At 37.8% G+C, this 144179-nt stretch overlaps 4 protein-coding genes across 8 annotated transcripts; 1 reads left to right on the forward strand and 3 right to left on the reverse strand.

Annotated features, from left to right (window-relative positions):
• Positions 1-4656: 4656 nt before the first annotated feature.
• cracdlb (cracd like b) lies at positions 4657-20535 on the reverse strand. The gene is made up of 12 exons (XM_084402311.1): positions 20468-20535; positions 15994-16098; positions 11870-11927; positions 11371-11527; positions 10103-10232; positions 9759-9920; positions 9576-9644; positions 9212-9436; positions 7589-8774; positions 5865-6190; positions 5266-5368; positions 4657-5171 (listed from the first exon to the last, which is right to left on the reverse strand). The coding sequence occupies exons 3-12, from the start codon at positions 11916-11918 to the stop codon at positions 5005-5007; spliced, it is 2574 nt and encodes an 857-aa protein (XP_084258437.1). The 5' UTR covers positions 11919-11927; positions 15994-16098; positions 20468-20535; the 3' UTR covers positions 4657-5004.
• A 416-nt stretch (positions 20536-20951) lies between these two features.
• On the reverse strand, positions 20952-31576 carry tsga10 (testis specific, 10). Of its 2 annotated transcripts, none has more exons than XM_084402955.1 (17): positions 31544-31576; positions 30617-30723; positions 30377-30532; positions 29114-29293; positions 28835-28912; positions 26915-27066; positions 26653-26768; positions 25625-25779; positions 25457-25512; positions 23828-23996; positions 23636-23746; positions 23329-23514; positions 22752-22919; positions 22338-22540; positions 22145-22249; positions 21232-21414; positions 20952-21136 (listed from the first exon to the last, which is right to left on the reverse strand). In XM_084402955.1, the coding sequence occupies exons 2-17, from the start codon at positions 30695-30697 to the stop codon at positions 21106-21108; spliced, it is 2130 nt and encodes a 709-aa protein (XP_084259081.1). In that variant the 5' UTR covers positions 30698-30723; positions 31544-31576; the 3' UTR covers positions 20952-21105. The 2 variants fall into 2 exon arrangements, with proteins under 2 accessions (XP_084259081.1, XP_084259082.1); XM_084402956.1 differs by having other exon boundaries at positions 20954-21121.
• Positions 31577-32149: 573 nt separating this feature from the next.
• On the forward strand, positions 32150-65383 carry slkb (STE20-like kinase b). Its single transcript, XM_084401760.1, has 18 exons — positions 32150-32955; positions 35443-35607; positions 42829-42877; positions 45347-45496; positions 47706-47778; positions 47855-48049; positions 49197-49278; positions 50950-51081; positions 51359-52066; positions 53633-53763; positions 56422-56545; positions 57309-57488; positions 58221-58350; positions 60005-60129; positions 60216-60407; positions 62104-62229; positions 62321-62434; positions 63751-65383. The coding sequence occupies exons 1-18, from the start codon at positions 32806-32808 to the stop codon at positions 63895-63897; spliced, it is 2973 nt and encodes a 990-aa protein (XP_084257886.1). The 5' UTR covers positions 32150-32805; the 3' UTR covers positions 63898-65383.
• Positions 65384-67141: 1758 nt separating this feature from the next.
• On the reverse strand, positions 67142-95563 carry col17a1a (collagen, type XVII, alpha 1a). Of its 4 annotated transcripts, none has more exons than XM_084394464.1 (55): positions 95478-95563; positions 92952-93028; positions 91852-91908; positions 91601-91759; positions 90856-91323; positions 90679-90726; positions 89916-89957; positions 89584-89631; positions 89219-89353; positions 89028-89123; positions 88847-88888; positions 88649-88720; positions 88504-88563; positions 88251-88415; positions 87468-87536; positions 87340-87378; positions 87095-87226; positions 86749-87015; positions 86587-86637; positions 86478-86504; positions 85754-85780; positions 85533-85595; positions 85306-85410; positions 85158-85220; positions 84926-85015; positions 84809-84844; positions 84676-84711; positions 84505-84567; positions 83753-83788; positions 82891-82962; positions 82745-82771; positions 82566-82601; positions 82108-82143; positions 81910-81993; positions 81760-81795; positions 81603-81668; positions 81452-81526; positions 81313-81375; positions 80977-81036; positions 80865-80891; positions 80734-80766; positions 80526-80642; positions 80204-80251; positions 79968-80093; positions 78967-79080; positions 78378-78497; positions 77089-77229; positions 76939-77007; positions 76475-76633; positions 76305-76382; positions 74454-74534; positions 71689-71787; positions 68242-68331; positions 67669-67731; positions 67142-67578 (listed from the first exon to the last, which is right to left on the reverse strand). In XM_084394464.1, the coding sequence occupies exons 2-55, from the start codon at positions 93013-93015 to the stop codon at positions 67526-67528; spliced, it is 4533 nt and encodes a 1510-aa protein (XP_084250590.1). In that variant the 5' UTR covers positions 93016-93028; positions 95478-95563; the 3' UTR covers positions 67142-67525. The 4 variants fall into 4 exon arrangements, with proteins under 4 accessions (XP_084250590.1, XP_084250588.1, XP_084250589.1 ...); XM_084394462.1 differs by having other exon boundaries at positions 88838-88888; XM_084394463.1 differs by lacking the exon at positions 95478-95563 and adding an exon at positions 93624-93714 and having other exon boundaries at positions 88838-88888.
• Positions 95564-144179: the final 48616 nt, after the last annotated feature.

Raw genomic sequence — 144179 nt, forward strand, 5'->3', positions numbered from 1 at the left:
AAAGAAGAAGTTTGAACAGATTCACAGAAACTAATTGAACTTACTAAGGCCATTTTGAGTTTGAAATTAGAGATGCTACGAAAGCATCTACGTCTTAGTATAAGTCACCCAAATAATGACACATCTTTTGGACACATAAAAAGCACACTATCGACAGCGAACTGTTCACGAACATACACTGAACATCTCACTCAACCCTAGACGGCTTTTGTTTCTATACAAGAAATCTCGGATGAAGTTTTACCCGTCATCCCCGAGGTGTCTGTGTGGGCATCTGTTATCGAAACCGAACATAATACAATAATATGTCTTTTTCGCATTTGTTTTCCACCCATCAGCTCATTCTATTATGAAAAGGCAGATCTCTTTCCACCCTCTTCCCCCCTGCGTGCAACAGAGGGGTCCTGAAGAGCAGTGGAACCTCAGAAGGCTCATTCTCTCTTTGTTCTATTATTCACCAGCCCGGGCTTCAAAACTCACCCGGTTCTCAGCGGGTTTGGAGATCTGCTTTTACAGCATGCGAGAGATGGATCGGAATATACTCGGATAGATCAAGCAAGCAAAATGCAGCGTCTCTGGAGAGGTGTTTCCACCTTGGACCGGGACCCACTCGACAAGCAGTGCAGTTCTGTGCTCATAAAAGCAGAGCGCCATTAATAAGTTGGAAACTGGTTCCAGTCATTTATTAATAAAAAGTTCATCGTTACACCTGACTAAAATCTTTTGATCTGAGATAAACCATTGCTATTGATCATTTACACAGTCGCAAGGCACCACAAATTTTTATTTTAGCATTCGAGAGTATTTGTTTACCCTGAATGCTCATTTGTACCAGCATAAACAGTTATTTGTTAGCTAAAGGCGCATGTTTGTTTTTCCTTTTAGACTCTTCAGTGTCCCACGGGCATTAGATACTTTGGTAATAAGGACCAGACAAATGTTTAGCAGAAGCTGCGTTAGACGCTTTGATGTACTTTTAGATTTAGCGAAGTCTACAGTGATGTCTTCAAAAATACAAATATAAAGTTAAACTATCTTCCCATCTGCACTCTCCCCCAGAGCAGCGATCATTAAAGGCTCTGTGTGTAGTATTGTGGCAACTGGAGATTTCTGTGGACCTTGTTGAAAACTTCTGATGAACCATTCCCCGATGAGAAGCAAGCTAAAGAAGACCTTCAGAGGGATGTTTCTCTGACTTATTATATCCCAGCAGAAACTGTACTTCAGTGAAAAGCAAACTTTAAACATTAGCTGCTTTGAATCAAGATTGGTTTATTAATGATCTAAAGCCCTAAAGAACCATGTTGATCAAACTTAGCAAGCTGTAAAAGCATGAGACATTTAAAATAAAAATAAGATCATTTCAAAATCCTGTGGCAGAATTTTCAAGCTTTTCTTGTTTTGTCAATATAAGAGGAGGGCTAATCCCGCCGGATCCCTGTTTACTGTAAATTACATTATGCCATAAATAATTTTAAACAAACAATTAACAGTGTTGACTGTTGAATAAAAATAAAATTTAAAAAAGTAAAGTGCAAAATGTTTTAAAAGTTGATCAAATGTTATTCTGGAAGAATTTAGTGGTGCCACAATGCTAGAGTGTTGTCGAGTAGATGCTAACACCGTGTCTACTACACCGGACGCGAGCGGCGCGATGCGACAAAAGACAGTAGAACCAGAGCCCGTCTACGGAGAGCCTTGGCACTTCCTATTAGCCCCATTGTATTGATCTTGGTTGCAGTTCCATTAGAATTCCACTGGAGGTGATCGCAGACTGAATGGGAGTCTATGGGGCTAGACGGCTAAATTTGTCTCTTTCACCCGATTGCCGTTGAGAAATCTCAGATTTGAGTGTAGGTTTTGCAAGTTCAACATGAGTTGTAGGTCGAAAGTTGAATGAACGAGTACTTATGTCCTTTCGATTTCTTACAGGTTGAGTTGTTGTTGCCCATAACACGCTAGCATTCTGCTAATGAACGCTGATTGGTCAGTGAAGGACTGATTACGACCAGAGATACCGCTTGATGGCATCGTGGCATCCGAAGCGGGACCAGAAACAAACAAAACAAAAACTCTTCTAGCACGTGTATTTACCTGTGTCAGCTGTGTTGTCGATGCCTCGAGAGAAAAGAAAGTGCAGAGCGCGAAAGCACCAAAGTGACTGAAGGATTGCCGTAAAACAGTATATCTGGTCGTACGATGTGTATGACGTCATTGACACTTTAAAAGACTTTTTAAAGCAAATAAGTGACTCTAAAAAATCTAACACCCAGCAATGTGTAATGTCTTTGCGTCTCCTTTCGAATACAACATTCAAATTACTTGACAAAAAATGACATCCTGAGAAAAGTGGATTCTGGGGGTGAAACCCCATAGACTCCCATTCATTCTGCACTCGCCTGCGAGCGCCCCCGCATGGACAGAGACGTGTTACTGCAGCCAGTCCAGAAACCGGAAGTAACCAGAGAGTGCCAATTCTCTTCCTATTAGACATTCTCTGGTAGAACCATTATAATCAGTGATGATGTCTACACTGGATGTGGCGCGACGTGACAAATCCCCGGCAGTTCCCCAATCACTCACGACACTTCTCATAGGAAGGACAAATGGATTTGCAATGGTCACTTTGTCGCGTCTAGTGTAGACAGCTTCTAGCTGTGCAACTGTGTAGACGCAGTATAAGATTGATACTGGTTCAAAGTGTTTTTTAGCATTGCTATGCGTTCATGCGTGGTCAATTATTTGCAATTATGACTGTTTAAAATATTGGTAACACTTTACAATAAGGTTTGTTAGTTAACTTTAGTTTACATTAGTTAGCATGAACTAATAATGAACTGCACGTATACAGCATTTGTCAATCTTTATTAATGTTAATTTCATCATTTACTAATACTTTATTAAAATCTTGTTAACATTAGTTAATGCACTCTGAACTAACATGGACAAACAATTAACAGCTGTATTTTTATAAACTAACGTTAACAAAGATTAACAAATACAGTAACAAATGGATTGCTCATGGTTAGTTCCTGTTAGTTAATACATTCATCAATTTTAACTAAAGAACCTTATTGTAAAGTGTTACCAGAATATTTTATTGTCTTATAACCGCAGAACACAGATACATGATCTCAAAGCTTTGAAAGAAAAGAAGTGTCTTTTCTTACCTATTGTGACATCCGATCTCGAACAAGAAAAACATGTAGGACGGGACTTGATTTTGTCCATTGGGAATTGATTGAATGGTTGTGGTTTGCTGGATCTCATGTGAGTGACAGGTTGCCCATGCCCTCACGCCTGTAAACACGTCATCAGAGAAGTCGTTACAAGAGGGAGGGAAAGATTACTTTGAAGGAACATGAATAAAAAAAAAATACATATATAAGTGCACATAAGTAATTTATAAAAAAAAAAAACGCAATATTCCAAAAAAATAGAATTGTCACTTGTAATGTGTCGATGGGTTCGCGCGCCAGGTGTTTCTTGACAAAGTGACATCGCCAACTACTGGCCTGATATGCATAATACAGCCTTTATAGTCATATTCGCAGAACGGGGATCATTTTGACAATGTTGTCGTCGGTTTTTAGTACATCATTGTCGTGTAAACACACCCTTTAAGGTGCGGTAGTCTCGGCGAAATTTCCCTGTCAAAAAAGCCATTGTCTAGTTAACAATGTAGTGATTTATAAAGTAGGCCTATAGCTCACACGGAAGTCACTATCAAACCAAGCAACTTTCTGTAGGTCGCTGAACAGCATTAAATGTGACTGCACCGCAAGTAAGATAAATATGCATTAGTTTGATATAAAGTTAAGACAAAAAGAAAGAAAGAAAGAAAGGAAGGTGTAAAAATCAGGACAAGGGCCTCGCCATTCCTTTCCAAAGCTCAATTAAGAGCTTCTGTCCGCAAGCTTCTTTTCAAAGTCGTGAATTATTTATCTTTGAATTGTTAATAAATAATAACAGAGGACTCCGGGGATCCTGCCCGGTCAATTAGACGATGAAGAGGGTGAGTCGGAGCAACGGGGGGTCGACGCATTATTAACTTCAGCCCTCACTCACTTTCTTCATCTTCATTATATCGCTCGCCGTCAGACACAATAACGCCTCAATACAATGCCCGACTTCAAACAGCCTGACGGATCCACTCCTTATTTTCAACTCACCTTCTTCTCTTGCTTCTCTTTTGTATATTCTTAATTTTAGCTGTCTTGACACCAAGGTTTTTTCTTTTTCTCTTCCAGGCCCGCTCCCAGTTCGAGAGCTTTCTTAAAGTTCATCATTAGCTTGATGATTACACATTTATATTATTTATGTGTAAAAAAAATCTATTGTATTTATGTGTATTTATATAAAAAAGGCCTGAATAAGAGTTGGTGAGATGTGGAAAAATTATTAAATGAATGTTGAGAATAACTAATTATCTATATTCACTATAACTAATTCCCACGTGTCATCCTACTTTGAATGGAATATGAACATGCCATGGATTAATATTTTACACTTTTATAGTCAGGGTGTGATGTGTCCACCAGAGGGCAGTGTATCCATCATGTTCTCATGGAGTAAGGCAAGTTTGTATTGATGTAATATTGCATTTTATGAATGCCACTTTGATATATTGTTATATAATGCAATACCATTGACTCACTGTATCTACTAAGCATAGTAGTTACTGTTTGTTTATTATCTCTGTATCGGGAATCAGCTGTTTTAATGTAACATAGCCTACCATAAAAACGCGGACAAACTATAGCTATACATGTTCTTCATTCATAATTACTATGCAAATATCAATGCTTGATTAATTACAAACATTTGTGTAAATCTGTTGAGTAACATCTTACTAATGCAAATTAATTATAATTGTACAATATATTAGCATACAATCACTCACTCAATCTCACGCACACAGCATTACATTCATTCACTGTAACATTGGGTATTGCACCACTTCATAAGTCCATCACTGAATGTCTCTGGTCGATTGTCTCGTCTTCATTCTAAAGTTTTGTCACTCCATGCTAAAGACTTCCTCTTGGCGAGCTCCATCCAGGACGGCTGAGCTCCATCTGACCGTGGCTGTTGCTGCTGAGAGACGTCTGGTGGCGATGATGATGATGATGATGCTGATGTTGCTGGAAGCTCAGATGTGACGGTAAATGCTATTGCAGAGGAACACGGACATGCACATCAACGTCTACATCAAATGATGAAGCTTTGAAGAACAGCAAAATGACAGTCAAAGCAGTGGCTTACTTTCTGTGTTAGGTGGGACGGGTTTTGCGTTCCCATCCATCTTGTTGGAGGCTGCTCCTCTCTTTGTCGTGTAATCGTCTGGTGTACAGTTCCTATCACTGTCCTGCAAAGAGTAAAGAAATAATAAAATTATATTGGATGCATCTTAATGACCTTAAATTAATTTAGAGACTATACAGAATAATATAATCATACTTAATAATTTTTAATTTATATGCATTTCATTTAATTCATATATGTGTGTATATATATATATATATATACACACATTTTATTTCAGTTAACATATATCTAGCATCTATATAGATGTGTAGATATACATTTACATTTAATATTATATATCTACATTATTTATATATATATCTTATCAGAATATTACCAATAGCTTTTACTTTTCTCCTTAATTTTCCTATGTTTTTTTTTGTATATATATAGTTAGCCTCATAGCATAATTGCCTAAGTAATATTTTTTTTTTAAATGACTTAGGCAATTATGCTATGAGGCTAACGATGTGTGTGTGTGTACAAAAAATAAATAATTATATATATATATATATATATATGACAGAAGTGTGTTCAGTGCTCTCCAGCCATGTTACCTGCTTGTCTTTTGTTCCACTAGGTGCTGGTTTAGTAGTAAGTCTCTGTGAGGCCGGCTGAATTGGTGTGTTCAGTGTGTGCTGTGCTTTCAGAGGATGAAGCGCGGCGGTGGTTAGTGGTTGTGTTTTAGGCTGTACGGATGGTTTGGGAGGCTGTGCTGGAGGTGCTGGTGGAGGTGAGGGGTGGACTGGTGAGTGATTTGTGGCCAGTCTGCTCAAGAATGGCTGGTAAGCTCTGGTCTTCTCTCTGGCTAGACTCTTCCAGCCTGGCTCAGACACAGATTCTTTAGTTGCTCCTGATGTATTCTGGATAGATGGTCTTCTAGCTGTAAAAAAACCAACTCAATTTTAGAAAGAATTGAATTGTACATTTTAACTTTGTTTTCTGTGTTATGAAATGACACAATAATAATTTTTACTTTTTTTGATAAATTTTGATTGACACTGCTGTGCAGTTATTTTGTTTTTCCACGGCAGTCTATTATTTTGGTATTAACAATCTCAGATTGTTTTATTTTTTGTTTGTTTGTTTTTATATAAAGTTTAATATATAGTTTTATATTACTGTCAGATTACAAATAGCAAAGAAAAAGTCAGAATGGTATTTATCTGGGAACACTTCAGTTCATAAAACATTTTAATTTAAATGTTTAATTTTAGTTTTAATATTAATAATAATTCCAATTCGTTTTTATTCTTATATTTTATGTTTTCATTTTGATTTTAGTAAAAAAAAAAATGTTTTGTCATTTCTACATAGCTTTTTTTATAAATGTTTATGTCTGTTTTAGTTATTTTAGTACATCAAGTAAAACTAAATGAAAATGAGAAATGTTGCCTTGGCAACTAGCTGAGAATTTTTATATATATATATATTTTTTTTTTCAGTTAACATTTATTTTTTTCAGTAACATTTTTTTCTAATTGTTTTATTTAATGTGCTCCTATTATGCTATATTAAAGGTTAGTCATTTTGTTTTGGAGGTTTCCTACAATCAGTTTACCTGCATCCAAGGTAAAAAAAAATTCTCAAAGAGTTTGAAAACTTTGAAAAGTTTGTTCTAAGATTCGGTCTCTATAATCCCTCCTTTCTAAGAGCTACTCCGCTCTGATTGGTCAGGTGGCCCAGTCTGTTATGATTGGTCTACTCTGCTCTGATTGGTCAGATGGTTCAGTCTGTTATGATTGGTCTACTTTGCTCTGATTGGTCAGATGGCCCAGTCTGTTATGATTGGTCTACTTTGCTCTGATTGGTCAGATGGCCCAGTCTGTTATGATTGGTCTACTCTGCTATGATTGGTCAGATGGCCCAGTCTGTTGAGCCTCAAACATTTTTCGCGGGCAGCCAGTGAAGACTATAAGCGGGCATTATGCAAATTTGATACATTACTATGTAGGTATGTAACAGGAGTGAGACTGCAATTGCTGATGACTCGTTTTAGCAGTTCAGAATCGATTCTTTTTTTTAGGAGACAATAACTTTATTTGGGTGCACTTTTGTACAGACAACTGTACTACACACTACATGAAAGGTAATATTCGAAAAAGCATAATAGGGGCACTTTAACTATAATAACCCTATTTCAAATATCCAGTTCCTTTTATATTTAGTTTAATTTTATGACCATTTTCTTGAACAAAAAAAATATCGATTGAACCAATTCAACAAACAGATACCATATATTATATCGTTGAACAGAAAGAAGAAAGACATTTACACTCACTGTCTTGGGCAGCAAGCTGAAACTCCAGGCTCTGCGAATCTTGTTTTTTGGGAACACACTGTTTACTCTTTGAATTGCCATCACACGTATTTCTGAAGGTTTCTGCTTTCCCAGCATGCTCTTCTGAGTCAGCTAGCGCTGTATTAGACTCTAAACTGTACCGTTTGGTTTCATCTTTAATTTTGGAAACCTCAGAGCGATATTTCAGCGACAGAGAGGTTGTGCGGAGCTGCACCCCAAAAGTATTCTTCTGTTTTCTGTCTTCAGGTTCCTCTAGTTTCTCCGTTTCCACGTGTTCTGTAGCAATATCAGTCTTAAGATTGGTTCCTGTTGTAGGTTTGGACATAATAGGAGGCGTTACTTCTCTACGAAAACTCTTTGTGTCTTGTGTTTGATGGGGGAGATTCTGAGACTCTGTTGGTTTTGTTTCTCTTGCTTCATCTTTCTGCGGCTCTAGGTTGGGTTTGTTGGATTGAATCTTGATTCCTGGAGTACCTTTCAAATGGCCCTCATTCTGCTTTGTCACAGTCTCACTTGTTGTTTTGGAGTGATGCTTTGCAGATGCAATGAAAGGTTTTGTTGAGGCCTCCATGGCTCCTTTTGGAGACGTAGGGCTCATTTCCATTTTCGGATTTTTGATGCGAGGCAGAGGTACAGGAACTTGTCTAAATGATGCTTCCTCCTGGGGGCTTTCCTTTGTATTTGTTCCACACACAATCTGAATCTGGATATCATTCGGATCATGTCTCTGGATAGGTGAATGGGCTCTTAATGACTCTATTGCTCTTGATGGTTGTGTCGATTCTGGAAGTCCTGATGGTGACGGTGGACCTGAGGAGCTTGAGGTCAAGCCAAAGGACATGGGCTGCAAATAAAGAGGATTTGTGGTGACTTTGCCCTCAGATTCAGGAGACGCTTCCGACTTTAGGATTTCAACACCCAGAGATGGGAAATTAATTTCAGTTTTGTTGGGGTTCTCCTCCTGGTTCTGCACTGACTTTGCAGGAGATGTCTCTGCAGGTTCTGGAGAGATGGGCTTCTCTATTAGGTCAGAAGACGGAGAGGAAGACAAACGACGTTGCTCTGTCTCTGTGAACGCCATGGTGCCATCATCATCATCCCCCTCAGACAGAACGTTGTCCAGATCACTGATGCTTTCTGAACGATACCTGGGAGAAAGAGATACCTGGAAAAGAGAGATCAAAATGCCTTCAATTTTTTATGTGTAAACCAACCGTTTAGTAATGATTAAGTATTCATTACTTTTTGCAGATTTCAGTTATCTGTTTTATCTATCTATTTTATTTCAATTAATGAAAACCTTTAGTAGTTTTAGTTAACACCCTTTGAAAACATATATTTTTTTAAATGGCAAAATAATTTTAGAACTTTAGTTTAGTTACATAAAGAATAAAATGAACACATATTTGTAAATAAAATAATTCTAAATCAATAAAATAAGCACTTCCAGTGTCCACACTGCCATTGATTACAATAAGAGAAATCTAGTTTTTTAACACATCCAGTGTAACGTTGTCACATTAATTCTATTTTAAATCTATTTATACGTACAGCTTGATGTGAAGCTGAGGCATATACATTGTATCACCTTCACTGTCTTACCGTTGGCACTCTGTTTCCCCTCGTGCTGGCTCTTTGTTTCCTCGGTTTGACTGACATGCGATGACGGGCAGCCGAGTTATCCAAACTGGCCATGTAACATGCAGGGCTACTGAAGTCAACTCCTGAAGTGGGTGTGGTCGAGGCGGAGGTGGGGGAGATGATTGGCTGAGGGGACGGTTTGGAGATTGGGGATAGAGGCCTTGATGATGGCTGGAAAGGATCACCCTGAGTGAGACAATATTTACCATCAAATAATGTATATATAAATTTTTCTTTGTAAATGTTTATTCGCAAAGATTGTTTTGAATAATGCGGTGTGTCAATATTACGTATTATTATTATTATTATTATTCATGAATATTACCTGTTCTTCTTCTTCACTTCCCGTTCCTGCTAAACTCAGAGAGCTCAGATGTTTCTGAGATTCGGGATACTGTAAGAAAAATGGCATTTGGATTCCATTAATAAGGTCAAAGTTAAAGTAGTAGCAAATGTCTCTGTTATGTTTTAAGTGTACCTATACTTTACATCTCTATTGTTCTGGTACCTTGTAAACGGCTCTATGCTTCACTCGCTCGTGGAAGGACGTCTCCGGTGGACTGCACGGTAAACCATCATCCTCTGAAGTGGTTCCTGAGTCCTCTGTGCGTTTGCAAGGAATCAACATTGGAGGAGGACCTAGATGTAAGTTCTGTTGCTGTAGTTTCAACTGCCGGAACAAAATATAAACCACTTGCTATTTAATGAACCCCGGCCTTACTCAAATTAAAGTTGAACAAAGCACAAAGCACACTGCTGTAGCATAATAAGAGTAGGTCAAATGATCTGCTGTCTTTTTCTAACAAAAACATTTGCAAGCTGTTGGTTTCTCCACAAAGAACATTCCCTTACTTGTAAGGCCTTAATTTTGCCATGAACGTTCTCTTGTGAAAGAACGCGTGTCGGTTCTGTGGACTGGGTCTGATCGGTAAAGAAGATGCTATCGTGAGACAGCGCCCTGGAGCTCAGACACTGCGGGTACCTGCGGATCAGATTCAATAGGTTCATTTTTTTATTTTAGTTTCAGTAGAACATCAGTACAGTATCTGTTTAATAACATAGATATTGTACTAAATGTTTTTATTGGTTATATGAAATAGTATATATTCTATATATTGTACCATTGCTGTACTATATATATATATTAGGTTTTATACATGCATACACCCCCACACACTACAGTGCAATATAGTGTACAAATAACCAATTTAATCAGATTAGTAAACCAGCAGGACAGCTCTTTGATGTTAAAGTGCCCTTATTATGCTGTTTTGAAGGTTCCTAATTTTGTTTTGAATGTCTTCTACAATAGATTTACATGCATCCAAGGTTGAAAAAAAAAAAACTGTCTGAGGCTTACTCTGCTCTGATTGGTCAGATGGCCCAGTCTGTTGTGATTGTTCTACTCTGCTCTGATTGGTCAGATGGCCCAGTCTGTTGTGATTGTTCTACTCTGCTCTGATTGGTCAGGTGGCCCAGTCTGTTATGATTGGTCTACTCTGCTCTGATTGGTCAGGTGGCCCAGTCTGTTATGATTGGTCTACTCTGCTCTGATTGGTCAGATGGCCCAGTCTGTTGTGATTGTTCTACTCTGCTCTGATTGGTCAGGTGGCCCAGTCTGTTATGATTGGTCTACTCTGCTCTGATTGGTCAGATGACCCAGTCTGTTGTGAAACGCTATTACCATATCTAAATTTTAGCTCCTGATCTATAAATCCCAGTCTGAGTCCTCATTCTTTGGAAGTGCATGCAAAGTGGATTTGCTTTGGCAGCACAGAAAACAGTGTCTTCTCGACATGTGAATAACATGATCCAAACTTATCCAAACTCAGCTACAACTAGTGTTTGAGGGTCAAAGCAGACGATGTTCAAGGGCAGCCAATACAGACCATAGGCTGGCATTATGCACTGGCATTTTTTTTTTTTTTTTTTACCTACGTAAGTTCGTGTAGGAAGTAAGACTGGAATTACTGATGACTCGATATAGGTAATAACTTACACATTAACATTTATTGTGAACTTTGCAGACCTTTTACATTCACAAACAGCTATATTATACACAACATGAAAGAATAAGCATAATAGGGCCACTTTAATTTATTGACATATAAGCGACTTACGAAAACTCGTCTTCAGAGTCGTAGCCTTCCCTTATGCCCTCTGGAGCAGTGATGTCACTAGCGGACTGGCTTTGCTTAATCAGCCCTTCGTTTTCCTTTTTCTTCAGTTTCCCAAAGAGACGCGTCTTCAGCTGCTTAAAACGGGACTTCTTCCTTCCTGTTGAAGAGACCAGGAGTAAGAAAGATTGATTTGCATGGATCTCCAGAAATAGAGATTAATGACGTCATGAGAAGATCTGTTTGTAAAGTAAGGTCAGATTTGGTTCTGTCTGATTTTATTTTTATTACTATTAATTATGTGTTCAATATTGGTGTCTTCTATTATAAGGCTACTGGGTTACAGTGATTTAACTATGGTTAAGGGAGTTTTAGACACTTAATGTTGAGTCTAAAAATAGCCCTTAAACGTAGTAAAATCACTAATGCATGTATTTCTCATTAATAAATCCTTAAAAAGAAAATGTGCGAATGTATTCAAATCAGGAATTCGAACACAAACCTGTGAGTTCCTCTCCATTTTTGTCCATTTCTCCGGGGCCGGATTCCATGTTTTTAATCTGTTGATCCACAAAAGAAGAGAAAATCATATAATGACTGAAAAAAAGAAAAGCGTATAAATCTCAGTGTGTGCAGACTGGAGTAATGGAATTACGAACAAGACTTTAAATAGAAACTGTGTGGAAAAGTGTCTGCTGCATGTCTTATTTACAGCAGTAAAGATCAGCTGATCACAGTTAACTGATGCACTCTGTTTGCACTTTAGTACATCATTTCCTGTGTTCAAAGGTGATGAGCCCTGGTGTAAGCATTTGTTAGAATCCTCAATGTCCTAATAAGGAAAGAGCTGCTCCTTTTTTTCCCAGTTTAAAAGTTCTTCATACAGATCAATAGCTGAATCTACTACTTTTAAAAGATAAGGTAAATGGAATGTAATTGTGCACTGCTACATCATATAACCCAGATTATTGCTCACAAGTTTGATGACGTACATGTTGTGAAGACAGAGAGTCATGTGCTGGTCTCTTTGCTTTTATATTGGCAAACTGGATGACGCCCAGCATCTGCTTTCATCCTCTTTGGCGTGTCTGACTGTCAAACCACAGTTTGTGCAAACATCTCCTGCGTCTTTCTATTGGCTTTGTGTTGTGAGACAATCACTGGCCACTTGTAATACAGTGACTTCTAAGGGGAGAGAACAGTAGTTCACTTTGGCCAGGACACCAGTTGCTTAGCGATGCACAAGGGTGGCGCACATTTTAGTAAACACTAGATTGTGTCTATACCTGCAACCTGGGAAACCAAGCCCTTGTTCAAGCTCTCACAATTCATTAACCACACACTTTCTCACACACATGCCCTCAGATTTATTCTTTGGCGTGTCAGAGCATTTACATTTACTGTTTATTACACTTACAGTATTTCATTCACAGATTAGATCAATAAACTTATCAGGTGTTGATACAGTACACGCCAGAAAAGTACTTCTTTAGCTCATTGTGTTGTGCAGTTGCAACTCGCCCCTAATACCCTATTAGGGCTAGGATGATACACCTATCTCCCGATTCGATACTATCACGATACTTGGGTGCCGATACGATATGTATTGCGATATATTTTTTTTTTAAGAATTGCGATTCTACACGTATTGTGATTCCATATTGCAATTGTTTTAACACTAGATCATGGGGAAAAGTTAAATCATACACTTTTGTACATGATGTATAGGATGAGTGATATTTACAAAAACACAGTCACTTTTCGCCACTTAGTGGTGAAACAATGTAATCGATAAATAAGTTATTTTAAGCACTAAGTTTCTATCAAAAGCTAATTTTGATCGCTATCGTAGACATCAGTGTTCATATTTGAACTTTTATCCAAGTACTTCTATGATAATTTTAACTATTGCATCACAGAAATATGATACTATGAGGTTGAAAAGACTGTTTGTGAAGCTGTTTCATGACACTCTCTCCGGGTCAGCGGCAGCGCCAACACAGCTATGAATGTCGCGATATGATTTTGTCAAATTTAATAGATAGACGAATTGAACGATCGCGTGGGTTTTTGAATCGAGATCACAGTCTTTTAAAGATGAATCGTGCAGCACTATTGTCTTGTCTCTCTCACAGCATATGAGTAGCGCGAGGACTTTTCAGTGCGTTCAGTTTTGCGTCTCTTTCACGCGTCCTCTTGGGATATTACGTCACTCAACACTCATAGATAACGACACATTTCATCCTCTGTTGGAACGAAGTGGCTAACTTCTGTCAACCTCATCTACAAGCAGGGACAAAAATAAAGCAGTTGAATTTGAATTATTATCGATTCTGGAATAAAAAAATCTATTTTAGAATCAAAAAAAAAGAAAAAAAAAAGAATGCGATAGCTATAGGCGAATCGTTTTTTTTCTTCCAGGTCTAATACCCTATTTGAGCACTATTTGAGGGGACAGCCATTTGTAGTGGTGTCCGAAACCAAAGTGGATGTTATCGAGTGCCCTCATGCTATCCCATAAATCACCGCAATAACAAGTGTACAACCAATGTACGCTAAACGGCTAGAGAATACCCATAACGGCGTCGCACCGAATGAATTCCCGCCTCTAGCCAGAAGATGGCGCCTCCCTCCATTTTCCAAACCGCTGGTCCAATGTGGGTCCAGCGTAATATCATGCAGGTATAAGCTCCTTTTTAATTGATTATTAAATTGTTTCTTTAAGGTTTCCACATAGTTTCCATAACAGAGTTCCAGAATAAATCTTTTCATCGTACCACTGGAGCTGCCTAAGTTGGCTAAGTTTCATTATTAAACGGCAAGCACAAACTATGCAAAAGCGGCAGCCCTTTCGGCAGCGCACTCTGTGTCTTTTTTTTATTATCCATCAGGTGGAGATTTTAAATTGTATCTCTTATAAGTAATAGCACATCTCTCCTCAACAAGAATGTGAATAATTATGCCAAATTTTAATACTTGGCATTAGTGCTTTGTTGAAATAGGTCCCTAATCCTAAGTATGATGAATAATAATAGTGATGATAACCATGCTAATGAAAACAATCATCAGTTTGTTATCATGGCTGTAACTTTATCCTGTTGTGCTCTCTGGGGCGTGTGTCTGAATCGTAGCATGAGATGGTTCTATAAAAAAAAAAACTTAATCAATTTATGTAAATGTCTGTGTTAGCATATGCACACACACCTGCTACTACTGTCCTCAGGCCTTAACCAAACAATCTAATGACAGAAATACCAATAACCCCTTTTGTCCTTGCTGTCTAATATGGAATCTTTATGCCATGTGCTTCTGAGCGTGCAGAGGAGGACAAAAGTGCTGTGCATTCACTTCATGCAATATAGTAGTCAGGGTTAGGATCAACACAATGGCAGATAATAGACTCTTGTTTAACCAAAAGATCAAAAATCAATGTTGTGTAATAATAGTGGAAGGCTAGAACATCAAGGGTCGGCTTTCTTCCCGCAGGTCGTGTTCATAAATATCAATGTGTTATGCATATTAAGAGCCTAAATCTGGCTGTATTGGCTGCTGATTAATAATGCTGAAAATTCAGCTTTGCCATCACAGGAATACTTATTTTATATTGTAATAATATTTCACAATGTTACTATTTTTACTTAGCCTGGCTAACGTCAGACCAAGTCTCATTTGAGACTTGGTCCGGGAACCACGTGTTCGTTTTCTCGTATTTGAGGCGTGGTTTACGAATGCCCAGAGCCGTTTATTGGGCGCTACGAATGTCTATCAAATGCGCCTGTACGTAGCTCATAACCAATCGCTTCAATTATACCAGATGAGTGACAGAAATTCAACGAGGAAAAAGACGATGGGTCAAAGATTTATTTGTGCACGATGGCGTTTAGCGAATATTACCGTTTGTGCAAGATAAACATGAGGGTAGAAGGTAACGTCGAGTCTGATGCCATGTTGGATTCATAGATATAAACAAACTGCTTCGGTGTCGTCATCGTCTTGCTGCTCCCTCCCCGTTCTGTGATTGGTTCCCTTTTTCAGGGGAAAATCTGGTCCATGGTGTCCAGACTGCCTAGCAGCGTGAATAAAATCACGCTGCGAGCAAGGCAGTATGGGGAAACCCAGGCTAATTTTTACTGTGTTTTTGATCAAATAAATGACGTATTGAGGAACACTAAAAAAGATTCCCCTAATTTCAGTCTTAAAGGTGCAGTAAACAATTTCTGAGAAGAATTTGATATTTGAAATCGACACCCAAAAGAAACACACCCGTCCCTTCATTGCCCCACCCCCAAATGAATGAACATGCTATGCAAACGCAGGCGACTAGAAAATATTCACAAAATATGTTTAGGTGTTGATTAGGTGTTAATGTCAACAGCGTTTCTCAGAAATCGCTTACTGCAAGTCATTTCAACTCTTCTTTTTTATTTATTTAATCTTTCCTAGTTGGACAGTAGTTTTTTGTACAACTTAACTGGAATTGGTTAAATTATTAAAGGTTAAAGTAATGGAAAAAACATGTTGTCATAACTTATTGATCATATTATTTTACTTATAGTAAAGCACCTGAACTGGTTGTAAAAATGAAAACGAACAAAAACATGATATAGTAAATTATTCTAAACTTACCAGCAGCTTTACGTTGAGGCAGAATGTTCTCCCTCGTCTGAGAGCTTCTTTAGTTTTCTTCTGTGGCTTTTTCCGCTGTGGTCTTTAGTCCTTAGTTTTAGATCACTGACATCTGCAAATAGAGAGAGAGAGAGAGAGAGAGAGAGAGAGTGAGGGAACAAAGAGGTACTAACAGGATGTGAGGGCAATAAATTAGATGTGTTTTAAAACTGCCTGGGATCTTCTCATTGGTTCTTGTAGATTATTTGTAGATATATCCATCGTCATTCAGTTCTTTCAATGTACTGTACTGCTAAATTATTTTCTTCTCCTTCCCTATATTTCCTTACACCTTCTTGACCTGCTCAACTCTTGCATTGCAGTGATTTCAAGGAAAGTCCCTGAACGATCTTTAGTAAAAGCCCTTACTAAAGCATATTTTTTTTAATAAGTTAATAATAACTGTTAATAATTACTGGTGGCTTTTCCCCAGAAATATTAAACTGATCATCTGCTTAATAATTGCGAAAAAAAAAAAGAAAATTCCAGTTTATTTTCTGATCTGAATACCATAAAGCATTCATAGTGGTTTATAATACGAATAGGTTGAATTAAAACCATTGCTTTTTACCCAGCAACAAATGTCTCCTGGAGACAAAACCCTGAATCTTTAACCACTGGTAAACACCACATGATAAACTGTTCATTTGTTTTACAGAATGAAAAATTAAAGGACATTTGCATCACCCATTTCATTTACATATTTGCTAAAGTACTTTATAATGTGTATATTGTATGGTTATTATGCTATAATGTTGGTATCCCGTATTATGAATATATTCTAGATTCTGTACATCTTGTACATCTTCTACATCTCGTGACTGATGTTGCCAGACCACACACCCAATATTTTAACTCACTTTTTACACTGATTTGAAAACTCCAGCTACAGATCCATCAATGTTCAGATGCATGCAAATAAACATCCCGATCCTTTTACTCGTTCTTACCACTGACTTGGCCACGGTAAATTTGATTAAAAATGTAATTTCGTTCTTTGACCCGTCACATTTAGCTCTGTGTTGACATTGAAAACTGCTGGTTTATGTACGCCAGGTGTGTTTCTGTATTTGCATATCTCTGTGGCCAACTATGTTTTGTGCACTACAACTGATTTAAAACTAAGCATAAGGCTGAGATGCTTGAGTAAAGTCCCACAAAGTGCACTCGACACAATTATCGTAAATACGAGTTGGAAATTGGCCCTTCCAAGTCTTATTTATGACTGGGAAAGATCATTTTGCTACCCGAGTTTCAGAGTTGGCTAGGCTATACACTTTAAATATATTGGAGGAAAGGAAAGTTTAGTTTTATTCGTTTTTCCCACAACATATCAACTCCTTAGTGAGTCAGGTATAGCCTATTTATGTACATAACCATTGGATGTAAATTATATGTATTATACATTTATTTTACTTAAACACTGGAATCGTCAGCGTAAGCCATGTTTAAATGGTTGCCAACAAATGGAGCGCTACATTTTATTCAAAACATGTCGTGTGTTGACTAAATATGTTCAGTACATTTTGGTTTTAATAAGATTTCCCTAAGAAATAGACAAAAATGAACCCTGCGTCCTCCATGATTCATATTTTTTCCGACAACAAAGCACTTGAACGCGAGAATCTCGTAATTACGACTTCAGAAGTGGGAAGTTAATGTTATCGCATTGGACTTTTTACACACAAAATATAAATACTTCCCAAAATGTCTGGGATATTTTTTTTCCCACCTTGTGGTGTTCCCAGTCAAAAATGACCATCCAACAAAAAATAGCTTTTAAATCTCTTGTTAAGCTATATTATCACTTAATGATTTGGGATTTTTGTCAGCTTATTTTCTTTCAATTAGGACAGGTTTTGTTTATTTTTCAAACTGACTGATTGTAGGCTTCACGATCTGAGCTTATATTGGTCAAAAATGACCATCGTTTAGTGTTCAGGACCGTGTTCATAATGTTCATGTTCACATATTTACATGTGTGCTTGCAAAGATAAAGGCCTCTGACTATTTGGAGTATTACAGGCTTTCTTTTACACAGAGATGAACTTTATCCTCGGATCCGTGAGGCTTTGCGTCGCGTTGTGTCTAACAACGCCCTTCAGCCGTGACTTATTCAGCCTCTCGCACGTTATTGCTTACATAGAGACTGTTTAGCTTTGTGTGATATCATTTCCTTTCCATCTTGTTTGTCTCCCAGAGGTTAGCTTACGTTCAAACAGTGCAGGTGACACCGGAGGAGTTTCCCAGAAGACCTTTCCAAAAATAAGCTCTGAAATCAACAGCTTACACAATTAATGAATGTCAACAAGTTTTAATCCACCTTTCAGCCTGCTCATAAAGATGCGAAATGAATCCTTTAAGAGGAACCGAAGGAGGAGACAATGTAGTTGGCAACCGGTTGTTTTGACCTAATGTAACCCAACACCCTGAGACTCCAGCAGAAATGTCATCTCTCTCACTCTGGCGCACTTTCTCTAGGTTTTTTCTTCTTCTTTCTTTCAGATTTGACCTTTCCTTTTCTTTTGGTATGAATGCGTCAATTCAAGGACTGCGTTACCCAGGTGAAATGCAGTCACGCAGTCAAGCCCATCTTTGTACACTGTACGGCATGTGATGCATTCAGTTAATTCATTAAAGTCCCTTGACAAACTTTTCTTATGCTTTTTTTAGGTTGGCTATGAGAAATATAATAGGATATACCCTGCTAACAACATGTTTTGAGAATTTTCTGCTAACATACATACAGGTTTTTTAATTATTTAAACATTTGTTATTTAAAATGTTCCATTTTATCACTTTACAAACATTATGGAAACGTTACTTTTGAATGTTCTCTGAACTGAAGCAAGCAGTAAGTAATAATGCTTAAATTCACCATGAAATCAAGTTGGACAATTCTTATTTTTTTATGGAATATTGCAGTGTTTATTATGAATGATTTCTCTGAGCACGTCATTCATTTTAAATGAATTTGCCCCTCATAATCTTTAATCAAAATAACTTCCCCTCCCTCTTACAGCTCTTCTCTGATGACGTGTTTACTGGCGCGAGGGCGGAGCAACCTGTCACTCACATGAGATCCACCAATAGCAAACCACAAACAACCAATCAATTCCCCATGGACAAAATCAAGTCCCGCCCTACGTTTATTCTTTTTTGAGAAGCTGTTTCACTCGGATAAACGTCACACTATAGGGAAGGAAAGACTATCACAACTTCCGTTTCATGATGACTTTACAAAACGTTAGATAGATCAAAATGTCCCAACTTAAACGTTTCCATGTTTTTGTGCTAAGAACATAAGCCAAAGTTCTGGGAATGTTCCCTGTGTAACCTATAGAAGTACAAGTAGGGCACTACTGTTTTTGTGGTCACTCTATATCAGCACTTTTTTTATTATTTATAGCCTAATATATAATACTAGACATGCAAAACCTGTACGCTTTATTCACTCACTTTTATCCTTGAAGCTCTGCATTCATCTTTTTCCCTTTCAGGACAGTTTAGTTCTCGTTCTGCAAACATTAACTTCTCGACAGATAGAGTGACTAATCTGCTTGAACATTAACTGTGTTTTGAAGATATACCTGACCCCTCCTAAAGGCTGCATTCATCCTAAACGTACTGACCTTTGGATTATAATTACTTTAACGTGAGCTAGACATACTTCCTATCAAACATCACACACCTGTTTTAATACAAGTGTAGGAGGACAATCACAACATGATCCCTTGATAAACAGCAGTACGGGAGCAATCTGAGATGATATGTAATGATAATATATACAATACTGTATCCTAAACACACTATCCTAATAACAAGTGCATCACTTGAACATGAGTCTGACGCACAGAAAGTTATTCATTCAAAACCTCTTTTTCAGAATCAAATAATCAGCTGAGGAGCCGTGTGCACTCAGAAATCAGAATTGGGCATCTTTATTATATCTATAGGCTTTTGATATCTCTGATCGCCTATTTCAAAGATTATTTTTAACATCTGATGGTGGCCTTCTTAGACTTTACATCCTCTAAAAGGTCCTCTTGCTTAGAGAAAGACATCTACTTTGAGAACAACATTTGCACAAAATTAAAGTAATGTTTTTACAATAGGCTACATACAACAGTGCACAAGTACTTCATGCCTACGAGATAGATAGATAGATAGATAGATAGATAGATAGATAGATAGATAGATAGATAGATAGATAGATAGATAGACTATTTCTTTTCAAGTTCAGCATCTCATCATGGTTGGAAATCGCCGTCGCAAAGATGTTTCTTGAAATGGTTTCTTTCCAGACTGCGTCTATATTATTATTATTTTTTTTATTTTTTTAAACAACGCACCAAACTATCATTCCTATTAGCCGCGAAGAGGAAGGATATGAAGAGAAAACTAACCACAGCAGCCTCATAAAAGGATGTCTTACCTCTGTGGAGTGGAGATGCAGAAGCGCGCACCTGCGCTAAGATCATCAAAAACACTCGCGCAGCTCACGAGACTGAACGAAACTAGTGAGCTCACTTGATTGGCCACACCCACATGATGACGACACATGACGCGCTGAAGCGTACAGGTGCGCTTCTTCTAATGAGCTTTTCTTTCTTGCTTGTTATTTATGTTTCAACTGCAGGGATTATAAAGACGACGACTAGCATTGCCACTACCCTAACAAATAACTAGAGATAATAGACTTTTTTTTAGATCACTTCTTTTTATTATTATTCTAGAGGTCGTCTGGCGACACTGAACAAATAAAAAAAATCTATTAAAAATCAATCAAGCGCAATCACATTTTTGTAGAAATATGCGTAAACATGGAAAATCCATTATCATCAAACCACTCCAAAACTATTTACAACATTAACTCTGTGTGCTTCAATGTCTCAGTTTCAGCAAAACAGTAAACATTACAGTAAGAAAAGTCTGATTTATTAAAAACATGACATCACAGTAAATCTTATAAGATCAGAGTCTGTTGATTGTCTTCAGAGAGAATCCAAGACATAAGTAGATGACGTTAGTGATGCCAGCCAAAACATGGATGATTGGAGGATTCAGATCTTCTCAGTCATAAAGATCCCTGAAAGTCAGATTCCTGTTAAAGCGTAAACATATCATAATTACCTGAATATAACAACCAGTTGTTCATTTGCTTAAACCTAGAATGACAAATCTGCCACTGGAGCGCACCTGTCAGGGTAGTGGGACATAAGCAGTGGGTCAGGTGTGCTGTGATGAGAGCGTTCTGGAGACCATGATCTTTGAGGACTCAGAGACCGATGGCGGGAAGTGGATGAGGAGCGCATAGTGGAGGAGAGGACGGGAGAAACAGCTGAGAGACCCTGCCTGCGCAGCTCCTGTATTGCCCGCTCCCTGATTGAAAGAGAGAGAGAGAGACAAACATAGAGTGGACATTCAAATCCTTAGTCTTCATTGTTCAAACCACAAAGAAATAAATATATTCAAAACTGGAACTGGAAAAACATGAGGATGAGTAAATAATGAAAGCATTTTTACAATCCCTTTAAAGAGGTCCTATTATGCTTTAGTGTGTAATGTTTGCTGTGTGCAGGTCTGCAAAGTTACAAAGCACAAAGTCGCTTCAAAGGGCGTTTCTGAACTCCCTGAAACGCCTTGATTGTAGTCTTCCGAGAACATACATGTCACAGTATTCCTCATTTAAATAATTCCCGCCAAAGGCATACGCAAAAAAGGTGGCGAGGCCTGGTTGAGTAGCATAGTGTGTTGAAACTCGTAGCTATGGTAAGGGGCGTGACATTTCACAAACATGCTCAAAATGGTTGACCAATCACAACACACTGATCCAGCCGCCCAATCAGAGCACATTATGCTTTTCAGAAGGAGGAGCTTCATAGAGACAGGAACTAAACTGAGCGTTACTGACAGACTGAGAAGAGAGGTGCTGCAACAATGTCAAATAGCTGTCTCAACTGAACCGAAAGATGATTCACATGGAGGAAGATCTGCGTCAGGCCCAGACTGAGCGCACACGGTGAAAGATAATCTGTTTTTTTTAACATTCAAGCATGATCAAGACTTTGTAAAAGGGATACGATAGGTCCCCGTTAGGTGTGCGTCTCACCTTTCAAAGCGCTCAGTAGACAGGTGTCTCTTCGTCATCTCGAGATCTGCCTCCAGCTGAGCGGATCGTGTCCTCAGCTGAGCCATTTCCCTACTCTGAGAACTCCTAGAGACAGCAAAAAAGTGGACATGAAGACAGTGAGAAAGACAAGAAACAGCTGCTGTGCTCCATGAAATGTCGTACGTGCACTCACACTTTGCTGTCAGCCATGCTGAGTTTGTCCTTGAGAATTTGTATATCTGTCTGTCTTTCCTGAAAGGTGAGCTGCCTCTGTAACCCCATTTCACGCGAGGACACCAGCAGGCTCTCCAAAGTCTGAACAGACAGACGTTCGCCGGTCAGCTGCTTCTGTAACAGCTCCGCCTCAGAACGGCTTGACTCCAGCTCACGCTGCACCTGCGTGGATGAGAACATTTACATGATTTACATCTCACTTCAATTTCAGTTTGTCCCAGTTCTGTTTCCCAAAGGCGATTTTGTAAATTTGTAATCGTGCAACGCCGAACCAAGCTCAAGGGGAAACGTAACTTTAACAGTTGTTGGCCTGACATCAAGCAGGTAGTATTGTTTTACAGGCAGACTAACATAAACCAATCTGAGCACTCACATTCTCTTTGCCTGCATCCAATTTGACGCAGAGCTCTCGTGTTTTTTCCAGGTCAGTCTGCATCTGAGTGCGCTCAGTCTGGGTCTGACGCAGATCTTCCTCCATGTGAATCATCTTTCGGTTCAGCTGAGACAGCTGACTATTACAGCTCCGCTCTGCACTCAGTGCCTGGACACGGCAACAAATCACAATTTATGAGAGATTGAGGTGACTAAAGCCACGTGCACACTAGCGGACTGAAGAGCATTAGCGACAGACACATGCTGTGGGCAGAGGTGTAAAGTCCAGGTTCAGAAAGTAAAAGTCCTCCTCAGTATTTAGTTTCAATCACCTGGATTTGCTAATTAGCACAGTTTTTCAGCCAGGAGATATTAGTGAAAAGGCTGGAATAAATATATGGCAGGACTGGACTTTACACCTCTGGCTGTGGGTTTGCGATGATCTGAGACTTCAAAAAGCTTCAGTCTTGTAGTGTGCATGTAGGTTGTGTTGAGAATCTCCTGCATATTAAAGGGATGTTAATTCATTTTTGGGTGGATTATCCTTTTAACCACCAACATCATGATGACCAAGTGACCTGTTGCAAGCTGCTCTCCAGGCTATCTGCTCTTTCTTTGAGTCGAAGTATCTCTAAGTTAGAGTTGTGAAGCTCAAGACGGAGTTCGATGACAGTGGTTTCAGCATGCCGGGCCTGTGCCTCCCAGCTTTCCAGCTGAAGAGACGCTTTCCTTCGAGACTCTTGCAGTTCCCTGCACTCGCGCTCCTTAAGGGCAGAAAACAAGAACGAACAAAACAGATTATAACTATGCCAATGACAACACAATACTCAAATTCACCTTTAGCCATAGAACATGCATTTAGCTTTTTAGTTTGAGGGACTTTACCTTAGCAGACAAAAGATCTTCAGTGCGTGAAATGTCAGAAACGTGATCTTGTACTTTTCTCTGCAAGTCGTCTAATTCCTCATTAGCTTCATCCAGCTTGAGCTGTAGAGTCTGAAAGAAAGAAAGAAAGAAAGAAAGTTGGACGTCTTGTTACCTCATTTATTGGAATGCCCTTGAGTAAAAGTTTGGTACCTGATTTTCCAGATGTGCTTTGTCAAGGTCATCCTTCAGCTGATCGTTCTCTTGCAGCGTGGCATGTTTGACTTTCATCACTGCACCCATTTCTTTTTCAGAGTCTGACAACTTCCTCCTCAGAACATCCAGCTCTCTTTCTCTGCCAGTTACGGTCTCCTTCAGAGATCTGCGGGACAGGAAGTCACATCATTATCCTCATTTTTCCATAGTCATTCATATATGTGACCCTGGACCACAAAACCAGTCACATGGGTCAATTTTTTTAAATTGAAATTTATACATAAGCTTTCCATTGATGTATGGTTTGTTAGGATATGACAATATTTGGTCGAGATACAACTATTTGAAGATCTGGAATCTGAGGGTGCAAAAAAATCGAAACATTAAGAAAATCTCCTTTAAATTTGTCCATTTATGTTCGCGATTGTGCTGCATTCACTCACAGAAATAAATGTTTTATATATTTACGGTAGGAAATGTGCAAAATATCTTCATGGAACATGATCTTTACTTTAATATCCTTATGATTTTTGGCATAAAAGAAAAATATATCATTTTGACCCATACAATGTATTGTTGGCTATTGCCACAAATATACCCATGCGACTTGAGACTGGTTTTGTGATCCAGGGTCACACATATCATCATAATCATACATCTTTTCCTATACTAATATTCACATATTATATCACATACGCATACACTCATATACCCAAATATCCACAGAGGAAACAACACTACGGTTCAAAAGTTTGGGGTCAGTAAGATTTTTTTTTTTCCTTTTGAAAGGAATTAATGAGCAAAGATGCATTAAATTGCATTTAAGACATTTATAATTTTATAAAATATTTCTATTTTAAATATTAAGCAGCACAATGGTTTTCAACATTGATAATAAAAAGAAAGGAGATATGATCATGTGACACTGCTGGAGTAATGATGCTGAAAATTCAGCTTTGAATCACATTACATTTTAAAATATATTAAAATGGAAAACGTTTTTTTTATTGTAATAACATTTCACAATATTACTGTTTTACTGTGTTTTTCATCAAATAAACAAAGCCTTGGTGAGTATAAGAGACTTATTTTAAAAAAAAGTTAATTTTACCCACCCGAAACATTTGAATGTACTGTATATAAAGGAGAAACTACACAAAAACATTCTAGGAAATGATACATTTTGTACCCAGGTGACTATGTAAGGGATAATGTACAGCCACTGGTCATTATCGCAAAATAAACCCTGACAGGGTGAAGCTTTGCATGATATTAAAGTAGCATTGGTATGTTGCCATGGACAATGGCATGTCAAATATTTATTTAGCATCAGTAACCACTCAATGTTGAAACTGACCAATCAGAATCAAGTATTCCAGAGAGCTGCGTAATAATAAGCATGCGCCACAGTCAAGAACAGCTATGGCTATAGACTGTAGTCTAATTATGATACATTAGCATTAAGCTTATACCTGGATGGTGAACATAACACACTGTGAAATTAAAAGAAAATAATACAGTAAGCAAGCTTATGTTATACAGACCTTTGGCATCATTTTAATCATTATGGTCTCAAAATCAATACACATGACTGTCTGCTAATCTGTGAAAATGAACAGAACTTACATTAGAGCTGTCTCAAGATCCTCGGTTCTCAGCTTCAAACTCCTAATGGTTTTCTCCTGCAAATAAATAACGATATCAACAAACGTACTAACTAACTGGAAAGCAAGCAACCTAAAACCAACCAAAAATATGTGAGTTTAATTACTGTATGTGTAAGTAGGATGGTACCTTGTCATCTAGCTGGTCATTTGCTGTGCTGAGCAGATCCGATTTGTTCTCCAGCTGTTCCTGCAGTGTGTCTCTGTGCTGGTCCAGCTCTGAGATTGTACCTCTCAGTGTGTTCACTTCCTCTCGCAGAGCGGTCACCTGCCTCAGGAGAGAGTCTGAAACACACAGGAAAAGGAAGAATGACGCAGTGACACACATACACTCTTTAAACATGGACATTACTGCAAGTATCAAACTGATTAATTCAAAAAATCCATCCAAAAACATGATACACCACCATTAAAAAGTGTGGAGTCAGTAAGATTTCCTAATGTTTTTGAAAGAGTCTCACCAAGACTGCATTTATTTCATTACAAATACAGTAAAAACTGTAATATTGTGAAATAGTATTACAACTTAAAATAACTGTTTTCTATGTGAATATATTATAAAATGTAATTTATTCCTGTGATGCAAAGCTGAATTTTCAGCATCATTACTCCAGTCTTCAGTGTCACATGATCCTTCAGAAATCATTCTAATATGATGATTATCAAAGCAAGATCAGCTCATGATTATCAGCTCAAGAAACATTTCTTATAACTGTATCAATGTAAAAATAAATAAATAAAAAGTTTTGATGATTAACATTTTTGTAAAACCGGTAATAATATTTCCTCCCGGATTCTTTGACGAATAGAAAGTTCAAACTAACAGCTTTTTTTTTTTTTTTTTTACAGAAAGATTTTGCAACATTACAAATGTTTTTTGCTGTCACTTTTCCAACCTTGCTGAATAAAAGTATTAATTTATTTAATTATTTAATTATTGACCCCCAAACTTTTGAACAGTAGTATATAAATATTCTTCCCACAACTTTGGCATTTGATCTATCTATCTATCTATCTATCTATCTATCTATCTATCTATCTATCTATCTATCTATCTATCTATCTATCTATCTATCTATCTATCTATCTACTATACTGATAAATAAACGCAACTGTTTAATAAAAGCACAGATTAAATGTATTGTCTGGTTTTCTCACTGTTCTTCTCATCCAGTATTTGATTTCTCTCCTGAGCGTTTTGTAGATCTCCAATCCTGCTGGTCAGTCTCCGCTGATTCTCACTCAGAGAACTTTCCACCTGAGTATTTTCCAGTCTGGTACACACACACACACACACACACACACACACACACACACACACACACACAAATGAATTAATGTTCAAAGTACTAAACTAACAAAACCGGCTTTAAGTCTACTTTCTAAGGACACATCTACGCTAGTTGTTTTTTTATTGTACCTGAGGCTGCTGCACTCATTTCTGAAGTGGCTGAGTTCGTCCTCACTGGCACTGAGTTTTCGCCCAAGCGTGTGAACTTCCTCCTCCAGACCCATCATGGTCTCCCTCATCTGAGCTTGCCTGCTTCTCTGTTCCCCCCGCTCCTGCTCCAGCTGGGACACACAGAACAATGACACCAGTCCTTAACAATAACTGTCTATGACAATAACTACACTTTATACTATAGTATAGTATAGTATAGTGAAACAGTATAGCATTGTGCTGTATAGTACAATATGTTATACTATAGTATAGCCCAGAGGAAAATTATATCGCTTAGAGCTTTCATAATGCACGTAAGTTTCAATTCAAGTATCCATTTTGACTCAATATTACACATGAAATGTCTTAGAAATAAAGAAATAAACACAGAAACAAATAAGACAATTGTTGACATACAAGTTTACAATTAGGTCCAATTAGTTAACATTAACTAAAAAGTGAATACATTTGTTACAGAATTTATCTTAGTTAACGTTAATAAAAGTTAATAAAAAAATAGTGTTTTCATTGTTAGTTCATGTAACTGTTAACAGCTAACTGCATTAGTTAACATGAACTAACAATGAAACCACTTCTAAAGAATGTATGAACCTTAGTTAATGTTAATACTAATTTACTAATACTTTAGTAAAATCAAAAGTTGTATCTGTTAATATTATTTAATAGACTTGAGCTAACAAGACCTAACAATTAATAGTTGTATTATTAATAACTAACGTTAACATTGTAACAAATGTATTGTTCATTGTTAGTTAATGCATTATTAACGTCACCCAATGAAACCTTATTGTAAAGTGTTTCCAATAACAACAGATACAACTTTTGATTTTAATGGGATACTCCGCTTTTTTTGGAAATAGGCTCATTTTACAACTCCCCCAGAGTTAAAGAGTTGAGTTTTACCGTTTTCGAATCCATTCAACCGATCTCCGGGTCTGGCAGTACCACTTTTAGCATAGCTTAGCATAGATCATTGAATCGGACAGGACCATTAGCATCTCTCTCAAAAAAATGACCAAAGAGTTTCGATATTTTTCCTATTCAAAACTTGACTCTTCTGTAGTTACATCGTGTACTAAGACCGACGGAAAATGAAAAGTTGCGATTTTCTAGGTTGATATGGCTAGGAACTATACTCTCATTCCTGCGTAATAATCAAGAAACTTTGCTGCCGTACCATGAGTCCAGCAGGCGTAATGATATGACGCAGTGCCTGAAAATAGTCCCCAGCTCAGTAACTTCCAACGTGAACCGGGACTAAGTTTGTCTAACCTATTAGACCTATTATCAGAGTCAAGTTTTAAATAGGAAAAATATCAAAACTCTTTGGTCATTTTTTTGAGAGAGATGCTAATGGTCTTGTCCGATTCAATGATCTATGCTAAGCTATACTAAAAGTGGTACCGCCAGACCCGGAGTTCGGCTGAATGGATTCGAAAACGGTAAAACTCAACTGTTTAACTCTGGGGGAGTTGTAAAATGAGCCTATTTCCAAAAAAGGTGGAGTATCCCTTTAAGTACGTATTAATAAATGTAAAACTTAACATTAACTAAGATTAGAAGCATCTGTCATTGTTAGTTCGTGCCAAGTAATGTAGTTATCTAATATTAACAAATGGAATCTTATTTTAAGTGTCATAACAGAAAGAATAAACAATGTGGATAGCAGTTCAGACATATAGTTTGGTTTTGATCAAATGTGATGCAAATGTTGAGTTCAAATCTGAGTTCAGTTCAAAAACAGATCTCACTAGGCTTAAATAGGACTCCATTTAATCTTATTGCTGTCTGAAAGAAACAATTGAGATCTGATAGGTGATTTTGCTTTCCTCTGAACTATAGTAAGTACATTATGTTGAATTAACACAGAGCTCTTACTGTGAGTACAGCAGCCTGCAGGTCCTCCACCCTCTGCTCCAGGTGAGCTCTCTCGCTGATGGCTGTCTCCTGAGAGATCTGAGGACACGTGCAGTTCAAAGGGAACACACATACACTCAGCAGGCTAAAAAAAGCACACCTCTCTCCTGGTATTATCCCCAGTGAGATGACTCAATTTATTACTGTACTCTAGTGCGTAAGTGATTTTCCTTTAGTGCTCCTAAATAACATCTTCATTAGGAGGATGCACATGAATGTGATGCAGGCTGGAGATCATACCTTGAGTCTCTCTCTCAGGCTGTCTCTCTCCGTGGTCATGCGGTTGAGGACCGTTGTGGCCTCGTCCCGTTCGGCCTCCACTCGCTTCAGGATGCTCTGAGGGGTCACGCTGCTCTTGGGCCCTCGCGCTGCCTTTGACTTCATCACCTCCCGCCGTAGAGCTGCTATCTCCTCTTGAGCCTGCAGGGGGAGTTAGGGCACATTGTTTAGTGGGGTCATGAGATACTGGATATATAATTGGGGAGTGCTTTCTTTCTGTGTTAGAAAGAACATTATGAGTGAAAATATTTGTTGTTTCCAAAAATATATTTATTTTTTTATTGTAGATTGTCACTGTAGTGAAGTCAAAGCAAATTGTTAAAATATAGGCTACTGTATACCTGGCAAATAATATCCCCAATATTACAACTATACATATAAAGTGTATTTATATTATATATTATATATTTTTTATTATAATTTAATCAAACTAAATTTGATGCATGTGCTAAAAATATTGCTCTAAAATATTAAATTAATATTGTTTTAATCATTTAATATTATAAATAATATAAAATTAAAGAATTGTTTGTACAGTATATTGTTATTGTAGTAAAGCCAAACCAAATTATCATAATATTATCTGGCATATATATATATATATACACTGTAAAAAATTTGATGCATGTGCTAAAAATGTTTTGCTAAATCAATATAAAATATAATTTATTTAAAAAAAATATATATATATATATACATTTACTGTATATTGTCACTGTAGTCAAGCCAAAACAAATTATCAAAATATTATCTGTCAAGTAATACTACTATTATACTGTATGATATATATATATATATATATATATATATATATATATATGTGTGTGTGTGTGTGTGTGTGTGTGTGTGTGTGTGTGTGTATAAATATTTTAATCAGTATAAAATTAAATAATTGTTTTTGCTGTATATTTTCATTGTAGTGAAGTCAAAACAAATGATTAAAATATTATAATACTAAGAAGGACTACATGCTAATAAATATATAATAAATATACTGAAAAAATAATAACATTATTTAAAATCGTTTACTGTCTATACCTCAGTGACATAAGTTAAAGTTAGAAACATAGTTACATAGTTTAAATAAGTTAAACATCAGCCACTAAGAATCATCTATGTGGTTTTCGTTGTTTTATACTATGTGTGTGTGTGTGTGTGTGTGTCATGCCCAATTTGAGCACATCAACCTGATTCAAGAATTCTGGGAAGTTTGGAGTTGTGTACCTGCTGATAGTGCATTCTGGTCTTGTCCCGTTCGGCTGTGAGCACTTTAATATTGGCCTGGATCTCTGAGAGATGCCGCTCGTTTTTCTCCAACATGTTTTGCAGTTCATCTCTTTCCCGCAACACCCTCATTAGCTCTGAATCATACGTGCCACCCTTTAAAGGAGAGAGAGAGAGAGTTTCTTTTAGCATTAAAAGAAACTAATCACTAATATTACTGCAGTGATGGATTATTAGTACTTTAACAGGTGAGTGTCTGGTGGGACTACGATGGGTAGATGCCCCTTTGACGGGGCTGGTGGAGCGACGGGCCCTCAGCATCCTTCCCAGTGCCTCGGCCTCCTTAGCTGGATCAGAAGATTGAGAAACAAAGAATTCATATTTCAGATGTGCATTTGGAGACCATTCATTTAAAACATTAGTCTTTCATTGCTGGCCTAAAGCAACATCTCAACATCTTGTTTTTAGTTCACTTCAGGCTCTCTGATTCAGTTTTGACTTTCTGACGCCACCTGCTGGGACTACAATGTTACTACAACCTATAAACGTTAAAATTCCAATACAACCAAAGTAAAAATAGCATACATGAAGAATCCTATGCATCACAAATGATTTTCAGTAAATGTAATGTTTTACCAGTCATTCGTTTATGCTCAAGTTTGGTTCCTGGCTGTGTATGAAGACATTTTATTTAATTAATACTTCACAAAGAAACACACACATTTCGATGGAGATTGAAAGCTATTACATCTCAATAGAGCATCTCCAAATTGACTTGTTTATACAAAATCATCTTATTCAGACTTACTAAAAGCAAGTTTTCTCAAGCAAAATGTATCAAATTAAACCACAACGACGTTGGCATGGCAACTGAGATACTACGGCTGCACGTCACTGAAAATGCGTCTCGTGCAACAATAAAACATAAGTATGGTGTATTTTAGTATTTTAATATTGACTGATAATAGTTGCAAACAACAACATGCACTAAAAGTGGTATGTTTTGCACTGACACCAATGTTATACTGGCACACAAATCATTCACACGTAACGATAAAAGTTACAGTAAATATAAACCTCGCTCTATAAAACCTGCAAATAGATTCTGCATTCAGTACAGACAATGCAGAAGACAACGTATTAGTTGTGTAAGTGAGCTCGTGTTACCTCTTGTAGTGGTTCTGGCAAATTAAAACGGGTGAGTTAAATTAAATCTCAACACGCTAAAGCTCTTTACCCCGAGGGATAAACAGTCACACTGACCAATCACGACACAGCATTAAACTGTCAGTCAAGACAAACAGAGAGGCGACAACCAATCAGAACACTAGATCTGCCTCCGTTTGCGTCCGTTGCCTTGACTACAAGTTGTGAACGCTCACGTTCAAATCGGTTCAAATACAGTAGTTTTGAAGTTGAGATGAAGCAATGAAGCGGAGCCAGGCGAAATAGATATAAAATCAAATAAATAAATAAAATCTTGTAAATATAAAATATAAATATGAGGTTGCAAATGCTTCACGAACAAAAACATACATTGTAAATATTTATATGTATTTTGCATTCTGTTAATTGTGTTTAAAATTATAAACTCGGCATATAACGTGAACATTAAAGTAACATCATGTATTTGCAGACTTATAGCATGTAATTTAACCCTGAGAAATCAGTGTTTACATCATCCACGACGGCAGGCGACAGTAAAGCGCAGGCGAAGAGCGCGTGAACCAAGCGAAGAACGCGCCGCTCCTCGTGAACGCGCACAGCGACAACAAATCCGCTAGATTAGAGGAGGCGCGCGGAGCACGCACACGCAGGAGGTGCATAGTTTCTTCAAACAAAAACTATTGTGCCTTTTATCATGCGTTTGGAGCAGTTTCGCTTTTAAACAAGGAACGGAGGATGTACGATCTATAGAAGTGGATATATAAACATTTTGTCAGCCTCTTGACAGACTTTATTTAAAGAGAAAGAGAAAAAACTAGATGTTTTTACGGATCAGATCCATGAAACTCCGAAGAACAACAACCTCATGACTAAAGAGCTAGACGGAGGATTTCTTCAACTCAAGATCACCTTCACACTATTGCACACCGTAGATTTAAATGTTTTATTTTTATTTTGAAAATATGATTCAATTGACCTCCAAGAATAGCTAGAATCAAGACTCATTTTTTCTTTGTCTGAGCATTATTGCAGTGACATGATGATGATCCCTTTATGACTTCTAGTTGAACATATTTAACAAGCTCTTCAATTATCCCGTGCAAAGACAAACATGTCAACACTCAGACTATTTCCTGATTAAACAAGAGATTGAACAATGGGAATGCAATAACAATTGCATTGCTTTACGCCTGTTAAGACATTAATTGAAAGAAATCCTTCTTTGTCAACCAACCAGAGAGAAGCGCGCGTGAGATCTAGCTATGTCCTTCTTTAATTTCCGAAAAATCTTTAAATTGGGCGCAGAGAAGAAGAAAAAACAATATGAGCACGTGCACAGGGACACAAATCCGGAGGAAATATGGGAGATTGTGGGAGAACTGGGGGATGGAGCCTTTGGAAAGGTGTTCAAGGTAAAATAAACACATTGAAATTGTCTGCTCTTATCTTGCTGCAAAAGTTTATATATATTATATGATATTGTTTGCCTTAGATAGATTCCATTATTTATTAGAAAAGTACTATCTATCTATCTATCTATCTATCTATCTATCTATCTATCTATCTATCTATCTATCTGTCTAATATCTCTCTATCTGTATGTCTAATTTCTGTCTGTCTGTCTAATATCTATCTGTCTGTCCTATCTATCTGTCTGTCTATCTATCTATCTATCTATCTATCTATCTATCTATCTATCTGTCTAATATCTCTCTATCTGTTTGTCTATCTATCTGTATGTCTAATTTCTGTCTGTCTGTCTAATATCTATCTGTCTGTCCTATCTATCTATCTGTCTGTCTGTCTGTCTGTCTGTCTGTCTGTCTGTCTGTCTAATATCTCTCTATCTATCTGTATGTCTAATTTCTGTCTATCTGTTTGTTTGTCTATCTGTCTGTATGTCTAATTCCTGTCTGTGTCTAATATCTGTCTGTCTGCATACATGTGTATGTATATATGTATATGTGTGTGTATATATATATATATATATATATATATATATATATATATATATATATATATATATATATATATATATATCTGTCTAATATCTGTTTGTTTATCTATCTGTCTGTTCAATCTTGTACAAAAATTAATATGCAAATGCAAAACGTTTCTGAACTCTTTAAGGTCATCACGCACATGACATCATCAAGCACAAGCCCCTGTCATTGGCTGAATCCAAAATCGCCCCCTAAACCATCAATCACTATTCCCTGTGTTAGTCCATTAATACGGTTGACTTGAAGGAGTGAATGAAAACGAGCGAGCCAATTCGGACAACTATTGAGTGTACATCGGCTGCAATGCAATGTGGGATTGAATGGGTGCGCTCAATAATGTCCACTATGGTTTCGGACACCACTACAAATGGCTGTCCCATCAAATAAAGCCCTATTTTGAGGGTATAGCGGGTGATTTTGGATTCAGCCATTGTCTTTCACATGACCTCAGCCTGTAGTGTCCAGTCTGCTTGATTATTCCTCTTCTTTGCTCTGTCTAAAGGCTTAATGTTGCTTAATTTGTTAGTGGGATAGGGTGATTTGGAGATTAAGTTTAAGGCCATTTCCTCTAGTCTATACAGTCAAAACAATGGTATTAGAACTTTCTCATGGTTCCATCAAGTTTGATGGTTTGTAAATGGTCTAATGATCTGTTGGATTGAGGGTTTGGGGTTTTCAGGACATTGGCATTTGTCGATTTGTGTTCTGTTGGGAGCTTCTATGAGCACTGAACAGAATTACAAAATAATGACTGTTTTCAAGCATGTTTCCTGTGGCTGTAATCATTTTAGTACTCTTAAAAACTTTTTAGTACTCTTTTTGTGTAGTTGTTTTAATTAACATTGTATTTTATTTTTTTAGGCTAATCGGTAATGGTAATCGGTGACGTAGTTACATTACTACATGTACTTACTATAGTTATAACAGTAAATTATGCATAATTACATGTAACTAACCCTAAACGTAACTCTAAAGTAAGTACATGTGGTTAATTAATATTACAATGTAAAGTATAATGTAACTACGTCACCTTAAAATAAAGGGTAACAATTTAAGGTGTCCGTGTCACAGTGTAATTGTACATTTAATAATAATGAATGACATGTGCTTACAATAGGGTTAGGGTTAGGAATAGGGGTTAGTTACTTATGCATAATTTATAGTTATTACTACAGTAACTACATGTAACACTGTAAAATAAAGTGTTACTGTACCAAATAAAGTGTAACCTAATGGTTTTATTTCCTCATTTAAATCTAAGCTAAAGGTTTAAAAATGAAAAGTTTGAATTATAACATGTCAAATACAACTGGAACGCTTAAATACAATAAAAACCACTGCAGATTTTATTATTCCAGATAAGTCCTGCAATAAACCAGCAGTCTTTGACCTGGTTAATTTTTCACTTCTGAATCACGCTGGATTCTGAATACCGTAAATGTTCTGTGAACTTCATTGCTCTGCACTGCAGAAAGACTCATTAGTATGAATGACACTGAATGTGATTTCTGTTGAATGCTGGACTGGATCACGCTGACTGCATGGGTCTAATTAATACTTTTTACCTCCGTTTACTGGTTGTTAAAAGAGATTGTGTTGAATCATTCGTAGTCTGCTCATGTATTCATGTATGTCACGCCTCAAACATTCATGTCTGATTTGTAGTAGTTTACCATAGTAGTAGTAGTTTAGGTAGTTTAACATCACAAGGTGTATAATAAAGAATAACCAATTTTTTTAAATCACTTTTAATTCTTATCACTAACAACATGTTAGCCTAAGTGTCTGCCAACCAGTCTTGCTTTGTTGAAAGTTATAGCATGAGATGGTTCATTAGACTCATTTTATTTAGAGGGCTGCGTGTCTATTTTTTACTTTAATTTTCTTTTTATTCAGGCTCAGAACAAGCAGACAGGCATTTTTGCTGCTGCAAAAGTGATTGACACCAAAACTGAAGATGAGCTGGAGGACTACATGGTGGAGATCGACATCCTGGCATCATGTGATCATCACAATATCGTCAAGCTGCTTGACGCGTTTTACTTTGAGAGCAAACTGTGGGTGAGTGGATTTAGTTTATTTTTCATGGTCACTGATTTTATTTCTATTCTCTTTTCCACAGTACAATTTTGGAATCTGACTTAAAAAAAAAAAATTTTGACCCATCTTGTTTAATTATGTTAATATGCCTCATAATTCACCCTTCGCTGGGAGTTTAATTGACAGGCGATCTGACTAATCATAACGCCGAATCCACAATTTTGTCTGACAAACAAACCCGACAGGAGAGTTGGTCGATTAATGTTGGTGGAATTGAAAAACGCTGTGTGTTGATGTCTTTCCGCTGTTGAAACATACTTTCTGATGTTCATTCATGTTTATTTCGTGCTAATGAGTAGGAAGAGATGATCGGTTAACATGCCGCTTGAACTGAGGCACTACAACGATCTGTCACAACACATTAAAGAGTCACAAAACGGTATTTATTGTTTGATTTTTATTTATTTAGATGACATAATTTGAAACTTTGTTTCATACCAAAAGTAACCTGCTTTGTCTTGTCTGTTGGCATGTTGTCAGTGTCCTCTTTGCTCCATAATGTATTTTTCACTGCGTTGACTCAAACCATTTCCTTCCTGCACAAGGTTGAGGTGGACTCAACTTCCAGGTCACTTCAGTCCAGATTCACTTCAGTACGGACATTAGAAACGTACGAGAGGTTCAAATCCTAGAGGCTTTATGAAATTCAGACAGTACATGTGCTCTTTTATATTTCACATTCAATTAGAAAGACAAAAAATTGAAGGAATTTTAAAATCCCAGTAATGCGGCCAAAAAAATGTTTCGGGGTTTACCGTATTCCCCATTTATTCTCAAAGGTGATTCTCATTGCTTGATGAGTACATTATTTTACTGTATTACTATAAATGTTGTAATACAGTGATTTTATTTAAAGGGGTGGTTGATTATGATTTCACTTTTCTAACTTTAATTAGTGTGTAATGTTGCTGTTTGAGCATAAACAACATCTGCAAAGTTACAACGCTCAAAGTTCAAAGCAAAGGGAGATATTTGCTTTTAAAGAAATAACTTTTTAAGGACTACAGCAAACGGCTGGTAGAGACTACACGACATTCCTCCTGGGTTAGTGACATCACAAACCCTAAAATGTACATTAACCCCGCCCCCGGAAAACGATTTATAAATTATCAAGGCAGAATATGCTAATCAATGACTAGAAGATAACTACACATAAGCTACATAAATTCACCAACTAACCATTCAGAAACGTCCTGTTGCTTCTACATGTTACTTCTTCTTGAGTCTCTCCATCATTGTCTGAATCCGGTTTGAACATAAAAGGCTTACATTTTTTTGAAATTTTCAGTGCATGTCTGTGTGAGTGCAAGCTGTTGTAGCTCCGCCCCCTATGCTGGGAGCAGCAGCTCATTTGCATTTAAAGGGACACACACAAAAACGGTGCGTTTTTGCTCACCCTCAAAAATTGACAATTTTAACATGATATATAAAAATATCTGTGGGGTATTTTGAGCTAACACTTCACATACACACTCTGGGGACATCAAAGACATATTTTACATCTTGTGAAAAGGGCATTATACCACCCCTTTAAAATGTAAATCATCATAAATTTATGGCTGTACAAAAATACTACCAGGATGTACAGAATGGATACACCACCATTCAAAAGTTTGGGGTTGACAAGATTTGTTTTTATTTTAAAAAATTGTGTCTCATCCTCCACTTTTTTTCCATCATAAATACAGTAATAGAAACATAACATAAATGTCTTTACTGTCACATTTGATCCATTTAATGCATCCTTGCTTAATAAAATTATAAATTTGTTTACAAACTTGTTTATTTACTGACCTCAAACTTTTGAATAGTAATGTACTTAAACTATAATTAAAATAATTTTTTTAGTGCTTATTTGTCAATGTCATAATGCATGGTTGTCATATCAAGCCCGTTTTAGGCGAAATATGATTTAGAACAAAAATTCTCCCTTGATTTTGGAGTGAACATGACCTAAACTTGTTCTTGAAAGGTTTTTTGAGATTTACCAGAAAACCTCTCATCAGAATAATGTTGCATTTTCTCACAGAGAGAACAGTGTTGTTTTACCTCTTCTGTTATCATCCTCTGCCTCTTTGTGTACTGTACTGGAAGAGGTGTCCATATTTTACTCTTATCCTGCCGTACACCAGGAAATGGACTGATATCGGCCTCACCCGTTTCCTTATGTAGATGTAGGAGCGCTTTGATTTGGCTGTGATTCAGGGAATGTTTGAACTGGATTATTCATCAGCCATTTACAGCTTAAACAGGATAAATAACACATTGCTATCAATAATGCCATTCAGTTGTCCGTGTGAAGTAGTTTCCTCCATGTATTTGTAGAAAAGCTTGGATAACTTAAATTTCAGATGCCACTTACATTCAGACAGTTTTAAGTTTGTCCAAAATACTAATTCAGGCTTGTATATATGGTATATATGAGGATTGATAGTGCATTCTGCTATCCAGACAGTGGGATCAATGGAAATAGACAGAATCCTTCACTTTAGAGTTGGAAAGGAAGCCTGGTCTTGTGCGTTGAGTATGACCATTGTAGTTCTGGGACTGAATGACAGCACTGTGTGGGCCATTGTGTTATCATAGCCACCGGTCAAAACCAACATCTCACCCACAGTTCAACAGCGTTCAAGAGCATGAATAACAGTGACTGTTCTCAGTGCTGTATCTGTGTGTACACAATAGCGTAGGGTTCAGACTTTAAAGGCCTGTTCACACCAAGGATGATGACAATAGAGATATAGTTCTAAAAATCAGTCTAAATATAAAAGAACAGCAGAGTTCACACCACAACTATAACAATAACAGCACAGAGAAACAATATAATTGGAATCACTTTCAGGATGATTTTTATTAATTTTTTTCAGCTGATGAACAATAAATATTGACAACCAATCAGAATCCGTCCTGCTTTAAAGGAGTCATAATGTTGTGTTACCTTGGATACCCAAATGCTCTATTATAGTATTTTAGGCACTTCTAAAAAAGAAAAGTGGAAAAAAAATCAACACAGAGCCCCTCAGACCCTTATTTCTAAAGGCAAATTGTCTCGCGAGATCTTATGCGATGTTTTGGCTGTCGTGGACGGTCATTATAATAATGCAAATGAGGGGCGCGTTGATTGGTTGCAGGAATGTATTTTACTACTTCCAAGCGGTACAAAAACATAGACAAAATACTGCAATAGCTCAATAAATGTGACGGTACTTATTGTTAGTGAAATTGTAATCACAACCAAAGAAAAAAGAAAAAATACACCATTGCCATATACATTCTTACAGAAGCCCCACTAACTGAAAGCTATTTTCGATATTTTAGGTCAATACTGCCATAGCCCAAAATAATATCTGCAGTTATATGCTCATGGACGTGAGTTGCAAAAACCATAAACAGCTCAGGTAAACCTCTGAGAAATGACGGCTGCTCTGCACACACACGCAAAGGTCTCTCGCTCCCTCTCTCTGCCTTCGCGCGCTCATGCTCGCTCGCGATTCCGGGAGATTTGAACTAATTTGCGGGAATTAGGGAGCCGGTATCAATACGCGGGAGACTCCCGGAACTTCCGGAAGACTTGGGATGTCTGTGTTTTGAAAATCGCTGTCTGTGGGTCACTCTTAGATATATTGAAATACGTCCACACCGCAGATATGTAATGTTGCTTCAGACAAGCACGTGCAGGTCGCGGTGTCTGCTGTTTGCGTCATCACAACATTTCGGCCGTATTGTTTCGGTGATAAAAGTCTTTCGGCCGAAAACCGAAAATACACTTTTGGGCCATTTTCGGCCGAAAATTTTCGGTGGCCGAATATTCGGTGCATCCCTAGTGGTATATTGTTTTCATACTTGCATTTAAACAGTTTTAGCCACTGAGCATGGACTCCTGTACCGTCACTACTGTAGCTGCTAGTGTAAAACAAAGTCGAAAGATGTGGCTAGCATTCGTAGAGTCCATTCCCTGTGTTTACCTCGAAGGTAACGTTACATACAATAGCCGCATTAGCTGTTAGCTGCTATTTGTTAACCACAGTAGAGCAATAAAAACACAGTCTTACCTTTTCAATTTCTGGCAAGTCCCTGATGGTTGGCACCTTTTCCCAAACGGAGCTTCGAGGCCAAGTTCGCCTGATATTGCCCCAAATTTGTAAATGATTCCGGTGTAAAATGTTTAGCACACACACCTAACGATACGCCACTTGAAAGAGTTGTTGGGACAGCGTCATTAAAAATGAATTTCATCCACTGTTCCCTGATAGTTTCGTCCGTTTTTGGTAGATAAAACACATTTGCATGTTGTTTGTGGCAGTCACCCACAGAGCATCTCAGGTGTGCACTCGGTTTCTCCATCTTTCTCGAGTCAACTAAACTGAATCTGAGGGGGAGAGGGGGAGAGGGGCGGGCTTCCCGCGGCATAGGTTTGCGGTGTCCATATTTGGTATATCCTCCCCCGTCTTGACGTCAAGAAGGGGAAGAAATCAAAATCTCGTTTTTTCGTGCGCGTGCACGTGGCCTATTTTACAAACCCCGAGGTAAACAAACGCTTCACTTTTAAATATCGGCTTCCCGGCCAGTGTACAATCATTATGCAATCATAACATACATTGATTCTCGTGGAAAAGTGAAATTTCTACATTATGACTCCTTTAAGAACTCGAGCATTTAAAGCGGCAGACGACAACATTGCAGCGTGTGCTTGTAATACACAGAATGATACTGTGTGCTGGTGTGGATGCTGATCATTATAGTTATCTTTATAGTGAGCATTCTTGCTGTGAATGGGCCTCAACACCATTTCAAAGCTTCATGTGTTTCTTATTTGAAGCCATTGGCACTTTTATCCAAATAATTTTGCTCATTTTGAGTCTAACATCATAACCTGAGGTCAGAAAGGAAGCAAACCATGCAGTTTCAGACTGATTTAGACCATGATTCAAGCTGATGATTCATGTGATTCATTAAAAAGAACTGCGCTGATTGAGTGAACTTTGTGCTGTCAGTGAGGCAAGCATAAATTGGGAAAGTTTGATTGTCGATATACATTACTGTTCAAAAGTTTGGGGTCTTAAAGGGTTAGTTCACCCAAAATTTTTTATTTTCCCATAATTTACTCGCCCTCAAGGCATCCCAGGAGTTATGACTTTCTTCTTTCATCCAAACACAATTGGAGTTATATTAAAGGGGTCATATAATGCCATTTTTGTAAAAGCTAATATGATTCTTTAGGGTCTAAATTAAAAGTCTGTAATATACTTAAATTAAAAATTCTCATTAGTATTGTAAGAAAACACGAATTTTACCTGGTCAAAAACAGCTCTGTTTTCAGCACGCCGTTTAAGTGCATGTGTCTTTAAATGATAATGAGCTTTGCTCACCCCGCCCCTCTGTTCTGTGCGTACACCGTTTGTAACACAATAACACAATAACCATAACGCGCTGTTCATTATAAACGTGGGATTATGAATTATATTGAGAACGTCGTACATAGAAAACATGCCGTAATGTACCCTGAGTGTAAACAGCCGCATTTATCGTGAAGCGTGCAGCAAGCGATTTGCAAAGATTGATATAAATATTAATATTAATATAAAGGTTAATAAAACGTTACACTCACTTCTTCTGGAGGTGCAGCAGGAACACGAATAGTTGGTACCGATCCTTTTTTCAGGAGCAGCTTCTTAGCAAAACCAGCTTTATAACGTTACTGACCCTCGTTTTTTAAAGCAGTCTGGTGTGAAATGATTCGCACAAACATGAAAGCATTGACGTTGATCGTGGGGAATATTCCCTTCGAAAACAAACTCAGCCACTGCGTCTTATGCGGTTTGGATTTAGGAACATCAAAATGACTGCTGTGTCCCTTATTGCACACAAGAACAGAACACCACAATCGCTTAGACGCCATTCTGCTCATAGACAGTGCTCCAGCGTATCAACAATGACCGCGCCGGCCGCGCAGACTATGATTGACAGCTCGCTCATGAGCGAGGGCGGGTCTGTGTTGAAACGCTGCTGTCAATCAACAATTGATTGATTTTGATTGGTTGAGCCGCGTTTGAAGCCGTTGTAAATTACTCAACGAACACACACCTTTATTACACCGCATTACATTAGTATTACTGCGCAACTGCCGTTTGTGATTCTTTGTTGCTGCATGTGTTGCTTAGCAACCTCATTGGAACTACATTGCTTGGCGGAGGAATAAATGTGTTATAACGTTATATTTTTGGTTGCTGGTGTTTATTTTATGAATAAAATAAATACTAATGAATCCGCTCCGCGTCGTGCCTAACAACGCCCAACACGGCTTCGCGGGGCTTATTGCTTAAATTTCTTTCAAACAAAAAAATCGTACTGACCCCAAACTTTTAAACAGTGGTGTATTAAATTTCAGCACCTATTTTTCTCTCGTTCTCTCGCCTAAAATATACTGTAGTATTTGTGGCGGCACTCCTGAATACAGGAAACACTATTGTCGTTCAGTATTGACTATGTAAACAGTCTCTTCCAATACATGTACACCCTCTCTCCAGATGACTAGCCCCAGCCGTGACCCCTCCATCCGCCTGGTGTTCACGGAAACTCTAATCCTATTAGCACAGAAAGTCCTCAATTCCGACACTGTGCTAATGTGTAGAAAGCCTTCATCCTTCCTCGTGCTCACACAGGCCTCCCTTGCTCGATCCTCTTATGTCAGTCACCATTTTGAGGAGCAAGAAAAGCCTTCAAGACTCAGCAACGAATTTGACCAATCACGGCCCTGCCAAGTTAATTGTTTTGTAAAGTTAATAATGTGGGCAATATTTCCTGGTTTGGATGTTGTACTGTAACTCTGGTTTTATCCATCGATGTGCAACAGATTCTACTGTGTTTGTGGAGTTCTGCACTAAAACTCAATGGGTGTTCTAGATTTTTTTTGAGTGAGTTGAATGAACAATGGTTTTATGAATGAGTGCAGTCTGTTTTTTTGTTTGTTTTTTTTAAACCAGTGCCTGCAGGTTCATGTAGGTGTGTTCATGACAATAGAATAAACCGATTCGTCTACTGAAACATAATACTGCCATTGTGCCTGACTGAACATTGAGAAATAAAGACAGTATGCCGATCAATGGCTGCTTTTGTAAAACAGTGTGATTGTGTTTTTGTAAAGTTCACCCAGTTTCATGTTCACCGTGTTTCTGTGTGCAGATCCTGATAGAGTTCTGTGCCGGCGGGGCCGTCGATGCGGTCATGCTCGGTGAGTTCACACAAAGCATTTGACACGCAAGGCCGCATTAGGAAAAGGTCACTTACGACGGACAGTTGCTTTCCATTACTCAAAAACACATTTCATTCTTAAAGGCGAAGGTGAACTTTAACTGTGCTTTGATTTATTAATCAATATTGTTCATGCTATGAGCGACAATATATAGATTTATTCAATGTCTCTTCAACAAGGTGTTTTGTAGCATTATGCCTGTTGAGTCTTCATTTACACACTAGTGTTCAAATGTTTAGGGTCAGTAAGATTTTTTTTTTTTAAAGAAATTTATTTTTTCAGCGAGGATGCATTAAATTGTTTAAAATTGACAGTAAAGACACTTACGTTACTAAAGATTTTTCATTTTAATTTTCTATTTATTGAAGAATCCTGAAAAAATGTATCAAGGTTTCCGCAAAAATAATAAGCAGCACATTTGTTTTCAACATTGATAATAATCAGAAATGTTTCTTGAGCATCAAATCAGCATATTACAATGATTTCTGAAGGATCATGTGACACTGAAGACTGGAGTAATGATGCTGAAAATTCAGCTTTGCATCACAGGAATAAATTACATTTTGAAATATATTCAAATAGAAACCAGTTATTTAAAACTTTAAAAATTATATTTCACAATAGTACTGTTTTTACTGTATTTTTTTATCAAAGAAATGCAGCCTTGGTGAGGACTTGTTTCAAACACTTTAAATCTTACACCAAACTATTGAAAAGTAGCGTAAGCCAAAATTTACATTAATAATCTGTTACAGGTCCCGGGCAGTCGGGAGGACTGTAAGCAGTTTAAAAACTTAACAGTAAATGAGAGAGAGAGAGAGACAATAGTTAGTGGTTGCTTAAAGGTCCTCTTTGTTGTCTTTTAATCAACATTGTACTTCAGAGTCATTAAGACACTTTGAATCACAGGATTCATAAATACGTTGAAATACATATAACATATAGATATTTAAATCAAATCACAATAAATAAGTAAATAAATAAATCAAGATAGGAAGGAACCTTAAAGGGATAGTTCACCCAAAAATGAAAATTCTATCATTGTTTAACGTTACTCACCCTCAAGTTGTTCCAAACCTGTATGAGTTTCTTTGTTCTGCTGAACACAAAGGAAGATATTTGGAAGAATGACAGAATCAAAGATCTCGGTCCCCATTGACTACCATAGTATATATTTTTCCTACTATGGAAGTCAATGGGGACCGAGATCTGTTGATTACAAACATTCTTCCAAATATCTTCCTTTGTGTTCAGCAGAACAAAGAAACTCATACAGGTTTGGAACAACTTGAGGGTGAGTAAACAATGACAGAATTTTCATTTTTGGGTGAACTATCCCTTTAACCATATGTACAGACATGCTTGTCTAGCCTAATTCACACAACTGGCTGGGCTCGTAAGTATACACGAATGGACTTCTTTATGACAAAAGCATGTATGTATATGATATACACATGACATTAAAACATGTAAATAAACATTTGATATGAAAATTAATGAATTTAATAACTAACCTTAACAGTAAATGAGAGAGAGAGAGAGACAATAGTTAGTGGTTGCTTAAAGGTCCTCTTTGTTGTCTAAGGATGCACCACAATCGTCACGGCAACTCCACTCTCTCAACTGCCAACCAGAATTCGGAAAATGCAGCAGAGCTGCCCAGTGTAAACTCACTACAATAATAAAACTTGTATATATATACAAGTAAACTGAAATAGACGTGTAGGTAAAATAAAAGAAAGAAAGAAAGAAAGAAAGAAAGAAAGAAAGAAAGAAAGAAAGAAATACAAACAATCCAATATCCCTGTGACCCAACTAAATTCAGGGTGGTCACAATTTTTTAAAATGTTTGTTGATAATGCTTGTGCAGTATATCACAATATACACATTTTATTGAAACGCCATTTATATATACTGTATATATATAATGGCCCTTAATATGTCAATTTTTTTAAGGAATGGTAGACCTATCACATTGAAAGATATCTTTTTTTTACAGCCATAAACATTGCAGATTTTTATAATATATTATTATATTTTCTTACCTGGAGATATTTTCAGCCTAAACTATGAAGCTTTTCTCATTTTAGGACACTTTGGCCACTATATAAAATTGCTCAATATGTTCATCATGTTTAATCCAGATATTGCATAGTAATTCCTGAGGCAGTTCACTCAATGTGATTGCTTCTCGCTCCATGTTTAGCGCAGGCAGGAAAAAACATGACAACAGAACTTAGCGGAGGATCACAAATTCAATCAATAAGGACACTGATTTGAGTTTCACGAACCTCCAGCACACAAAATGTGCTTCATTTCGACTGAAACCTCCTCAACTCAAAACTCAGATGTTAGAAAGATGTTAGATATTATTGTAATAGGTGAAATTAGCTGGTTCTCTATAAATGAAATGAGTGTGTTTGTGAATGTCTCTTCATGTGTGTGTAGAGCTGGAAAGGCCTCTGACGGAGCCGCAGATCAGGGTGGTTTGTAAACAGACTCTGGATGCTCTGGTGTATCTGCATGAAAACAAGGTCATCCACAGAGACCTGAAGGCTGGAAACATCCTGCTCACACTGGACGGAGACGTCAAACTGGGTGAGTGGATGTGGGAGAGGGTTTAGAGGATTTTTATGACCTTCTCAAATAAAATTAATAGCATATGGACAGGGTAGAGCAGTGTCTATGGTAACATCCTAAATTGTAAAATGACTGTAAAAACAATGACAAAGTTTTTTTAAATGATAAACCTCACATTTTATTCTTTAAACCATTTTTAAAGAAAAATGATGTCAAATTTATAAATAAAACATAAATTAATTTATAATGTTTATATACAGTCAAACCAAAATGTATTCAGACACCTTCTACGTTTTTCACATTATCACAGTTAATAAACTGTAGTTTAGAAAATGTTAATAAAATATGACAAGAACTGTTGATACTTTATTTTGGCCATTCTTCTGTTAGACTGTCTCACATATGAGTTATGTTGAATAGCTGTCAGCTGTTCAATTTAAGTACACAAATAGATAATACCAATTTAGGTCAACCAATTACCAAGCAATGCTTCATTTTGTCCAGTCTGTGGTGTGAAAAGTTTGCATTAGCAATTAAAGAAAAAACACTTAAGCAAAACATGGTCAGGTCAGAGTGTCGGAATAATTTTTGGTCCCAAATTGTTATAAATTTTACTGGTAGTCCACTGTATAAAGAATTTTTGGGTATAATATGTCACAGTTTACTTTATTTTGCTATCCTCTCTTACATAAATTAACTATAGTGTCCTGCACCCACTAGTAAAAAAAATATCATAAATTATATCTGGTGTCTGTATAAATTTTGGTTTGACTATGTATATATATATATATGTATGTATGTATGTGTGTGTGTGTGTGTGTGTGTGTGTGTGTGTATATGTATGTATACACTCACCTAAAGGATTATTAGGAACACCTGTTCAATTTCTCATTAATGCAATTATCTAATCAACCAATCACATGGCAGTTGCTTCAATGCATTGAATGCATTTGGCGTAAACAGAATGAGAACATGGATCCATCATGCCTTGTTACCACTGTGCAGGCTGGTGGTGGTGGTGTAATGGTGTGGGGGATGTTTTCTTGGCACACTTTAGGCCCCTTAGTGCCAATTGGGCATTGTTTAAATGCCACGGCCTACCTGAGCATTGTTTCTGACCATGTCCATCCCTTTATGACCACCATGTACCCATCCTCTGATGGCTACTTCCAGCAGGATAATGCACCATGTCACAAAGCTCGAATCATTTCAAATTGGTTTCTTGAACATGACAATGAGTTCACTGTACTAAAATGGCCCCCACAGTCACCAGATCTCAACCCAATAGAGCATCTTTAGGATGTGGTGGAACGGGAGCTTCGTGCCCTGGATGTGCATCCCACAAATCTCCATCAACTGCAAGATGCTATCCTATCAATATGGGCCAACATTTCTAAAGAATGCTTTCAGCACCTTGTTGAATCAGTGCCACATAGAATTAAGGCAGTTCTGAAGGCGAAAGGGGGTCAAACACAGTATTAGTATGGTGTTCCTAATAATCCTTTAGGTGAGTGTATGTATATATTATAATGTGTTCATTTGAACAAAAACAGAAACTTTTACTCCAGAAGGTAAACATTGTCGTAATTAATTGACAGTAGATCAAAAGTAATTGCTTGGTATAAATGTGCGATGTTCACTTAGTGCAAACAGCTTTGAAACCGTGGTCCTGTAGAACGCGCAACAGCGACACGTTTTTAAACATTTCTTATAACAAGATATTTAAGTACTTTTTATGGATTTAAATTTGATAAAACTGAATTTAAGACTTTTTAAGGACCCACAGGGACCGTGCTGTGTATGTGCAGCTAGTTAATCAGGTCATGTGTAATCTTGAATTTTATTATCAGAGTAACGGTGGAGTGTTTTTAGTTTTTTTTGCTCATCAGCTGCATATAATCCAGTGCAGCAGGAGATTTCAGATGCCATGTGCTGATGAGCAGATTCACAGTTACGTAATAACATGGTGAAGAGACAGAGAGGAGCTGAGGAGGGTCATTTACATGTCAGACTAAACCGCAGCTTGTATAAACATTGCATCATTGACCAGATGTAAATTACTCTGTGACGTTGGTGTATAAAACTAAATGGACACTCAAGCCGCTGAATGTCATTGCATTAGATCACAAAATATCAAAGCAAGTGGCATGTATTGTGAAGAAAGATGGCACAAGCCATCTTTTTATGCAGAACGTTTCCCAAAAAGAACATTTTCTGTGTCTTTCAGCGGACTTTGGAGTGTCTGCCAAGAACACAAAGACGGTCCAGCGAAGAGACTCTTTCATTGGAACCCCTTACTGGCAAGTTAGAGTTTCAATAAAATGAGACCAGTTGTACTTGCATACATTGGCATTGCTGACACTCTCTTTCATTCAGGATGGCACCAGAGGTTGTGATGTGCGAGACGTCTAAGGACAGGCCGTATGACTATAAGGCCGATATTTGGTCTCTAGGAGTCACTCTGATCGAGCTGGCGCAGATCGAACCGCCCAACCACGAGATGAACCCGATGAGAGTTCTGCTCAAGATCGCCAAAGCTGACCCTCCCACTCTCCAGCAGCCTTCAAAATGGTACAAAACAATGTGATTTGTATATGTATAATGTATATACACTACCGTTCAAAAGGTTTAGACCGGTACGATTTTTGTATGTTTTTAAAAGAAGTGTCTTCTGCTCACCAAGGCTGCATTTATTTGATCCAAAATACAGCAAAAACTGTAATATTGTGAAATATTATTACAGTTTAAAATAACTGATTTCTATTTGAATATACTGTAAAATTTAATTTATTCCTGTGATCAAAGCTGAATTTTCAGCATCATTACTCCAGTCTTCAGTGCACATGATCCTTCAGAAATCATTCTAATATGATGATTTGCTGCTCAAGAAACATTTATTATTATTATCAATATTGAAAACTATTTTTCAGGATTCTTTGATGAATGCAAAGTTCAAAAGAACAGCATTTATCTGAAATAGAAATCTATAATGAAACATTATGCACTACCATTCAAAAGTTTGTGGTCAGTAAGACATTTTTGGAAAGATATTTGTATTCAGCAAGGATGCATTAAATTGATCAAAAGTGACAGTAAAGACATTTATAATGTTATTTATCTTTCTAATCATCAAAGAATCCTGAAAAAAAAAAATTTGTGCACAACTGTTTTCAACATTGATTATAATAATAAATGTTTATATAATCGAAATAACCGATTGGAAAGAAAATCTCATTTAAAATAATACAATTGAATATTAAATTATTAATGTTTACAAAGAATAACTTTAAGGGACCATTAAATTATGGCAAAAATAATCTAAATGTAAAAATAGGGGAAAGCATCCACAACTGAATATACAGTAAATTAAAATTCCAATAAATATATATTTTTAAATTGATAGATTACCAATATGGAACAGATTCATTTTAAAATGTATTTTTAATATATAATGAATAAAAAGTAAAAAAAAGTTTATATGTGTGTTTATATCTCAAAGTGAAAATCGAAAATGCATAACATAATTTTTTTTCTCATGATTTTATACCATGGCTTATGCTTAAATACCTGAAATTAGATTTGTAAACAAATATAATTATATCATTTTTATTTGTTGATGTACTTACTGCTTTTTTTGTCGCAATATAACAGATTAATAGGTTAACAATAAATAGGTTTATTTCAGCGTTTTAATGACCTTCTCTTCATCCGTCTGCAGGTCTCCTGAGTTCAGTGACTTCCTGAAACACGCACTGGACAAGAACGTGGACAACAGATGGAACACAGCACAACTTCTTCAGGTGAATTGACTTTTCCTACCTTTATTTCAACACTTATAATCTAAGGCCATATCCACTCAACCTTCCCTAATCTGGGGCAGTATTGCTGGTGTGAAAGCCCCCTTGTTCGCCGTCATCCTGCTGTGTCGGCCACCAGCTGGGCCAGGTGTCTTTCTCGCCACATGAATCAGCAGCTGTTCATTCATTTGTCTGTGTCAGGCACTTTCTGCACCAGCCTTCATCCTTTGACGTCAGCAAAGGAGATTTTGTTTCCGAGGCTTTAAGTAGGCCAGCCTAGCACTGAACTGCGCACATATGCACACGTGCTAAACACTTCAGGAGAGATTCTGCTCTCTGAAGAGACAACATGGGCTTGAAAATACAGAAATGTCCTCCAATTAAGTTGATAATATCAAAGAAGCTGCACATTCTCAGACCAGCTATTGACTGTCTACAGCAGGTTTCGAAGCCAAGAAAGGTAAGAGCTGGAGACTGGCATCCTCATGGGACACTGATGTGCTCGTTTTCCTCTTGTCTGTCGAACAGTTGGCTTACAGCAATTTTTGTGTACAATGCAATAAATCTTAAAGGTCTTAAATTATGCTTCATTTTCTCTAAGCCAAATGGTGATGTGCAATATATCAGACAGTACCATATCAGTTATCAGTCAGTATTAGATTTTTTTTTTAAATTATTTTATTGGAAATCTAGTTGTGCAGGCTCATTTCCACTTATGTTTACATTTATATTGGTAACACTTTATTTTGCAGTGTCCTTATTACATATGTTACATGTACTTACCATAGTAATAACAGTAAATTATGCATAATTACATGCAATTAACCCTCAACCAAATCCTAATCCTACCCTAACCCTAGTTGCTTAATATTACTTAGTACTTAAATATATAATTACACTGTAACAATTACACCTTAAAATAAAGTGTAACCTTATATTTTACCTTCATTCAGTTAATCTTTGAAAACTAATAATTTAATCGCGCTGTTGTTTATTGTAATTTATTTATTATAAATTATTATATTACCATCTGTTTTCTAACAGGTTTCAAAATGTTATGAGATGAAGTTTGATTTATGTAAAATATATTTGTGTAAATCTGGTGTTAGTTATTTACTTATTACCACTGTTTTCTTCCTTCCTTCATTCCTTCAAAACAAATTTATTTATGCATCTTCTCATTGTTTTATTTTATTTTACACACTTGACTGAATTTGTTTCTCGAGATCTTTGAAAACACTAATAATTTAATAATACTGTTCAATTTAATCGTATAAGCAAATCTCACATTTATAGCCATTTTTCATACTGTACAATAAAATGATGTTATTTTACTTGAGGCATTTGAATTTGTTTGAATTTTTTTTTTATAATTTGTTAAATTTATTTAGTCAGTATAGTGCAGTATTAGTAAAATTTGTGTGTATGTATATGTGTGTGTGTGTGTGTGTGTGTGATTATTTTATTGTTATTTATTGTATTATTAATTTATTATTTTCCTGAAATTGCAAATAACATCAGATTTAAAATGCTACATTTTCCAAGAATTTATCTGGAACAGAGTAATCAGACTGCTTTTTGTGAATGTTAAAATTAGTAGTATCTTAAAAATATGTGCATGTGTAATTTTAATATGTATATTGCAGTAATAGTAGTTAATCTTCATCTGTGCAGCACCCGTTTGTGAGTAGTGTAACTGACAGCCGACCCCTGCGGGAGCTCATCGCTGAGGCCAAGGCGGAGGTCACAGAGGAGGTAGAGGAGCTGAAGGAGGAAGAAGAGGAAGAAGATCATGAAGGAAACCTGGTAAGAGATTATAAGGCCTGCCAACAAATTTAGAACACTTTTCAGAGAAAGATTAAACCTAAAAAAGTCTGGATGAATGTTGGCCAAGAGAATATCCTGAGGTACAGATTGCTGACTGCTTAGTTATAGAAGAAAAGAGTTACCTCAAGTAATGTTTGGGCTTCGTTCTGATTCCTAACAATACGTATGAGCAATAGTAGTAAGATTGTATTGTAAGATTAGTTGTAAATCTTTGCTGCATCAACCATTAACTTGTTTAAAATGATCTTTCCCTCAGCTTCGCGGACACAAGCGCGCACCATCTGACGCTAGCGTCGGCAGCTCTGAAGACGAGAAGCTTCCCCAGTCGCCGTCCACCTTGGAGTCTGTTCCTGAAAAGATAGAGGAAGTCGCTACACCTAAGCTACCAGATGATAATCTTATAGCTGGAATAAAGAAGGAAGAAGAACCTCTGAAGGTGGACGAGAACTACATCCGGGATGTAACAGCACCTGGATCCAAGGAACAAGCTGTGGAAGAGTCTCAAGAACCTAAAGCTGAAGAAAAGGCTGTAGAAGAAAAGGCTGTAGAAGCAGAGGTTGTTCTTCCAGAGACTCCTGCTGACACTATAGTCCAGAAGGTGGAGCAACCAGCCAAACCTGATAGAGAGAAACTGGAGGAGGAAAAGGAGGTGGTGGGCAACGGTGAGCTCGTAAAGGAAGTCCCTGCTTCAGATATGGCTTCAATGGAGACTCCAACTGAGCCCATTAAACAAGCTGAGCCAGTGAAAGAAGTATCTCCAGTGAAAGAAGTAGAGAAGGCTGAGGAAAAGGAGAAACCTGCAATGATGGAGAAACAAATCCCAGTGAAGCCTAGGTTTGTGAAGAAGCAAGACTCTGACTCGGGAATAAGTTCGACAGCTGACAGCAGCAGCGTAGACCTGAACTTATCCATCTCCAGCTTTATTAGCAAGTCCAAGGAACCGTCAGGAACCATCTCTCAACAGGTGAGAAACACCTACTAAAAGCTGTCATTACTTTACACTCGCTAGTCACCAGACAATAGAAGATCACAAAATTAGTGTGGAGTCAGTATAGTCTATGATTTAAAGAATCAACAGAGTCAATTATTCCATGATTGCTACACCTCAAAACATTGTTCAGATATTCTGTTTCAAGATTTTTGTCCTTAAGGGTGTGTTCACACTTGGCATGTTTGGTTGGATTAAAACGAACTCTGGTGCGATTGCTTTGTTATTGTGGTTCATTTGAATAAGTGTGAACGCTGCCATCTGAACCCTGGCGCATCAAACAAGCAGAGCGAGATGCTGAAAAGATGAGTCTCAATCTGCCTCCAAACCAACTCTGGTGCGGTTTGAAAGATATATGTATTCAACACAGACCAAAGACATGTAAACCAACCAAAACCAGGACATGATATCACAAGATGCGACTCTAAACAGGACAGAATGCTCAAGCACACCTGTTTTTTCTCGTCATAGTCGCAAATGATGTGTTGCCCATCACAGTTCGGTCTCCTCGCAGTAGATCTGTGTTTGTGTGTGTGACAGAGGGATTCCTGCCGCTGTTTTGACTCAATTACATATTTGATAAGCTATTCACTTGTTCTCAGCTGGTCAAAATACCATCATATGTAGCTACGCACATACAGCAAGCACATTATCCCAGAACACAGCATTGTTTTGGATGTTTGGCAAATTGTGTCACAAAATATGCGTAATAAAAGCTGACCAATCAGGTTGTGAATGTATTCCTATGCCTTTAGGTTTGGTGTTAAAATGCCAATGTGAACGCTAAGCCGAACTACAAGTGTGAACCCGCCCTAAAACGCTCTTGCGTGTGGGACTACTTTCTTACGCATCTCATCCAAGGCTCAGTTGCTAATTCCAAAACGTCACTTGAGATATGCTGACTTATGATGACTTGTGCTGTTATTTGAGAGAGAGGAAGCATGAGGGAAAGAGATTGATTGATTGATTGATTGATTAAGCAATTAAAATGTTTAAATATTACAAATAAAAAAGATATTGTGAATTATTAATTTTGTGAATATTTCTATAGGCTAAAAATATATTGTAAAAATATATTGTGAATTATTAGTGATTATTGTGTGGAAAAATGGCCTGTCTTCATTTTATTTATTTATTTATACTGAGTTTAAGTTTTAACATTTTTAATCTATAGGCTAAAATAAATTATAAAATTATGAAAAATGTATTGTGAATTATTAGTTTAACAAAGGTTTGTGAAAAATGACATGGCTTGGTTTTATTTATTTATTTATTTATTTATTTATTTATTTATTTACTGGGTTTAAGTTTTAACATTTTAAACATTTTGAATCTTTAGGCTATGAGGCTGTTTGGTCAAAAAAAAAATCTTTATTTTTACTAAAGAACAAGTTAAAGAAGGCCATTTAATCCACAAAATATCATAAATATTGAGCTATATTTAAAAGGCTGAAAAACATCAGGAATTTTTTTTTTTATTTTTTTTTTTGCAGTTTTCCACACAGTATTAAAACTATAATTTTGTTGTTGTTGTGATTCTAGGACAACAAGAGGCAGAAAAAAACTCTGAAAAAGACTCGCAAGTTCATTGTGGATGGTGTGGAAGTCAGCGTGACGACATCAAAGATCATCACAGACAATGACACCAAAAGCGAGGAGATGAGATTCCTCCGGTGAGCCATCAGCTGTTTAACTGCTCTCAGACACTTTGCATGTTTGCCTCATGTTTGCATCATATTTGCATTCATTGGTAAGACTTTCGTTCTGCCTGTTTCATTTTGTGGCAGAAATTTTCTAGTACAAGCTTCTGCCTCTTCTCATTCTTATAGCAACATCACCTGTTTTGGTAAATGCACACAGACTGGTAGTTTAAGTGTCCAATCATCTTTCACGGCGGTGTTGGGCTGTTTTCATACCACAAAGCGACAAAAGGTTTCCCGTGCGGTGTTTATTAGTATGTTTTACAGATAACGACCCCATATTCCAACACCAGATGTGCTAAAGGGAAAACAAGCTGAGTAATACTTCCTGTTCCTGCCTGGGAAAGCTTCCTGTTAGACTGGATAGTTGCCATTATTTTATTTATTTTTTCAGAAAAGCTCAGCAGTTTTCAACCTTAAACAGTTTTTCCTACATTTCAATTTTAAACAATTTATAGATTATTATTACTATTATTATTATTTGAGTATCCTAAACTTATTGCCATTATAAGAAAGTATGGGACTAAGAAAACAATGAAAATACAGTCATAGTCTTTAAAGTAATGATATAAAAAACAATCCTATTTACCTACTTAATGCATGATTCCAGTTTGTCACTTTTCAGAAGTAAAAAGGTGAATTGTGAATGGTGTTGAATGTTGACTTTGGAATAAGTAATAAAATACCTTTTTGCTCCGTGATGTTTCTAAATTGACATTTGCTGGTGGATTTAAAGATTAAATTCACCCCAAAATTAAAATTCTGTCATCAATTACTCGCCCTCATGTTGATCCAAACCAGTGAGACTTTACGGAACTCAAATGACGATCCTTTTTGATGAAATCTGAGAGCTTTCTGTCCCTCCATTGACAGTATACGCAACTACCACTTTCAAGCCCCAGAAAGGTAGTAAAGACATCATTAAAGTAATCCATGCGACTCCAGTGGTTTCACCTCCATTTTATGAAGCGACGCGAGTGCTTTGTTTACAAAGTATTAATCTCCAGCGCACATTCACCCAACATCATCTGCTTTTGTGTCAACACAACACGCGTATCACAGTGCTCTCGTGAACGCGATTAATATTTTGTTAATAAAGTGGTAAATTATGTTTTTTGGTGCAAACAAAGTCCTCGCGTCGCTTCATAAAATTGAGGCTAAACCACTGGAGTCGCATGGATTACTTTATTAATGCCTTTACTACCTTTCTGGGGCTTGAAAGTGATAGTTGCGTATACTATCAATGGAGGGACAGAAAGCTCTCAGATTTCATCAAAAAGATCTTCATTTGTGTTCCGAAGATGAACGAAAGTCTTACGGGTTTGGAACGCCATGAGGGCGAGTAATTAATAAAAGAAATCAATTTTTTTTTTTAAATTGGACATTGCTTTACCATGTAGATGGTGCTAAGTCCCTGCGTCCTCATATGAGGACATTACATTTTTGCCTCTTGACACAATGATAGTCAAATTTGTAAATCTTAGACATGTTGGCCACATTTAGGGACACTGCCCACACCATCTTGTGGTGATATAACAACATTACACCAATGTCAGTGAGAAGAAAATGGCTGGAAAATCAGCAAAATATCAGCAAAACACTTCCCGAAAGAAAAATGACCCAGGTAAAAAATCTATTCAAATTATATGAATGAAACAAATGTATTTATGTACAATACTGTCTCCATCATCATATGGGGATTAAAATTTGACATATTTTAGTAATAGTAGCACTCCAGGACATCAGTAAATGTGAAGTACTCGTTTGAGGACATTGGGACTATATTACGTTATTTATTCTACCATGTGGTTAGCTAAACTTGGGAATTTTTAGACGGATCACAATAGCATTGAAAAAACAACATTTGTCTGTGTGTGTATGTGTGTGTGTGTGTGTGTGTGTAAGCATGAATTATTGAGTTAACATGGAAAAACTGGTTTGCTGTAGTGCAGAAAACTGGTAAAAATCAAGAATTTCAAAATGAAAGTGAGCCAATAAGTGGCCTTCTACTGCTCCCTGCTGGCCATTACCAGTACTATTATAAAATTTTATAATAGTAAATAATAATATATAATAGTAAAGATTTTGTCAAGTGTTTATCACTTCATTTGTACTGACACTTCACATAATTGCTAGAAAAATGGTAAATTATAGACCCACTGTCCTTGCATGAGGACATCTTAATGGTAAAACATAGACCCACTGTCCTCGCATGAGGACATCATTTTCTGCAAAAACTACTTCCAGTACAAAAACAAATTTTAGTTATTATACTTATTAGGTCCAACTTATCCCAAATAGCAAGAACAATTATAAAATGCACACCAGGCAAGCTCTCGGGTCTCAGGAGGTTAAAACCTTTTAGCATAACAAATTTTGTGATATCAGCTTCAAATTTGGAACAAGACATATGGCTTTGATTTTTCTAGCAATTTTTAGGCCAAATTATTTTGTAAATATATATTTTGTATACAATAAAAATGTTTAGTTCAGCACATTTGCTTCACAGTAAACTTAAACATCTATAACTTTATTATGCTTTCATTCATTTTCACAGTTAACAGGTTATACATCATAGGTGGGTCTGTTGTTGAATCAGTGTAAAACGATTGTTAAATGTGTGTGTTTCAGGCGTCAGGAGCTGAGGGAACTCAGACTTCTGCAGAAAGAGGAGCAGAGAGCCCAAACTCAGCTCAGCAACAAACTCCTGCAGCAGAGGGAGCAGATCTACAGACGCTTCGAACAAGAAGTCACGGTGAGCAGGAACAAACAAAGACATTGAGATTGCAATCGCTGTTTCATTGATGAAACTGGATCATATCAAGGGTCCGATGTAAATCAAGGATCAATTCAGCTTCTATGCTGAAATAGTTCCTGATTTCCAGGGCAAAAATATATACAATCAGACAACTCTTCACTGGTATCATCTTTAAAATGGCATCTTGAATCCACATAATCAACCAAAGCCTGCCAAGATACTCTGCTCATGTGATTTATTATTTTAAAGGTTTTTGTTTTTACATTAATAGCTTTAATTAGGTGCTTAAACCTTGATTGCTTTCCTGAGACTAGTGGTAATGCCAATCCCAGAAACACAGGCAGGACTCTGACCGAATTACATCACATGCTTAACAGCTTCATTATTTTTGGAGTGTGTAATCCGTGTCTGACTATTAAGGGGAGGTCAGTATTTTAATCCACCTGAGATTGTGCCTGTTAACCTGGTCAACAATCATTTTTCTTGTTCATTATTTTTATTCTAGCTAATAAAACGGAATTAATTTGAACTAAACTTCGGTTGTCATCAGGCAAAGATCTCTATAGATTTTCATGTTGTTGTTTTCTTGTCAAATATTTTACATTTGTGGTGCATAAAAAATAAAAATACATGCATACATTTACATTTTATATATATATATATATGCATATGCATGTCTGTTTCTATTTATTTCAGTATTTTGAATGGCTCTATTCTTATAGATCTGTTTTATAATTTCCGTGTTTTCTTGTCTCGCTAGAGTAAGAAGCGTCAGTATGATACGGAGGTGGAGAATATGGAACGGCAGCAGAAACAGACCATCGAGCGTCTGGAACAGGAACACACCGATCGTCTCCGAGACGAAGCCAAACGCATTAAAGCTGAGCAGGACAAAGAGCTCTCCAAGTTTCAGAGCACGCTCAAGAACCGCAAGAAAGAGGTATGGAAGAGTTTATCCCTGCTTTCCAGAAGAAACATTCTGTTGATTTTTAAACAAACCAATGGATCTGGGGGGGGGGTAACATTTGATTTTATTTTCTTTTGCTGAGATTTTGGCTTTTTTTTTTTTTTTACTGACTGAAGTATTCTTATGGTTTAAATAAGAATCCGTTTACATGTGATTTTAACTGACTGTACCTCACAGGATGTGTAGGTCATGTGATGACAGTCTCACCAGCGCCGCCCTGCAGGACGTAAGCGGCATGTCTGTTGACAGTGTGCTGTGAAACATGAAATCTGCTTTCCTTTACTTTCTTTCCTTGGTTTGGTCTCGAATGCAGGAGTTTAGCAAGCATTACAAATGTTTAAAGCAGTTTCATTCTTCTTTTCAACAGTAATGTCGGCATGGAATGGAAGTCGCGATAGTCTTTTCTTCCCTATTGTGACGTTTATCCAATGGCTTCTCGAACAAGAAAAAATGTAGGGCGGGACTTGATTTTGTCCATGGGGAATTGATTGGGTGGTTGTGGTTTGCTATTGGTGGATCTCATGTGAGTGACAGGTTGTCCCGCCCTCACGCCACTAAACATCATCAGAAAAGATCTTGAGTCTTTTGTAGTCTAAAATGGTTCACTTAAGGTTTTCTATTGAGGATACACTGTCAAAAGTGCCCTCTCCAATTTCAAAATGAATGTGTGCTAGTTGTTAATGTTGCGTTTGTGTGTGTTTAAAGGAGCAGGAGTTTCTTCAGAAGCAGCAGCAGGATCTGGACAGCGCTCTGAAGAAGATCATTCAGCAGCACAAACACGAGCTGGCCACGATCGAGAGAGACTGTCTCAACAACAAGCAGCAGCTCCTGAGAGGTCAGACTGGACATTCCCACTCAATATCATCCTTAAGTCTCATTCAAAGACAAAGAGAGCGAAAGAGGCTTCTTTCAAAAACATCAAAACATCTTACCAACCCCAAACTTTTGAACGTTAGTATATCGGTACCATATTGGTTGTCAGACAGTAGTAGAGATTTTTCTCGTGGTACTTAAAGGTATCATTTGATTTTGAATATGTAATTGTGCATGTATTTTTACCTTTGCCATCATCTAACTCTCATGTAAAGTTAAAGTTTTCATACTGTACATCATAATGTTGTGAGGCATAAATTTGTAGCGGTTGTAGCATTTTAAAGAATTGCTTGTAGTTTTTATTTTATTTTTAACTTTAGACAGTCAGAGAATTTTAACATCAGCCATAACATGAAAATAATTATCGGCTCATATCCGATATTTTAAAATGGTTTTAATATCGACACATACCAACTCTGCAAAAGCTATGTTTCCATCCACCTGTTTTTATGCAAATTTTCAGATATCACATCAAATGCTGGATGAAACTTCCAAGATGCGCATAAAAAGCTTGTGCGTACAATTGAGGGAGATATGTAATTTTTATATATAATTGTCACAAATAAATCATGTGACTTTGCCTCAACAGAGGATGTGATTGGATAACTGGACTGGCCAGCGGACCGATTTAATCGCACAGCATCTCAAATGTCAATGTCAATGTCAAATTTATTTATATAGCACCATTTATCCCAACCGAGGTTGTCCAAATGGTCGGTTTGGTTGTTCTGAAATCTTTGAGCCAAAGCCATGAAGAAAGTCTTCTTCAGAATGATTTGGTATAATGACTTCCCAGAAGAGTCTCACACGATTGCGTTCCCAAACATCAGGCATCTGAACGCAAGATAACATGTTCTGAGACGCAAGTCATTTATGATGGAGGAAAAAAGAGGCAGTATTTTGCACCAATTTCCCAGGAATGATAGCCTGGCAAGCCAGACCTACATCAAGATGTTAGGTCTGGCAACTCACCATTGGCACGGCTCAATCCGATAAACGGTTGTCTCTCAAAATCCCTTTGCACGCAGTAGGATAGCACTACAACCAAGTTGGTATATTAAACTTTTGCCGTATCCAGTCGGCAAAACTCCGAACACATCTTCCTTTTTTAAAAATGACTTTAGTGCCGTTCTTTGCTCTTTTCTCAAAGAAAAGCTTAACTCCAAGTCCTCCAGAGTCGCGCCCAAAGCCGACTCGAAAGACCGCTGTTCGCCAGCAGCAGCCGCCATTCTTTGTTTTAAAGTAGCAGGGAACCGTCGCAACTCTGTCGTCATTATGTTAAGCCCGCCCCGCCTACTCTATACACGACGTGATTGGCCTGACTAGAGTTTGGTTTTTCCAGCTCGAAAGTCAACGGAGAGTTGCTGGACCACACTGGCTGCAAAATAAATTTTGCTGCCGCTAGTGTGCGTCTAGATTTCTAGGCTACAGGAATGATTTTGTTCTCTTGAACACATGGGACGCAAATGTTTTATGCGATATTCCACTTTTAAATCCACAACTTTGGATGGAAACATAGCTATAGTTACCTTACCATGTGCTCTGGTACTGGGCTAGCTTTTGTCACACATGGTGCCATTCAGTTGATTTAACTTAGTTCTTCCTGATTCTTGTAGCCAGAGAAGCCGCCATGTGGGAGCTGGAAGAGCGCCACCTACAGGAAAAACACCAGCTGCACAAGCAGCAGCTGAAAGACCAGTACTTCATGCAAAGACACCAGCTGCTCAAAAGACACGAGAAGGTTACTTCAGTTCCCACATCAGCCTTATATGTGCACTTCCGGTCGCTATTGTTGTATTCTTTAACTCTGAGTGTGTTTTTCTACAGGAAATGGAGCAGATGCACAGGTATAACCAGCGTCTGATGGAGGAGATGAAGAGCAAACAGACTCAAGAGAGAACCAGACTGCCTAAGATCCAGCGCAGCGACGCTAAGACCCGCATGGCCATGTTCAAAAAGAGTTTGCGCATCACAACCACAGGGGTCACGCCGGAACTGGAACGTGAGAGGGTCAAACAGGTCAGAGGTCATATCAGGTTCAGGCTTAAAGGTGCAGTAAGCGATTTCTGATTCATGCTGTTGAAAGTGGATCGGACCAACACAGTTGTAGCCAATCAGCAGTGAGGGGGCGTGTCCACTCATGATGGGGGAGGAAAGAGAGTGAGATTTGAAGTAAGACTGTAGAAAGAGAGATGGCTTAAAGGGATAGTTCACTTTGAAATAAAATTTTGGTATGTTTTAGCTTACCTCAAGGGCATCCAAGATGTAGGTGTCTTTTTTTCCGCAGTAGTTTCAATTTTTATATTTTTAGGTCAAACCGTTCTTGTCTGTCAGTCATATAATGCAGGTCGATGGTCACTGTCTCAAAACACAAGCACAGAGTCCATATTAAAACAATTCCCCATCGTCCAAATTAAACAATTCCCCATCGTAAGTACACATTGATGGCCTAAGACACGAAACGAGCGGTTTGTGTGAGAAAACGAACAGTATTTATATCGTTGTTATCTCTTGAACACAGCACACGTCCAAATGATCTGACGGCGCGGGCGGGTATAGATATATACATAGATGTCGCCTTGGCGACACAAACCGCTCGTTTCGTGTCTTAGGCCATCAATGTGTACTTACGATGGGGAATTGTTTAATTTGGACGATGGGGAATTGTTTTAATATGGACTCTGTGCTTGTGTTTTGAGACAGTGACCATCGACCTGCATTATATGACTGACAGACAAGAACGGTTTGACCTAAAAATATCAAAATTGAAACTACTGCGGAAACAAAGACACCTACATCTTGGATGCCTTTGAGGATTCTTTGTTGTTTGTTCATTATCTTCGCTTTATTTTTCGCGAAGCATTATTTTGCTCCGCTTCTACTATGATAAAGTGTATCTTGTCTTGCAAGGGTGTGTTTCTTGGGTTGATTTCAAATATCAGTGGTGTTTCTCAGAAATCACTTACTGCACCTTTAACGGAATAATTTGTTCTAGTCTACATGAACTTACAACGTTAATTGTTTCTTCAGAATTATGCAGCAATGTTAAAATTCTTGTATGTATAATGATATACAATTTTGAGATTTGCTAAAATGACATTTTAAGGTCATCTATAAAAAAAATAGTGGAAATTAAAGGCACACTATGCAGTTTCCGTTTTTCTCAAACAGCGCCCCCTAGAGTCGCTGTGGAGTACTTGTATTTAACGTTACTGTCGTAAATACCACTCACGCAGAGCCGTCTCTGCACTCTTCCGACCGCGCTTTCTTCGTTTTCTTCGTCGACTCTGCCATGATTCACGTCTGAAATGCGTGCTAGTGTCTTCCATAGAGGCTGCTTCATATGTTGTTGATGTATGTGACGTCGTGCTGTAAAGCAAGTCGCGATTCTCGCGAGATTTGTCGGGACGCCACCTCTCAAACTGGCATTGCTGGTTTTGCCAGTGGTGTCCCGCCCTGCTTTGCTATCAGGATGATTCGATCTACTACGAGTTCGTTTACCATCGAAATGATTTCGAAGCTGTTATTTTAAGATACAAATCTTGCATAGTGTGCCTTTAACATGCTCAAATAAATCGACGGATACCAATTCATATCAATATGGTACAGATATATTGTGCATCCCTGAATATTTAAACTGGTTGCACAGATCATTTTCTTCTTGTAGTTAGTGTTTGTGTAGTAATTCTTGTATGTTTGTGTGGCCGATAAACAGTTTGCAGCACAGGAGGAGAAGAGACAAAAGAACGAGCGTCTCCATCAACTCCAGAAACATGAGAATCAGATGAGAGACCTGCAGACGCAGTGCGACGCCAACGCCAGGGAACTCCAGCAGCTGCAGGTACACTGGAGCATTCAGGACCAGAGGAACAATACAGCATGTGTATAAAAACGAAACACTAACGTGCTTTGTGTGTGTGTGTGTGTTGTAGAATGAGAAGTGTCATCTGTTGATCGAGCATGAGACTCAGAAGCTGAAGGAGCTGGATGAAGAGCACAGCGCAGAGCTCAAGGACTGGAGAGAGAAACTCAGACCCCGCAAGAAGGTACGACACTCAATCGTAGTTCTGGAGGGCCAATCACTCGTTAAGCAATGCTGCACATGAAACCTGCAATGCTAATTTATAAAGACTAGCATTCGAAAGTTTGGGGTCGATTCGATTTTTTTAAATGTTTTTGATAGAAGTCTCTTATGCTCACTAAACTGAATTATTATTACAATTTGAATAACTGTTATCTATTTTATTATATTTTAAAATATAATTTATTCCTGTGATGCAAAGCTGAATTTTCAGCATCATTACTCCAGTCTTCAGTGTCACATGATCCTTCAGAAATCACTCTAATATGATGATTTGATGCTCAAGAAACAATTCTTATTATAATCAATGTTGAAAACAGTTGTGCTGCTTCATTTTTTTGTGGAAAAAAATACACTTTTCTTCATCTTTGATAAATAGAAAGTTCAAAAGAACAGCATTTATTTGAAATGTAAATATTTTGTTACATTATACATTATACATATTGACTGTCACTTTTGATCAATTTAATGCATCCTTGCTGAATAAGATATTAATTTATTTCTTACTGACCCCAAACAGTTTTTAATTTTCACTCTATTGTAATGTTAAGCATTTAAACTTCATCATAATAATTCAAATTACTGAGACTTTTCAAAGCTGCACTCATAAATTTTTCCCTTATTAAAGATGCCATGTTGAGATCACTTGACCAGCCAAATGTACTTTTTTTTTCTCTTCAAAATCTTGGTAAACCCCCTATTACAGGACTTTCTCACACAGACATAATACGCTGATTTCACGCAGCCGCCATTTTGAAATCGAAAGTGAGGCTCCGGTGGGAAAAACCCCGGAAGTAAAGATAAACAACAATGCCTTTGGACTACCAACCTGAAGCTGCTGCCGCGATTTACACTTTTGGATGTTAATATCCAATACAGGATATGTATATAGTTCATTCCTGCTTCTTTTTTTACTTTCTGAATTGTATAAAAAAATTTATTTTATTTATAAATGAATTTCACTGTATATAGTCTAAAGTATGAAAGAAATGTATGTACAGTTTTAGAATTGACACAACACCATTAAACACAATACGCCATCGCATTCACGACTCTCCTATGATTAAAGGCGACACTTCCGGTTTTCTTCCCACCGGAGCCTCGCATTCGATTTCAAAATAACGGCTGCGTGAAATCAGCGTATTGACTATGGCAGCCTATGAAAAGCCTTTGTGTGATGCTTCATCCGCACCACTAGATGTCAGCAAAACATTACTGAGTGAACACTTCCACCATGTTTGATCAGTGCATTTACTTAGAACATGAAATCTCTCTGTCCAGGCCCTGGAAGATGAGTTCGCCCGTAAGCTACAAGAGCAGGAAGTGTTCTTCAAAATGACCGGGGAGTCTGCATGCCTTAACCCCTCCTCCCAGAGCCGGATCTCAAAGTTCTACCCCGTCCCGAGCGTCCACTCCACTGGGTTTTAAAGCACAGAGATGCTATGTGACTGAACCTCTGCTGCCTTCTTCCCTCTGACCGCTGCTGTCAGTCAGAACGGAGGGTTGAATTGTTCTAGTGAGCTACAGGCTATTGCTTTGATTTTATTTCATTTTATTTAAGCTTTAAATGTGAATTTTCAGTGTGGTTGGTTTTCCAAAACATTTCAGTGATGGTTTATGAAAGATACTGTGATTTAATTCTATATGCCACTTAATGAATCTTTTTTTTCCAATTTCTTCTTTTCTTTTTTTTATTTATTTAAAAAATGTCATAATTTTATCTTTTTTTTCTTTCTTTTTTTGGTCTCAAAGTATTAATCGTGGTTTACTGTGGTATTTTTAGGACTATTTGCAAACATGGAATGATTGTTCAACTTCAGGCTGATTTGCTTGAGTAAAGAGTCAATGGTTATGATGTCAGTGGTTATGAGAACCAAGCGAATTATTTAAATATCAAAATCAGTCAGAATAAAGCCTTTGATTCTACCAAGCAACATTTTTTTTTTTACCATTCTAATGAAGTTTAATTGCACATTATTTAGAGAAATACATTTTCAGGTCATAATGATTTCTTGGTTATTTCCTGTATGAATTACAGGATATAAATATATTTGAATTTCCATGATCTCGCATCACTTTTTGTGAGCTTTGTTTATTATCATAAAATGGATTTATACTTTAAGTAGCAGCTATATTCATTTCTTTGAAGGAGTTTAGCATATAAACCATCACTGTATGCAAATATTCTGACATCACTGTGGTAAGAAGTGCATTTGCACTTGCTCTGCTATGCAATGTGAACATGTAGCTGCATTAATCATCTCAACTTTTACAATTCATCTACAAACTTTAAAGCAAAAGAGCTCAATCTTTTCATAATGTCGATACTGTGTATTCTCCCCAAAAAATGGCCATTTTTTTCCCCCCGATTACATGCGTAACTGGAAATTCACCCAGACATCTCTACACTACGTGTGTACTTTTCGGTAAGACTGTATAGTGGATGATGTTTCCTGTAAAGCAATTTCATTTAATTAGACGTGTTGTTTTTTAGCATTTTTTTAGTAAAAGATTTTTTCTTCATCTAAGTTCACTTTCAACGTGCAGTTCTAAATGTGTTTACTGCATTTACATTTGTGGTGTAGTCCTAGTCCGTAAAAAACGCACAAAACGACTGTGAAATCTGTGGGGAAAAAAGACAGAAAACATTAAGTTCTTGTCATTTGATAAAACCTGAGAGCATTGTTCATGGTTTATTGTAAAGAGAGTGCTGTGCGCCTTCTGATACAGGAATTCCTGCAGGTAGTCACATAAGTACTTTTTTTTTCGTACGCATTTTCTCATGAGGTAAAATTCACAGCATAACAGTTGTAAGATGTATTGTGTTTGTGTCAAATTTCAAATCATTGTGATTATAGGAAGCTACTGTAATTAAAGCATTTGTGGTGAATAGTTCAGTTGTGTGGGTCTCTGTATTCAAGTGTCTCTCTGTTTATGAATATGAGGCAAATACTTTAGGTATAGAAAGACCGCACACTTATATTACTATGAATGGGAGAAAATGCAACGCGTAATATGGCGAAATAAGTCCCGCCTTCTAAATAAAATAACCTATCGCCGATCGATTGCAACAGTTCCTGCCATCTTTTTAAGTGCCGCTGATTCTGGAAGTATTTTTTCAATACATTTTTCCCATATGGATTCCAAAATAATCTTTGTTAAAGCGATTTGAAGCTTTTGAAAATCTGACAAAAATTCAAAGGTTCAAGACTGGGCACTTTAGGTTTAGGGAGGGAAAGAACTACAATCCCATGAAGCATTGCAAATGTTATATTGCAAATATAAAACTACTCATTTACAGATTACATTTATAAAAACAATGTATTTTTTAGAGTTTATTCCAAAATATGTGTATATACACAAACATTTCAGTATTTTGAGAGCATAGGGAGATCGATTCGATGACATCATTCGTAGTGCTTCATGGGAGTGGGCGGAGCAAACAAGATCTTTTGAACTCTCTGATTGGTGTAACAGCTGCCATTAGAAGCTCCAGTTGCTATAGAAAGTCGGTGTAGGAGCAGGGGGCCAATGTTTCAGAAAACACTGAAGCTTCCCCGGGCACCGCCATTGATTAGCGGACCCCCACCTGCTGTTAGCATTCCATTGACTCCCATTCATTTTGGCGTCACTTTGACAGCGAATAACTTTACATCTGAGACGTTTAAAGACTCCATTTGTCCATTATTTATTTCTAAAGAAACACGAAAATGTATAAAAGGCTCCATTACCTTGTATCTTACGTTATGGCCCCGTAGAAGCTGTTTTTGTAAAAATATGCTAACGATTGTGTCATAACCACGCGACTCTCTGTCGCACAGTAGAGAATTACCGTATGGACAGGAGGAGAAGCTCGCGGGCAATCGGGGGGACGTGGAGGCAAAATGACAAAATAATTAATCAGAATACTTAGCAAACGTTGCTCCTGCTCCTAGCTCATGGACACCTCCTACTCACACTCTCCGTCTCTGCAAGTTTCGGAAGGGAATGATTCAGATTTCTCTTGGCACGGCTACTAGAAGACAGACGGGTTGCTCACGTCACATCTACGTCGTCAAGCTCAGTTTGAGTCTGCGCAATACGCTCGCAGCCATCAGGAAGTAAGAGCTTCTAATTGACTTTTCTCCGTTGATTCCAATCGCTGTGTCCATTTCTTTTACTGTCTATGTGTAGGAGTCTTAAGGCTATTAATAATGTTACTCAATGTCATGGCTGTATGTAACTATTTGTCTGTACTCCCCCTGTGGTTAAGGGAAAGAATTGCACTCCTGTTGGAGATTTCCTGAAGGTAGCCATCTTAAACAGGAAGTGATGTGGCACACTGCTAGTTTTGGAGGGAGAGTTTTGTCTTTAAGTTTTCACCTTTTTGTTACAATAAAGTTCAAGTCTTGTTAAAACAGGCGTAGCGTCAAAGATACTTTCCCTCATGGAAGTGGCTAAAGAAGGAAAGGAAGCCACTACAGTCTGCGATTTACGTTATGACTGCACATGTGTATTGCCTGAAAAATGCTGTTTTGATTTGAGTTTTTATCAGATAGTTGTTTTCAGATTTCCATGGTGATTTCCAAGTTTAGTCAACAGCTTTGGAAAATTTTATATTTCAAAGATGGCCGCCAAGTGAAATGACTTGCCTTGAAGGGACTTTGATATGAGGTCTTCAGAAGTCTCAGTTTAAGAACAAAACAAAAATCTTTATTTCTCAATCTCAAAGTCAAGCCACATTTGATGCATATTGAAAGTCTGTAATAATGAAAGCGTTTTAGCACATCAAATGACAAAAAGCTCATTTTAAACATCCACATCCCCAGATTAAGTTAAATCCCATTTTGCAGTCATGCACTCACATATTTATGACGAGGAAAAAAAATACAATCAGTAATACATTTTAATTTGTTCTTGTAATTCTTGTAAATTTAGTGTGAATAATTATGTTTATATTTTGTTAACAAATCATTGTAAAAAAAAATAATAAAAAAAAATAGAAAAGTCTAAATTAAAATATGTACATGTCATTTTTAAAGCATTAGCTGCTAAAGGCAAACACACTGCCTTCTGTCTAAATTCCTGTGCTCCTCCTCCTCCTCCTCCGAGTGACGTATGAAGCCTCACCTGTGGGGAAAAAAGGTTTGTCATGACATTATCATGAAGAAATATACAGTATCTTATGATCAATTATATATTTTGTAAACTGGCTCATACCCCTGTCTCCTTTCATTCCTGGGATGCCTGGTAAGCCTGAGGGGCCTGGGGGGCCTGGAAAACCTGGATTGTACAACAGTAAAATTAAAAGTTGAAACAAATGTTGATAAATTATATTTGAACAATTTACCATGCAAACAGAAATTTCAAGGAATACTTATGTATATTGTGGTCAAGGAACGACTTATAAATGACTTACAACTGAACGTTATTACAAAGTGTTACCGGTAAGGTGTTTTCATTTATTTTATATTTGAATATATTTGAAACCTACCAGATGCAGACATTTTTGTTAATTTTGGTTAAAAATACACAACGTATGTTACTGAAGCTGTACGCCTAAATCATCTTTTTGAGTAACTTTTCAACTTCTGTTTATGCATTACTGACGTAATTTTTATGGATTTGTTTCACTTCCTAGTATCTTCACACAGGTACCAAATAAAGGTAACTAGGTTTAATTGCTATGCTATGAAGCCTCACCTGTGGGGAAAAAAGGTTTGTCATGACATTATCATGAAGAAATATACAGTATCTTATGATCAATTATATATTTTGTAAACTGGCTCATACCCCTGTCTCCTTTCATTCCTGGGATGCCTGGATTGCCTGAGGAGCCTGGGGGGCCTGAGAGGCCCGGGGGGCCTAAGGGGCCTGGAAAACCTGGATTGTACAATAGTAAAATGACAAGTTGAAACAAATGTTGATAAATGATATTTGAAAACTTGTCTGTGCAAACAGCAATTTCAAGGAATACTCTGGATTAACCCTGTGTAAAGCCTGACACACTGTATTCAATAATAGTAAAAACAATGGATTTGTTAATTGAACGTTTTTGACAATAAAAAAAAATCTAGAATGCCTATGTTTTGTTGAGCATCACATTTGATACTGTACATCAGCACTTTATGGCTCATATAGTATGATATAGTGAGAATATGGAGCTTAGAGGAGGAAATAAAAACTGAGCAAAAATATGCAATTTGGTGCTTTTACTGATATTAATGTGGCCTAAAACATGGCTTGTATAGTAAATCAACGAGATCTTTATGAAAGTATAGCAGACGACTTGTATCAATATCAGCTGTTACTTTATGTCTCCCATTAATATGTCTTAAGATATTGAAATTATCAAAGCTCTGTGGTTTTATTGGGCTGGGGCAAAACATCATGCAATGCAATAACGATATGATATAATGATGAATCATATTTGATTCTCAAAAAATGATCAAGCAAACCTAAGTTGCTTCAGTCCAGTAAGTGTTCATCTTGAAATATTACTAACACTATTAAAGTTATTCTTATGTTTATTTTATAAAAATCAGTAAATACTTCACAGCAAAAAGGCATGTGAACCTCGACCTGAAGGTGGACATTTTTGTATAATTATACTAAAATACCTTTTTATTTGTTAAAAAGTGTGTAATATCAATCAGATGACAGAAGGCACGTTGTAGGTTATTCGGCAAAGTTTTGTCGATCATTTAGGGTACGTTTATATACGACAACGTCTTTGTAGCCTACAGATAACAATGTTATCAAAACAATCCCCATTCACACGGATCCACGAAAAACTACTAAAACACTGTTTAATGCATGCCAGGCCAGTAGTTAGCAATGTCACTTTAGAAAGACTAACCGCCTGCACACACACGCATTCTTTTATGGAACATTTGCGCCAAACGCGCACGCCTATAGACTAAACACGTAATACGCACGCCATCACCGTTTTCAGATTCACATTTTTGTTGTTTAAACAGATGACAACCGTTTCGTTTTCAGTATCGCTGCACTTTGAAACCCGTTTTCAAAAGCTTGCGTTTTTAGGCCAAAACGTACGGTGGCTGAGAGAGCTCAACGCGCTGCAAATTAAGAAAACATCTTCATCTTCTGTGAAGTGTTTCTGTATTTGGTTGTGTTGTGAGTATTTGGAGCACACATGTGTTGTAAAACTGATGAAGATGTTTTCTTAATTTGCGTGTGTTTTTCTATTTGCAAGTGTTTTCTTCAGTTGCAGTGCGTTGAGCTCTCTCGGCCGCCGTAAAAACGTCCTTGTCGTGTAAATGAACAGCCAAAACGCATACTAAGATGGTAACACTTTATAATAACGTTCAGTTGTAAGTCATTTATAAGTGGTTATGATGAACTAATCATTTACAAAACATTTACTAATGATTAGCAAGTGATATACTAACATTTTATGTATGTTTTGTAGATTCAGTTTAAGTCATTTACATTTTAGTTAATGATTAACTAATCATTTACAAAACATGAATATGCGTTTCATAAATGTTTAATAAATTGTTACATTTTTTTGTATGTTTTGCTCACATCAGGTGTAGCCTACAGTGGTTAAAGACTCCATGTGTGTCTATACCCTCACCAGTCAGCACTTACACTGCAGCACACACTACAGTGTTCAACACCTGTTATAGATGATATGTAAACGCATGAATAAATCATTTACAACACTTTCTGCATCCCCTAATCTAAAGTGTAAACTATTCATCACTTGTAATGTGTTACACATCATTCGTAGATACGATTCGTTGATCTTATGCCTTATTGATTCTTGAAGTGGTAATCTACGAATGATGTGTAACTCATTTACATGTGATGAATAGTTTACACTTTAGATTAGGGGACGCAGAAAGTGTTGTAAATGATTTATTCATGCGTTTACACATCATTGTGTTGAACACTGTTACTTACCTGCAGGGCCGGCTCTAGCCCTTTGGTTGCCCTAGGCAAGATTGAGTTTTAAACTGGTTTAACTATACCTTCTACAACCAAATGTGCTATTATGGATAATGTATGTACCACTACAAAATTAAAATATTTAAGTTCTTTTAGTTCTATCTCAAATAATAAAATATTAACAGTTGTTTCTGCCATTTCTATTCACCTTCAAAGTAACTAGCTAGCAAACTATAGCTTAGTGACAGCAATGAAACGTCCAATATGTGATGTAGGCTACAATACTAAGTAAATTTATCTCATTGGACACCTTAATAGCTAAGATGAGAAGACTTACTCTATGCTGAGCTTTATTTTTTATCTTCTTCCTTTCTCCGTTTTCGTCCCTGTGCACCAGAGGTTTAGACCGCTTCATTTTCGATCAACGCGCCAGCAGCTGAGCACTTCCCTAACGTAACGTAACGCAACCCTCCCGCCCCCCGCCAATCCAGAAATGGTCGACAAAAATCATAAATTCAATCTAATAAGTAATTAAACGTGTGGTTGAGGGGCGCCCTTTGATCATGTTTAATAAACATGTTTTATTTCGCGTTTCGTTCTAATTTTATGATTAATATGGGAAGTAGATAGGGCGACACTAGAGTGCGTGCGCGCCCCCAACACATTTGTCGCCCTAGGCAACCGCCTAGTTCGCCTATAGCAATCGCCGGCCCTGCTTACCTGTTACAAATGATCTGTACGTGTATACAAGGCATTTACAACACTTTCTGCACCCTCTAATTGCTACATACATAAAAAATGTAAAAAAAAAATTATTAAACATTTATGAAACGCATATTCATGTTTTGTAAATGATTAGTTAATCATTAACTAATCAATTGTAAATTACTTATAACTGAATCTACAAAACATAAATAAAATAATTAACATCACTTAATCATTTATGAACGCAGTCATGTTTTGTAAATAATTAGTTAATTATTTACTAATCAATTGTAAATGACTTGTAACAGAATTTACAAAACATACATAAAATGTTAGTATATCACTTGTTAATCATTTATGAATGCTTTGTAAATGATTAGTTCATCATTAACTAACCACTTATAAATGACTTACAACTGAACGTTATTATAAAGTGTTACCCAAGACGAAGTCAATTCGCTTCCTAGTATCTTCACACAGGTACCAAATGAAGGTAACTAGGTTTAATTGCTATGCTATGAAGCCTCACCTGTGGGGAAAAAGGTTTGTCATGACATTATCATGAAGAAATATACAGTATCTTATGATCAATTATATATTTTGTAAACTGGCTCATACCCCTGTCTCCTTTCATTCCTGGGATGCCTGGATTGCCTGAGGGGCCTGAGGGGCCTGGGGCGCCTGGGATGCCTGGTAAGCCTGAAATGCCTGGAAAACCTGGATTGTGCAATAGTAAAATGACAAGTTGAAACAAATGTTGATAAATTATATTTGAACTCTTGTCTGTGCAAACAGCTATTTCAAGGAATACTCTGGATTAACCCTGTAAAGCCTGACACACTGTATTCAATAATAGTAAAAAAAAAAAAAAGGATTTGTTAATTGAACCTTTTTGACAATAAAAAAAAATCTAGAATGAATATGTTTTGTTGAGCATCACATTTGATACTGTACATCAGCACTTTATGGCTCATATAGTATGATATAGTGAGAATATGGAGCTTAGAGGAGGAAATAAAAACTGAGCAAAAATATGCAATTTGGTGCTTTTACTGATATTAATGTGGCCTAAAACATGGCTTGTATAGTAAATCAACGAGATCTTTATGAAAGTATAGCAGACGACTTGTATCAATATCAGTTGTCACTTTATGTCTCCCATTAATATGTCTTAAGATATTGAAATTATCAAAGCTCTGTGGTTTTATTGGGCTGGGAAAAAAACATCATGAAATGCAATAACGATATGATATAATGATGAATCATATTTGATTCTCAAAAAATGATCAAGCAAACCTAAGTTGCTTCAGTCCAGTAAGTGTTCATCTTGAAATATTACTAACACTATTAAAGTTATTCTTATGTTTATTTTATAAAAATCAGTAAATACTTCACAGCAAAAAGGCATGTGAACCTCGACCTGAAGGTGGACATTTTTGTATAATTATACTAAAATACCTTTTTATTTGTTAAAAAGTGTGTAATATCAATCAGATGACAGAAGGCACGTTGTAGGTTATTCGGCAAAGTTTTGTCGATCATTTAGGGTACGTTTATATACGACAACGATAGAAAAAAACGGAAACGTTTTTTCTTTGTATACAAATAACAATGTTATCAAAACAATCCCCGTTCACACGGATCCACGAAAAACTACTAAAACACTGTTTAATGCATGCCAGGCCAGTAGTTAGCAATGTCACTTTAGAAAGACTAACCGCCTGCTCACACACGCATTCTTTTATGGAACATTTGCGCCAAACGCGCAAGCGTATAGACTAAGCAGCACGTAATACGCACGCCATCACCGTTTTCAGATTCACATTTTTGTTGTTTAAACAGATGACAACCGTTTCGTTTTCAGTATCGCTGCACTTTGAAACCCGTTTTCAAAAGCTTGCGTTTTTAGGCCAAAACGTACGGTGGCTGAGAGTGAGCTCGACGCGCTGCAACTGAAGAAAACATCTTCATTAGTTTTACAACACATGTTGTAAAACTGTGTTTCTGTATTTGGTTGTGTTGTGAGTATTTAGAGCACACATGTGTTGTAAAACTGATGAAGATGTTTTCTTAATTTGCGTGTGTTTTTCTATTTGCAAGTGTTTTCTTCAGCTGCAGTGCGTTGAGCTCTATCGCCGCCGTAAAAACGTCCTTGTCGTGTAAATGAACAGCCAAAACGCATACTAAGTTGGTAACACTTTATAATAACGTTCAGTTGTAAGTCATTTATAAGTGGTTATGATGAACTAATCATTTACAAAACATTTACTAATGATTAGCAAGTGATATACTAATATTTTATGTATGTTTTGTAGATTCAGTTTAAGTCATTTACATTTTAGTTAATGATTAACTAATCATTTACAAAACATGAATATGCGTTTCATAAATGTTTAATAAATTGTTACATTTTTTTGTATGTTTTGCTCACATCAGGTGTAGCCTACAGTGGTTAAAGACTCCATGTGTGTCTATACCCTCACCAGTCAGCACTTACACTGCAGCACACACTACAGTGTTCAACACCTGTTATAGATGATATGTAAACGCATGAATAAATCATTTACAACACTTTCTGCATCCCCCAATCTAAAGTGTAAACTATTCATCACTTGTAATGTGTTACACATCATTCGTAGATACGATTCGTTGATCTTATGCCTTATTGATTCTTGAAGTGGTAATCTACGAATGATGTGTAACACGTTTACAAGTGATGAATAGTTTAGGGGATGCAGAAAGTGTTGTAAATGATTTATTCATGCGTTTACACATCATTGTGTTGAACACTGTTACTTACCTGTTACAAATGATCTGTACGTGTATACAAGGCATTTACAACACTTTCTGCACCCTCTAATTGCTACATACATAAAAAAAAACCCATAATTTATTAAACCGCATATTCATGTTTTGTAAATGATTAGTTAATCATTAACTAATCAATTGTAAATTACTTATAACTGAATCTACAAAACATACATAAAATAATTAACATCACTTAATCATTTATGAAACGCATAGTCATGTTTTGTAAATAATTAGTTAATTATTTACTAATCAATTGTAAATGACTTGTAACAGAATTTACAAAACATACATAAAATGTTAGTATATCACTTGTTAATCATTTATGAATGCTTTGTAAATGATTAGTTCATCATTAACTAACCACTTATAAATGACCTACAACTGAACGTTATTATAAAGTGTTAACCAAGACGAAGTCAATTCGCTTCACACAGGTACCAAATGAAGGTAACTAGGTTTAATTGCTATGCTATGAAGCCTCACCTGTGGGGAAAAAGGTTTGTCATGACATTATCATGAAGAAATATACAGTATCTTATGATCAATTATATATTTTGTAAACTGGCTCATACCCCTGTCTCCTTTCATTCCTGGGATGCCTGGATTGCCTGAGGGGCCTGGGGGGCCTGAGAGGCCTGGGGGGCCTACGGCGCCTGGAAAACCCGGATTGTACAATAGTAAAATGACAAGTTGAAACAAATGTTGATAAATGATATTTGAAAACTTGTCTGTGCAAACAGCAATTTCAAGGAATACTCTGGATTAACCCTGTGTAAAGCCTGACACACTGTATTCAATAATAGTAAAAAAAATGGATTTGTTAATTGAACGTTTTTGACAATAAAAAAAAATCTAGAATGCCTATGTTTTGTTGAGCATCACATTTGATACTGTACATCAGCACTTTATGGCTCAAATAGTATGATATAGTGAGAATACGGAGCTTAGAGGAGGAAATAAAAAAACTGAGCAAAAATATGCAATTTGGTGCTTTTACTGATATTAATGTGGCCTAAAACATGGCTTGTATAGTAAATCAACGAGATCTTTATGAAAGTATAGCAGACGACTTGTATCAATATCAGCTGTTACTTTATGTCTCCCATTAATATGTCTTAAGATATTGAAATTATCAAAGCTCTGTGGTTTTATTGGGGTGGGGCAAAACATCATGCAATGCAATAACGATATGATATAATGATGAATCATATTTGAAACTCACATTTCCTAAAAATGATCAAGCAAACCTAAGTTGCTTCAGTCCAGTATAAAAGTTAATATTTCACAGCAAAAAGGCATGTGAACCTCGACCTGAAGGTGGACATTTCTGTATAATTATACTAAAATACCTTTTTACTTGTGAAAAAAAAAAGTGAAATATCAATCAGATGACAGAAGGCACGTTGTAGGTTATTCGGCGCAGTTTTGTCGATCATTTAGGGTAACTTACGTTTATATACGACAACGTCTTTGTAGCCTACAGATAACAATGTTATCAAAACAATCCCCATTCACACGGATCCACGAAAAACGACTAAAACACTGTTTAATGCATGCCAGGCCAGTAGTTAGCAATGTCACTTTAGAAAGACTAACCGCCTGCACACACACGCATTCTTTTATGGAGCATTTGCGGCAAACGCGCACGCCTATAGACTAAACACGTAATACGCACGCCATCACCGTTTTCAGATTCACATTTTTGTTGTTTAAACAGATGACAACCGTTTAGTTTTCCGTATCGCTGCACTTTGAAACCCGTTTTCAAAAGCTTGCGTTTTTAGGCCAAAACGTACGGTGGCTGAGAGAGCTCAACGCGCTGCAAATTAAGAAAACATCTTCATCTTCTGTGAAGTGTTTCTGTATTTGGTTGTGTTGTGAGTATTTGGAGCACACATGTGTTGTAAAACTGATGAAGATGTTTTCTTAATTTGCGTGTGTTTTTCTATTTGCAAGTGTTTTCTTCAGTTGCAGTGCGTTGAGCTCTCTCGGCCGCCGTAAAAACGTCCTTGTCGTGTAAATGAACAGCCAAAACGCATAAAAAGTTTGCCGTTTTTAGCTGGACACGGTGTTGTGTAAACGTCCCCAGATGCCTTAGAAATGTTCTGAATAAAACTATTTTAATATGTTTTCATTTATTTTATATTTGAATATATTTGAAACCTACCAGATGCAGACATTTTGTTCATTTTGGTTAAAAATACACAACGTTTGTTACTGAAGCTGTAGCCTACATAATTTTTTTGAGTAACTTTTCATATTTTTCATCTTCTGTTTATGCATTACTGACGTAATTTTTATGGATTTGTTTCTTTGTGAACAGGACTAAGTCAATTCACTTCACAGATACCAAATGAAGGTAACTAGGTTTAATTGCTTTGCTGGACGATTTCATATGTCCATGTGATAAATACAACTTGTACCTCTGTGTCCTGCGGGTCCTGGGGGTCCTGCAAATCCCATATCCCCTTTCTGCCCTGGTGGTCCAATCATATCGTGTTCTGTAGAAATGATGCATTTGTAATTATATTTGTAAATAAATTATTCATATTAAATGCATACAAATTGTTCTTTTGAACAGGTTCCTTCTTGCCTCTAATATAGTCCATTATTTCAGTCATGTTGGTCAGTTGTATGCTGACTCCTGGAGGTCCAGGTAGTCCTTGAGGCCCTGGTACTCCAGATCGTCCATTTGCTCCTCGTGGACCCATAGGCCCTACCGGACCACTTCGGCCCTCTAGCAGGTTATTAGCTGTGGAAAAATGCAAATACATAAAACTCAATAATTCCTACAATAAATCTATAAAGGTACTAACAATATCTTGTTCACATTTACCTTTATGCATTTAGCAGCCGCTTTTATACAAAGCGACTTACAAAACACAAACGAATGCAATTTGTTAAAAAGCCAACAATATTCGTAGTATACAATGCAAAAATTATTAAACTACTATTAGGAAGCAAGCTAGAGAAGAGAAGAAATGCAGAGAGGATGTTTTCTTTGATATGCGTATGTGTGTAAGTGCATTTTAGGTCGTCACATGTAGCGTAACTTACACATAATGTAATCTGCAACCTGTTTAGCGACGGCTGGATAATCCAAATTATCATTTACAATTGGGTGCCCTGCAGAAGTAAACAAACTGCCATTAAACTGCTAAAAAAAATACTTAAATACAAAATAGAGTTAATAAACACTGTTCTTACTCTTGATGTACTCCTGAGGCTCTGCACGGATTGGCTGTTGGTTTTCATTCACCGCGTAAGACACTATTCCTCCAGAGCTTCCTGGTGGTCCTTGAGGTCCTGGGGGGCCCGGGGGTCCTGGCAGACCTCTGAAACCAGCATCTGCAAATGTGATATAACATCATCTTAATACTTGCAGCTATATAAAAAATAACCTTGATAATATTTCAAAGTGTGCAGCTGTTGTCGCCAACTCTTCAAGGGGGCGTTTCCCAAAGCCAGCTACGGTCGCAAGTTCTGTCCTTACTAATAGAGTTCTAGGGAACTTGCGACCATAGCTGTCTGACGATGCTTTTGGAATAGTAGTTGACAGATATTTTCAATGGCCAATCCCTAACTATTACATTTGGTCCACCACATCCTGAAATGGTTAGTCTTCAAACAGTCCAAAGCTTAAATCTAAACAGTTTCATAAACACTACCATTCAAAAGTTTGGGGTCTTTTTCAATCTAAAAGAAATGAATACAGTGTGTGCATTACATTGATCAAAAGAGACAGTAAAGACATTTAAATTGTTACAAAAAATCTATTTCAAATAAATGCTGTGCTTGAACTTTTTTTAATCATGGTTTCAATATTAAGCAGCACACCTCTTTTCAACATTGATATGTAATCTCGTTCCGTTTTGGTTTAGTTTTCAATCTGTTTCCTGTTATTCTTTGCCTGAGTTCTGTTTGCTAGTTAGTTTCTATGGTTTCTGATTGGATTACGTTTTCACCTGTACGTTTAATTTTGTTAACTCTGTGTATTTAAGCCATGAGTTTCCTCTGTTAATTTTCAGGCTTGTTTATGTTGGAAGTGGTTTTGTGTGTTTGATTCCTGTATTCTCCTGCATATTTTCCAAGTAAAGACTTTTGTTTTTATATTTCCTGTGCCATGCGATTATTACAGCCACCAGCATCACGTAACATGATAATCAGAAATGTTTGTTGAGCAGCAAGTAATCATATTAGAATGACTTCTGAAGGATCATGTGACACTGAAGACTGGAGTAATGATGCTGAAAATTCAGCTTTGATCACAGGAAAAAAATATAATTTTGAAGAAAAGAGAAATTTTTTAATAATGTTTCACAATATTATCAAACAAATGCAGCTTTGGTGAGCATAAGAGACTTCTTTCAAAAACATTTAGAAAATCTTTTAAACTTTTGAATGGTAGTATATATTACAGGTAACTCTGAAAATTATCTAGGGCTAGGCCCTATGAGACAGATGATGATCCAGGATGTCCAACATATCTTTCCTACCGTTGATCAGATTCAGCACTCGTCCAGCAACTTCCTGAGTGTTAAAGCCATATCCACCTGGCACACCTGGGGGTCCTGGGGGCCCTGGAGGACCAATCAGGTACTGTCTCACCTCATCTCCTATATATGCACCAAAGAATGTGTGGATCCATCAAAATGTGTTACAAAGCACATTAGTTTTGAGTTACATGTTTATTGAAAACAAAAAGCAAAGTAGAAAACAGAAAGGTTACGCTTTATTTCGATGGTCCACTTTAGACATTCTACTAACTATAAGTAACTGCAACTTCATGTCAACTACAAGTCATTAGTGTATTAGGAGACTGTTAGGTTAGGTGTTAGGGTCCGAGTAAGTTAATTTGTAGCTGCTAAGTTACTTATATTCAGTAGAATGTCTGTTGGGGAACATCAAAATACAGTGTTAGCAGATATTAAGCATTAGACAGTCTATACTTAATGACTCCTAGTTGACATATAGTTGTAAAGTTACTTATAGTTAGTAAAATATCTTAAGTGGACCATCGAAATAAAGTGTTACCGACGCCTGTAAAAGTTGTGTCGCCTGTGTCGTTGAACATTTCACACTTACTTTGAAGGTAATCAATCACACGGTTAGCTAGCGTATCATCAGAGGCTGATCCAGAAGGTCCTGGTGGTCCAGGTGGGCCTGGAGGTCCAGCCAGGTATTCTCTGATGGGTTCACCTACAAAAGACACATTAAATATTACTGTCATGGAGCTTATTTGCCCATTTATCTCTATAATTAGATAAATGTGTAATTTGTAGTGGCTTCAAACCATACTGGGACTTCTAAAGATGCTTTTCCACCCAAAAGTTGCCCTCACAATGCTAGCATGTTGGTAGCTGCTTTACAGTAGTTAAAGGGATAGTTCAACCAAAAATTAAAATTCAGTCATCATTTACTCACCCTCATTTCATTCCAAACCTGTATCACTTTCTTTCTTCTGTGGGACACAGAAGAAGATATTTTAAAGAATGTTGATAACCAAACCATTTCGGTTCCCATTGACTTTCATAGACATTAGTCAGGGTAGATATTTCATTTTTGACAGAAATGAAAACAAGGCTGTGAGGGATAGAAGTACAGTCCGTTCAATGGATTGTACTGTTGATTAACAAAATAATGATTGTTCAGCTGATGAAACGTCTTTCCAAAAACGTTTCAGTAGAGAAAAAATCTGCAAAACAGTTGTGAAACCTATTTGATCTAGGACCATTAGCAAGCCATTGTAAATACTGTAAATGTATCCCTCACAGCCTCATTTCTATCTGCTTTAAATACAATATGCCATCTATCTTGACCAAGATCTATTGTCTGGACAAAAAATTCAATGGAAGTAAATGGGAACCGAAACTGTTTGGACACCAACATTCTTCAAAATATCTTCTGTGTTTCGCAGAAGAAAGAAAGTCATTCAGGTTTGGAACAACATGTCATTCCAAACCTGTCCATGTCTTTCTTTCTAAACTATGACAATTTTGGGGTGAACAATCCCTTTAAGGTGTTCAGGGTAGTTTTAAGGGAGTTGCTAGGTTGCATAAAAGTTTTTCATGTCTTTTTAAACATACTTCTGAGGTAGTCCGAAATCTGCTGAGCAACATCTGGTGAGCCGCCACTAGGGGAACCAGGTGTTCCAGGAGGCCCTGGGGGTCCAGGTGAACCTGGTGGTCCTGGAGCGCTTCTGGATCCTCCACCTTATAAAAACAATCACATGAAACTCTCTTTCTTTTACTAACGAAATGGTATGTGGTTTAAAACGTTTCATGTCAAAGCAAATATTAGAGCAATACACCAATTTGCCTACCGTAGGAATAACCTGGAATGCCAGGGGCCCCTGGGACTCCAGCATCACCTATATTTAAAGAAAAAAAGATAAAATGTTGGTGCACAGATGTAGAAAAACTAACCATATTTACTTCCATTGTAATGGTTTTACTGTAACTGGAGGCTTTTCACATAGATAAATGAAGTGAAGGCCAAAGATGACAACCCATACTTAAAATGTGTCCTCTGCATTTAACCCATCCAGTCTGGCTCTCTAACCATTAAGCCACAACTGCCCTGTGTGTGTGTGTATTGTTTTATGTAAAAACTGTCTAACATAGATATATTTTGTTCCATTGTACCTTTTGGACCTTCTAGCCCCATTGAACCCATTGGTCCTTGAGGTCCCTGTGGTCCTTGTGGACCCTCTGTACCTTGTTCTCCACGTGGTCCTGGTGACCCTGGAGGTCCTGGAAAACCTGGATTCGGGGTAAAATAAAGTGAACTGTGCAGCTATTGTAGAATGTAGAAACGTGTATGTTCTGTATTACACAAATCTGAATCACTAACCGATTCCAGGTTCTCCAGGTAATCCAGGTTGGCCTTTAGAAGAAAAAAAAGATGAAACAGAAGTATGCATGTAATTCACAAACGTCAGAATGTCATATTTATATATGTGTGATGGAATGTGTCAATCTTACCAGGGAATCCTTGAGGGCCAAAATCACCTGAACAAAAAACAAACATTAAAATTCATAGGATCTTAAGGAAAACCCAATGTTGTATAAGGTCTCTATTGTATATTTAATCTACCTTGTGAGCCCTTTGGTCCAATAGGTCCAGGAGGCCCAGGCGGTCCAGCAAAGAAGGTTTCTGATTGACCACAAAACCCACAATCAGATAATTTTAAAAACATAATTTAATAGGTCTCATTCACTAATAATCCTAATAATTTTGTGGATTTATTTACTGTATATACGCACGAGAATTTCTCTCATTTTCAACACGCACGCATATACGTAAGTGTGTGCGTGTGTTTGTATATATATATACATACACACACACAAATTTGCGTGTATGCGCTGTTAGTGAATGAGACCCAAAGTCTCAAAGAACCAAGTGTAAATTAACTCTAAAGCATTAGCATACCTGAAGTGGGTACAAAGCTTCCTGGTTCACCTTTTGCACCAGGAGGACCAGGTTGACCAACACCTGTGGAAAAACAAAATGAATCATTTATACAGTAACATAACAGAAATGTAACAAAACTGAATTAGGGACTATGTACCTGGTTTCCCATCATCACCAGGAGGTCCAGGTGGTCCCGGTGGGCCAGGAGGACCAGGTTCAGCAGCAGCTTCCTCTGTTCAATTTAGATTAAGAGCAAATGAATGATATAAAAGTATTACAATGTACATTTTCAAAGTGAGCACACTTACTCCCTGCTCTCTCAGATACTCCAGGCTTTCCATCATCTCCTTTGTCTCCTTTATCTCCCTTTGAACCTGTAGAGATTCAAATGTCAGTAAAAAAAAAAAAAAAAAAAAAACTCTTTGATTTCAATCTTTTTTGTTTTATAGAAAAAAGTCATCTTACCAGGTGAACCAGGAAGACCAGCAGGACCAATAGGACCTTAGATAAAAAAAAAAAAAACTCAACATTAGCACGAATATACCGCTGTTTAACTGATTCTTTTAATTTCATATTAAATGCATCTGAGATGATCCGTGATGAACTTCATGATACCTGATAGTCCAGGTGGTCCAGCAGGACCTGGAGTTCCAGGAGGTCCAGGTGGTCCAGGTATACCCACAGTGTTAGTATTAGCGCCTACGAGGAGTGACCAGATGATGATGATGTCACCATCAAATGAGCCAGATTAATAGATCAGAATAGACTAACTAAGTAAGCACCACTAACTAATTTTCATTTGTGTTCCCTTACCTGCAGAAATGACTCTTCCGGGCTCACCTGGCTCACCTAAAGAGAGAACGTAAGATGTGGTAAGAGTATTTCTGTATATATATCTAAAAAGTACAATAATGTATATATAAAATACACAATTTGATTAATATTATGGCATTAAGGCCCGTTCACACCAAGAACGATTACAATAAAGATAACTATATTAGCGCTCAGCAGACAGTATCATTCTGTGTATTATAAGCGCGTGCTGCAGTTTTGTCGTCTGCCGCTTTGAATGCTTGAGCTCTTTAAAGCAGGATGGATTCTGATTGGCTGTCAATGTTATTATCGTTCTGAAAGTGATTCATGTCATTTCTCTTTTCCGTTTAGTTGTGTTTTAGACTCTGCTATAATTTTAGATTTATAGTTATAGTTATCATCCTTGGTGTGAACGGGCCGTTAGAATTGAATTAAAAACATCTCACAAGAAATATTACCTTTGGACCCTGGCTGGCCTGGGGTACCTGGCAAACCTTTAGTTAAATAAGGTAAAAATAAATATCATTAAGAAACAGATTTCTGTTTTGTGTCTGCAATTACTGTAGACAGTTTCTTCAGAAATACTAATAGATCTGTTGTGTTTAATATATTCAGCGCAGAAGAAGTGGAATCAAACCTGGTGGTCCTTGAAGTCCTGGTGTACCTGTGCAGGAAACCAGAAAACCGTCTCCTTTACATGGTTTGCATTATTGACAAGTTTGTTTAAAAAGTATGAAAAGCATGATCTATTCAGCCGTGGTGTGATTTCCTCTTCATTTATACCTGGTGTTCCTGCGTCTCCAGGAGGCCCCTGTGGTCCCCGAGCTCCAGGCAACCCAATCGGACCTTGGTCCCCTTGAATTTAAAAGAAAGAGACATTTAAAAAAAAAGGTTATACTTTATTTTAAGGTGTCAATGTTACTGTAACGGTCACCAGCTGGAGTGCCCTTGAGTGCCACCAGAGGGCACTCCACATCAGACTATCATTATCACTCACAAACTACATTTCCCATAACTCACTGCCCGGACTCATCATCACTTATCACTGATCACATTCACCTGTACCTCATTCACTGATTGCATTCACCTGTGTCTCATTATCCTGTTAGTCTCAGTCTATTTATACCATGGTCATTCATTCACTCACGGCGAAGTCTTGTTTAAGTGTTACACTGCATTTCTGAGCATTCTCCTGGTTTTCTTGTCCCTTGGTTTTGGATATCTTGCCCTGTTCCCTGGATTACTCTCTTGCCTCTGGTCCCTGCCTGTTTTGTTTCTTTGTTTCTTTGTTTTGACTGCCTGTCTGTGTATGACTCTTGCCTGTACATTGGATTACGCCTCTGGATTGCCCCATACAATAAAGCTGCGTTTGGATCTAAACCTTTGTGTCTCGGAGCAGATCGTGACAGTTACAGTGTAATTATATATTTAAGTACTGAGTAATATTAAGCAACTACATGTACTTACTATAGGGTTAGGGTAGGATTAGGATTTGGTTGAGGGTTAGTTGCATGTAATTATGCATAATTTACTGTTATTACTATGGTAAGTACATGTAACATATGTAACAAGGACTGTAAAATAAAGTGTTACAAAAAACACAGGCACAGGCTAATGTTTTACCAAAGCTTAGTTTCAAAATTACCTCGAATTCCTTTAACACCATCTGGCCCAGGAGCACCTGTGGAAAATGAAATATGATTTATGATATGATATCAAATATATGACTTGATATGATACATCAGATACTGTATAGTCATTTTCAATCCAGATGTTCTTGTACACTACCATCCAAAAGTTTAGGGTCAGTAAGATTTTTCAGTGTTTTGAAAGAAATCTCTTCTGCTCACCAAGGCTGCATTTATTTAATCAAAAAGTACAGTAAAATACTGTGAAATATTTGTACAATTTAAAATAACTGATTTCTATTGTAATATATTTTAAAATGTAATTTATTCCTGTGATCAAAGCTGAATTTTCAGCATCATTACTCCAGTCTTCAGTGTCACATGATCCTTCAGAAATCATTCTAATATGATGTTTTGCAACTCAAGAAACATTTCTGATTATTGTCAACGTAGAAAACAGTTGTGCTGCTTAATATTTTTGTGGAAACCATGAAACATTTCTTTTCAGGATTCTTCAATGAGTAGAACGTTCAGCATATATTAGAAATATAAATCTTTTGTACATTATGAATGTCTTTACTGTCACTTTTGATCAATTGAATGCATCCTTGCTGAATAGAAGTATTCATTTCTTTTAAAAAAATGAATGACTTTTGAACAGTAGTGTATATTTATTTCTTATAGAATAGAATAAATCTTAATTGCATATGTTCTACATGTGATACAGGTTTTCTTTTCCTCAAGTTTCTCTTTCTGTGATGAGACCCACCTGCTGATCCTTTAAGACCTTTCTCGCCAGGAGGCCCTGCTGGTCCGACCAGACCTGGCTCACCTGTCAAAAACATTATCATATTTTTTGAGATACTAATAATAACAAATGCTATATATATATATATATATATATATATATAGTTGTATGTTTTAAGATACTGTAACTTACCAGTGGTACCACGTGGCCCTCTCTCGCCTTGATCACCTAATTTAGTAATAGAAAAATAATCAGCATAAAAACGTAATAAGTATATTAAAAACTGCTTTACTATTTGCAATATGTATCTCTGGCTTCTACCAACCTTTGACCCCAGATGGCCCAGCAGGTCCTTTATCACCTAAAAATATAAAAGATGATGAAAACAAATTGTTCACATGAAATTCTTGATTGGGAAACTGTTAAGAAAAGGTAGATTTACCCTTGGGTCCAGGATCACCAGAATCTCCACGGAAGCCTTGGGGTCCAGGAGCTCCTGTCAGACCTGGGATGCCCTGAGCACCTGCATCACCTGCAGTGACAAAACAAGTTTTTCCCCTCAAAATGTAGGTCCATCTTTACTAGCAAAGGCAGGATAAATATGAAGGAATTATTTGTCTGCCTGCTGAACCGGAATCGTTTGTACTGGACTGCCATTGTACAGATGGGCTTACCTTTGGGTCCCATGGGACCTCCTGGTCCTGCTAGCCCAGGTGCACCAACATCGCCAGAAGAGCCTGAGGAGCAAACGGCAAACAATTATCAAGTCATTTTTTTTAATTGCTTATAATATAACAGTAGTAATAATGTCAGTGGTATAACCTTTCTCTCCTTTCTCTCCAATTCCTGGAGGTCCCGGTTCTCCTCTGGGACCCGCTGGCCCCTCCCGCCCCCTCGGCCCTGGTAAACCATCAGTTCCTGATTCACCTATAAACAGCACAAAGAGATGTTTTAGGTCCGAATCACCTTTGTCACATGTGAGCATCACAAAATCAGTCTTAAGTTGTAATGGCAATGATTGACTGGTAGAAGTTGTCTCTGGCTCATACCTGAACTTCCTTTGGGCCCTCGAGGACCTTCCTGTCCGGGGTGACCAATGAGACCAGGAGGACCTGAAACGCCACCATTCATTAATTCAGTTTATTTATTTAGGCTCTTCTGGTTAGTACTTATCAAATCAATATTTCAATATTCATTTATTTAACTACTGTAAGTTGAAGTGCAAGGATGTGACGTTTGTCATAAAAAAAACAAAAAAAAAACACATTACCTGGAATTCCGGGAAATCCTGTTTCACCTGTAAAATGATATTTTCATAATATTAAGTGATATAACTGTAATTTATATTTGTGATAATATGTGACATTATTGTGGTATAATTGTGATACTGTTGTGATGTGACATTGTGATGTGATATACTTGTGATATTTTTGGGATACTGTTTTAATAATCTTGTTATATTTGTAATATGTGATATAATTTTGATACTTTTGTGATATTATATAAAACTTGAGATAATGAGTGACATATTTAGATACATTTTTGATGTGATATATTTGTGATATTGTTGTGATAATATATGGTGACATACTTATGATTATAATGTGTCATTGTGATATATCTGTGATATATAACTGTGATACATTTAAGATGTTATGTGATACTGTTGTGATGTGTGACATTGTAATATATTTTATATAATTGTAAAATTGATATATTTCTGATATTTTTTGTGATACTGTTTTGATAATCTTGATATAATTGATACATTTGTGATGTTATGTGAAACTGTTGTGATAATGTGTGACATTGTAAATATTTAGATACATTTCTGATGTTCTGATATGATATGTTTGTGATATTATGTTATATATTTGTGATTTTATGTGATAATGTGTGGCATTATTGTGATATGTCTGTGCTATATTTGTGATATATCTGTGATACATTTATGATATAATTGTGATATACATGTGATACATTGTTTTGAATACCTTTAACTCCAGGAGATCCTTGGTCTCCTAGAATTAAATGTACGTATTAGTAAATCTGCATTCACACTTTTCACTGTATACTATCTATGTATTAATCTGTAAATATTACCTTTAGGGCCAGTTTCGCCTCTCTCACCCCTAAGTGAAGTTGCCAGTGAAGCTATAATGAAATCATTAAAAAATTAATAGCAAACAAATGAATGATTAATAAATGTGAACTGATTGAATGTATGTCTTCTGTATATGTTCAGAGTGGATGTATGGTAAACACCTCTAACGGTGTCTGACTGCAGTTCAGATCTGAGGATCTGTTGGATGGTCCTCTGCAGGACCTCAGGGTCTTGTGCAACAGGTGCTGAACCCAGGTTTATGGTGTTATCGGCTCGGACGCCGGAGATGCGCTCGACGTACGAAGATTCCAGTGGATCCACGATGTTGACAGCCGAGGAGGAGGACAAACGACTGGTTCGAGCAGAGGCTACGCTTCCTCCGCCATCAATAGCGTCCACACGAGCCCTCAGCTTCCTGACCTCCTCACCTACACAGAGAGGAACATTCATGATGAAGGAAACTGTACAAGCACAAGCTAAATCAGTTGGTCTTGAGACATAATGTACCCAGTGCGATGAGGCCACAGAGGAGTCCCAGGAGAAGGAGAAGACCAATAATCAACGCCAGAAGCCACTTCCACCACGAGCAGCAGGAACAGAATCCGAGTCCCGTGTCGTCCGACTCATCCTTACGGATCTCTGTCGTGACATTAGAATATGAGTCTATGAGCAAAACCAGATCCATAATGTCTGCTTATTCATTGCTGAATGAGCCGGTGTTTGTGACATTCATATTTCTGTAAGACATATACCTGCATAGGTTGCCTTGTCTTTTGTTGAGGCTTTGGAAGCTGGAAGCAACATAAATGTCGGTTTTATTAGATGTAATTTAAGTGAGGATTCATTTATTAATGAAATAATATCCAGTAAGTGAATGTACCAGTGGTGGTTTCCATGGTGCTCGAGATCATCTTTTTCTCCCTCTTGAGTGAATCTTCAGAAAACGTATCTGTAATATAAGAAAAACATTTATTGTCATTTGTTATACATTTCTACTGAAAATAAAATAAAAAATGTGATTTGCCAAGCATAATATATTATTTCTTTTTTTGTTCATTTTAAAAATATACACTACAGCTGAAAAGTTTGAGTCTGTAAGACAACATTTTTGAAGAAAATCTCTTATGCTCACCAAGGCTGCATTTATTTAATCAGAAATACGGTAATATTGTGAATATAATACTACAAATTGAAAATAACAAATGAAATTAATACGTAATTTATTCCTGTGATCAAAGCTGAATTTTCAGCATCATTACTCCAGTCTTCAGTGTCACATGATCCTTCAGAAATCACTCTAATATGATGATTTGATGCTCAAGAAACATTTCTTTTTATTATCAATGTTAAAAACAGTTGAGCTGCTTTATATCTTTGTGGAAACCGTGAGAAGGATGATGAATAGAAATGTCAAGAGAACAGAATTCATTTGAAATAAATAAAAACACTCAGTCACTTTACAGTCACTTTTGATAAATGTAATGTGTCCTTGCTGAATAAAAGTATTTATTTCAAAAATGTTTGAACGGTAGTGTATATTTAACTATTTTACCAGATCCAACTGGAACAATTACACTTTTTACAAATTAAATGACTGATTTAATCTAATTAATAACTCTAATTAAGCTGAGTTAAAATACTGTATCTAGTCTGATCAGTCTACCTGCTCCAGCACTGGTGGTGGAAGTGACGAACTGTTTGCCAGTATTTTTGGACATGATCAGTCTCTCGGTCTCTTTCTTAGCCGCTACATTTTCTTTCCCAATCGCAATTACCTTGCCATCTTTCACAAACACACCATCCGAGGTGATAGGGCTGCTGGGAACAGCTGTAAATGTGATATAAAAAAAGAAGAATTTTAATTTGGTATTACTGTATTGTTTAAATCTTTAAGTCATTGTTAAAATCATTATTACCAGTAATATTGGTGGCAAATCCAGTGCTGCCAACATTCTTCGGTGACCCATACACTGGAACTACAAACAGGCATAATAAATCTCTTACTGTAGTTATTTTGTATGTATTACGTCAGTGTATACCAGTTAGCAAGGTTCGGTTTACCATGGCCAACACTCATTCCATTAGCCATGAGAGCACCGCCAGATGTTGACAGGTTATTCTGCATCCCATACACTGAGAAGAACAGAAACACAGAGGAAACACACTTCATATTCATGAGGCTTTTGCACATTTAACCAGAGTTCAAAATTGGAGTTTGTTTTTAGTGCATGAATTGATGAATGTAATGACCTGTACTACCAAGGGGAGATGAGCTGAGGGTCAGATTATTCTGCATGCCACCTGAAACAAACAACACAGTGGCAATCTCTCTCTTTCTTCATCCTATTATTTTTTATTTATCTTTTAATTGAACTGATCCTTTCAACTTTGACACACAGAAATACATGCACACAGACACTCTTGTTTCTCTGCGTTTAACCTGTGGGTGATGGTTGTTGCAGTGTGGTGTAACTGAGATTGTTTGGGTTGGTGTAATATCCGCTGAATCCAGCATCCAGGACTGAGCCGTCATAACCTGAAAGACAAGTATTCGTGTCGAAGGACTGGCTGTGCTGTGTGTGTGTGTGTGTATCACAGGAATATCTGTGCGCGTGAGTGAGTGTGTGTTACCTGACTGGCTGTCGTGGCGCATGTCCACGCTTGCTTTTTTCGGGATAGGCAGAGTGTTGGTGGGAGAGCGAGGTGGACTGATGCTCCCGGAGCGACTTCCCTTCAGTAATCTCTTTACATCATCCAGCTCTGTCCCTAAATACATGAAACTATCATTTATTTTCTGAAACTAAAGGCAACACAACACTACTAACGTGTGATTATATCCTCATATATTAATCAATATATAATTTAAAAGATCAAATTAAAAATATATATTGTACAGTACATATGTGGTGCAACTGAAAACATTTTGCAATTTCAATGTATTTGCATTGTGAAGCAGATCCTACTGGGAGTAACTATTAAACATTAGCAACACTGACATCTAGTGGAGGGTGAAGCACTCTGCAATCTGGCTCTGATCTCACTCTCTGGAAAAGACAACATCACAACAATAACATTAAGATTTAGAAATGAGACTTAAATTAAGAGATACTTTTTTGTTTTGTTTTTTACATTTGAAGTTCAAGTGGAACTATACGGTTATCCAGACCACACCTATTTGGGTAGGGTTAGGGTTAGGGTTAGGGTTAGGGTTAGGTTAACCGTATAGTACATTTACGTGTGGTCACGTGTGGTCCGGATAGCCGTATAGTACCGTTCAAGTTTAAGAATGTTGAGAATTTTGTGAAACTATGTTTTATTTCATAAATACCTCGTGTCTGAGTGCGCCCTCTGGTGGCAACGTTTGACGAAACTGCAAATAAAAAACCAACCAAACACTGAAGCAGAATATTGAGAAACACATCTTTCATGGATGAAATAATATATAATAATAATAATAATAATAATAAGAAGAAGAAGAAGAAGAAGAACGAAAACACACACACACACACACACACACACACACACACACACACACACACACACACACACACACACACACACACACACACACACACACACACACACACACACACACACACATACACAAACAACAGTAGCCTACACTGTAAAAAGTGAACAGTTGGATCAACTTAAAAAAAAATACTTCAATTGGTAACACCTAAAGAAATTAAGTTTTCTCAACTTAAATTATCACGTTTTATCGTGAAAAACGTGATAATTTAAGTTGAGAAAACTTAATTTCTTTAGGTGTTACCAATTGAAGTAATTTTTTTAAGTTGATCCAACTGTTCACTTTTTACGCTTGGCGAACGGAGATGGTAGCATGGTCTCAAAAGTACATTTTTACATTTAAGTATACATATCAACATTTGTTTTGCTTGCTTTAAAAAAATGTCTACAGAGGTACGAAAACTGCACTCGTAAGGTGATTTCATGAATCTTTTCGATAGCTTTGTTTGCTGATTAATCATGAATTTCTTTCATATTGTATTTTAAATTACAAATTGTGTTTTTGTTTTTTTCTCCTGAAATTCACACCAGCCCCAAAACAAAATACTAAATGGACGTACCATACTCTTTCTTTGTGTATTCGGGGGAGGAATTGCCACTGGAGCCCCCTGAGTAAATATAACATACAGTACATACAATATTTTAATAATATCAACAATTAAACATACTGTGTGAGAGTCCTCTCATTTTAAATCAATATATCCCACAAAGGTCAGAGGTCATGGTCTCTAACTTACCCTCATATCCTCCAGTGTAAAGGTGCAAACTGGTCTTCCTCTCAGTAGGAACTGTGCTGTAACTCAAACCTTTCCTTGTTCCACTAGGGGATGAGGAGCTGAACTTGGAGACAGTCATGGAGCTGGAAGCTCCTCCGGCAGACATGACCGCAGAGGAGCCAGCACCACCTCCTCCACCTCTGGATATGTTCATACTACCTCCAGAACCGCCTGAAGAACCAGACACAAACTCAGAGGACGAGATGGACCCGAATCCAGAAGAAAGATCTCCACCTGTTGCTGAGGAACTGCCGACTGTTGTGATGGAGGTGGAGACGCCGCTAGAGCTTTTAACCACAGAACTAGAGCTTTTAACCATTGAGCTGCTAATCGGACCAGTTACATTGATTTCACGAGATAATCCGTCAAATCCACCAATCACAGATCCAGCTCCTGAACTGCGACTGGCTGAACTTCCAGATGAAGAGGCTGGAGAGAAGAAAGAACAACTTAATAAATACTACAGATATTTCATGTAGGCTATATGAGGAGAAACTAAATAATGGAGGATATTGTGGCTAATAACCAAAACCTTCATGTCAGTTCCAAAATATTTCAGAAACCTTGTGGTTGTGAATGAATAATAAAAAAGTTTCTTTCATGAATTTTGAGTAAATACTGTATTGCTTAAAATAAGTGTTTATTGAACCAATTCCCTTTCCAGTTCCTGCATAGATGGTTGAAACTGGATGATTTCTGGACTCACAGGATATGACATAACTTCTGGAAGCGCCCCCTTCAGCACTGGTCTGGGTGATGATCTTCTTCTCCAGCAGAACCGCTCCTCCTGATCCTCCTCCAGAGCCGGAGCTGTTTACGATGGAGGTCACTACCTGTTGGCTGCTCAGGGAGCTGCTGTTTCCCTCTAGTGGGAGAGACACCAAATAACACTCAGCAGGGAAGGAGATTGAACTGTTTTTACTGGTTTTTAATATGTTAATTGCAGTTTAAACATACTTGGGGGTAGAGATGTCAGTCTTGTGGTCGTCACAGTTTCGGTATGTTTCTGGATTTCTGTAATTTTTAACGTCATTCAAATTAAGGGACAAATGAATTTAAATTATAGCCAGTAGCCTACATCATATTTCCAGTTTTACTACGGTTGTGCCAAATTACTAGCCTGGAAATCCAGACCCAAATCCGAAAGATTAAGGGTCTGGTAGAGTACTGAAAATCGCCCAACTCGAGGGGCGGCAACCAAGCATGCATTTGAAATCTCACTGCACGCAATTGGATAACACTACGACCAATCACAACAATACACAGGTGACATATCCAGCTAACTGGTAGATTAGACTCTTGCTGTATCCGGTCGGCAAAACAGCAAAAACATCCTTCTTGCAAAGGAACGATTCAAGCACCGTCTTTGTTCCTCTTTTAGATAAAAAGCCAAGTCTAACTCGTTCATTGTAGCGGCCAATGCCGTTTCAAACAACTGGTGTTCATCCATAGCCATCTTGCAATGTTTACTAATGACTTTGACGTTGTTAGTAATGAGGTGCTGTCGTCATCTGTTTAGCTCGCCTCTGGCCCGCATATATCAGATACACCGATGTGATTGGTGCAGCTCGGCTACAAGGGCATAGTTAATGAGCATCATCATTACTCAACGCCAGAGTGACTCGCTGAGCAAATTCAAATTGTGCTCTTGCGAGAACTCTGGATTACCAGGGTACCAAATTACTGTTGTAAGAATGCTACATGTAAGAATTTTCGGTTACACTTTATTTTAAGGTGACGTAGTTACATTGTACTTACTCAAATACTACTGAGTAATATTAATTAACTACATGTAGGCTACTTACTATAGAGTTGCGGTTAGGGTTAGGTTTAGGGTTAGTTACTTGTAATTATGCATACTTTACTGTTATTGCTATAGTAAGTACTTGTAGTATTATATATATTATTATAATTTTTCGCTTTCTGCTTTCGAATGCGTGCTCGCTTTTCGATTTCACTTCACTTAACGGCCACCGGTGTCACTAATAATAATAAGAGTTTCTGAATTCTATAGCTCTTGTAATTCTATGAGAGATAAAAGTGTTTTCCACACTTACCTTTTGAAGATCCTCCAGATCCCCCCTCTACTTTGACAATCTTGGTTGTGGTTAGCTTGTCCATTCCATGTTAACTACTGTAAAGCAAAGTGACTCTTATCAATAAAATAAGACATCAAATATTTTTTATTTTTTTTTATTTTTTTTTGCTTTTCATTTTTTAAGCATGTTAGTGCTATAGATTAGCATTATTAACACAAAATGCTTTTCAAAGAATACAAGCATAAGAAAAAACGAACAACGAAGTAATGATCAACTCATCAAGATTTCAGACAGCCCATTAGAGTATAATTTTAGCTTCCAGTAAATATCTTTATCTTTCTTTAAACCTTTAAACTTCTGGTCTGGCTTTTTACAATATGCAACACGTTCACTTCAGAACCACAAAGAGTTTAAAGCCTATTTTCTTTTTTTTTCTTTTGTCTTCTAGAAAAAAGAACCTAGACACTTATACACTGATTTAGCAACCTATAATGTAACCAGAGAAAAGCCAAATAACAACTCAACTCAACCCTATACAGCCAAAATGTGTTTTGCTGAACCGAAGGTGCTCTACAAATGCAGAAATTGGTATTGAAATAACATATAGTACAAAAGCAAATTTGTGAAACCAAAAAAAAAAAAAAAAAGCATCAGAAAACAGACTTCTGCTCAGAACAAAATGACACTTACCACTTGTTATAATTTACCGTCTCATGTCTATCCTGTATCAACACACTGATGTTTTTCAGTTCAAGTTCAATCACAGCACCCCTCAGAAAAAGATTTTTCAGCTTGGATTTCAAGCCTTCTTAACACATCTGGAGCCAACAAGTTTAAACCTGAAGTTTTCCTGAAGGCAGTATGTACACCTGACACAGCATACTGTTTGCAGGATTTGAATTCAATTATTTCTGCGTTTTCTGTGAAAGGTCACCTTCATGATCAGCTCTTTCATTTCTAAAATACATTAGAAGTCTTGGTGATATACTTCAAAGTTACAAAGTCAGTCTCCTTAAGTTCTAGCTTAGAGCTTTTGGAGCATCCCAATAACAACAACAAAAAAGTTAGTTTTTTGTTAGTAAAGTGAGTTTAAATTGACATTTTTGTAAATAAAAATTTAATAATGCAAAGGATGGAAATAAACAATTACAAAAAATACATTAAATAAATGTATATGGCTTGAATCAATGAGTTTTATAATCCTTTTATATATATATACACACACATTATATTCTTATAATATAAAGCATATAAATAAAATATAAAAAAAGAAATATTTTCGATTGTAATATGGCAATATACCATGGTATATCACTCATAGGTGAATGTAGACTACATGGCCATGTTAAATGAGACCACATTACAAACAGCATCTTTTAGTTTGTATGTATAAATAAATAAATAAAATATTATAATTATATAAATAATATAAGTAATAATATAATTTGAAAACCTTTGAAGTAAATACAAATTCAATATTTTGAATGTGAAAGACATATTTTCCGGAAGTGAGCATATACCATTCCATCCACTGATATGTTCATCCATCCATCCATGCATTCGTCTATCCCCAATCATCAAGACCTTTAGCACCTCTGCTAATGCCATGTTTATCACCACCATGATAATAGTCATCATTACAGCTGCGAAACAATAATGATTTGCTCTACATCCCGATATTACTTTGGATAATGAGCCATTTATGAATGGCAGTGAAAGACACTCTGAATGATTCACACTTATGAATCTGTTATAGCCTACAACTAAATTACAGCTACCCATGCTGCATACATAAACTCATGTTAGTGTTTATGTAGGCTATGTGTCTATACTTGTTCTATAATGCATTTGTGGTTGCCTGACATTTTTTTCTGTCATGGTTTGATCAAAATTATAGCCTACATCTAAACACAATAAGCTCATGACCACAAATGAATACTTACAAGAGCTTTTTCTTTACAGATAAGATACTATGAGTGTTTAATGATGTAAGCTACACTCTTAAAAATAACGGTTGCAAAATGGGGTTTCTAACGATGCCATAGAAGAACGATTTTGGGTTCCCGAAAGAACTTAAAGTAAAAAAAAAGGTTAAAAAAAAGTGTAAAGGGCATTTTAATAATCTAAAGAACACTTCTCACTATAAAGAACCTTTTGTGAAATGGAAAAATTCCATGTACATGCTAAAGGTTCTTCATGAAAACAAAACAAACAGATACAATCTTAGAAATCGATTTTTCTAAAATTATATAATAATTGTATTATATCACTTTGAATATTTCTGTCTTAAGCTTGACAATGTGCCAGAGATTTCACCTCTTGATTGCCAGTTGTTTTCATTAATGATTGAGCAACTTGGCTGTTTCTAGAACAGCTGCATAACTCAGAACACCAACCTGACAGACTTTTCCCGTCCGTGAACACATGACCTTAAACTTGCTTCAAAACAGTTCAGGTTCAGTTATAAAACTAGACAATGCAGATCTGAAGTCCCTCAGTATAGCATATCAACAACATTTCATTTAAAAGACCGTTAAAACTCACCTTGACTCTCGTTTAGGAGAAATGAGTGTAATGTTCTCGTTGTGCCCGTTCTGCTGTGTAAAGATGTGCTCCAAAAAGCGATTATATTTACGAGCTGGTACGTTCAGATGTGATGAGTAATCAAGGACCCGGCATGCATGCTTTTTACCCCTTTACATGCACTGTATCAGTTTTTTTCTGACCTACAGCCACTTACAGGCGAGTTTTGACAAGACGAGGGGGGCTGTCACTTCATGAGACCCCTGAGGCACTTTTATTTGTGAAAACAGAACAAAATCATTTGAAAAAAATCGCCTGGGAGAAAGTTATTTAAGTGGAATTTTGATGGTAAAGTTATGGCATGAGGATATATCACAACCTGTTCCATATAAGTCTTGCTTCCACTGCATTCCATAGGTAGTTCACTGAATATGAGATGCGTAGGCCTACTGTATATTGTCAGGGGTCATGGGAATTATCCCTTTATCCCATTCCTCACTGGGCATCCAACCGCTTGGCAGTAATGATGACCATTTGCACTGCAGCTGGAATGCAAAACTGGAGTGAAAATGCAATGTGGCTAAAATGATTTGGTCAGATGAGATGGTCAATTGTGATGTTGATGCTGAGAGGATGTTCAGCATTAGATTGTGCTTGTCTCTGAGGGTCTCTCTCTCTCTCTCTCTCTCTCTCTCTCTCTCTCTCTTTTGAACAGGTGTGAAGGAATGAATCAACACACCTCAGTGATTCACCATGGAGTCATTTTATCATATCTGTCATTACATATTTGACATGCTCTGATGATGTGACTGATGGTTGTTGATTTACAGATTAAATATTCAGATTAAACTGATTTAATTAGTAGCCTACATCTTAGATTATCATGCATTATAATAATGTTACATTGTGTGTTGACCTTAGAATTTATTTATGTAATTTATTTATTTATTTTATTTTATGACAATAAAATAAAATAAAATAAAAATTCTGTTAAAAATGGTCAAAATTAAACTTTTCCCGAAACACATTGAAATTTCCATATTTCTGTGAGTTTTTTTTTTTTAATTTTTAAATTTAGTTCTTATGGATAACAAGAAAACTGCTCACTCTGAAGGATCTACTAAAGAAAAAAAGAAGAAAAAAAAACCAGGAAAAAAACCCCTCAGAAATATGGAAATTTCAGTGTGTTTCTGGAAAAGTTTAATTTTGACCATTTTTACCAAAGAATGAAAAAATAACTTACTCAGGGTCTGTCTTGTAGTATATGAAACTTGTATAGTATCTGTAATATCTGTAACAATATTAATGATAAGGCATGATCTTTAGACATCATGTAGACATTGACCGTGCATTTAATTGCGTTTCTTTCAGTGAACAGAAATACAAATTGTATAAATATACTGTGTAATATTATTATAAGAACGTATTCAAAAGTTTTCCATGCCAGTGCTGGATCCACAGTGTTTGAACATGTCTTAGACAGGTATAAATGTCAGTTTTCTTCAATGCCTAGAGGTCTAAGTAAGCAAACTTTATTGGAAGCTTCAATCAAAAATTCTTCAGACAACATTGTAAAAGCACCAGTGTCTTATTAAAGAGCAAAGGAAAGTTTTATTTTTTTCTTCTTTTGCCTTTGCTTTTCTTCTTCTTCTTCTTCTTAGTGCTTAACATCCATTTGACCTTTATTTTTACCAACTCGTTGTACTGTACTTGATTTATTGTAAAGGAACGACAAGCAAAATTTCCTTAAGCCACAGGGTAGAAAATTTCACAGAAACAGTCAAGTTAAGGCAAAGCACCAACCCTGATGACCAGAGGCCTACACAATTTCACTGAAAATGGACGAAATCAGAGATGAACATAAAACATGAAAGAGTCATCAGACTCATCACACATTTGACTTGTTCAACATGTTAGGGTCTGTGCGATGCCATTTCTAAATGTGACCTGATACTTGAACTTTTCCTGACACTTGAAACTTTTTAACACTTAAAAAACCCAATATAAAAAAATTATGCTTACATAAATAGCAGTATAGTTCCTTGACGACTTAATGTTCGAGCCCACCAGGAAGAAATTATATAAGAAAAGCAGCAAATAAGTAAATAGGAGAAACTATAAAATATACAAATTAGAATTATACACTCATCTAAAAGATTATTAGGAACACCTGTTCAATTTCTCATTAATGCAATTATCTAATCAACCAATCACATGGCAGTTGCTTCAATGCATTTAGGGGTGTGGTCCTGGTCAAGACAATCTCCTGAACTCCAAACTGAATGTCAGAATGGGAAACGGGCCGGTCTGAGTATTTCACAATCTGCTCAGTTACTGGGATTTTCACGCACAACCATTTCTAGGGTTTACAAAGAATGGTGTGAAAAGGGAAAAACATCCAGTATGAGATGCCACGGCCAACCTGAGCATTGTTTCTGACCATGTCCATCCCTTTATGACCACCATGTACTCTGATGGCTACTTCCAGCAGGATAATGCACCATGTCACAAAGCTCGAATCATTTCAAATTGGTTTCTTGAACATGACAATGAGTTCACTGTACTAAAATGGCCCCCACAGTCACCAGATCTCAACCCAATAGAGCATCTTTGGGATGTGGTGGAACGGGAGCTTCGTGCCCTGGATGTGCATCCCACAAATCTCCATCAACTGCAAGATGCTATCCTATCAATATGGGCCAACATTTCTAAAGAATGCTTTCAGCACCTTGTTGAATCAATGCCACGTAGAATTAAGGCAGTTCTGAAGGCGAAAGGGGGTCAAACACAGTATTAGTATGGTGTTCCTAATAATCCTTTAGGTGGGTGTACAGTGTATAATTTAAGTGTATGCAAATCTTTCAAATTATATAAAAGAAAAAAAAATTGGGATTATTATTTAGTAGCACAGAACATAATCAGTGCCAGAGCAGGTGATGTTTATTGGTTCATTCCAACTCTGAGGGTCATAAAACAAACATGCAGAGTGAAGTATGATGCCAATATCACATTGGACTCATCACTTTGGCCAGCCCAACACTGCAAACATCATCAAGTGGTTTTGCATGGGCAACCATAACTCAAAATAGCCATATAGTTGTAACACTGATGGTATAAACTTCTATTCTTATACTAAAACTCTAAACATGTTGCATGTAACTGTGGATCTCAGTTGAACGGTCCGTGTTAAGTGTAGTCACACCTGTCGTCACCATCTGGTTGACAAGAAATGTTTTTGAAGGCTTGCATGTTAGCATTCCAAAGAATACTTTCAAAAATGTTTCTGAGTTTTAGGAGATTTTTTTTCTTTTCTTTTTTTTACCTGTCAGGATAAAAAAAAAATGCTTTTCAAATAATTCCCTTTCGAGTGAAGACCTTATCATTCCAAACAAGACCGCACCTGTTGTGTTATATCATTCCTGACATCAGACAGACGCTGAAGAGTCATCACTGATGAATCTAGGTACACATGTGGTTCCAGGGGAAGATAAAGTTGTGGATTGTTTCTTAATACAGCATGTTGTTTTTCTGCCAAACGCAGTAAGCAAATAAGTCCCTCTAGGTCTTTTAAATAGTGCTGCAATTAAATGGAATTTTTAATGGCATCCTTGGAAGAACATTTCTGTAAATCAAATTTGTCAGGGTTGGGTGAGGTATGAGGCAAGGACTCAAGATGCAAAAAACAATGGGCTTTTTATTAATAATAAAATAAACAAAAATTACCCTGTGTGGAAAACATGACCAGCAGCTTGACTGGGCAGGACACGACTTAATGTATTTATAAACGTTTTAAGGAACTCTTAATACTAATGTATTTCATGTCCAATGTTGTTGGCATCCTTCTGTCTCTAGAGACAATGGAGTCTGCACCTTAGTTGAGAAGTGTTTACTGAGTTGTGGAGCTGCATCGCCGGCTGTGGCTGAATAATCCAATGCGGGAGCTGCAGTTCCTACCACACTTGCTACAAGTGTGGTCATTGGTAGGGGCTGTAGGGGAAGCAGTCGCAGGCTGGGTTTTCTGCTGTTTACAGCTCTTCCTTTCCCTACGCTGGATCTCTCTCTTCTCCTCGGCCTGCTTAACGCCAGTTTTGACATCTGCACGCCAGCTAGAGCGGTCGGAGGTTGCTGTCGCAAGATCTGCTGGGTTAATGCTGCATGACTTCAAATCCCTCTTGCAGACATCCTTGTAGCGCAGGGCAGGTCGTCCGTTTGGCCGTGTTCCTGTGGCTAGCTCGCCATAGAGGATATCCTTTGGGATGCGGCCATCGTCCATCCTGCATACGTGTCCGAGCCAGCGCAGGCGCCTCTGGGTGAGGATGGCGAACATGCTTAACATGCCTGCCTGGGCCAAAACGCCTGCGTTGGAGACGCGATCCTGCCAGGTGATGCTGAGGAGTCGTCTGAGGTTGCGCATGTGGAAGGCGTTCAGTCTTCGCTCTTGGTGCGTGAACAGGGTCCAAGCCTCACTGCCGTACAGAAGGGTGCTCAGCACGCACGCTTGGTACGCCTTCATCTTTGTGTTGAGGGTCAACATGGGGTTGTCCCACACACGCTTCGCTAGGCGGGCCATGGCGGTTGCTGCTTTGCCTATCCTTACGTTAAGCTCGGCGTCAAAGGATAGGTTGCTGGAGACTGTGGAGCCGAGGTATGTGAACTTGTCCACCACCTCCAGGATGTGGTCGCCAATGGTGATTGTGGGAGTGGTGCTGACATCCTGTCCCATGATGATGGTCTTTTTGAGGCTGATGGTAAGGCCAAACTCTGTGCATGCCTCAGCGAAATGAGTGATGAGTCGCTGAAGGGCAGCTTCAGTGTGAGCAGTGAGGGCGGCATCATCGGCAAAGAGCATTTCCCGTATGAGGACCTTGCGCACCTTGGTCTTCACTCTGAGGCGAGTGAGGTTAAAGAGGTTCCCGTCACTCCGTGTGTGGAGGAAGATGCCATCTTCGGACTCGCTGAATGCGTAGCGCAGGAGCAGGGAGAAGAATATGCCGAACAGTGTCGGGGCCAGGACACACCCTTGTTTCACGCCGCTCTTGATTGGGAAGGGGTCCGATGCTGATCCGTTGTACTGTACTGTGCCAGACATGTTGTCGTGGAACGACCCGACCAACTTCAGAAGCTTGGGGGGGCATCCAATCTTGTGGAGGAGGGCGAAGAGGCCAGACCGACTGACTAAGTCAAACGCCTTGGTCAGGTCGATGAAGGCGAGGAACAAGGGACGTCGCTGTTCGCGGCACTTTTCCTGCAGCTGCCTGAGGGAGAACACCATGTCGATGGTTGAGCGCTTGGCCCGGAACCCACACTGCGACTCAGGATACACACGGTCAGCAATCGCCTGCAGGCGGTTGAGGACTACCCTGGCGAAGGCTTTTCCCACGGTGCTGAGGAGAGAGATCCCGCAATAGTTGTTGCAATCGCTGCGGTCGCCCTTGTTCTTGTAAAGCGTGACGATCTTCGCATCCCGCATGTCTTGGGGTATTGTTCCCTCTTTCCAGCACTGGAGCAAAAGCTCATGGAAATGTCCGAGGAGGGAGCTCTCTTTTGCTGCCTTCACAACCTCTGGTGGGATTCCGTCGCTGCCTGGTGCTTTCCCACAGGACAGCGAGTCAATGGCCTTGCTGAGCTCCTCGGTGGTGGGTGGGGAGTCGAGTTTTTCCATGGTGGGTAGTAGGGTGGTGTTTTCCATGGCTGTGTCGGTGACGACGTTCTCCCTGGAGTACAGCTCCCCATAGTGCTCAACCCATCTCTCCATCTGCTCGCCACGGTCCTTGATGATGTTGCCGGAGGTGGACTTGAGGGGTGCGATCTTGGTGACACTTGGTCCAAATGCTTTCTTCATCCCCTCGTACATGACGCGGGTGTTTCCGCAGTCCGCAGAGGTCTGGATGTCGCTGCAAAGCTTCAGCCAGTAATCATTGGCGCACCTGCGGGCGACCCTCTTGGCGTTATTGCGGGCTTCTCAGTAGGCGACCAGTGTCTTCTTGGAGGGCTTCCTCTTGTACTCCAGAAGCGCAGCACCCTTGGCGGCTATGGCAGGCTCCATCTCTTCAATCCCAGCCTCAAACCAGTCCTCGTTTTTCCTGACTCTCCTCCCGAAGGTGTCTGAAGCGGCTTGGTATATGGCGTCGCGGATGAAGTCCCAGCGAGCTGTGGCGCAGTCTGTGGGGCAGTCTTTCAGGGCCTTGTCGATGGCCTCAGCGAAGCATTCACGCAGCTCAGGTTTTGAAGTTCTGGCTGTATCGATGCGGGGCCGGCCCTTCTGCTTGGACCGGTGGGTCCGCCTGGGTCGGAGACGTACCACCGTCGAGAGCAACCCCTAGCGCCCGGCTCTACGCCAAACGAGCCTGGGCTTATCACTGGTGTCTGCTGCTCCCCGTGTTGGATCAACGCTGAAACAGCGAAGCTGGAGTGACCTCTCCAGGTGCAGGCCTGGGCGGGTGGTAAGAAGGTCCTGGAGTGCCCAGTGCCAGGACCCCCTCTCGGCGTTGCTGGCAGAGTCCGGCGGAAAGGCAAGCCAATACGGCCGGTGCCAGCGCAGCTGCAGGAGGTGCCAGAAGGCATCGCAGAGCTCAGCCAACTGCCTACGGGTCTCCGTACCGGATTTTTTATCTGGGTTTACTCCCATAGCCTTTGGCCAGCCAAGGCCGACCTGCAAGGCAGCAGGAAACTCGTGGAGGGCGGGGTCGTTCATTTCCCGTGCAGATGCGAAGCATCCGCCAACTGCCCATATTTCATGTCCAATAAAGGTTGGTTTAAAGCACTTAATTAATGACATTTTCCGATATTCAGTGACCTAATCTAAAGTGAGAACAATTTACGGTTAATAAGCTGTTAATATATTAACTACAGTTTATAAACTATGAATTAACTGTAAAGTAATAGTTTGCTACTGATTTGTAAATACTTTATTAATGTATACTTATTATAAAGTGTTACCAGTTATTTAAGCATTTGAAAGTTAATAGTCACTGTTAATGATGTCCAGGACTAGATTAAATGTAAATTAAAAATAAAAAGTTTTAAAAGTGAATATTTGGCATTTCATGAATGCATACTTTTAAACCTAAAACATAGGCCTGTATGTGTCTGGGCTTGATCCACAAGGCTATTGCATAGTTGTACAGGCTATAGATTCCATACAGAGGAGGAGCATTAATCATAGCTGACAGACTGAAGCATTATTCACTCTAATCAACCTTATAGGTTATAGTTATCAAGTGACATGACATGAGAAATATAGGTGTTTTCACTGAGGAAAATTGTTGCACTTGCCCCACCCCCCTGATTAGAGATGTTGATGTGGTGGCTTAAAATATGCTGATTCTATGATGTATGAGGATGGAGCTTAACCAGCACCAGTTTGATAAATATTACAACCTACTCTTGTAAGAAAAAAGAGGGGAACAGAATCCTGTGTCAATCGATATGTCTGAATCCGTTTCCCGGACCCCTATGATTAGAGGTGGTAGGCTACTAATGTTTATCAAACTGATGCTGGTTAAGCTCCATCCATGGTTAAGGGCTTCGGGTAACGCAAGTTCAAGTCCCATCTCGTGTACTTTTCCTGATCCCATCCCCCTCTATCTCTTGCACTTCGCTTCCTGTACACATACTGTCCTTTTTGTACAAAAGACCAAAAAATAAATCTTTCAACGGATGCTGTTGCTCCATCCACACACAGAATAGAATAAGCATATTTTAAGCCGATACATCAACATCTCTCCTCATTGGGATGGGGGAACAGATTCCGACAGCTTCTTTTTTTTTTGCCGTCGGATTCTGTTCTCCCTATGTTTATTACACAATAAGGTTCTAAGATTTATCAAATTACAGCCAATTGCTATTCTCAATAGCCTAGTGGTCAATGCCCTAACGGTTTTTTTTTTTTTTAGCTTTGGGCAACTTTGAACTTTTTTTTAGAGTTCAAGTCCTGGTTTGTCAAACTTTCTTGATACTATACTGTCCTATCATAATAAAAGGCAAAAAAATATATTCTTTCAACTGATGCAAGTTAAGCTCCATCCACAATTTCTGACACACTGAGGTTCTAATATTTATCAAATGGATGCTGTTTAAGCTCCATCCACACACAGAACAGAATAAGCATATTTCAAGCCGATACATCAACATCTCTCATCATTGGAGTGGGGGAACGGATTTCGACAGCTGAACTATTTGCCGTCGGATTCTGTTTCCCCTATGTTTCTTACACAGTAAGGCTCTAATATTTATCAAATTGCTTTGACTTGCTAGCCTTGGTAGCCTAGTGGTCAGTTCCCTGACAATTATTATTTATTTTTTTGAATTGGGCGATCCGAGTTCAAGTCCCGGGCCGTCGAAAGTTCTGGATACTATACTTTCCTATCATAATAAAAGGCAAAAAAATATATTCTTTAAACTGATGCAAGTTAAGTTCCATCCACACACAAAATAGAATAAGCATTTTTTAAGTCATTACATCAACACCTCTCATAATGGGAGTGGGGGAACGGATTCCGACAGCTGTTTTTTTTGCCGTCGGATTCTGTTCGCCCCATATTTCTGACACACTGAGGATCTAATATTTATCAAATTGATGCTATTTAAGCTCCATCCACACAAAATAGAATAAGCATATTTTAAGCCGATACATCAACATCTCTAATCATTGGGTGGGGGAACGGATTTCGTCAGCTGAACTATTTGCAGTCGGATTCTGTTCCCCCTATGTTTCTTACACAATAAGGTTCTAATATTAATAAAATTGCATGAAATTACTATCCTCAATATCCTAGTGGTCAGTTCACTGATAATATTTTTTTTTAGCTTTGGGCGACCCGAGTTCAAGTCCCGGGTCGTCAAACTTTCTTGATACTATACTTTCCTATCATAATAAAAGGCAAAAAAATATATTCTTTAAAATGATGCAAGTTAAGCTCCATCCACACACAAAATAGAATCAGCATTTTTTAAGTCATTACATCAACACCTCTCACAATGGGAGTGGGGGAATGGATTCCGACAGCTGAACTATTTGCCGTCGTATTCTGTTCCCCCATGTTTCTTACACAATAAGGTTCTAATATTCATCAAATGGCTTTACATTGCTATGCTCAATAGTCTAGTGGTCAATTCCTTTATAATTTTTTTTTTAGCTTTGGGCGATCCGAGTTCAAGTCCTGGGTCGTCGAACTTTCTTGATACTATACTTTCCTATCATAATAAAAGGCAAAAAAATATATTCTTTAAAATGATGCAAGTTAAGCTCCATCCACACACAAAATAGAATCAGCATATTTTAAGCCGATACATCAACATCTCTCATCTTTGGGGTGGGGGAACGGATTTCGACAGCTGAACTATTTGCGGTCGGATTCTGTTCCCCCTATGTTTCTTACACAGTAAGGCTCTAATATTTATCAAATTGCTTTAAATTGCTATCCTCAATAGCCTAGTGGTCAGTCCCCTGACAATTTTTTTTTTAGCTTTGGGCAACCCGAGGTCAAGTCCAGGGTCGTCGAACTTTCTTGATACTATACTTTCCTATCATAATAAAAGGCAAAAAATATATTCTTTAAACTGATGCAAGTTAAGCTCCATCCACACACAAAATAGAATCAGCATTTTTTAAGCCATTACATCAACACCTCTCATAATGGGAGTGGGGGAACGGATTCCGACAGCTGTTTTTTTGCCGTCGGATTCCGTTCCCCCTATGTTTCGTACACAATAAGGTTCTAATATTTATCAAATTGAAGGAAGTTACTAGTCTCAATAGCCTAGTGGTCAGTCCCCTGATAATATTTTTTTTAGCTTTGGGGCGACCCGAGTTCAAGTCCCGGGTCATCGAACTTTCTTGATACTATACTTTCCTATCATAATAAAAGGCAAAAAATATATTCTTTAAACTGATGCAAGTTAAGCTCCATCCACACACAAAATAGAATCAGCATTTTTTAAGCCATTACATCAACACCTCTCATAATGGGAGTGGGGGAACGGATTCCGACAGCTGTTTTTTTGCCGTCGGATTCCGTTCCCCCTATGTTTCGTACACAATAAGGTTCTAATATTTATCAAATTGAAGGAAGTTATTAGTCTCAATAGCCTAGTGGTCAGTCCCCTGACAATTTTTTTTTTTAGCTTTGGGGCGACCCGAGTTCAAGTCCCGGGTCATCGAACTTTCTTGATACTATACTTTCCTATCATAATAAAAGGCAAAAAATATATTCTTTAAACTGTTGCAAGTTAAGCTCCATCCACACACAAAATAGAATCAGCATTTTTTAAGCCATTACATCAACACCTCTCATAATGGGAGTGGGGGAACGGATTTCGACAGCTGAACTATTTGCCGTTGGATTCCGTTCCCCCTATGTTTCGTACACAATAAGGTTCTAATATTTATCAAATTGAAGGAAGTTATTAGTCTCAATAGCCTAGTGGTCAGTCCCCTGACAATTTTTTTTTTTAGCTTTGGGGCGACCCGAGTTCAAGTCCCGGGTCATCAAACTTTCTTGATACTATACTTTCCTATCATAATAAAAGGCAAAAAATATATTCTTTAAACTGTTGCAAGTTAAGCTCCATCCACACACAAAATAGAATCAGCATTTTTTAAGCCATTACATCAACACCTCTCATAATGGGAGTGGGGGAACGGATTCCGACAGCTGTTTTTTTGCCGTCGGATTCCGTTCCCCCTATGTTTCGTACACAATAAGGTTCTAATATTTATCAAATTGAAGGAAGTTACTAGTCGCAATAGCCTAGTGGTCAGTCCCCTGACAAATTTTTTTTTTTGCTTTGGGGCGACCCGAGTTCAAGTCCCGGGTCATCGAACTTTCTTGATACTATACTTTCCTATCATAATAAAAGGCAAAAAATATATTCTTTAAACTGTTGCAAGTTAAGCTCCATCCACACACAAAATAGAATCAGCATTTTTTAAGCCATTACATCAACACCTCTCATAATGGGAGTGGGGGAACGGATTTCGACAGCTGTTTTTTTGCCGTCGGATTCCGTTCCCCCTATGTTTCGTACACAATAAGGTTCTAATATTTATCAAATTGAAGAAAGTTACTAGTCTCAATAGCCTAGTGGTCAGTCCCCTGACAATTTTTTTTTTTAGCTTTGGGGCGACCCGAGTTCAAGTCCCGGGTCATCAAACTTTCTTGATACTATACTTTCCTATCATAATAAAAGGCAAAAAATATATTCTTTAAACTGTTGCAAGTTAAGCTCCATCCACACACAAAATAGAATCAGCATTTTTTAAGCCATTACATCAACACCTCTCATAATGGGAGTGGGGGAACGGATTCCGACAGCTGTTTTTTTGCCGTCGGATTCCGTTCCCCCTATGTTTCTTACACAATAAGGTTCTAATATTTATTGAATTGTAACATTTTGCTATCCTCAATAGCCTAGTGGTCAGTCCCCTGACTTTTTTTTTTTTTTAGCTTTGGGGCGACCCGAGTTCAAGTCCCGGGTCATCGAACTTTCTTGATACTATACTTTCCTATCATAATAAAAGGCAAAAAATATATTCTTTAAACTGTTGCAAGTTAAGCTCCATCCACACACAAAATAGAATCAGCATTTTTTAAGCCATTACATCAACACCTCTCATAATGGGAGTGGGGGAACGGATTCCGACAGCTGTTTTTTTGCCGTCGGATTCCGTTCCCCCTATGTTTCGTACACAATAAGGTTCTAATATTTATCAAATTGAAGGAAGTTATTAGTCTCAATAGCCTAGTGGTCAGTCCCCTGACAATTTTTTTTTTTAGCTTTGGGGCGACCCGAGTTCAAGTCCCGGGTCATCGAACTTTCTTGATACTATACTTTCCTATCATAATAAAAGGCAAAAAATATATTCTTTAAACTGTTGCAAGTTAAGCTCCATCCACACACAAAATAGAATCAGCATTTTTTAAGCCATTACATCAACACCTCTCATAATGGGAGTGGGGGAACGGATTCCGACAGCTGTTTTTTTGCCATCGGATTCCGTTCCCCCTATGTTTCGTACACAATAAGGTTCTAATATTTATCAAATTGAAGGAAGTTACTAGTCTCAATAGCCTAGTGGTCAGTCCCCTGTCAAATTTTTTTTTTTTGCTTTGGGGCGACCCGAGTTCAAGTCCCGGGTCATCGAACTTTCTTGATACTATACTTTCCTATCATAATAAAAGGCAAAAAATATATTCTTTAAACTGTTGCAAGTTAAGCTCCATCCACACACAAAATAGAATCAGCATTATTTAAGCCATTACATCAACACCTCTCATAATGGGAGTGGGGGAACGGATTCCGACAGCTGTTTTTTTGCCGTCGGATTCCGTTCCCCCTATGTTTCTTACACAATAAGGTTCTAATATTTATTGAATTGTAACATTTTGCTATCCTCAATAGCCTAGTGGTCAGTCCCCTGACAATTTTTTTTTTTAGCTTTGGGGCGACCCGAGTTCAAGTCCCGGGTCATCGAACTTTCTTGATACTATACTTTCCTATCATAATAAAAGGCAAAAAATATATTCTTTAAACTGTTGCAAGTTAAGCTCCATCCACACACAAAATAGAATCAGCATTTTTTAAGCCATTACATCAACACCTCTCATAATGGGAGTGGGGGAACGGATTTCGGCAGCTGAACTATTTGCCGTCGGATTCCGTTCCTCCTATGTTTCGTACACAATAAGGTTCTAATATTTATCAAATTGAAGGAAGTTACTAGTCTCAATAGCCTAGTGGTCAGTCCCCTGACAATTTTTTTTTTTAGCTTTGGGGCGACCCGAGTTCAAGTCCCGGGTCATCGAACTTTCTTGATACTATACTTTCCTATCATAATAAAAGGCAAAAAATATATTCTTTAAACTGTTGCAAGTTAAGCTCCATCCACACACAAAATAGAATCAGCATTTTTTAAGCCATTACATCAACACCTCTCATAATGGGAGTTGGGGAACGGATTCCGACAGCTGTTTTTTTGCCGTCGGATTCAGTTCCCCCTATGTTTCTTACACAATAAGGTTCTAATGTTTATTGAATTGTAGCATTTTGCTATCCTCAATAGCCTAGTGATCAGTCCCCTGACAATTTTTTTTTTTAGCTTTGGGGCGACCCGAGTTCAAGTCCCGGGTCATCGAACTTTCTTGATACTATACTTTCCTATCATAATAAAAGGCAAAAAATATATTCTTTAAACTGTTGCAAGTTAAGCTCCATCCACACACAAAATAGAATCAGCATTTTTTAAGCCATTACATCAACACCTCTCATAATGGGAGTGGGGGAACGGATTCCGACAGCTGTTTTTTTGCCATCGGATTCCGTTCCCCCTATGTTTCGTACACAATAAGGTTCTAATATTTATCAAATTGAAGGAAGTTACTAGTCTCAATAGCCTAGTGGTCAGTCCCCTGTCAAATTTTTTTTTTTTGCTTTGGGGCGACCCGAGTTCAAGTCCCGGGTCATCGAACTTTCTTGATACTATACTTTCCTATCATAATAAAAGGCAAAAAATATATTCTTTAAACTGTTGCAAGTTAAGCTCCATCCACACACAAAATAGAATCAGCATTATTTAAGCCATTACATCAACACCTCTCATAATGGGAGTGGGGGAACGGATTCCGACAGCTGTTTTTTTGCCGTCGGATTCCGTTCCCCCTATGTTTCTTACACAATAAGGTTCTAATATTTATTGAATTGTAACATTTTGCTATCCTCAATAGCCTAGTGGTCAGTCCCCTGACAATTTTTTTTTTTAGCTTTGGGGCGACCCGAGTTCAAGTCCCGGGTCATCGAACTTTCTTGATACTATACTTTCCTATCATAATAAAAGGCAAAAAATATATTCTTTAAACTGTTGAAAGTTAAGCTCCATCCACACACAAAATAGAATCAGCATTTTTTAAGCCATTACATCAACACCTCTCATAATGGGAGTGGGGGAACGGATTTCGACAGCTGAACTATTTGCCGTCGGATTCCGTTCCTCCTATGTTTCGTACACAATAAGGTTCTAATATTTATCAAATTGAAGGAAGTTACTAGTCTCAATAGCCTAGTGGTCAGTCCCCTGACAATTTTTTTTTTTAGCTTTGGGGCGACCCGAGTTCAAGTCCCGGGTCATCGAACTTTCTTGATACTATACTTTCCTATCATAATAAAAGGCAAAAAATATATTCTTTAAACTGTTGCAAGTTAAGCTCCATCCACACACAAAATAGAATCAGCATTTTTTAAGCCATTACATCAACACCTCTCATAATGGGAGTGGGGGAACGGATTTCGACAGCTGAACTATTTGCCGTCGGATTCCGTTCCTCCTATGTTTCGTACACAATAAGGTTCTAATATTTATCAAATTGAAGGAAGTTATTAGTCTCAATAGCCTAGTGGTCAGTCCCCTGACAATTTTTTTTTTTAGCTTTGGGGCGACCCGAGTTCAAGTCCCGGGTCATCGAACTTTCTTGATACTATACTTTCCTATCATAATAAAAGGCAAAAAATATATTCTTTAAACTGTTGCAAGTTAAGCTCCATCCACACACAAAATAGAATCAGCATTTTTTAAGCCATTACATCAACACCTCTCATAATGGGAGTTGGGGAACGGATTCCGACAGCTGTTTTTTTGCCGTCGGATTCAGTTCCCCCTATGTTTCTTACACAATAAGGTTCTAATGTTTATTGAATTGTAGCATTTTGCTATCCTCAATAGCCTAGTGATCAGTCCCCTGACAATTTTTTTTTTTAGCTTTGGGGCGACCCGAGTTCAAGTCCCGGGTCATCGAACTTTCTTGATACTATACTTTCCTATCATAATAAAAGGCAAAAAATATATTCTTTAAACTGTTGCAAGTTAAGCTCCATCCACACACAAAATAGAATCAGCATTTTTTAAGCCATTACATCAACACCTCTCATAATGGGAGTGGGGGAATGGATTCCGACAGCTGTTTTTTTGCCGTCGGATTCCGTTCCCCCTATGTTTCGTACACAATAAGGTTCTAATATTTATCAAATTGAAGGAAGTTACTAGTCTCAATAGCCTAGTTGTCAGTACCCTGACAATATTTTTTTTCGCTTTGGGCAACCCGAGTTCAAGTCCCGGGTAATCAAATTTTCTTGATACTATACTTTCCTATCATAATAAAAGGCAAAAAATATATTCTTTAAATTGTTGCAAGTTAAGCTCCATCCACACACAAAATAGAATCAGCATTTTTTAAGCCATTACATCAACACCTCTCATAATGGGAGTGGGGGAACGGATTCCGACAGCTGTTTTTTTGCCGTCGGATTCCGTTCCCCCTATGTTTCGTACACAATAAGGTTCTAATATTTATTGAATTGTAGCATTTTGCTATCCTCAATAGCCTAGTGGTCAGTCCCCTGACAATTTTTTTTTTTAGCTTTGGGGCGACCCGAGTTCAAGTCCCGGGTCATCGAACTTTCTTGATACTATACTTTCCTATCATAATAAAAGGCAAAAAATATATTCTTTAAACTGTTGCAAGTTAAGCTCCATCCACACACAAAATAGAATCAGCATTTTTTAAGCCATTACATCAACACCTCTCATAATGGGAGTGGGGGAACGGATTCCGACAGCTGTTTTTTTGCCGTCGGATTCCGTTCCCCCTATGTTTCTTACACAATAAGGTTCTAATATTTATTGAATTGTAGCATTTTGCTATCCTCAATAGCCTAGTGGTCAGTCCCCTGACAATTCTTTTTTTTAGCTTTGGGGCGACCCGAGTTCAAGTCCCGGGTCATCGAACTTTCTTGATACTATACTTTCCTATCATAATAAAAGGCAAAAAATATATTCTTTAAACTGTTGCAAGTTAAGCTCCATCCACAGACAAAATAGAATCAGCATTTTTTAAGCCATTACATCAACACCTCTCATAATGGGAGTGGGGGAACGGATTCCGACAGCTGTTTTTTTGCCGTCGGATTCCGTTCCCCCTATGTTTCGTACACAATAAGGTTCTAATATTTATCAAATTGAAGGAAGTTACTTGTCTCAATAGCCTAGTTGTCAGTACCCTGACAATATTTTTTTTTAGCTTTGGGCAACCCGAGTTCAAGTCCCGGGTCATCGAACTTTCTTGATACTATACTTTCCTATCATAATAAAAGGCAAAAAATATATTCTTTAAACTGTTGCAAGTTAAGCTCCATCCACACACAAAATAGAATCAGCATTTTTTAAGCCATTACATCAACACCTCTCATAATGGGAGTGGGGGAACGGATTCCGACAGCTGTTTTTTTGCCGTCGGATTCCGTTCCCCCTATGTTTCTTACACAATAAGGTTCTAATATTTATTAAATTGAAGGAAGTTACTAGTCTCAATAGCCTAGTTGTCAGTACCCTGACAATATTTTTTTAGCTTTGGGCAACCCGAGTTCAAGTCCAGGGTCGTCGAACTTTCTTGATACTATACTTTCCTATCATAATAAAAGGCAAAAAATATATTCTTTAAACTGTTGCAAGTTAAGCTCCATCCACACACAAAATAGAATCAGCATTTTTTAAGCCATTACATCAACACCTCTCATAATGGGAGTGGGGGAACGGATTCCGACAGCTGTTTTTTTGCCGTCGGATTCCGTTCCCCCTATGTTTCGTACACAATAAGGTTCTAATATTTATCAAATTGAAGGAAGTTATTAGTCTCAATAGCCTAGTGGTCAGTCCCCTGACAATTTTCTTTTTTAGCTTTGGGGCGACCCGAGTTCAAGTCCCGGGTCATCGAACTTTCTTGATACTATACTTTCCTATCATAATAAAAGGCAAAAAATATATTCTTTAAACTGTTGCAAGTTAAGCTCCATCCACACACAAAATAGAATCAGCATTTTTTAAGCCATTACATCAACACCTCTCATAATGGGAGTGGGGGAACGGATTTCGACAGCTGAACTATTTGCCGTCGGATTCCGTTCCCCCTATGTTTCGTACACAATAAGGTTCTAATATTTATCAAATTGAAGGAAGTTACTAGTCTCAATAGCCTAGTGGTCAGTCCCCTGACAAATTTTTTTTTTTGCTTTGGGGCGACCCGAGTTCAAGTCCCGGGTCATCGAACTTTCTTGATACTATACTTTCCTATCATAATAAAAGGCAAAAAATATATTCTTTAAACTGTTGCAAGTTAAGCTCCATCCACACACAAAATAGAATCAGCATTTTTTAAGCCATTACATCAACACCTCTCATAATGGGAGTGGGGGAACGGATTCCGACAGCTGTTTTTTTGCCGTCGGATTCCGTTCCCCCTATGTTTCTTACACAATAAGGTTCTAATATTTATTGAATTGTAGCATTTAGCTATCCTCAATAGCCTAGTGGTCAGTCCCCTGACAATTCTTTTTTTTAGCTTTGGGGCGACCCGAGTTCAAGTCCCGGGTCATCGAACTTTCTTGATACTATACTTTCCTATCATAATAAAAGGCAAAAAATATATTCTTTAAACTGTTGCAAGTTAAGCTCCATCCACACACAAAATAGAATCAGCATTTTTTAAGCCATTACATCAACACCTCTCATAATGGGAGTGGGGGAACGGATTCCGACAGCTGTTTTTTTGCCATCGGATTCCGTTCCCCCTATGTTTCGTACACAATAAGGTTCTAATATTTATCAAATTGAAGGAAGTTACTTGTCTCAATAGCCTAGTTGTCAGTACCCTGACAATATTTTTTTTTAGCTTTGGGCAACCCGAGTTCAAGTCCCGGGTCATCGAACTTTCTTGATACTATACTTTCCTATCATAATAAAAGGCAAAAAATATATTCTTTAAACTGTTGCAAGTTAAGCTCCATCCACACACAAAATAGAATCAGCATTTTTTAAGCCATTACATCAACACCTCTCATAATGGGAGTGGGGGAACGGATTCCGACAGCTGTTTTTTTGCCGTCGGATTCCGTTCCCCCTATGTTTCTTACACAATAAGGTTCTAATATTTATTAAATTGAAGGAAGTTACTAGTCTCAATAGCCTAGTTGTCAGTACCCTGACAATATTTTTTTAGCTTTGGGCAACCCGAGTTCAAGTCCAGGGTCGTCGAACTTTCTTGATACTATACTTTCCTATCATAATAAAAGGCAAAAAATATATTCTTTAAACTGTTGCAAGTTAAGCTCCATCCACACACAAAATAGAATCAGCATTTTTTAAGCCATTACATCAACACCTCTCATAATGGGAGTGGGGGAACGGATTCCGACAGCTGTTTTTTTGCCGTCGGATTCCGTTCCCCCTATGTTTCTTACACAATAAGGTTCTAATATTTATTAAATTGAAGGAAGTTACTAGTCTCAATAGCCTAGTTGTCAGTACCCTGACAATATTTTTTTAGCTTTGGGCAACCCGAGTTCAAGTCCAGGGTCGTCGAACTTTCTTGATACTATACTTTCCTATCATAATAAAAGGCAAAAAATATATTCTTTAAACTGTTGCAAGTTAAGCTCCATCCACACACAAAATAGAATCAGCATTTTTTAAGCCATTACATCAACACCTCTCATAATGGGAGTGGGGGAACGGATTCCGACAGCTGTTTTTTTGCCGTCGGATTCCGTTCCCCCTATGTTTCGTACACAATAAGGTTCTAATATTTATCAAATTGAAGGAAGTTATTAGTCTCAATAGCCTAGTGGTCAGTCCCCTGACAATTTTCTTTTTTAGCTTTGGGGCGACCCGAGTTCAAGTCCCGGGTCATCGAACTTTCTTGATACTATACTTTCCTATCATAATAAAAGGCAAAAAATATATTCTTTAAACTGTTGCAAGTTAAGCTCCATCCACACACAAAATAGAATCAGCATTTTTTAAGCCATTACATCAACACCTCTCATAATGGGAGTGGGGGAACGGATTTCGACAGCTGAACTATTTGCCGTCGGATTCCGTTCCCCCTATGTTTCGTACACAATAAGGTTCTAATATTTATCAAATTGAAGGAAGTTACTAGTCTCAATAGCCTAGTGGTCAGTCCCCTGACAAATTTTTTTTTTTGCTTTGGGGCGACCCGAGTTCAAGTCCCGGGTCATCGAACTTTCTTGATACTATACTTTCCTATCATAATAAAAGGCAAAAAATATATTCTTTAAACTGTTGCAAGTTAAGCTCCATCCACACACAAAATAGAATCAGCATTTTTTAAGCCATTACATCAACACCTCTCATAATGGGAGTGGGGGAACGGATTCCGACAGCTGTTTTTTTGCCGTCGGATTCCGTTCCCCCTATGTTTCTTACACAATAAGGTTCTAATATTTATTGAATTGTAGCATTTAGCTATCCTCAATAGCCTAGTGGTCAGTCCCCTGACAATTCTTTTTTTTAGCTTTGGGGCGACCCGAGTTCAAGTCCCGGGTCATCGAACTTTCTTGATACTATACTTTCCTATCATAATAAAAGGCAAAAAATATATTCTTTAAACTGTTGCAAGTTAAGCTCCATCCACACACAAAATAGAATCAGCATTTTTTAAGCCATTACATCAACACCTCTCATAATGGGAGTGGGGGAACGGATTCCGACAGCTGTTTTTTTGCCGTCGGATTCCGTTCCCCCTATGTTTCGTACACAATAAGGTTCTAATATTTATCAAATTGAAGGAAGTTACTTGTCTCAATAGCCTAGTTGTCAGTACCCTGACAATTTTTTTTTTTAGCTTTGGGGCGACCCGAGTTCAAGTCCCGGGTCATCGAACTTTCTTGATACTATACTTTCCTATCATAATAAAAGGCAAAAAATATATTCTTTAAACTGTTGCAAGTTAAGCTCCATCCACACACAAAATAGAATCAGCATTTTTTAAGCCATTACATCAACACCTCTCATAATGGGAGTGGGGGAACGGATTCCGACAGCTGTTTTTTTGCCGTCGGATTCCGTTCCCCCTATGTTTCTTACACAATAAGGTTCTAATATTTATCAAATTGAAGGAAGTTACTAGTCTCAATAGCCTAGTTGTCAGTACCCTGACAATATTTTTTTAGCTTTGGGCAACCCGAGTTCAAGTCCCTGGTCATCGAACTTTCTTGATACTATACTTTCCTATCATAATAAAAGGCAAAAAATATATTCTTTAAACTGTTGCAAGTTAAGCTCCATCCACACACAAAATAGAATCAGCATTTTTTAAGCCATTACATCAACACCTCTCATAATGGGAGTGGGGGAACGGATTCCGACAGCTGTTTTTTTGCTGTCGGATTCCGTTCCCCCTATGTTTCTTACACAATAAGGTTCTAATATTTATCGAATTGTAGCATTTAGCTATCCTCAATAGCCTAGTGGTCAGTCCCCTGACAATTCTTTTTTTTAGCTTTGGGGCGACCCGAGTTCAAGTCCCGGGTCATCGAACTTTCTTGATACTATACTTTCCTATCATAATAAAAGGCAAAAAATATATTCTTTAAACTGTTGCAAGTTAAGCTCCATCCACACACAAAATAGAATCAGCATTTTTTAAGCCATTACATCAACACCTCTCATAATGGGAGTGGGGGAACGGATTCCGACAGCTGTTTTTTTGCCGTCGGATTCCGTTCCCCCTATGTTTCTTACACAATAAGGTTCTAATATTTATTGAATTGTAGCATTTAGCTATCCTCAATAGCCTAGTGGTCAGTCCCCTGACAATTCTTTTTTTTAGCTTTGGGGCGACCCGAGTTCAAGTCCCGGGTCATCGAACTTTCTTGATACTATACTTTCCTATCATAATAAAAGGCAAAAAATATATTCTTTAAACTGTTGCAAGTTAAGCTCCATCCACACACAAAATAGAATCAGCATTTTTTAAGCCATTACATCAACACCTCTCATAATGGGAGTGGGGGAACGGATTCCGACAGCTGTTTTTTTGCCGTCAGATTCCGTTCCCCCTATGTTTCGTACACAATAAGGTTCTAATATTTATCAAATTGAAGGAAGTTACTAGTCTCAATAGCCTAGTGGTCAGTCCCCTGACAAATTTTTTTTTTTGCTTTGGGGCGACCCGAGTTCAAGTCCCGGGTCATCGAACTTTCTTGATACTATACTTTCCTATCATAATAAAAGGCAAAAAATATATTCTTTAAACTGTTGCAAGTTAAGCTCCATCCACACACAAAATAGAATCAGCATTTTTTAAGCCATTACATCAACACCTCTCATAATGGGAGTGGGGGAACGGATTTCGACAGCTGAACTATTTGCCGTCGGATTCCGTTCCCCCTATGTTTCGTACACAATAAGGTTCTAATATTTATCAAATTGAAGGAAGTTACTAGTCTCAATAGCCTAGTGGTCAGTCCCCTGACAATTTTTTTTTTTAGCTTTGGGGTGACCCGAGTTCAAGTCCCGGGTCATCAAACTTTCTTGATACTATACTTTCCTATCATAATAAAAGGCAAAAAATATATTCTTTAAACTGTTGCAAGTTAAGCTCCATCCACACACAAAATAGAATCAGCATTTTTTAAGCCATTACATCAACACCTCTCATAATGGGAGTGGGGGAACGGATTCCGACAGCTGTTTTTTTGCCGTCGGATTCCGTTCCCCCTATGTTTCTTACACAATAAGGTTCTAATATTTATTGAATTGTAGCATTTTGCTATCCTCAATAGCCTAGTGGTCAGTCCCCTGTCAATTTTTTTTTTTAGCTTTGGGGCGACCCGAGTTCAAGTCCCGGGTCATCGAACTTTCTTGATACTATACTTTCCTATCATAATAAAAGGCAAAAAATATATTCTTTAAACTGTTGCAAGTTAAGCTCCATCCACACACAAAATAGAATCAGCATTTTTTAAGCCATTACATCAACACCTCTCATAATGGGAGTGGGGGAACGGATTCCGACAGCTGTTTTTTTGCCGTCGGATTCCGTTCCCCCTATGTTTCGTACACAATAAGGTTCTAATATTTATTGAATTGTAACATTTTGCTATCCTCAATAGCCTAGTGGTCAGTCCCCTGACCATTTTTTTTTTTAGCTTTTGGGCGACCCGAGTTCAAGTCCCGGGTCATCGAACTTTCTTGATACTATACTTTCCTATCATAATAAAAGGCAAAAAATATATTCTTTAAACTGTTGCAAGTTAAGCTCCATCCACACACAAAATAGAATCAGCATTTTTTAAGCCATTACATCAACACCTCTCATAATGGGAGTGGGGGAACGGATTCCGACAGCTGTTTTTTTGCCGTCGGATTCCGTTCCCCCAATGTTTCTTACACAATAAGGTTCTAATATTTATTGAATTGTAACATTTTGCTATCCTCAATAGCCTAGTGGTCAGTCCCCTGACAATTTTTTTTTTTAGCTTTGGGGCGACCCGAGTTCAAGTCCCGGGTCATCGAACTTTCTTGATACTATACTTTCCTATCATAATAAAAGGCAAAAAATATATTCTTTAAACTGTTGCAAGTTAAGCTCCATCCACACACAAAATAGAATCAGCATTTTTTAAGCCATTACATCAACACCTCTCATAATGGGAGTGGGGGAATGGATTCCGACAGCTGTTTTTTTGCCGTCGGATTCCGTTCCCCCTATGTTTCTTACACAATAAGGTTCTAATATTTATTGAATTGTAACATTTTGCTATCCTCAATAGCCTAGTGGTCAGTCCCCTGACAATTTTTTTTTTTAGCTTTGGGGCGACCCGAGTTCAAGTCCCGGGTCATCGAACTTTCTTGATACTATACTTTCCTATCATAATAAAAGGCAAAAAATATATTCTTTAAACTGTTGCAAGTTAAGCTCCATCCACACACAAAATAGAATCAGCATTTTTTAAGCCATTACATCAACACCTCTCATAATGGGAGTGGGGGAACGGATTCCGACAGCTGTTTTTTTGCCGTCGGATTCCGTTCCCCCTATGTTTCTTACACAATAAGGTTCTAATATTTATTGAATTGTAGCATTTAGCTATCCTCAATAGCCTAGTGGTCAGTCCCCTGACAATTTTTTTTTTTAGCTTTGGGGCGACCCGAGTTCAAGTCCCGGGTCATCGAACTTTCTTGATACTATACTTTCCTATCATAATAAAAGGCAAAAAATATATTCTTTAAACTGTTGCAAGTTAAGCTCCATCCACACACAAAATAGAATCAGCATTTTTTAAGCCATTACATCAACACCTCTCATAATGGGAGTGGGGGAACGGATTCCGACAGCTGTTTTTTTGCAGTCGGATTCCGTTCCCCCTATGTTTCATACACAATAAGGTTCTAATATTTATCAAATTGAAGGAAGTTACTAGTCTCAATAGCCTAGTTGTCAGTACCCTGACAATATTTTTTTAGCTTTGGGCAACCCGAGTTCAAGTCCAGGGTCGTCGAACTTTCTTGATACTATACTTTCCTATCATAATAAAAGGCAAAAAATATATTCTTTAAACTGTTGCAAGTTAAGCTCCATCCACACACAAAATAGAATCAGCATTTTTAAGCCATTACATCAACACCTCTCATAATGGGAGTGGGGGAACGGATTCCGACAGCTGTTTTTTTGCCGTCGGATTCCGTTCCCCCTATGTTTCGTACACAATAAGGTTCTAATATTTATCAAATTGAAGGAAGTTATTAGTCTCAATAGCCTAGTGGTCAGTCCCCTGACAATTTTTTTTTTTAGCTTTGGGGCGACCCGAGTTCAAGTCCCGGGTCATCGAACTTTCTTGATACTATACTTTCCTATCATAATAAAAGGCAAAAAATATATTCTTTAAACTGTTGCAAGTTAAGCTCCATCCACACACAAAATAGAATCAGCATTTTTTAAGCCATTACATCAACACCTCTCATAATGGGAGTGGGGGAACGGATTTCGACAGCTGAACTATTTGCCGTCGGATTCCGTTCCCCCTATGTTTCGTACACAATAAGGTTCTAATATTTATCAAATTGAAGAAAGTTATTAGTCTCAATAGCCTAGTGGTCAGTCCCCTGACAATTTTTTTTTTTAGCTTTGGGGCGACCCGAGTTCAAGTCCCGGGTCATCGAACTTTCTTGATACTATACTTTCCTATCATAATAAAAGGCAAAAAATATATTCTTTAAACTGTTGCAAGTTAAGCTCCATCCACACACAAAATAGAATCAGCATTTTTTAAGCCATTACATCAACACCTCTCATAATGGGAGTGGGGGAACGGATTCCGACAGCTGTTTTTTTGCCGTCGGATTCCGTTCCCCCTATGTTTCGTACACAATAAGGTTCTAATATTTATCAAATTGAAGGAAGTTACTAGTCTCAATAGCCTAGTGGTCAGTCCCCTGACAAATTTTTTTTTTTGCTTTGGGGCGACCCGAGTTCAAGTCCCGGGTCATCGAACTTTCTTGATACTATACTTTCCTATCATAATAAAAGGCAAAAAATATATTCTTTAAACTGTTGCAAGTTAAGCTCCATCCACACACAAAATAGAATCAGCATTTTTTAAGCCATTACATCAACACCTCTCATAATGGGAGTGGGGGAACGGATTTCGACAGCTGAACTATTTGCCGTCGGATTCCGTTCCCCCTATGTTTCGTACAAAATAAGGTTCTAATATTTACAAATTGAAGGAAGTTACTAGTCTCAATAGCCTAGTGGTCAGTCCCCTGACAATTTTTTTTTTTAGCTTTGGGGTGACCCGAGTTCAAGTCCCGGGTCATCAAACTTTCTTGATACTATACTTTCCTATCATAATAAAAGGCAAAAAATATATTCTTTAAACTGTTGCAAGTTAAGCTCCATCCACACACAAAATAGAATCAGCATTTTTTAAGCCATTACATCAACACCTCTCATAATGGGAGTGGGGGAACGGATTCCGACAGCTGTTTTTTTGCCGTCGGATTCCGTTCCCCCTATGTTTCTTACACAATAAGGTTCTAATATTTATTGAATTGTAACATTTTGCTATCCTCAATAGCCTAGTGGTCAGTCCCCTGACAATTTTTTTTTTTAGCTTTGGGGCGACCCGAGTTCAAGTCCCGGGTCATCGAACTTTCTTGATACTATACTTTCCTATCATAATAAAAGGCAAAAAATATATTCTTTAAACTGTTGCAAGTTAAGCTCCATCCACACACAAAATAGAATCAGCATTTTTTAAGCCATTACATCAACACCTCTCATAATGGGAGTGGGGGAACGGATTCCGACAGCTGTTTTTTTGCTGTCGGATTCCGTTCCCCCTATGTTTCTTACACAATAAGGTTCTAATATTTATTGAATTGTAGCATTTAGCTATCCTCAATAGCCTAGTGGTCAGTCCCCTGACAATTCTTTTTTTTAGCTTTGGGGCGACCCGAGTTCAAGTCCCGGGTCATCGAACTTTCTTGATACTATACTTTCCTATCATAATAAAAGGCAAAAAATATATTCTTTAAACTGTTGCAAGTTAAACTCCATCCACACACAAAATAGAATCAGCATTTTTTAAGCCATTACATCAACACCTCTCATAATGGGAGTGGGGGAACGGATTCCGACAGCTGTTTTTTTGCCGTCGGATTCCGTTCCCCCTATGTTTCTTACACAATAAGGTTCTAATATTTATTGAATTGTAGCATTTTGCTATCCTCAATAGCCTAGTGGTCAGTCCCCTGACAATTTTTTTTTTTAGCTTTGGGGCGACCCGAGTTCAAGTCCCGGGTCATCGAACTTTCTTGATACTATACTTTCCTATCATAATAAAAGGCAAAAAATATATTCTTTAAACTGTTGCAAGTTAAGCTCCATCCACACACAAAATAGAATCAGCATTTTTTAAGCCATTACATCAACACCTCTCATAATGGGAGTGGGGGAACGGATTCCGACAGCTGTTTTTTTGCCGTCGGATTCCGTTCCCCCTATGTTTCGTACACAATAAGGTTCTAATATTTATCAAATTGAAGGAAGTTACTAGTCTCAATAGCCTAGTGGTCAGTCCCCTGACAAATTTTTTTTTTTGCTTTGGGGCGACCCGAGTTCAAGTCCCGGGTCATCGAACTTTCTTGATACTATACTTTCCTATCATAATAAAAGGCAAAAAATATATTCTTTAAACTGTTGCAAGTTAAGCTCCATCCACACACAAAATAGAATCAGCATTTTTTAAGCCATTACATCAACACCTCTCATAATGGGAGTGGGGGAACGGATTCCGACAGCTGTTTTTTTGCCGTCGGATTCCGTTCCCCCTATGTTTCTTACACAATAAGGTTCTAATATTTATTGAATTGTAGCATTTAGCTATCCTCAATAGCCTAGTGGTCAGTCCCCTGACAATTCTTTTTTTTAGCTTTGGGGCGACCCGAGTTCAAGTCCCGGGTCATCGAACTTTCTTGATACTATACTTTCCTATCATAATAAAAGGCAAAAAATATATTCTTTAAACTGTTGCAAGTTAAGCTCCATCCACACACAAAATAGAATCAGCATTTTTTAAGCCATTACATCAACACCTCTCATAATGGGAGTGGGGGAACGGATTCCGACAGCTGTTTTTTTGCCGTCGGATTCCGTTCCCCCTATGTTTCGTACACAATAAGGTTCTAATATTTATCAAATTGAAGGAAGTTACTTGTCTCAATAGCCTAGTTGTCAGTACCCTGACAATATTTTTTTTTAGCTTTGGGCAACCCGAGTTCAAGCCCCGGGTCATCGAACTTTCTTGATACTATACTTTCCTATCATAATAAAAGGCAAAAAATATATTCTTTAAACTGTTGCAAGTTAAGCTCCATCCACACACAAAATAGAATCAGCATTTTTTAAGCCATTACATCAACACCTCTCATAATGGGAGTGGGGGAACGGATTTCGACAGCTGAACTATTTGCCGTCGGATTCCGTTCCCCCTATGTTTCGTACACAATAAGGTTCTAATATTTATCAAATTGAAGGAAGTTACTAGTCTCAATAGCCTAGTGGTCAGTCCCCTGACTATTTTTTTTTTTTGCTTTGGGGCGACCCGAGTTCAAGTCCCGGGTCATCGAACTTTCTTGATACTATACTTTCCTATCATAATAAAAGGCAAAAAATATATTCTTTAAACTGTTGCAAGTTAAGCTCCATCCACACACAAAATAGAATCAGCATTTTTTAAGCCATTACATCAACACCTCTCATAATGGGAGTGGGGGAACGGATTCCGACAGCTGTTTTTTTGCCGTCGGATTCCGTTCCCCCTATGTTTCGTACACAATAAGGTTCTAATATTTATCAAATTGAAGAAAGTTACTAGTCTCAATAGCCTAGTGGTCAGTCCCCTGACAATTTTTTTTTTTTGCTTTGGGGCGACCCGAGTTCAAGTCCCGGGTCATCGAACTTTCTTGATACTATACTTTCCTATCATAATAAAAGGCAAAAAATATATTCTTTAAACTGTTGCAAGTTAAGCTCCATCCACACACAAAATAGAATCAGCATTTTTTAAGCCATTACATCAACACCTCTCATAATGGGAGTGGGGGAACGGATTCCGACAGCTGTTTTTTTGCCGTCGGATTCCGTTCCCCCTATGTTTCTTACACAATAAGGTTCTAATATTTATTGAATTGTAGCATTTTGCTATCCTCAATAGCCTAGTGGTCAGTCCCCTGACAATTTTTTTTTTTAGCTTTGGGGCGACCCGAGTTCAAGTCCCGGGTCATCGAACTTTCTTGATACTATACTTTCCTATCATAATAAAAGGCAAAAAATATATTCTTTAAACTGTTGCAAGTTAAGCTCCATCCACACACAAAATAGAATCAGCATTTTTTAAGCCATTACATCAACACCTCTCATAATGGGAGTGGGGGAACGGATTCCGACAGCTGTTTTTTTGCCGTCGGATTCCGTTCCCCCTATGTTTCTTACACAATAAGGTTCTAATATTTATCAAATTGAAGGAAGTTACTAGTCTCAATAGCCTAGTTGTCAGTACCCTGACAATATTTTTTTAGCTTTGGGCAACCCGAGTTCAAGTCCCGGGTCATCGAACTTTCTTGATACTATACTTTCCTATCATAATAAAAGGCAAAAAATATATTCTTTAAACTGTTGCAAGTTAAGCTCCATCCACACACAAAATAGAATCAGCATTTTTTAAGCCATTACATCAACACCTCTCATAATGGGAGTGGGGGAACGGATTTCGACAGCTGAACTATTTGCCGTCGGATTCCGTTCCCCCTATGTTTCGTACACAATAAGGTTCTAATATTTATCAAATTGAAGGAAGTTACTAGTCTCAATAGCCTAGTGGTCAGTCCCCTGACAATTTTTTTTTTTAGCTTTGGGGTGACCCGAGTTCAAGTCCCGGGTCATCAAACTTTCTTGATACTATACTTTCCTATCATAATAAAAGGCAAAAAATATATTCTTTAAACTGTTGCAAGTTAAGCTCCATCCACACACAAAATAGAATCAGCATTTTTTAAGCCATTACATCAACACCTCTCATAATGGGAGTGGGGGAACGGATTCCGACAGCTGTTTATTTGCCGTCGGATTCCGTTCCCCCTATGTTTCTTACACAATAAGGTTCTAATATTTATTGAATTGTAGCATTTCGCTATCCTCAATAGCCTAGTGGTCAGTCCCCTGACAATTTTTTTTTTTAGCTTTGGGGCGACCCGAGTTCAAGTCCCGGGTCATCGAACTTTCTTGATACTATACTTTCCTATCATAATAAAAGGCAAAAAATATATTCTTTAAACTGTTGCAAGTTAAGCTCCATCCACACACAAAATAGAATCAGCATTTTTTAAGCCATTACATCAACACCTCTCATAATGGGAGTGGGGGAACGGATTCCGACAGCTGTTTTTTTGCCGTCGGATTCCGTTCCCCCTATGTTTCTTACACAATAAGGTTCTAATGTTTATTGAATTGTAGCATTTTGCTATCCTCAATAGCCTAGTGGTCAGTCCCCTGACAATTTTTTTTTTTAGCTTTGGGGCGACCCGAGTTCAAGTCCCGGGTCATCGAACTTTCTTGATACTATACTTTCCTATCATAATAAAAGGCAAAAAATATATTCTTTAAACTGTTGCAAGTTAAGCTCCATCCACACACAAAATAGAATCAGCATTTTTTAAGCCATTACATCAACACCTCTCATAATGAGAGTGGGGGAACGGATTCCGACAGCTGTTTTTATGCCGTCGGATTCCGTTCCCCCTATGTTTCGTACACAATAAGGTTCTAATATTTATCAAATTGAAGGAAGTTACTAGTCTCAATAGCCTAGTGGTCAGTCCCCTGACAATTTTTTTTTTTAGCTTTGGGGCGACCCGAGTTCAAGTCCCGGGTCATCGAACTTTCTTGATACTATACTTTCCTATCATAATAAAAGGCAAAAAATATATTCTTTAAACTGTTGCAAGTTAAGCTCCATCCACACACAAAATAGAATCAGCATTTTTTAAGCCATTACATCAACACCTCTCATAATGGGAGTGGGGGAACGGATTCCGACAGCTGTTTTTTTGCCGTCGGATTCCGTTCCCCCTATGTTTCGTACACAATAAGGTTCTAATATTTATCAAATTGAAGGAAGTTACTAGTCTCAATAGCCTAGTGGTCAGTCCCCTGACAAATTTTTTTTTTTGCTTTGGGGCGACCCGAGTTCAAGTCCCGGGTCATCGAACTTTCTTGATACTATACTTTCCTATCATAATAAAAGGCAAAAAATATATTCTTTAAACTGTTGCAAGTTAAGCTCCATCCACACACAAAATAGAATCAGCATTTTTTAAGCCATTACATCAACACCTCTCATAATGGGAGTGGGGGAACGGATTCCGACAGCTGTTTTTTTGCCGTCGGATTCCGTTCCCCCTATGTTTCTTACACAATAAGGTTCTAATATTTATTGAATTGTAGCATTTAGCTATCCTCAATAGCCTAGTGGTCAGTCCCCTGACAATTCTTTTTTTTAGCTTTGGGGCGACCCGAGTTCAAGTCCCGGGTCATCGAACTTTCTTGATACTATACTTTCCTATCATAATAAAAGGCAAAAAATATATTCTTTAAACTGTTGCAAGTTAAGCTCCATCCACACACAAAATAGAATCAGCATTTTTTAAGCCATTACATCAACACCTCTCATAATGGGAGTGGGGGAACGGATTCCGACAGCTGTTTTTTTGCCGTCGGATTCCGTTCCCCCTATGTTTCGTACACAATAAGGTTCTAATATTTATCAAATTGAAGGAAGTTACTTGTCTCAATAGCCTAGTTGTCAGTACCCTGACAATATTTTTTTTTAGCTTTGGGCAACCCGAGTTCAAGCCCCGGGTCATCGAACTTTCTTGATACTATACTTTCCTATCATAATAAAAGGCAAAAAATATATTCTTTAAACTGTTGCAAGTTAAGCTCCATCCACACACAAAATAGAATCAGCATTTTTTAAGCCATTACATCAACACCTCTCATAATGGGAGTGGGGGAACGGATTTCGACAGCTGAACTATTTGCCGTCGGATTCCGTTCCCCCTATGTTTCGTACACAATAAGGTTCTAATATTTATCAAATTGAAGGAAGTTACCAGTCTCAATAGCCTAGTGGTCAGTCCCCTGACTATTTTTTTTTTTTGCTTTGGGGCGACCCGAGTTCAAGTCCCGGGTCATCGAACTTTCTTGATACTATACTTTCCTATCATAATAAAAGGCAAAAAATATATTCTTTAAACTGTTGCAAGTTAAGCTCCATCCACACACAAAATAGAATCAGCATTTTTTAAGCCATTACATCAACACCTCTCATAATGGGAGTGGGGGAACGGATTCCGACAGCTGTTTTTTTGCCGTCGGATTCCGTTCCCCCTATGTTTCGTACACAATAAGGTTCTAATATTTATCAAATTGAAGAAAGTTACTAGTCTCAATAGCCTAGTGGTCAGTCCCCTGACAATTTTTTTTTTTTGCTTTGGGGCGACCCGAGTTCAAGTCCCGGGTCATCGAACTTTCTTGATACTATACTTTCCTATCATAATAAAAGGCAAAAAATATATTCTTTAAACTGTTGCAAGTTAAGCTCCATCCACACACAAAATAGAATCAGCATTTTTTAAGCCATTACATCAACACCTCTCATAATGGGAGTGGGGGAACGGATTCCGACAGCTGTTTTTTTGCCGTCGGATTCCGTTCCCCCTATGTTTCTTACACAATAAGGTTCTAATATTTATTGAATTGTAGCATTTTGCTATCCTCAATAGCCTAGTGGTCAGTCCCCTGACAATTTTTTTTTTTAGCTTTGGGGCGACCCGAGTTCAAGTCCCGGGTCATCGAACTTTCTTGATACTATACTTTCCTATCATAATAAAAGGCAAAAAATATATTCTTTAAACTGTTGCAAGTTAAGCTCCATCCACACACAAAATAGAATCAGCATTTTTTAAGCCATTACATCAACACCTCTCATAATGGGAGTGGGGGAACGGATTCCGACAGCTGTTTTTTTGCCGTCGGATTCCGTTCCCCCTATGTTTCTTACACAATAAGGTTCTAATGTTTATTGAATTGTAGCATTTTGCTATCCTCATTAGCCTAGTGGTCAGTCCCCTGACAATTTTTTTTTTTTAGCTTTGGGGCGACCCGAGTTCAAGTCCCGGGTCATCGAACTTTCTTGATACTATACTTTCCTATCATAATAAAAGGCAAAAAATATATTCTTTAAACTGTTGCAAGTTAAGCTCCATCCACACACAAAATAGAATCAGCATTTTTTAAGCCATTACATCAACACCTCTCATAATGGGAGTGGGGGAACGGATTCCGACAGCTGTTTTTTTGCCGTCGGATTCCGTTCCCCCTATGTTTCTTACACAATAAGGTTCTAATATTTATCAAATTGAAGGAAGTTACTAGTCTCAATAGCCTAGTTGTCAGTACCCTGACAATATTTTTTTAGCTTTGGGCAACCCGAGTTCAAGTCCCGGGTCATCGAACTTTCTTGATACTATACTTTCCTATCATAATAAAAGGCAAAAAATATATTCTTTAAACTGTTGCAAGTTAAGCTCCATCCACACACAAAATAGAATCAGCATTTTTTAAGCCATTACATCAACACCTCTCATAATGGGAGTGGGGGAACGGATTTCGACAGCTGAACTATTTGCCGTCGGATTCCGTTCCCCCTATGTTTCGTACACAATAAGGTTCTAATATTTATCAAATTGAAGGAAGTTACTAGTCTCAATAGCCTAGTGGTCAGTCCCCTGACAATTTTTTTTTTTAGCTTTGGGGTGACCCGAGTTCAAGTCCCGGGTCATCAAACTTTCTTGATACTATACTTTCCTATCATAATAAAAGGCAAAAAATATATTCTTTAAACTGTTGCAAGTTAAGCTCCATCCACACACAAAATAGAATCAGCATTTTTTAAGCCATTACATCAACACCTCTCATAATGGGAGTGGGGGAACGGATTCCGACAGCTGTTTATTTGCCGTCGGATTCCGTTCCCCCTATGTTTCTTACACAATAAGGTTCTAATATTTATTGAATTGTAGCATTTCGCTATCCTCAATAGCCTAGTGGTCAGTCCCCTGACAATTTTTTTTTTTAGCTTTGGGGCGACCCGAGTTCAAGTCCCGGGTCATCGAACTTTCTTGATACTATACTTTCCTATCATAATAAAAGGCAAAAAATATATTCTTTAAACTGTTGCAAGTTAAGCTCCATCCACACACAAAATAGAATCAGCATTTTTTAAGCCATTACATCAACACCTCTCATAATGGGAGTGGGGGAACGGATTCCGACAGCTGTTTTTTTGCCGTCGGATTCCGTTCCCCCTATGTTTCTTACACAATAAGGTTCTAATGTTTATTGAATTGTAGCATTTTGCTATCCTCAATAGCCTAGTGGTCAGTCCCCTGACAATTTTTTTTTTTAGCTTTGGGGCGACCCGAGTTCAAGTCCCGGGTCATCGAACTTTCTTGATACTATACTTTCCTATCATAATAAAAGGCAAAAAATATATTCTTTAAACTGTTGCAAGTTAAGCTCCATCCACACACAAAATAGAATCAGCATTTTTTAAGCCATTACATCAACACCTCTCATAATGAGAGTGGGGGAACGGATTCCGACAGCTGTTTTTATGCCGTCGGATTCCGTTCCCCCTATGTTTCGTACACAATAAGGTTCTAATATTTATCAAATTGAAGGAAGTTACTAGTCTCAATAGCCTAGTGGTCAGTCCCCTGACAATTTTTTTTTTTAGCTTTGGGGCGACCCGAGTTCAAGTCCCGGGTCATCGAACTTTCTTGATACTATACTTTCCTATCATAATAAAAGGCAAAAAATATATTCTTTAAACTGTTGCAAGTTAAGCTCCATCCACACACAAAATAGAATCAGCATTTTTTAAGCCATTACATCAACACCTCTCATAATGGGAGTGGGGGAACGGATTCCGACAGCTGTTTTTTTGCCGTCGGATTCCGTTCCCCCTATGTTTCTTACACAATAAGGTTCTAATATTTATTGAATTGTAGTATTTTGCTATCCTCAATAGCCTAGTGGTCAGTCCCCTGACAATTTTTTTTTTTAGCTTTGGGGCGACCCGAGTTCAAGTCCCGGGTCATCGAACTTTCTTGATACTATACTTTCCTATCATATTAAAAGGCAAAAAATATATTCTTTAAACTGTTGCAAGTTAAGCTCCATCCACACACAAAATAGAATCAGCATTTTTTAAGCCATTACATCAACACCTCTCATAATGGGAGTGGGGGAACGGATTCCGACAGCTGTTTTTTTGCCGTCGGATTCCGTTCCCCCTATGTTTCTTACACAATAAGGTTCTAATATTTATCAAATTGAAGGAAGTTACTAGTCTCAATAGCCTAGTTGTCAGTACCCTGACAATATTTTTTTAGCTTTGGGCAACCCGAGTTCAAGTCCCGGGTCATCGAACTTTCTTGATACTATACTTTCCTATCATAATAAAAGGCAAAAAATATATTCTTTAAACTGTTGCAAGTTAAGCTCCATCCACACACAAAATAGAATCAGCATTTTTTAAGCCATTACATCAACACCTCTCATAATGGGAGTGGGGGAACGGATTTCGACAGCTGAACTATTTGCCGTCGGATTCCGTTCCCCCTATGTTTCGTACACAATAAGGTTCTAATATTTATCAAATTGAAGGTAGTTATTAGTCTCAATAGCCTAGTGGTCAGTCCCCTGACAATTTTTTTTTTAGCTTTGGGGCGACCCGAGTTCAAGTCCCGGGTCATCGAACTTTCTTGATACTATACTTTCCTATCATAATAAAAGGCAAAAAATATATTCTTTAAACTGTTGCAAGTTAAGCTCCATCCACACACAAAATAGAATCAGCATTTTTTAAGCCATTACATCAACACCTCTCATAATGGGAGTGGGGGAACGGATTCCGACAGCTGTTTTTTTGCCGTCGGATTCCGTTCCCCCTATGTTTCTTACACAATAAGGTTCTAATATTTATTGAATTGTAATATTTTGCTATCCTCAATAGCCTAGTGGTCAGTCCCCTGACAATTTTTTTTTTAGCTTTGGGGCGACCCGAGTTCAAGTCCCGGGTCATCGAACTTTCTTGATACTATACTTTCCTATCATAATAAAAGGCAAAAAATATATTCTTTAAACTGTTGCAAGTTAAGCTCCATCCACACACAAAATAGAATCAGCATTTTTTAAGCCATTACATCAACACCTCTCATAATGGGAGTGGGGGAACGGATTCCGACAGCTGTTTTTTTGCCGTCGGATTCCGTTCCCCCATGTTTCTTACACAATAAGGTTCTAATATTTATTGAAGTGTAGCATTTAGCTATCCTCAATAGCCTAGTGGTCAGTCCCCTGACAATTTTTTTTTTTAGCTTTGGGGCGACCCGAGTTCAAGTCCCGGGTCATCGAACTTTCTTTATACTATACTTTCCTATCATATTAAAAGGCAAAAAATATATTCTTTAAACTGTTGCAAGTTAAGCTCCATCCACACACAAAATAGAATCAGCATTTTTTAAGCCATTACATCAACACCTCTCATAATGGGAGTGGGGGAACGGATTCCGACAGCTGTTTTTTTTGCTGTCGGATTCCGTTCCCCCTATGTTTCGTACACAATAAGGTTCTAATATTTATCAAATTGAAGGAAGTTACTAGTCTCAATAGCCTAGTTGTCAGTACCCTGACAATTTTTTTTTTAGCTTTGGGCAACCCGAGTTCAAGTCCCGGGTCATCGAACTTTCTTGATACTATACTTTCCTATCATAATAAAAGGCAAAAAATATATTCTTTAAACTGTTGCAAGTTAAGCTCCATCCACACACAAAATAGAATCAGCATTTTTTAAGCCATTACATCAACACCTCTCATAATGGGAGTGGGGGAACGGATTTCGACAGCTGAACTATTTGCCGTCGGATTCCGTTCCCCCTATGTTTCGTACACAATAAGGTTCTAATATTTATCAAATTGAAGGTAGTTATTAGTCTCAATAGCCTAGTGGTCAGTCCCCTGACAATTTTTTTTTTAGCTTTGGGGCGACCCGAGTTCAAGTCCCGGGTCATCGAACTTTCTTGATACTATACTTTCCTATCATAATAAAAGGCAAAAAATATATTCTTTAAACTGTTGCAAGTTAAGCTCCATCCACACACAAAATAGAATCAGCATTTTTTAAGCCATTACATCAACACCTCTCATAATGGGAGTGGGGGAACGGATTCCGACAGCTGTTTTTTTGCCGTCGGATTCCGTTCCCCCTATGTTTCTTACACAATAAGGTTCTAATATTTATTGAATTGCAATATTTTGCTATCCTCAATAGCCTAGTGGTCAGTCCCCTGACAATTTTTTTTTTTAGCTTTGGGGCGACCCGAGTTCAAGTCCCGGGTCATCGAACTTTCTTGATACTATACTTTCCTATCATAATAAAAGGCAAAAAATATATTCTTTAAACTGTTGCAAGTTAAGCTCCATCCACACACAAAATAGAATCAGCATTTTTTAAGCCATTACATCAACACCTCTCATAATGGGAGTGGGGGAACGGATTCCGACAGCTGTTTTTTTGCCGTCGGATTCCGTTCCCCCTATGTTTCTTACACAATAAGGTTCTAATATTTATTGAATTGTAATATTTTGCTATCCTCAATAGCCTAGTGGTCAGTCCCCTGACAATTTTTTTTTTAGCTTTGGGGCGACCCGAGTTCAAGTCCCGGGTCATCGAACTTTCTTGATACTATACTTTCCTATCATAATAAAAGGCAAAAAATATATTCTTTAAACTGTTGCAAGTTAAGCTCCATCCACACACAAAATAGAATCAGCATTTTTTAAGCCATTACATCAACACCTCTCATAATGGGAGTGGGGGAACGGATTCCGACAGCTGTTTTTTTGCCGTCGGATTCCGTTCCCCCATGTTTCTTACACAATAAGGTTCTAATATTTATTGAAGTGTAGCATTTAGCTATCCTCAATAGCCTAGTGGTCAGTCCCCTGACAATTTTTTTTTTTAGCTTTGGGGCGACCCGAGTTCAAGTCCCGGGTCATCGAACTTTCTTTATACTATACTTTCCTATCATATTAAAAGGCAAAAAATATATTCTTTAAACTGTTGCAAGTTAAGCTCCATCCACACACAAAATAGAATCAGCATTTTTTAAGCCATTACATCAACACCTCTCATAATGGGAGTGGGGGAACGGATTCCGACAGCTGTTTTTTTTGCTGTCGGATTCCGTTCCCCCTATGTTTCGTACACAATAAGGTTCTAATATTTATCAAATTGAAGGAAGTTACTAGTCTCAATAGCCTAGTTGTCAGTACCCTGACAATTTTTTTTTTAGCTTTGGGCAACCCGAGTTCAAGTCCCGGGTCATCGAACTTTCTTGATACTATACTTTCCTATCATAATAAAAGGCAAAAAATATATTCTTTAAACTGTTGCAAGTTAAGCTCCATCCACACACAAAATAGAATCAGCATTTTTTAAGCCATTACATCAACACCTCTCATAATGGGAGTGGGGGAACGGATTTCGACAGCTGAACTATTTGTCGTCGGATTCCGTTCCCCCTATGTTTCGTACACAATAAGGTTCTAATATTTATCAAATTGAAGTAAGTTATTAGTCTCAATAGCCTAGTGGTCAGTCCCCTGACAATTTTTTTTTTAGCTTTGGGGCGACCCGAGTTCAAGTCCCGGGTCATCGAACTTTCTTGATACTATACTTTCCTATCATAATAAAAGGCAAAAAATATATTCTTTAAACTGTTGCAAGTTAAGCTCCATCCACACACAAAATAGAATCAGCATTTTTTAAGCCATTACATCAACACCTCTCATAATGGGAGTGGGGGAACGGATTCCGACAGCTGTTTTTTTGCCGTCGGATTCCGTTCCCCCTATGTTTCGTACACAATAAGGTTCTAATATTTATCAAATTGAAGGAAGTTACTAGTCTCAATAGCCTAGTTGTCAGTACCCTGACAATATTTTTTTTAGCTTTGGGCAACCCGAGTTCAAGTCCCGGGTCATCAAACTTTCTTGATACTATACTTTCCTATCATAATAAAAGGCAAAAAATATATTCTTTAAATTGTTGCAAGTTAAGCTCCATCCACACACAAAATAGAATCAGCATTTTTTAAGCCATTACATCAACACCTCTCATAATGGGAGTGGGGGAACGGATTCCGACAGCTGTTTTTTTGCCGTCGGATTCCGTTCCCCCAATGTTTCTTACACAATAAGGTTCTAATATTTATTGAATTGTAACATTTTGCTATCCTCAATAGCCTAGTGGTCAGTCCCCTGACAATTTTTTTTTTTAGCTTTGGGGCGACCCGAGTTCAAGTCCCGGGTCATCGAACTTTCTTGATACTATACTTTCCTATCATAATAAAAGGCAAAAAATATATTCTTTAAACTGTTGCAAGTTAAGCTCCATCCACACACAAAATAGAATCAGCATTTTTTAAGCCATTACATCAACACCTCTCATAATGGGAGTGGGGGAACGGATTCCGACAGCTGTTTTTTTGCCGTCGGATTCCGTTCCCCCTATGTTTCTTACACAATAAGGTTCTAATATTTATTGAATTGTAACATTTTGCTATCCTCAATAGCCTAGTGGTCAGTCCCCTGACAATTTTTTTTTTAGCTTTGGGGCGACCCGAGTTCAAGTCCCGGGTCATCGAACTTTCTTGATACTATACTTTCCTATCATAATAAAAGGCAAAAAATATATTCTTTAAACTGTTGCAAGTTAAGCTCCATCCACACACAAAATAGAATCAGCATTTTTTAAGCCATTACATCAACACCTCTCATAATGGGAGTGGGGGAACGGATTCCGACAGCTGTTTTTTTGCCGTCGGATTCCGTTCCCCCATGTTTCTTACACAATAAGGTTCTAATATTTATTGAAGTGTAGCATTTAGCCATCCTCAATAGCCTAGTGGTCAGTCCCCTGACAATTTTTTTTTTTAGCTTTGGGGCGACCCGAGTTCAAGTCCCGGGTCATCGAACTTTCTTGATACTATACTTTCCTATCATATTAAAAGGCAAAAAATATATTCTTTAAACTGTTGCAAGTTAAGCTCCATCCACACACAAAATAGAATCAGCATTTTTTAAGCCATTACATCAACACCTCTCATAATGGGAGTGGGGGAACGGATTCCGACAGCTGTTTTTTTGCTGTCGGATTCCGTTCCCCCTATGTTTCGTACACAATAAGGTTCTAATATTTATCAAATTGAAGGAAGTTACTAGTCTCAATAGCCTAGTGGTCAGTCCCCTGACAAATTTTTTTTTTTGCTTTGGGGCGACCCGAGTTCAAGTCCCGGGTCATCGAACTTTCTTGATACTATACTTTCCTATCATAATAAAAGGCAAAAAATATATTCTTTAAACTGTTGCAAGTTAAGCTCCATCCACACACAAAATAGAATCAGCATTTTTTAAGCCATTACATCAACACCTCTCATAATGGGAGTGGGGGAACGGATTTCGACAGCTGAACTATTTGCCGTCGGATTCCGTTCCCCCTATGTTTCGTACACAATAAGGTTCTAATATTTATCAAATTGAAGGAAGTTATTAGTCTCAATAGCCTAGTGGTCAGTCCCCTGACAATTTTTTTTTTTAGCTTTGGGGTGACCCGAGTTCAAGTCCCGGGTCATCAAACTTTCTTGATACTATACTTTCCTATCATAATAAAAGGCAAAAAATATATTCTTTAAACTGTTGCAAGTTAAGCTCCATCCACACACAAAATAGAATCAGCATTTTTTAAGCCATTACATCAACACCTCTCATAATGGGAGTGGGGGAACGGATTCCGACAGCTGTTTTTTTGCCGTCGGATTCCGTTCCCCCTATGTTTCTTACACAATAAGGTTCTAATATTTATTGAATTGTAGCATTTTGCTATCCTCAATAGCCTAGTGGTCAGTCCCCTGACAATTTTTTTTTTTAGCTTTGGGGCGATCCGAGTTCAAGTCCCGGGTCATCGAACTTTCTTGATACTATACTTTCCTATCATAATAAAAGGCAAAAAATATATTCTTTAAACTATTGCAAGTTAAGCTCCATCCACACACAAAATAGAATCAGCATTTTTTAAGCCATTACATCAACACCTCTCATAATGGGAGTGGGGGAACGGATTTCGACAGCTGAACTATTTGCCGTCGGATTCCGTTCCCCCTATGTTTCGTACACAATAAGGTTCTAATATTTATTGAATTGTAACATTTTGCTATCCTCAATAGCCTAGTGGTCAGTCCCCTGACCATTTTTTTTTTTAGCTTTTGGGCGACCCGAGTTCAAGTCCCGGGTCATCGAACTTTCTTGATACTATACTTTCCTATCATAATAAAAGGCAAAAAATATATTCTTTAAACTGTTGCAAGTTAAGCTCCATCCACACACAAAATAGAATCAGCATTTTTTAAGCCATTACATCAACACCTCTCATATTGGGAGTGGGGGAACGGATTCCGACAGCTGTTTTTTTGCCGTCGGATTCCGTTCCCCCTATGTTTCTTACACAATAAGGTTCTAATATTTATTGAATTGTAACATTTTGCTATCCTCAATAGCCTAGTGGTCAGTCCCCTGACAATTTTTTTTTTAGCTTTGGGGCGACCCGAGTTCAAGTCCCGGGTCATCGAACTTTCTTGATACTATACTTTCCTATCATAATAAAAGGCAAAAAATATATTCTTTAAACTGTTGCAAGTTAAGCTCCATCCACACACAAAATAGAATCAGCATTTTTTAAGCCATTACATCAACACCTCTCATAATGGGAGTGGGGGAACGGATTCCGACAGCTGTTTTTTTGCCGTCGGATTCCGTTCCCCCATGTTTCGTACACAATAAGGTTCTAATATTTATCAAATTGATGGAAGTTACTAGTCTCAATAGCCTAGTGGTCAGTCCCCTGACAAATTTTTTTTTTTGCTTTGGGGCGACCCGAGTTCAAGTCCCGGGTCATCGAACTTTCTTGATACTATACTTTCCTATCATAATAAAAGGCAAAAAATATATTCTTTAAACTGTTGCAAGTTAAGCTCCATCCACACACAAAATAGAATCAGCATTTTTTAAGCCATTACATCAACACCTCTCATAATGGGAGTGGGGGAACGGATTTCGACAGCTGAACTATTTGCCGTCGGATTCCGTTCCCCCTATGTTTCGTACACAATAAGGTTCTAATATTTATCAAATTGAAGGAAGTTATTAGTCTCAATAGCCTAGTGGTCAGTCCCCTGACAATTTTTTTTTTTAGCTTTGGGGTGACCCGAGTTCAAGTCCCGGGTCATCAAACTTTCTTGATACTATACTTTCCTATCATAATAAAAGGCAAAAAATATATTCTTTAAACTGTTGCAAGTTAAGCTCCATCCACACACAAAATAGAATCAGCATTTTTTAAGCCATTACATCAACACCTCTCATAATGGGAGTGGGGGAACGGATTCCGACAGCTGTTTTTTTGCCGTCGGATTCCGTTCCCCCTATGTTTCTTACACAATAAGGTTCTAATATTTATTGAATTGTAACATTTTGCTATCATCAATAGCCTAGTGGTCAGTCCCCTGACAATTTTTTTTTTTAGCTTTGGGGCGATCCGAGTTCAAGTCCCGGGTCATCGAACTTTCTTGATACTATACTTTCCTATCATAATAAAAGGCAAAAAATATATTCTTTAAACTATTGCAAGTTAAGCTCCATCCACACACAAAATAGAATCAGCATTTTTTAAGCCATTACATCAACACCTCTCATAATGGGAGTGGGGGAACGGATTTCGACAGCTGAACTATTTGCCGTCGGATTCCGTTCCCCCTATGTTTCGTACACAATAAGGTTCTAATATTTATCGAATTGAAGGTAGTTATTAGTCTCAATAGCCTAGTGGTCAGTCCCCTGACAATTTTTTTTTTAGCTTTGGGGCGACCCGAGTTCAAGTCCCGGGTCATCGAACTTTCTTGATACTATACTTTCCTATCATAATAAAAGGCAAAAAATATATTCTTTAAACTGTTGCAAGTTAAGCTCCATCCACACACAAAATAGAATCAGCATTTTTTAAGCCATTACATCAACACCTCTCATAATGGGAGTGGGGGAACGGATTCCGACAGCTGTTTTTTTGCCGTCGGATTCCGTTCCCCCTATGTTTCTTACACAATAAGGTTCTAATATTTATTGAATTGCAATATTTTGCTATCCTCAATAGCCTAGTGGTCAGTCCCCTGACAATTTTTTTTTTTAGCTTTGGGGCGACCCGAGTTCAAGTCCCGGGTCATCGAACTTTCTTGATACTATACTTTCCTATCATAATAAAAGGCAAAAAATATATTCTTTAAACTGTTGCAAGTTAAGCTCCATCCACACACAAAATAGAATCAGCATTTTTTAAGCCATTACATCAACACCTCTCATAATGGGAGTGGGGGAACGGATTCCGACAGCTGTTTTTTTGCCGTCGGATTCCGTTCCCCCTATGTTTCTTACACAATAAGGTTCTAATATTTATTGAATTGTAATATTTTGCTATCCTCAATAGCCTAGTGGTCAGTCCCCTGACAATTTTTTTTTTAGCTTTGGGGCGACCCGAGTTCAAGTCCCGGGTCATCGAACTTTCTTGATACTATACTTTCCTATCATAATAAAAGGCAAAAAATATATTCTTTAAACTGTTGCAAGTTAAGCTCCATCCACACACAAAATAGAATCAGCATTTTTTAAGCCATTACATCAACACCTCTCATAATGGGAGTGGGGGAACGGATTCCGACAGCTGTTTTTTTGCCGTCGGATTCCGTTCCCCCATGTTTCTTACACAATAAGGTTCTAATATTTATTGAAGTGTAGCATTTAGCTATCCTCAATAGCCTAGTGGTCAGTCCCCTGACAATTTTTTTTTTTAGCTTTGGGGCGACCCGAGTTCAAGTCCCGGGTCATCGAACTTTCTTTATACTATACTTTCCTATCATATTAAAAGGCAAAAAATATATTCTTTAAACTGTTGCAAGTTAAGCTCCATCCACACACAAAATAGAATCAGCATTTTTTAAGCCATTACATCAACACCTCTCATAATGGGAGTGGGGGAACGGATTCCGACAGCTGTTTTTTTTGCTGTCGGATTCCGTTCCCCCTATGTTTCGTACACAATAAGGTTCTAATATTTATCAAATTGAAGGAAGTTACTAGTCTCAATAGCCTAGTTGTCAGTACCCTGACAATTTTTTTTTTAGCTTTGGGCAACCCGAGTTCAAGTCCCGGGTCATCGAACTTTCTTGATACTATACTTTCCTATCATAATAAAAGGCAAAAAATATATTCTTTAAACTGTTGCAAGTTAAGCTCCATCCACACACAAAATAGAATCAGCATTTTTTAAGCCATTACATCAACACCTCTCATAATGGGAGTGGGGGAACGGATTTCGACAGCTGAACTATTTGTCGTCGGATTCCGTTCCCCCTATGTTTCGTACACAATAAGGTTCTAATATTTATCAAATTGAAGTAAGTTATTAGTCTCAATAGCCTAGTGGTCAGTCCCCTGACAATTTTTTTTTTAGCTTTGGGGCGACCCGAGTTCAAGTCCCGGGTCATCGAACTTTCTTGATACTATACTTTCCTATCATAATAAAAGGCAAAAAATATATTCTTTAAACTGTTGCAAGTTAAGCTCCATCCACACACAAAATAGAATCAGCATTTTTTAAGCCATTACATCAACACCTCTCATAATGGGAGTGGGGGAACGGATTCCGACAGCTGTTTTTTTGCCGTCGGATTCCGTTCCCCCTATGTTTCGTACACAATAAGGTTCTAATATTTATCAAATTGAAGGAAGTTACTAGTCTCAATAGCCTAGTTGTCAGTACCCTGACAATATTTTTTTTAGCTTTGGGCAACCCGAGTTCAAGTCCCGGGTCATCAAACTTTCTTGATACTATACTTTCCTATCATAATAAAAGGCAAAAAATATATTCTTTAAATTGTTGCAAGTTAAGCTCCATCCACACACAAAATAGAATCAGCATTTTTTAAGCCATTACATCAACACCTCTCATAATGGGAGTGGGGGAACGGATTCCGACAGCTGTTTTTTTGCCGTCGGATTCCGTTCCCCCAATGTTTCTTACACAATAAGGTTCTAATATTTATTGAATTGTAACATTTTGCTATCCTCAATAGCCTAGTGGTCAGTCCCCTGACAATTTTTTTTTTTAGCTTTGGGGCGACCCGAGTTCAAGTCCCGGGTCATCGAACTTTCTTGATACTATACTTTCCTATCATAATAAAAGGCAAAAAATATATTCTTTAAACTGTTGCAAGTTAAGCTCCATCCACACACAAAATAGAATCAGCATTTTTTAAGCCATTACATCAACACCTCTCATAATGGGAGTGGGGGAACGGATTCCGACAGCTGTTTTTTTGCCGTCGGATTCCGTTCCCCCTATGTTTCTTACACAATAAGGTTCTAATATTTATTGAATTGTAACATTTTGCTATCCTCAATAGCCTAGTGGTCAGTCCCCTGACAATTTTTTTTTTAGCTTTGGGGCGACCCGAGTTCAAGTCCCGGGTCATCGAACTTTCTTGATACTATACTTTCCTATCATAATAAAAGGCAAAAAATATATTCTTTAAACTGTTGCAAGTTAAGCTCCATCCACACACAAAATAGAATCAGCATTTTTTAAGCCATTACATCAACACCTCTCATAATGGGAGTGGGGGAACGGATTCCGACAGCTGTTTTTTTGCCGTCGGATTCCGTTCCCCCATGTTTCTTACACAATAAGGTTCTAATATTTATTGAAGTGTAGCATTTAGCCATCCTCAATAGCCTAGTGGTCAGTCCCCTGACAATTTTTTTTTTTAGCTTTGGGGCGACCCGAGTTCAAGTCCCGGGTCATCGAACTTTCTTGATACTATACTTTCCTATCATATTAAAAGGCAAAAAATATATTCTTTAAACTGTTGCAAGTTAAGCTCCATCCACACACAAAATAGAATCAGCATTTTTTAAGCCATTACATCAACACCTCTCATAATGGGAGTGGGGGAACGGATTCCGACAGCTGTTTTTTTGCTGTCGGATTCCGTTCCCCCTATGTTTCGTACACAATAAGGTTCTAATATTTATCAAATTGAAGGAAGTTACTAGTCTCAATAGCCTAGTGGTCAGTCCCCTGACAAATTTTTTTTTTTGCTTTGGGGCGACCCGAGTTCAAGTCCCGGGTCATCGAACTTTCTTGATACTATACTTTCCTATCATAATAAAAGGCAAAAAATATATTCTTTAAACTGTTGCAAGTTAAGCTCCATCCACACACAAAATAGAATCAGCATTTTTTAAGCCATTACATCAACACCTCTCATAATGGGAGTGGGGGAACGGATTTCGACAGCTGAACTATTTGCCGTCGGATTCCGTTCCCCCTATGTTTCGTACACAATAAGGTTCTAATATTTATCAAATTGAAGGAAGTTATTAGTCTCAATAGCCTAGTGGTCAGTCCCCTGACAATTTTTTTTTTTAGCTTTGGGGTGACCCGAGTTCAAGTCCCGGGTCATCAAACTTTCTTGATACTATACTTTCCTATCATAATAAAAGGCAAAAAATATATTCTTTAAACTGTTGCAAGTTAAGCTCCATCCACACACAAAATAGAATCAGCATTTTTTAAGCCATTACATCAACACCTCTCATAATGGGAGTGGGGGAACGGATTCCGACAGCTGTTTTTTTGCCGTCGGATTCCGTTCCCCCTATGTTTCTTACACAATAAGGTTCTAATATTTATTGAATTGTAGCATTTTGCTATCCTCAATAGCCTAGTGGTCAGTCCCCTGACAATTTTTTTTTTTAGCTTTGGGGCGATCCGAGTTCAAGTCCCGGGTCATCGAACTTTCTTGATACTATACTTTCCTATCATAATAAAAGGCAAAAAATATATTCTTTAAACTATTGCAAGTTAAGCTCCATCCACACACAAAATAGAATCAGCATTTTTTAAGCCATTACATCAACACCTCTCATAATGGGAGTGGGGGAACGGATTTCGACAGCTGAACTATTTGCCGTCGGATTCCGTTCCCCCTATGTTTCGTACACAATAAGGTTCTAATATTTATTGAATTGTAACATTTTGCTATCCTCAATAGCCTAGTGGTCAGTCCCCTGACCATTTTTTTTTTTAGCTTTTGGGCGACCCGAGTTCAAGTCCCGGGTCATCGAACTTTCTTGATACTATACTTTCCTATCATAATAAAAGGCAAAAAATATATTCTTTAAACTGTTGCAAGTTAAGCTCCATCCACACACAAAATAGAATCAGCATTTTTTAAGCCATTACATCAACACCTCTCATATTGGGAGTGGGGGAACGGATTCCGACAGCTGTTTTTTTGCCGTCGGATTCCGTTCCCCCTATGTTTCTTACACAATAAGGTTCTAATATTTATTGAATTGTAACATTTTGCTATCCTCAATAGCCTAGTGGTCAGTCCCCTGACAATTTTTTTTTTAGCTTTGGGGCGACCCGAGTTCAAGTCCCGGGTCATCGAACTTTCTTGATACTATACTTTCCTATCATAATAAAAGGCAAAAAATATATTCTTTAAACTGTTGCAAGTTAAGCTCCATCCACACACAAAATAGAATCAGCATTTTTTAAGCCATTACATCAACACCTCTCATAATGGGAGTGGGGGAACGGATTCCGACAGCTGTTTTTTTGCCGTCGGATTCCGTTCCCCCATGTTTCGTACACAATAAGGTTCTAATATTTATCAAATTGATGGAAGTTACTAGTCTCAATAGCCTAGTGGTCAGTCCCCTGACAAATTTTTTTTTTTGCTTTGGGGCGACCCGAGTTCAAGTCCCGGGTCATCGAACTTTCTTGATACTATACTTTCCTATCATAATAAAAGGCAAAAAATATATTCTTTAAACTGTTGCAAGTTAAGCTCCATCCACACACAAAATAGAATCAGCATTTTTTAAGCCATTACATCAACACCTCTCATAATGGGAGTGGGGGAACGGATTTCGACAGCTGAACTATTTGCCGTCGGATTCCGTTCCCCCTATGTTTCGTACACAATAAGGTTCTAATATTTATCAAATTGAAGGAAGTTATTAGTCTCAATAGCCTAGTGGTCAGTCCCCTGACAATTTTTTTTTTTAGCTTTGGGGTGACCCGAGTTCAAGTCCCGGGTCATCAAACTTTCTTGATACTATACTTTCCTATCATAATAAAAGGCAAAAAATATATTCTTTAAACTGTTGCAAGTTAAGCTCCATCCACACACAAAATAGAATCAGCATTTTTTAAGCCATTACATCAACACCTCTCATAATGGGAGTGGGGGAACGGATTCCGACAGCTGTTTTTTTGCCGTCGGATTCCGTTCCCCCTATGTTTCTTACACAATAAGGTTCTAATATTTATTGAATTGTAGCATTTTGCTATCCTCAATAGCCTAGTGGTCAGTCCCCTGACCATTTTTTTTTTTAGCTTTTGGGCGACCCGAGTTCAAGTCCCGGGTCATCGAACTTTCTTGATACTATACTTTCCTATCATAATAAAAGGCAAAAAATATATTCTTTAAACTGTTGCAAGTTAAGCTCCATCCACACACAAAATAGAATCAGCATTTTTTAAGCCATTACATCAACACCTCTCATATTGGGAGTGGGGGAACGGATTCCGACAGCTGTTTTTTTGCCGTCGGATTCCGTTCCCCCTATGTTTCTTACACAATAAGGTTCTAATATTTATTGAATTGTAACATTTTGCTATCCTCAATAGCCTAGTGGTCAGTCCCCTGACAATTTTTTTTTTAGCTTTGGGGCGACCCGAGTTCAAGTCCCGGGTCATCGAACTTTCTTGATACTATACTTTCCTATCATAATAAAAGGCAAAAAATATATTCTTTAAACTGTTGCAAGTTAAGCTCCATCCACACACAAAATAGAATCAGCATTTTTTAAGCCATTACATCAACACCTCTCATAATGGGAGTGGGGGAACGGATTCCGACAGCTGTTTTTTTGCCGTCGGATTCCGTTCCCCCATGTTTCTTACACAATAAGGTTCTAATATTTATTGAAGTGTAACATTTAGCTATCCTCAATAGCCTAGTGGTCAGTCCCCTGACAATTTTTTTTTTTAGCTTTGGGGCGACCCGAGTTCAAGTCCCGGGTCATCGAACTTTCTTGATACTATACTTTCCTATCATATTAAAAGGCAAAAAATATATTCTTTAAACTGTTGCAAGTTAAGCTCCATCCACACACAAAATAGAATCAGCATTTTTTAAGCCATTACATCAACACCTCTCATAATGGGAGTGGGGGAACGGATTCCGACAGCTGTTTTTTTTGCTGTCGGATTCCGTTCCCCCTATGTTTCGTACACAATAAGGTTCTAATATTTATCAAATTGAAGGAAGTTACTAGTCTCAATAGCCTAGTTGTCAGTACCCTGACAATTTTTTTTTTAGCTTTGGGCAACCCGAGTTCAAGTCCCGGGTCATCGAACTTTCTTGATACTATACTTTCCTATCATAATAAAAGGCAAAAAATATATTCTTTAAACTGTTGCAAGTTAAGCTCCATCCACACACAAAATAGAATCAGCATTTTTTAAGCCATTACATCAACACCTCTCATAATGGGAGTGGGGGAACGGATTCCGACAGCTGTTTTTTTGCCGTCGGATTCCGTTCCCCCTATGTTTCGTACACAATAAGGTTCTAATATTTATCAAATTGATGGAAGTTACTAGTCTCAATAGCCTAGTGGTCAGTACCCTGACAATATTTTTTTAGCTTTGGGCAACCCGAGTTCAAGTCCCGGGTCATCGAACTTTCTTGATACTATACTTTCCTATCATAATAAAAGGCAAAAAATATATTCTTTAAACTGTTGCAAGTTAAGCTCCATCCACACACAAAATAGAATCAGCATTTTTTAAGCCATTACATCAACACCTCTCATAATGGGAGTGGGGGAACGGATTCCGACAGCTGTTTTTTTGCCGTCGGATTCCGTTCCCCCTATGTTTCTTACACAATAAGGTTCTAATATTTATTGAATTGTAGCATTTTGCTATCCTCAATAGCCTAGTGGTCAGTCCCCTGACAATTTTTTTTTTTAGCTTTGGGGCGATCCGAGTTCAAGT

Source organism: Rutilus rutilus (genome assembly GCF_951802725.1).
Source record: "Rutilus rutilus genome assembly, chromosome: 2".
In the NCBI taxonomy this organism is placed as follows: Eukaryota; Metazoa; Chordata; class Actinopteri; order Cypriniformes; family Leuciscidae; genus Rutilus; species Rutilus rutilus.

Bases quoted from the DNA above. Each gene is read 5' to 3' on its own strand.
- cracdlb (XM_084402311.1), bottom strand. From the start codon at position 11,918: ATGGAATCCGGCCCCGGAGAAATGGACAAAAATGGAGAGGAACTCACA. The intron at 10,233-11,370 runs GTAAGTCGCTTA...TCTGATCCGCAG, and splicing joins GACTCTGAAGACGAGTTTTC to GTACCCGCAGTGTCTGAGCT. The intron at 5,172-5,265 runs GTAAGCCACTGC...CCTCTGCAATAG, and splicing joins CGTCCCACCTAACACAGAAA to CATTTACCGTCACATCTGAG.
- col17a1a (XM_084394462.1), bottom strand. From the start codon at position 93,015: ATGGACAAGCTAACCACAACCAAGATTGTCAAAGTAGAGGGGGGATCT. The intron at 86,638-86,748 runs GTGTTTACCATA...ATTTCATTATAG, and splicing joins GCAGTCAGACACCGTTAGAG to CTTCACTGGCAACTTCACTT. The intron at 77,230-78,377 runs GTAGGAAAGATA...TCACATTTGCAG, and splicing joins AGTGCTGAATCTGATCAACG to ATGCTGGTTTCAGAGGTCTG.
- slkb (XM_084401760.1), top strand. From the start codon at position 32,806: ATGTCCTTCTTTAATTTCCGAAAAATCTTTAAATTGGGCGCAGAGAAG. The intron at 32,956-35,442 runs GTAAAATAAACA...CTTTTTATTCAG, and splicing joins CCTTTGGAAAGGTGTTCAAG to GCTCAGAACAAGCAGACAGG. The intron at 60,408-62,103 runs GTCAGAGGTCAT...GCCGATAAACAG, and splicing joins AACGTGAGAGGGTCAAACAG to TTTGCAGCACAGGAGGAGAA.
- tsga10 (XM_084402955.1), bottom strand. From the start codon at position 30,697: ATGCTGAGGGCCCGTCGCTCCACCAGCCCCGTCAAAGGGGCATCTACC. The intron at 25,513-25,624 runs GTACCATCCTAC...ATTTATTTGCAG, and splicing joins ATGACCAGCTAGATGACAAG to GAGAAAACCATTAGGAGTTT. The intron at 22,250-22,337 runs GTGAGTGCACGT...TGCTGTCTCTAG, and splicing joins AGCATGGCTGACAGCAAAGT to GAGTTCTCAGAGTAGGGAAA.